The sequence below is a fragment of the Phocoena phocoena genome, chromosome 1, assembly GCF_963924675.1.
Source record: "Phocoena phocoena chromosome 1, mPhoPho1.1, whole genome shotgun sequence".
NCBI classification, from domain to species: Eukaryota; Metazoa; Chordata; class Mammalia; order Artiodactyla; family Phocoenidae; genus Phocoena; species Phocoena phocoena.
In genome coordinates, this window is record NC_089219.1 from 165567587 (window position 1) to 165676350 (window position 108764).

General features: G+C 48.4%; 1 protein-coding gene and 1 pseudogene across 1 annotated transcript; one reads left to right on the forward strand and one right to left on the reverse strand.

Moving 5' to 3' along the window:
* Positions 1–4276: 4276 nt before the first annotated feature.
* CAPN2 (calpain 2) lies at positions 4277–72209 on the reverse strand. Its single transcript, XM_065874131.1, has 21 exons — positions 71800–72209; positions 67141–67210; positions 36553–36671; positions 35900–36033; positions 34616–34784; positions 33361–33444; positions 24053–24138; positions 23038–23112; positions 22176–22336; positions 19540–19709; positions 17635–17646; positions 16370–16581; positions 15125–15161; positions 14135–14200; positions 12825–12882; positions 10514–10578; positions 9243–9311; positions 8604–8682; positions 7543–7659; positions 6987–7045; positions 4277–5223 (listed from the first exon to the last, which is right to left on the reverse strand). Exons 1-21 carry the CDS (start codon positions 72034–72036, stop codon positions 5200–5202), a joined length of 2103 nt encoding a protein of 700 aa, XP_065730203.1. The 5' UTR covers positions 72037–72209; the 3' UTR covers positions 4277–5199.
* LOC136120632 (poly(A) polymerase alpha pseudogene) lies at positions 62549–63404 on the forward strand (annotated as a pseudogene).
* Positions 72210–108764: the final 36555 nt, after the last annotated feature.

Below are 108764 nucleotides of genomic sequence, written 5' to 3' on the forward strand. Positions count from 1 at the left end.
GCCATCTCAGATTGTCCCCCAGCACCAGCAGGCCCGTGGGGGACTCACATGGAGGCTCGAAGGTGCCGCACACTTGCGTGTCGTCTGTGAAGAACTGTTTGTTGGTTGTCAGTGAGCAATAACTTTATGTTATGAGTTCTTGTAGCATCATGTATTCAAAATATTGAAACCATACTACACTACAGGTAATTAGATTTAGACTTTTGTTTTTAGGCTGAAGTTTGAATCTATATTTATTGTCTTTTGTATCTCAGAAATTAGAGACTTGCTATATAGACTTACCCGTGATATTTGTCAAGATCATAGCTGACTTTAAAAACAATTGTAATAAAGTTAAACTTTTTGACTCTAAGCTTTTTACCGGCTTTAGTTTTTTTTTTCTTTTTTTTTTTTTTTTTTTTGCGGTATGCGGGCCTCTCACTGTTGGGGCCTCTCCCGTTGCGGGGCACAGGCTCCGGACGCGCAGGCTCAGCGGCCATAGCTCGTGGGCCTAGCCGCTCCGCGGCATGTGGGATCTCCCTGGACCGGGGCATGAACCCATGTCCCCTGCATCGGCAGGCGGGCTCTCAACCACTGCGCCACCAGGGAAGCCCCCGGCTTTAGTTTTTTATGTCACGTTAACAGCCTTGTTTAACGTTCCTAAGCCATTGGAATATCGTACCCTGCTGAAAAATAATGAGAATTTTTTTTTTACCAGCCATGTGATTAAACGTAAGTATTTCTTTGCTCGGTTTTGCGATTTGTGAGTTTGATGGCGGTCTTTGTTATAGAATTAAGATGCTTTTTAAAGATCCTAGAGGCCATGGTGCTAGAAACTTGTACCTTTACCTAGAGCTTCTGGTAGGCTGTTTCAGTGTCCTCATTTTACTTCAGATTCTCCATAGAGTTATATACATTTACGGGATGAAAACTTAGGTAGACACAGTCTGCACGTCGTTTTATTAATATGTTACCAAGTTTGTGAATTTTGGGGGAACTCATTTTGCTCAGTGAAACTGTTTCATTTAATAGAAGATACAGGTGAGAAAAACCAGTGGTCACTTCTCCTTATATATTTTTATGAGTAGCTAACTTCCAGCAAAAAAGGAAGATAGATGAATGACAGAACATATGATGCCTTTCAGAGTCATGCAGAAGTAGTGACAACATGGATGAAACATCAGAAGACCTGTGTGGTAGACAGAATTCTAAAGATGCCCCTCCAGCCCCTCATATCCCTGTCCTGTGGTGCTGTGGACTGACTGACTGTGTCCCCCTAAAATTCATGTTGAAGCCCTAACCCCCAGTGCGATAGTATTTGGAGGTGGGGCCCTTGGGAGGTGATGAGGTTTAGGTGAGGTCCTGAGGGTGGGGCTGCGTGATGAAGTTAGTGTTCTCAGAAGAGGAAGAGTCTGGTGCACTGTGTGAGGATACCCCAGGAAGGCCGCCGCTCTCACCAGACACTGAACCTGCTGGCACCTTGATCCTGGACTTCCCAGCTTCCAGAATCACAAGAATGTTACTTAAGCCATACAGCCTGTGGTATTTTATTACAGCAGCTTGAGCGGACTGAGACACCTGGTTATTTAATCAAGCACTAATCCGGGTACTGCCGTGAAGGATTTTTCAGATTTAAATTAAATTTACTAATCAACTGACCTGACCATTGGGGGATTATCCTGGGCCCATCCCAGGTGGGCCCAACTTGAGCCCTTCAAAGCAGGAGAGATGAGGCCGAAGGGGAGGTCAGCGAGATTTGAAGTGAAGGGATTCGACCTGCCATTGCTGGCTTTGAAGGTGAAGGGGTCATGAGCCAGGGAATGTGGAAACTGAGGAAACCCCTGGATGACAGCCAGCAAGGAAACGGGGACCGCGGTTTTACAACGACATGGACCTGAATTCTGCCAACCTGAGTGGGCCTGGAAACAGATCCTCCTCCAGTCTCCAGCAAGAATGCGTCACCCAATAAGAGAGGTGTTGGACTTTAACCTACAGAACTGGGAGATGGTGGGCGTTCTTCAAGCCACCATGTTTGGGCAAACATGTTACAGCAGCACAGGAGCCAAAAAAAACAATGGATTCTCGTCCTGGGCTGGTGCACTTACTCATCCATCCTGTGACCTTGCCCGGGACACTCAGCCTTGTGTGTATAATCTGAGATGGGGTCGAAGGAAACCATACTAAGTACTATACAACAAATTGCGCCAATGTATGAAAAGGGAAGATGGGAAAATTTGGGAAAACGTGATCATCTCACTTTTATTTCCTTAGTCCGAAACTTAGAGCATCATTTGTTTTTATTCTCCCTTTGGGGTATTTTTACTTGCTTGTTTTATTATCAGAATATCCGTATATTAAAGCTCCCTATAGGGGATTCCCTGGCAGTCCAATGATTAGGACCTCACGCGGCATAGCCGGAAAAAAAAAAAAAAGCTCCTTAAAAGTCTAGAAAAAGGTTATGAAGCCAGGGGGGGAAAGACCACTATGGAGGCAACCATAACTAACATTCGGGCCTATTTCTTTCTATTCTTGCTTATGATTTTCTCTTCACATAGTTGAGAGCATACTGTTGAAGCAGTTCTTTATTGTCCTGTTTTATGCTTCACGTTGCATCACATGCATGATTTTTAATGGCGGTGTAGTATTCCACCACGTCATTCATCCGGTCGTTTGTGTTGAACGCGTGGCTGCCTTTCGCTTGTGTTATCGATGCTGCGCTCACATCTTTATGGGAGCAGAATTTTTAGATTGTTGAAAAAATAAGTGGGGATAAAGCAACTGGAGAATGGGCCCTGCTAAGGAGGGTAGGGTGTAAACTCTGGCTGTGCTTGGAGTCTAAAGGCAGTGGAGCCACCGAGGGGTTTTAACCAGGGGAGTACGGGAGTCAGCCAGGGAGGCAGGCGAGCAGGGGTGTCCGAGAGGGAGAGGGGACGGCAGGGACGGCAGCACGAAGTCGGGGCGGGTGATGGCAAATACGCGTTCATAGCTTTTGGCTTTGGGAGGTAAGTGGTGATCATCAAAAGCAGTTTTAGGAGAGTCAGGCCATTAGCCAGATCGCAGAAGGTGAAGGAGTCACAGAAAGATGCAGGGGCGCAGCTGCTGGGGAGGCCTGGCTCTGGGGGAAGGAGGCGGGTGGTCTGTGTATTACCAGGCGGCGGGCCTGAGGCACCTGAAAGAGAGTGTGAAGAAAGGGGCCAGCTGATAGGCTGCGATTGCAGTTCAGAGCAGAGACGGGGAGGGCTTTTCTTTTGGACTGGAGGGAAGGGAGCAATGGGGGATTAGATTGGGGTGACTTCCTCGGGGCAGAAGTCTGGGGGGGATTTACTTTATCATCTGGCTCTTTCCCCCCGTGAAGTCTCTGCCCTTCTCTTTTAAATCTTTTCTAAATTTGCTACGATGAGCATATACCGTATCTTTTTTTTTTTTTAAGCATTATTTCTTATCCTGTGACTAAAAGTGAAGTTGCGAACTCCAGCTTCAGGCAGCACCGCAGGTCAAAGTGCACCGGGAGGGGCAGAGCACCCGGAACAGTGGGAAAGGTTTGGAGCAGCCTGGGTGGATTGGGGGGAGCCTGCCTGCCCTTCCCCTCCCAATTTCTACCACTCCTGTATTTCAACCGCCTTAGCACCCTCCTCTCCCCTTCCGGTGGTCAGCCTACCCTCGCCCCACCCCACCCCTCCCATAGCAATCCCGTGTCACTGGGAGCATCCAGCCCTCCCAAACCCAGTTCTACTGAATGGAAAAAATCACCACCCCCACCCCCACCAGGGGAAGTGCTGCCTGTTCTTGGTTCCCGCTTCCTCTGGGCCCTGAGATGCTCCGCAAGCAGGAAAACTTAAACTCCTGCGAGTTGATTTGGGAAATCCATCTTCCTATCTTTTCATGAGATAGTAGGCTGCCATTTGCCTCTCTCTAGTCATCTGACATCTTTCCCTTCTGCGATTCCTCAAGGATCCCCAGCAGCCGACCTGTGGTTTAGCTGCATGTCTTCCTGGCTCTCCCTTGTTCCCTCCACCAAAGTGACAGGCAGGTGGCAGGCGGAGCACAAACTTGCCGGTACCTCCTTCAGAGACCAAGAAGCAGTAGAAATTGGAGCTGACTTTATGGTCAATTATCAAAGCTTCTGAATTGGATTTTTAAAAAGCTCTATAGTTCCACACTGAAATGGAGGCCAGCTGCCCTTTCCTCTCGAAACCGGCATTTAGGGAGGGAGGGAGCGCGCCTGGCTAGAGTGGGATGGGATGTAACTGGGTGTGCTCACCGCTGGGCCCTCAGGAAGAGCGGCACCCACGTGGGATTGCCTGGGCGACTCTTTATTGAACAGTACATTTGGAAGAAGGTAAGGCAACAAGGCAGTATCCGTACAGTGTCGCTAGCATTTACCCAAGGTGAAGCCAGGAAACACGTTCATGTGGTTTCCACGGGCGTCCCCCCTAATCCATGCGCGAACGCTAGCGGTGAAGTCTGGGAAGGTTCGAGGCACGCGGCGAACAGCTGTGCTGTCTTCCGTCACCGTGGGCTTGCAGACGGGACCCCCGGTTTGGGTCATCACTTCAGCCGAGCACCAGGAGCGTCCCTTCAGTGTCGTAACGCTCAGTTTATAAGACCAGACATGCGCGAGGACTTGAGACAGACGCACTGTTAACCAGTCAGTTTTATATAAAATCTGTCTCTTATTTAACCCAAATGAGAGAGATGTGCTTCTCACCTGGCCTCTTCAGATGCCTTCGTGATACATCGTATTTTTCCATTTTACTCAAGGGGAATGGTAATCCCTGGACAGCTGTTTGGTACATGTCACAACTATATTTTTAAACTCAAAGTTGCTTTAAATATTGCCGGCAAGGACCTTATGTCCTTTAAGGTTGACTGAATGTTAAATTAAGCTCAGCTGTTAAATACCTCCCTGCATTTTTTCCTGATTTAATATTGTTATAAACAGGAAAGTGTGTAAAAGTAAAGTGTATACTATGTACAGATTGAAGGTTTTCTCTAAGTTTTTCAAGGGTTAAGTGACTCACTTGCATTTAGTACGATTATATGCAAATCTTTTACTTTGATATCTGAAAGTTCTGCTTTCTCAAGTAAATAGTATCATCATTTCCAGCTCTAATCAATGTTCCCATAATTTCAAGATCCAGATAAGAAGTTTCTCTGTGGAGGCTTAGTCCGTGGCTGATTTTCTTTCATGAGAAGTCTTCAGGCAGATCAGTTATAACCTCAAAGTACTGAAAAACACAGCCACTGTGGGGAAGGAAAAAAACCAAATCAGTTCAGTGAGCATTCTCAGAATTAAGAGGCTATCTGAGTACCTATAGATTATTCTGAAAGATTGACTGTTGTACGAGAAAAGCTGATCAAGGGTTACGATATCAGAGTATTAACTCACATTTTTTTCTACCTGATTTCTAGAGTCTAGCTTTTTACAGGGTTGTAAAAAGCCGTTATCTGAATTAGGTGGTCATGAATCGTATTACAGGGTTGACTGAAACACGTGAAACGTGAAACGTGGAAAGCACGAATCAGCATTTCTGTATCCCTGCCTCAGTGTCACATCAGAGGTTAGTTTGGATAGCCCTTAAACTAGTGGTTTTCAACCTCGGTTCTCTACTGGAGTAATCTGTGAACTTTAAATCAGACTCTAATGAAATCAGCCTGGGATGGGCCTGGACATCAGGACTTTTGCGAAGCTCCCCAGGACTGCAACCTGCAGGCAAAGCTAACAGTCGCTGCAAACTGAAGGAGAGGTCTTCTTCTGTCGCAGCCTCAGGGAAAAGAGAGTTGAGTGTGGGGAACTCCAGCGACCTGTGCAAGGTGAGGCTTAGGAAAGGAGGGAAAGCCAGTGGGTGAGATGTTTCTCAGAGGAAATGGGAGGATGGTCTGAGTAGGCTGGCCGCATAAAACAGTGGGAGCCGGGGAGGAATGAGATTTCCAGCCAGAAGGATAAAGGGGGCTGCAGTTTCCCAAACTTCACACGTGGCATGTTTAGGTCCCAATTGTATTGCCTCTACCTTAGACTGCAGTCTCAGGGGAGGGTTATTTCCTGGGCTACACAGAGTTTTAAGCAAGTTAGTGTTCTTTGGAACCAGCTAAAATGTATTTTGCAGTTGGCTCGCGTTACTTTAAAATGCATTAATACCAGAGTGAAAGAGCTATTTAGTTGCTGGCTTCCTCCAGAGTTCGAAATTCAGTGGAAGGAGGCGCCAGTCCCTCACCCTCGTCCTTCTTACCACTCTGCTCCTCTCTGGTCCCTGGGACTTGGTCATTCCTACCCAGCACTGGCCACCCAACCCCAGTCTCTGTAGCCTGTGTTGCTCCAAGCTCAGTTCCCCCTTGGACAGAGGAAATGCAAGCTGGAGCCGGGCAAGGATGAAAAGTAAGCCCAGCTGGCTTCCTTCTTTGAAGTGAGAGAACTTTCTGTCTTCGGATGACAAGAGAACATTTTTGCGCTTTGCTTTCTGTGGAATTGGCATACCAACTGAATTTCGAGTGATCGTTTCAGAGGTGCCTGTTGCTGGGGTTCCAGACACATGAGCACAATCATTATATAGGCTAATCTTATCTACTATTATTATTTTAAAGGTGGAGGAAGTAGAGAAAAGTAATTTGTGCAGAAAGTATTTTAAGTAGATCTAAGAATGACAGATCTTCCCAAGACCCACTGAAATTTCATCCAAAGGGTTTCTTTGTATAAAAAGCATCTGCTCCCATGCATGCTAATAGCAGGTCATTTTTCTAAGAGGGGTTCTGCAGCCACCCTCTTCTTCTTTTAATCTTGTGCTATTCTCAAGGCAAAGCTTCTGGGAGGAGGGACCAGGTGTGTTTTCTTGGACTCGAGAACCAATGGGTAGTTGGGAAATGACTGCCAATAGAGGTGCACTGTGGGATCTTACAACAATTTACAGCCTGATCCTGACAGACCAAAAGCCACAGATCTCTGTCGCCCAAGTAGCAGCCCTTCTCCCCTCCGTCCCCTAGGAGTAGGGGCTGGGAAGCTGCTTACTTACAGACATAAGGTCAAGCTGGATCATACCAGTATCCTCGGGGTCCAGCTGCTTAAATATCCCTGTGGAGGCAGAAACAGGATGTCATATAAGTGAGCTGCAACAGAGGTCACATTATCCTTTTCCCCAGCCTGGCAGCTGATTTCACTGAATGGCACAAGTTACGATTTCTTCCCTCTGTCCCCAGGTTAAAGAAGGATTTTCATTTTCTTTTTGTTTTTTTTTTTGTTTGTTTTTTGTTTTGTGCGGTACGCGGGCCTCTCACTGCTGTGGCCTCTCCCGTTGCGGAGCACAGGCTCCGGACACGCAGGCTCAGCGGCCATGGCTCACGGGCCCAGCCGCTCCGCGGCATGTGGGATCTTCCCGGACCGGGGCACGAACCCGTGTCCCCTGCATCGGCAGGCGGACTCTTAACCACTGCGCCACCAGGGAAGCCCAGGATTTTCATTTTCAACTGGACAGACATGTCTCTGGCTCAGGTGGTTTCACCCGTGGGGAAAGGCAGGCTGCTTTCGTACCGAGAGAACTGAAATGGGCCTTTACCCAAACGGGCACTTACTGAATAGTGTTTCCAGTCGAATCAAACACCTAACAAAATTGTCAAAATCGATGATGAGCTGGTCATCTGCGAACCGAGCAACGATGACTTGGTGGAGCTGACAGGGCATCTTGAAACCTGCAGTTAAATGAACATGCAGACCGATTGCCAAGTGTTCGGTTGCACCCTGGGGCTCTGTTCATGGGCTCTGGACCCGGAAGATGAGAGTTACGATTGCTTTGGTCCCCTGGCTGCTCTGCTGTGAGACTGTTTTTATTTTGCAAAGCCAGTGCCTTCCGCCATTGCTTCTGTTTCCACACTGTTCACCTCCACCCTGCCTCTTTTTTTTTGCATTTTAGTATTTATATATTATTTATTTAGGCTGCGCCGGGTCTTAGTTGCGGCATGCGTGTGAGATCTGGTTCCCCGACCAGGGATCGAACCCAGACCCCCTGCACCGGGAGCGCGGAGTCTTACCTACTGGACCATCAGGAAGTCCCGTCTCCTTACTAACATGTAAGACTTTCCTTGCCTGTTCCTACTTTCATGGGCAGGCTGTTTCATGCTATCGATCCTATCTCCTTTTCTGTCTGTCTCACTCTGAATCGCCTTGGAGACTAGATTCTTCCTGGATGTATGTGGCAGAAACTGTTCATGCTAAACTAATATTAATTCTCCCTTTTTCCATAGTTGTAGAATTTTTAACAGGCCATGGCTGCCTAGAATCAAGGCTGCATTTCCCAGCTTCCCTGGCAGCCCTCTGAAGCCTTGTGACTAAGTCCTGACCAGCCCTGCACCTGAGCAGACGAGGGCAGGGTGTGTGGGTCTGCTGAAAACTGGCTTTGCCTGCGACCCGCTGGGGCCCTTGGAGGGAAACTGAGATTCCAGACGGCTTAGAGGGCAGAGCGTCCTGGCCTCCATTTCATTTTACCAATTAGTCTTTAAAAGGCGAATGAAAAGGATGTGTTTGTACTGAACCAGCACCTACTCTATTTCATAGCTTACCAAACTTTGTATCGTATAGAATAAGTTTTCACATATTCTACAGATAAAAGAAAGAAAATACAGTTAGGAAGTGTTACCCGCTTCTTCTAATGCTTTCCGCATCTCATAGGAGTTCATGGTTCCGGACCTGTCCACGTCGATTTCCCGGTAAATTTTCTGGAACATACAAAATAGTTAGAAAACCATGACCCAAAAGGTGGCAAGTTACCTCTCTGTGCTGTGTGCTAAGTGGGGCTGAAGTTCTTCCAGCTCCGTGCCTCTAGTTTGGCCTTGGAAGCATCACCCATGTTTCTGCCTTAAAGAGTATTTTGTCTCTCTCCATGAGCTAGTTTATAAATATGCCCATCAAATCACCTAGCCAACTACATGAGCCCCTGTTATTATCTTCTGTAATTTTTGTACTTTAGCTGTCAAAAACCCAAACTACAAGGGGCTACATGGCCTTTTCAGGACACTTGATGGTGGCTTTTAGATGACCCAGTTTCCGGTCAGTAAGGCAGGGAGTAAACCACGTAACTTGCAAAGTCTTTGTTTTTCCTGTTTGCATTTGCCCAGCCCTGTCTTCACCCATTCTGAGCTCCGTTATGAGTACAATCCCCTCTGCTTGGAGATGCTCCTCCACCGTCCTAAAGAGCTGCTGCATCCAAAAGTACGTGCATGGCGCGTTGCCCACACAGATCCACTGCCCCTGCCGCCCGGCCCTCCTGGGCTCTCACTTGGTATTTCTGAATCTTGGTCCAAAGAATGTAGAACTCCTTCAGACCCAGCTTGCCACTCCCATCCGACTGCCTGCAGTTAAGGAAAGCTCCCAGAGTCTGGGTTCACGTGGGCCGTGGCACCTGGTTTGTCCTCTCCCCTGGAGAGTCTGGTAACCATGGCTCAGTCACGAGGAGCTCTCGCAGAAGGACCCTTCTGCTCTTCACACTGGCTAGACCTCCATCTGAGGGCTGGTGGAAGGGCCCAATAGAGACCTACTGGTCCCCCGACTCTCTGTATGCTGAGGGGTCTGGGGGTGCTATGCAGCTGGCCCCAGTTCCTGCTAAGAAGGAGCTGTTGGAGGATATGCAGATGGCTTCTAATGGCTGCGCCCTTGCCCATTTAGGGAGTATCATTATTTCTAAGAGGCCTTCTGTGAGGGGAGCTACACAGCAGGTGCCATGAGCCCACCAGATGAAACTTCATAGAAGCTTAAGCCATCCAGGCCATCCTTGCCCAGCACCTCTCAGTAAGCAGCAGGGACAGCAGACGGATGATAAGCCGGCCTCAGGGCCGGGTGGTGGCCTGGGAACAAGCAAGAGGAAGGAGAGTGCTCTTGGAGGGTGGGCCCCTATCTTATGAATCAGGAAGAAAATCATGACTGGGGAAAGCATTCACATCAGAAGTATCATGGTGGCACAGTGGTTAAGAATCCATCTGCCGATGCAGGGGACACAGGTTCGAACCCCGGTCCGGGAAGATCCCACATGCCGCGGGAACAACTAAGCCCTTGCACCTAGAGCTCGCGAGCCACAACTACTGAGCCCACGTGCCACAACTGCTGAAGCCCGTGCACCTGTAGCCCAGAAGAACCACTGCAATGAGAAGCCCGTGCACCGCAACAAAGAGTAGCCCCTGCTCGCCGCAACTAGAGAAAGCCCGTGCGCAGCAACGAAGACCCAACACAGCCAAAAAAAAAAAAAAAAAAAGTATCATGGTTTAGGGACTATTTCCCTAGAGGTAACACATCCAAGCTGCCCTGGGCAGAGAACAGCGGGCATGCTGTCGGGAATTTCCTGCAGGAACCCCTCAGCCTGTGGCATCTCACATTCCCTTGGCTGAAGCCCCTCAAATTCCCTACTGAGGGAGGTCAGTGCTGACAACAGTCCTACGCCTCAGCCGGCAGGGACAGCTGGCCGCTGTGAAGGCGAGGAGGCCTGTGTTTGTATCTTCCTGGAGTGAAGTTTCAAACTCTCCCAGCCTCTGTCCTGCGGGGCCCATTAAAGGATACATCGAGCATGTCAACCATGATTTTGCAGGTCTCTATGCTGAAGCCGTCTGACTTGATATCTTGGCCTAGGAGACAAAAATAAGTGTGACAGGAACATCTTCTAGAGCGGTACTGTCCAATACAACCTTCTACGATTGCAGAATATTCTGTATCTGCACCCTCCGACGTGGGAGCCACTGAAATTGTTTTAAATAGCCACACGAGGCAGGTGGCCACCACACCGGGACAGTGCAGAGGCTGTGTTACATCTGCCTGACTTCTCTGTATATTGGCCATGGGCATACGGAGTTACAATAAGTGCTTTTTAAATAAGTAAGAGAATGGTAAGAGTCTGGGCCTTGAAGTGTTCATAAGATGCAAAGTCACCTGTGGAGATAGCGGGGGCCCCGCGTGTTTATTCTAGGCAGGGCCCTGAGAGAGGAAGAGGTTTACTTAACTGCCTGTCTGCAGGCATTTAGGGGGCCTCTGTGTCCCCAGCTGGGTTAGCCAGAGGGCCAGAGCCTGTCCGCAGCCTGTGCTCTCCTAGGTGAGTCACACACTGGTTGGGTCCCGTCTAGTTGGTGGTCGACAGGTGGCGTGAGAGCCTTGTCACAGATGTGAGTCTGTTCCCACAGCCTTCAGGGGAGCCCACCCTTTTCATCATGTCCTTGTGGAAGGTTAGGACGTACCCTGTCTCAAAGCTGCTGTTCTGGTTTCTGACCCCTTCTCGGGTGTGGGTGTGGGCTGTGCCTGGGGCCCTTGGGCAGGAGTCGTCACTGGGTGTGGAGCGGGGAAGGGTACCCCGGGGCTCGGGTGAGGCTACTGCCGCGCCCCCAACAAGCAGCAGCTGAATCCCAGCGTGGCCCGACCCCTCCCCTCCCCCTCCCCGCATCTGTGCAGAAACAATGGGGCTCAGTGTCCCTGGGTTCATGACAACCACACAGCTCAACAGGCTGTGACCTCACTCGTGCCTGGTGGCCTCGAGGGTAAACACCATCTTCTCATCACCCCCAGATTGGAGGAGGGGCGCCGAGGACCAGGGTCCGGCTTGGGGAAGCCCTACCCTGGCCGCTGGACCCCCTGGCTGCAGCTCTGCCAAGAAGCTCAAACGCAGCCTTTTGTTTGGAGGCCACCGAGCACGGATCGGTCGCACGTGGTTCCTGTGAGGGACCACATGCGTGTCGTCCACGTTCACTGTGATGAAGACCCCACTGGCCTGGATCCTTCTTTGGCTTCAAGAGGAGGATTTTTATCTCTTGGGGTTGGGCCAGAGTGAAGTCCATGGGACTTCTGGAGACGATCCCTAGGCTGACGCTCAGCCCTGACGACATACGCTCTGGTTTCGGATCCGGGCTGAGAACTCCTGATACCGTACAGACCCCTGCTCGTCTCATCAAAGCAGCACAGTTCTGGTGATAACTCGAGGGGGAGAAGAGCAGTGTGTGTGGGTGCTTTCTCCCCACCCCCTGCAGTGGTGATCAACACTGGGGAGGCGGACGGTCCATCCTTTGATATTTTTTGCTGAAGAAACAGTTTAACCTGAAAAGGTGCATGAGGGCCATGGCTCTCCAGCTCCTTCTCCAGTCTCCACCCAGTTCTGTCCGTTCTTTATAGATGCCCATCAGCCTGGGCTGAGAGCAGTCACTTCTGGAGCCTTGAAGCCACTCGCCTGGCCCACTGGCTCAACTGAAGTGACATTGCTCCCATCAAGAACTGGCTCGACCAGGCTCCCTTAAACACCCATTTGGGAGATGAGCCTTTTTAATGCCATCCCCTTAGCTGGAGTGGAAGATGGACCACTTATTTTTCCATTCTAGCCCATCAGTGAGCTGTCGTCACTCTGTCAGTGGTTCCCCGCTAAATACAGCCGGGAATCCAGGGATGGGGATGCTTTCTGGCTCCCACCACGCTTTTTCTTAGCAATTAATCATCGTAAGAGTCACCGTATATACAGAGCCCAGGCTTTGTTCCTACACATCATCTCACTTAAGACATTCAACCACTCTGAAGAGGTTAAGTAATAATACGCCTATTTTGCAGATAAGGAAACAAGAGTCAGCGAGATTATCTAACTCGGTTTAGATCACAGAGCTAGTAAGTTGTGGAAACCCGGATGTGATCATTGACCTCTAGACTCCAGAAACCTTCGCCCTTTTTTTATCACATCGGGGAGAACCTCCTTCATCCGGTTCCTTGGTGGTGACGGTGGCGTTTAAGCAGGAGTGGGGGTGACGGTTCAGCCACAGCCGCTGAGCCGCGGAAGGGGAAGGGTCACCGTGTCCCCTCACGTTGCAGGAGCAGGATGAGGGATGTGCGAGGGGTGGGTACTTACGCTTTGCCAGAACTCTTCTCAGGATTGTCTGCAACTCAAAGGCAGAGATCTCTGCATCCTGTGGAGATGCAACCAGAGCGTCATTATTGGCTCCCTTGGGGCTGCGTGAAGCACGGAGCAGCGGGTGTGTAACGGGTGTCTGCTCTGGCTGAGCCCGCGGGGTGCATTAGAGCTGGGGCGGGGGGGGGGGTGTTCTGTGGGTGTGCACTTCTAACAAGCCCCCGGGGTACGCCGCACAGGGAGCACAGCCACAGCCCAAGTTTCTGACAGTGTTTTAATGCAGTGTGCCCCAGGCAGAGTTCGTTCGCCATCGCTCTGCTGTAGAGAATATAAAGAATAAATCCATTCTACCCATGTTTGCGGTCTCTTGACTCAGTTCTCTATACCCTTCCTCGCACCCAGCATGCCTTCCTCTCCCTTTAAAACCCAGATCTGGCTTCCTGCAAAGCTGGCTGGGACCGGCTGTCTCCAAGAACTGGCCCAGCACTTTTTCTGTGGCCCTTGATGTCAGAGCTCCTCAGAAGTGGTGCGGGTACCTCTGTTCACTTACACATATTGTGTAACTGGGGGACAAGCCCCATTATTTAAGACCAAGACTGACATTGTGCGTACTTGGGGGATGTGTGTGTGTGTGTGTGTGTGTGTGTTTCAATCAGTGTGGAAGTATGTCTCTACGATGCCCCTTCCCTTAGAAACCAGGAGGGAGGGAGGCAGACAGGCGGGCGGAGGCATGGGGCGGGTGGCGCCTGCTTTAACTCTGATGAGGAGGCCCGGGTAAGCCGATGGTGGACACTCGAGAGAGCTAGTGTGCTCCATATATGGAGGAGAATGACTTTGTTTGGAGTCGTTGGAGGAAGAGGCCTGCTAACTTTGTAGCGGACGGAAGCCTAGATGCCTGAGGGATTTCTTTTTTAAGGACAGGGAAGGCTGACACTCTGTCGCTTGCATCCTTGAGACTGAAAACCCTCCAAGTCCCCACATATTTTCGTGGCAATCAAAGAGAAGGGGCTGAGTTCCATGTCTCAGCTGCAGTGGCACAGAGCAAACAAAACAGCCACAAGGAGAGGCCCAGAGTCCTCAGGCAGGAGGATCACAGTCAGAGCCGACCCCCGACAGCAGAAGCCCCTGGCGACTGGACGTGCAGAGGCCCTGGGGAGGCCTTGGGTAAGGAATCTGAGCGGAAATCCCTTTGCTTTTTGTTCATTTTGTTTCCTCTCCCCGCCTTAGACTGAAGTCTCCTTGAGGGCAAAGATGGTCTCTTCCTTTGCGTCAAGCAGGGCGCACAGCACAGAGGCTTGGGGAGCACTTACCTCTCCTGCCAACTGAGCAAACAGCCTCCTGAATCCATCATCGATGTCGTCCTCGCTGACATCAATCTGGAAGGCGAGGCACAGAAGTGAGACACAGTGACCAGCGGGCACCTGCTCTCCCTTCCGAGGCGGCCTCCCCCGCCACCTCAGTTACCCTCTCTCAGGCCTGAATTCTAAGGTTACCGGGATTGAGACGAAGGACAGTGTGCGGAATTAAGGAGTTTTTTTTCCAGTTAAAACACTTAAGAGGGACTATAAGCTATGTGGGAAGGAGTTACACTCTAATTTCTCACATAGGCATCTTCTCCAACATTCCACCAAAATGGCCTTTTATGATCTAAGTAATGGGGACTCAGAAGTGTAAAGACGAGCTGGCGTGGTCTGGAACGACTCTGAACGTGGCGAGAGCACAGCCGTGAGGCCCTTGGAAATTGCTCCATGTCTCACTGAGTACACGGAGCTTCAGCAGCTGAGGAATAACAGTCATCAAGCCGCTGCGGGCACCAGGACAGAGGGAAGAGCGCTCCTTCCCATTTGTGTGCTATCCTTCCTCAACTCTGGACGCTTAGGTTGGGTCTGTAATTCCTGAGTTGCAGTCCTCAAAGCCCTCAGGATTTACCACTGCATCACAACTCCCAGAAAACTCCAGGGAACCTGAAAAATCTTGTCATGCAACGTTTCCATTTTGTTGATGAGAAAACTGAGGGCCAGAAAGGGGAGTGACAAGACCGCCCACTGCTCAGAGCAGCCTGGTGTCCCATCCTCCAGGCACCCCGTGCGTGCGGGCTACATCCAGGGGACCGTCCAGCCCCACGCAGCGGCCACAGCCGGTGCAGGAGGCGCTCTCGGACTCCCAGGCCAAGGCTGCACCCTAGTTTCAAGCTGTGCTCGTGAAATCCTAGGGGCCTCCTGAACCCTTGGGGTTATTTTCTGCTCCGCTGCTCCTGGGTTGTTCAGGACAGAGCGGGTGAAGCTCAAGCAGTACGGTACCTCTTCAAGGGTGGCCTCGATTTCGTCGTCGACAACTCTGGAAACAGAAGGAAACTACGCGTCACTGAAAAGGGAGCATTGCAGAAATCCCGGCTAAAATGAAACTGTGCCGTTAAACCCAGCATGGGGTGGGCACGGGGGTTTTTCTGCATCCCAAGTTTCTGTGACAACACATCCCCTACAGCAGAAATTACAGTTAGAAATGATCCAAGAAAAACAACTTGGAGAGTCAGAACTGTTTTGTTTGCTAGTTTTCAATCTTCATCGAAGAGCACAGGCTTCCCAGGTACTACGGTGCTGGCGCTCTGGCCTGGAGGAACAGCTTTTAGGTTCCCTCTGAAACGCCCTTTGCCGTCATAAATCTTCACACGGAGAACCATGCAGGGTACCCTGCTGCCTACTTGCTCTGCCGAGGGTGGGAGAAGGCAGGGAGGCCTGGGTGAGATTTCAGCTGAAGCTCAGTCCCTGGCTAGTTTATCTCACACACGGTCCTGTGTGCAGGGCTGGGTCCTTCTGCTCCACAGAGAGGGAAATTCCTTCTCTGCTGTGCATTGTCTTAGAGCCCAGCGATCCCTGCCACTCCCGCCCACTGCCCCCCGCCTCCATCCCACATGGATCTGAGCATATGGCCCAAGGTCAGAGGGGGACATGGCAGCTGCCACGCCCCCTCTTCCCACACCCTGGTCCTCTGGCGCCCAGCCTCCTGTCAGTTCTAGAGGGGCTCCAGGGCCTTCCAGTAAATCTTGTGCTTAAGTTGCCCAAGGCTGATTACATCTCACGCAGTCAAGGGCCCAGCTGAACAGACACAGTTAAGCCAGCAGCCATTGTGAATTGAGGACAGCGGTGTCAGCCAAAAATGGTCCCTGAACAGCGGGGCTCCAGTGAGGACGGGGGAGCGCCTGGAGACCTCGTGACTGTAGCGGGGAGAGGCTCTGGAGACATCTGAGGGACCGCTGGGATTGGCACTTAGACCCTCGGCTCTGCCAGGCTGGTGGGCTGGGGACGCAGGGATTCTACCAGCACTGCCCCAAATGACAGGCATTTGCAATTTGCTCTACAACCATCCCTTTCTCATCAGAAAGATCCCGAGTGTCTATTTTCTTTGCTGACCCGAGGACAGCACTAACGTTCTTCGATACCTCAAGTCCTCACGAAGCGGGCGGGTACTACAGAAAAAGAAGCTGACGCGTGGGTCCAGGCGGGGCAGGAACAAGGCGTGGGGACGAGGAGGGCTGAACGACCTACTGGTAGTCAGCTTTCTTCTCGGAAAAGACCCGGATGCAGAAGTCCCCGTCCTTGTTGGGCTCGAAGGTGGATGGCACCAGGATGTACTCCCCCGGGGGCAGCTTGAAGCGGTTGAGCACCTCCCGCAGGTTGATGTAGGTGTCCGACCGCTCCCTCGCTCGGTGCGTCAGGAAGAAGCTCTTGCTGAGGTGGACATTGGTCTGTCCTGTCAACTGGTGAAGAAACAGGAGCAAGAGGGAGTGGAGGGTGGAAAGGGCTCCAAGCACCGTCCTCTCCACTCATCGAGACAAGAGGCTCACGGCGACAACTCTGCATCATCTTAGATGAAAAGCTAACTTTCTACCCCAAACAGGGGCTCAGAGGCACACACAGCAGGGGACCCACATTCACCCCCTGTCTTCAGATGCCCCATCTCTCCACTCGGACAGAGGTCCTCAGCCTTCCCCTTACGACTCAGGGGCATTAAAGTGCTCTCGGCCGGGATCCACTCAGTTCTGTGTGGTATAGACACACTGACGCAAGCAGCCAGGACCGTGGCGAGGAGGGGGCGCAGCTCTCAAATGTGGGGTGTCAGTCTGACCACAGCATCCACAAAGGCCCAGCACGCCACCAACTGCCCTGTCCTGTGTGTCGACTTGAATAACTGTGGCCTTTAAAAACACACACTGCGACTGTGTGTCTCACCAGCTCGGTTAAGCCTAACTGTGGGCCTACTAAGCGCTCTCACGTATCACAGCGCATCCCAATAGTCTGGCAAGGTGGATGGTTGACCAGTTTTACTGACAAAGAAACTGAAGTCCAGAGAGGACAGGTTAATTGCTCAAGGTCACACAGCTTGCAAATGGCAGAGCTGGGAATGGGGTCCAGGCCTCTTTCTGTGCTCCCCCATCTTATAATACCACCGCAGGGCTCATCATTTCCCTTTAGGCCTGTTTTAAGAGCACTACGGGACTCCAAGAAGAGTCTCCTGCAGCCCCTGGACCACGGACCCTCCACCCGGAACTAAATGTGTGCAGCGGCTTTGCCAGGTCTGGGGAGACAGCACGCCCCGTGGCAACTGCCCCAGCTGCCTTACCCTGTGCTTAGACCCTGGGATCTAGGACCTGAGCAACCTCACTGCAGCCCAGAGGGGCTGGGGACTCATCCTTCATCGCCACCAGCCCCTGCCCAGGCTTCACAAGACCCCCGAGCCAGCAGGCTAAGCCTTCTTCCTTGTTGGTGAACCTGAGCCCCCAGGGACAGCGGCTGACGTGAGCCAGACGTACCTCCTCTGGAATCTGCAGATAAAGGAGAACACGCTGAATTCAGACTCTGGAAAAGCTCCGGAAAGAAATGTCACCACTGAGATGGTCTCCTTTGCTACCCCCCTTTCTCTGTAGCTTTACCAATAGGAACTAAGTCAACCCAGTAACTATTTCCCAAGGAACGCAACATATTCCCACATTTAAAAAAAAATCTTATGAGCCGGCGATAATGTACATGAGCCCTTAGCACCGTTCTTAACTTACAGAGCAAGAAACCGAGGCCTGGAGCTGTGAAGTGACCTGGCTGACCTGGCTGAGGTCACCCAGCTGCCTGTAGCAAAGCCCACACCCCACCCTCGCCGCCAGGGAAAGCAGCGCTGGAGGAAGCAGCACAGGGACACAGCTGCCCCCCCCGGGGCTGGGAGCCAGCAGGTACTGGTTCTAAGCTGCTGCCGGCCACATCCCTCTGTATTTCCTCAAGCAAGTCACTTCCCTTCTCTGGCCTCAGTTTCCTTATCTCTAAAACGGGATAGGTGCTTCTTGGCTCTGAAAGCCCATGGGTGGATTTCCAAGTCTGGGCTGTGTGTCACAATCCAGTCTGCATTTTTCTTGCAGCTATTCTGTCCTAGATCTGAAGTCCTCAGCTCCGACTTCAGAGACTGAGAAGCTTGGAATTATGTGCATTTTTATTTATTTATTTATTTTTTGCGGTACGCGGGCCTCTCAGTTTTGGCCTCTCCCGTGGCGGAGCACAGGCTCCGGACGCGCAGGCTCAGCGGCCATGGCTCACGGGCCCAGACGCTCCGCGGCACGTGGGATCTTCCCGGACCGGGGCACGAACCCGTGTCCCCTGCATCGGCAGGCGGACTCTCAACCACTGCGCCACCAGGGAAGCCCTTATGTGCATTTTTAGAAATGATGGCGCTTGCCCAGCTCCACCTGTTGGCGGGTGAGCAGGCAGATCGTCGCCCCACGGGCGGCAGCCGTGTTTCCCTGCTGGGTGAAGTGAGCAGACAGCCTTCTCCCCAACACTGTGTCTGACTCCTACGCGCCGTGCTGGGAGCCCGGCTCTCAGGGTTCGGTGGGAGACCTGATGTGTAGTATTTGCTAATTTCCATGCTGTACATACTGCCCCCTCCCTGCCGTGGCTGTCTTCAGGCTGCCCACGTGACCTCACTGAATGTCGGGCTGGGAAGAGTGGGCTGGTTCCAGCACATCACTGCGGCCCGCCCATCACATCAAAGTGCACCCCACTTGAGCGGCTCTGAAGTCTTCCTTGCACCCCGCTTCTCCCACTGCTCACCCCAGGCCAGGAGCAGCTATTCTCTGTGCGGGAGAAGGGAGAGGGGAGGGGACCGGGCCCAGCGTGTTGGGTCAGTTGGTTCGGAATGAAAGGACACGGGGGCAGTGAGAGCGCCTGTGTTGGGCGCAGGGCTCTAGCCGGCTGAGCCCTGGTGGGAGCAGAGGACCAACTGCTCCCCTGCCCCGAGCATGGGCTCTGCCCAGCAGGACGGGACCTGCTGGCTCAGTTCCTGCCCTCACAGTGGCTCCGGACATGGTCCAGCATACTCTGTCCTCGCCTTACATCTGTTGTGTCCTTCGGAGATTGGTAGCCAGCCAGAGTGCCAGGCCTGGGGGAAGTGAGAAGGGACACGGAGCCCACTTGAAAGAGCGGGACTCCCCGGAAGCTGGCTGCAGGGGAAGGGGGGCGGGGGCTCCTGGTGACCCAGACCAATTGCAGGGACCTCCCTGCATGAGTCTCTTAGGACTGGCCCGGCCCATGGCTTTGCTTTTCCTTGGCCAAGCTCCCGGCCTGGGGTCCCATCTCCAGGTCTGTCTCTGGGGTTGGCCTTCGTCGCAGGGGCTAACACGAGCCAAGGTGGAAGGGAAGGAGGAGCCCCAGCCCTGTGGACGCCCCTCCCATACCTCATAGATGCCGAAGCCAATGGTGTGCATGTCCTCGCCCATCTTCCTCTGCCGCCGCCGGTGCTTCTGGATGAGACCCACCAGGAAGGTGCAGCCGTTCTCCCCGTCCTCCTGGTCTTCGTCCTCCTCCTCCAACTTGATCAGGTACTGAGGGTTCATCCAGAAGGTATCTGTAGCCAGAAGGGGTGGGGTCAGTCACTCAGACCGCAGGAGCCCAGCGTGAACAGGTGCGCATGGAGGGACGAGGGGACGAGGCCGCGCTGGTCGCAGGGGTTGGAGGCTGCTGGGAGAGGGGTGAGGATGGGCAGGTGGGGGTATGGCAGGGCAGAGGAACCAGAAACCAGGGCTGGCTGGCAGCCCGTCCGGGTGGCAACAGGCCATGAGCAGTGGAGGGCTGGGGGTTTGTCTGAACCTCACGGGAACCTAAATTAGAAACTCCCCTTTGCAGTTCTCTCTCGCTCGCCCTCAGGCTGGCCGGGCTTGGGAGGCATCCTGGAACAGGGTGGTCAGAGCTGAGGCCCAGATCTCCTTTGGCTCAGCTGTGATATCTCCCCGTGGTATCTTCTCACCAGGCTCTAACTCGGGGGTCAGAGATGGCTCAGCTGGCCTGGCTGGGGGGACTTGGGGACTAGGTCTGCACCCCCCTCAATGAACCCAGGGGCCAGATCTCAGCCTCTTGTTCTGTGTCCCCGTCCTCCTGGGCCTGTCCCCTTGCCCACTCCCATGGTGTCTCTGCCCTCCCAACTTTCAAAACCAACTTGCAGGAAGGAGCTGAGATTCATTCATTTTAAGGATAATTAATGTGATCTCCTTCCTTTACCTACTAACATTCTACTTGTGGAAATAAAGGTATCTAGTGTAGGGTTTGGCAAACTATGGCTCTATGGGCTGCTGGCTGCCTGTTTTTACAAGTAAAGTTTTATTAGAACACAGTCATCATATCTGTTCATTTAAGTATGGCTGCCTTCGGGCTACAGCAACAGTTGAATAGTTGCCATAGAGACTAGATGGCCCACAGAGCCAAAAGGGTCAACTATCTGGCCCTTAAGAGAGAGTCTGCCAACCCCTGATCTAGTGGGTAGGAGACATAGTCTTATCTGAGGCAGAGGACCATCCCAGCACCTCTGGAACTTGCTTGGTGGCTGCATACATGGGGTGAAGGATTAAAAGCACCAGAGCTGGGCTTCCCTGGTGGCGCAATGGATAAGAATCTGCCTGCCAATGCAGGGGGCCCAGGTTTGATCCCTGGTCCGGGAAGATCCCACATGCCACAGAGCAACTAAGCCCGTGCGCCACAACTACTGAGCCTGTGCTCTAGAGCCACAATTACTGAAGCCCGCGTGCCACAACTACTGAAGCCCGCGTGCCCAGAGCCCATGCTCCGCAACAAGAGAAGCCACCGCAATGAGAAGCCTGCACACCGCAATGAAGAGTAGCCCCCGCTCGCCACAACTAGAGAAAGCCTGCACACAGCAACAAAGACCCAATGCAGCCAAAAAAAAAAAAAAGCACCAGAGCTAGAGGCACCAATCTGCTAGTCCCAGTCTGACTACTTGCTCTGTGGCCCAGGTATGCCACTGAGAGCCTTGGTTTCCTCATCTGTAACAAGAGAATCAATATATGACCATGAATTGCCACTGCAGTACTTGAAGACTGACTCCACAGTCAGACTGCCCGGGTTCAAATTCCAGGCACAGTGAAGGCTGTGAGGCCTTGGGCAAGTCACTTAACCTCTCCAAGCCTCAGTCCCCTCATCTTAAAGATGGAGATGATTAATAAAGTGCCTGCCTCAGAAGGCTGTTGTGAGGATTAAATGGAGTAATACATTAATAAATCACTTAGCACAGTTCCTAGCACCCAATGTATGTTTCATAATTGGCAAATGTCATCATGATGGGGCAATTTCTGAGTGGGAGAGGGCAGGGGAGGACTGGGCCATTGAGGCAGAAGGGTCAGGGGAATAAACAAAGGATAAACCAGAGGAGGAGTCCTTGCCCCCATCTGAGCAGGACCCCATCAACATCTGCTGAGTGAATTGGGCACAAGAGGATTGCCAGGCAACAACCAGGGTCTGGATGTGCAGAGGTCCAGTGGGTGAGGTCCCCCTGCTGGGCTAGGCCGCGTGGGCTTCGTGTGGATAAAGTAGCCCACGGGGGCTTCCCTGGTGGCACACTGGTTGAGAGTCCGCCTGCCGATGCAGGGGACACGGGTTCGTGCCGTGGTCTGGGAAGATCCCACGTGTCGCGGAGCGGCTGGGCCCGTGAGCCATGGCCGCTGAGCCTGCGTGTCCGGAGCCTGTGCTCCGCAATGGAAGAGGCCACAACAGTGAGAGGCCCGCGTACCGCAAAAAAACAAACAAAAAAAAGTAGCCCATGGGTATGAAGTGGGATTAACGCTGCCTCAGTGGGCGAGGCTGTGGCATCAGGGAATCTAGGGCCCGGAGAGGAATCACAGAAACAGCACGTCTTGGGTTCTGCGTGGGCGGGGAGACAAGTGAGTGCAGAAGGCAAGGGGCTGAGGGGACAAGAAGGGTGTTGAGGTGGAGACTCAGGGAGAAGAGGCAGAGGGTCCTGGAGGGCAGGAGCGGCCAGGATGGGGTACAGCACACCAGGGTGGGGCGGTGGCAGGGTGCTCACTCGGGTAGTTCCTGCAGCCGCCCGCGGTGGAGCCCCGCCTCCAGTTCCCATCCATCTTGGTGAGCTTCCACTTCTTGTAGGTGTCACTGGTCAGCGTGTCAGGGGTCAGGTTGCAGATCTCCAGGCGGGAATAGTGCCTCAGGAAGTCGTTGAAAGACATCCTGCAAAAGCAGGGACGCAGCACCCAGGTTGCCGGAGGACACACTGATAAGCCTGGACCTTCCGCCCAAGGCCAGACTAGGACCCAGTCAGGGCCAGGCAGAGCTGCTAGGAGACAGCACCTCGGGGCCACATGGCCACCAGGTCCGCCACTGGAAGGCGCCAGTTCTAGTCCTGGTGCTACCACCTTCTAGCCAGGTGACCTTCAGCAAGTTACTTAAGCCTCTGTGAAACTCAGAACTCTCATCTGTAAAAATGGGGGCCATGTGTATCAAATGAGACAAAATACGGCTGCTCATTTGGTCAAACACCAGTACTGTGCAGCGGTAGGTGGCCCCAGAGCAGCACAGACACAGCCGCGTGGGCCCCACTGCTACTCTCCAAGAGACCCATTTCTTGAGGCCTCGGGATGAATCTCTAGGAACTGGCTGGGAGAAAGGCCCATCTTCCCCCTCTTTTCTCTTGGGACCTGAACATGCCTGCAGAATTCTTAGCCTTCTCTGCTGAGCTGCTCAGCTTTGAAACCCTACTGCTGAGATGGACCAACTGGAGAGGTTCAAGAATTGTTTTGTTCAACGTCTTATAGTGAATTTAAAACAACAACAAAACCAGGATCCCACGCCCCTGCTCCCTCAACACGATAATCTCACTCATTTGCTAGTAAAGATCAGACACCTCGTTCCCTAAAGCCTAAGAATCTTACCAGAATTCCCCATCTTCCTGCCGTCTGGTCAGCCTTTCCCTCTCCTCTGGGTCAATAGTGGTCCAGTTTGGGCAGCTGGAAAACCAAGCAATGGGAGAGGCATTAGAAACTAGTGTGGGTTAAAAAAAAAAAAAAACTAGTGTGGGACGATGACTTCTCCCCAAGATGCCCCAAAGATGAGGACCGGGGACATGCTCTCCCACCTGAGGGCTCAGACCCCAGTAAGGGAGGGAAGTAACACACAGGTGGCTGAGAGGTACAGGGCAGCAAGGTGAGAGGATATATTATCCTGGAAGATGGTGGCAAGGAAGATTCCAGAAGATGAACACAGCCCATCAGAGAGACATGAAGTAGCATCAGTGGCCCAAACTGAGATGGGCCTGTCAGCTCTTTTAAGGGGCGATTGGAAATTCGATGTAGGGTAGGGGCGCTCATCTTGGCCTCTGTGGCTGACCTGCAGCCCCTGGCAGGCGTCTCTATGCCATGGCAGAGGCTGCCAGGGAAAAGGTGAAGAACTGTGGGTGCTGGGCTGTGGAGGGGCACGGGGAGACGGGAGCAGAGGAAGACCATGAGAGGGGCTCACAGAGTTCACCCCAGAGAGTCGAAGGTCTAACAGGCCTACCAGGAACCCTGGACATCAACAGAAGGACTCCTCTCTGGTCACAGGCACAAAGTTTACATCCTTGGGATAGAACGAGTGCTTAGGGGAGGAAGGGTGTATTTTTTCCCTGAAGATCCAATAGCAAGGTGACGCCGAGCTAGGGAAGGGAGGAACCATGAGGTGATGAAAGGATGAGCATCCCAGGAGCCCTGGGCCTTGTAAAGGCACCCAGACGGCTAGAGTGCACTGGTTAAGAGCCTAGAGGGCCACCAGCCCCAGGGGTCCCACTCAGGGTGGCCTGTGCTCTCGGGGATTTATTCTCAGCATGGCTACCGTGCCCCGCCCCTCCTCAGCTCCCCCAGAGACCCCTGGAAAGAGTGCCCCCACGCCGGCTCCCAAACCTGCCCTACTCACTTGTCGTTCCACTGCCCGGTCCACTCCACCTCTCCCCAGGGATTCCGGATGCGGATCAGCTTCTGCAGGCTTCCTCTGCTTTCCACCTGCAGGAGGGGTGGGTGAAGGAGAGGAGAGAGATGTTGAGTTCAAGCCAGGCCTGGAGGTTCTCCGGCCCAAAGCCCCTTTTTCTCCATGAGCCAGGGGCAGGAGGCATCAAGTCCATGTAATAAGGGGGATCGCAAAAGGGAGAGGGCCTTGACTCCCAGACCCTCGCTGCTGCTCGGCTTGGGCAGCTCCCAGGGTCTGGCCCTTGGAGGACCAGGGCTCTTTTTTTTTTTTTTTTTTTTTTTTTGGCGGCACGCGGGCCTCTCGCTGCTGTGGCCTCTCCCGTTGCGGAGCACAGGCTCCGGACATGCAGGCTCAACAGCCATGGCTCACGGGCCCAGCCGCTCCGCGGCATGTGGGATCTTCCCAGACCGGGGCACGAACCCGTGTCCCCTGCATCGGCAGGCGGACTCCCAACCACTGCACCACCAGGGAAGCCGCAAGGACCAGGGCTCTTTAACCTCTATCCTGAGTCTGAGGCACAAATGTGCTTGTTCTAGACTCTGCATTGGCACGTCACTTCTGAACCTTAGTTTAACTAACTATAATAGCGTGTACTTTTGTCACAGGAGCTCCATCAAATGAACACTGGTGATGACAAGAAAATGCAGTGCATGAATCTTGATTAAACCCTGGACTGGGGGCATTGAGGGTACTATAAAGGACATTTTGGAGCAACTGGGAAAATGTTTACATGGACTATATATTAGATCATGTTATTGAATTAATGTTTATTTCTTCAGCATGAAAATAGTACTGGGATTCTGTAAGAGAGTGCCCTTATGGGTAGGAGATAAATGCTGAAGTATTCAGGAGTGAAGCGTCTGTTGTGACATCTGCAGTTTACTTCCAGATGGCTCAGAAAGGAAGTACACATACATAGAGACAAAACAGATGTGGAAAATTTCAACCACTGTGGAATCTGGAAAAGCAGCATTTGGATGTTTATTATACTATTCTGTCAACTTTTCTGTAGACTTGAAATTTTTCAAAATAAAAAGATATATGCGGGGGTGTTAAAAAAAAAAAGAGAGAGAGAGGGCACTGCACATGTCAGAAGACCTGGGATCTAGTCCGGGTTTTGTAATTAACAGTGGATGGTGGCTACCTAACAGTATTTATAGTATAAACAAAACAGCAAAATCCAGGACAGCGACCTGCTTGGACAAAATGTGTCAGGTGCAGTCTGAGTGCTTTACATATATTAACTTGTTTGAATCACCTCAACAACCTGCAATGGATGTTATATTTTTTAATTAATTAATTAATCAATTTTTGGCTGCGTTGGGTCTTCGTTGCTGTGCGTGGGCTTTCTCTAGTTGCGGCGAGCGGGGATTACTCTTCATTGCAGTGCGTGGGCTTCTCATTGCAGTGGCTTCTCTTGTGGAGCACGGGCTCTAGGCATGCAGGCTTCAGTAGTTGTGGCACGTGGGCTCAGTAGTTGTGGCTCACGGGCTCTAGAGCGCAGGCTCAGTAGTTGTGACGCACGGGCTTAGTTGCTCCGCAGCATGTGAGATCTTCCCGGACCAGGGCTTGAACCGGTGTTCCCTGCACTGGCAGGCGGATTCTTAACCACTGCACCACCAGGGAAGTCCCTACAATGGATATTATTATTACTGTTTCTAATTTAAATTTGAGGAAACTAGGGGGCAAAGAGAGCTTAAATAACTGCCCAAGGCCACACAGCTGGCAAGAGGCAGAGTCAGATTTGACCACTACAGTAATTGGGGCACCAATGCTTCTGTGAGATCAAATGTGAAAGCACTTTTTGTTTTTATGTTAGTATCAGCTTCACAACAAAATGAATCAGTTATACATATACATATGTTCCCATATCTCTTCCCACTAGCGTCTCCCTCCCTCCCACCCTCCCTATCCCACCCCTCCAGGCGGTCACAAAGCACCGAGCTGATTTCCCTGTGCTATGCAGCTGCTTCCCACTAGCTATCTACCTTACGTTTGGTAGTGTATATATGTCCATGCCTCTCTCTCGCTTTGTCACAGTTTACCCTTCCCCCTCCCCATATCCTCAAGTCCATTCTCTAGTAAGTCTGTGTCTTTATTCCTGTTTCACCCCTAGGTTCTTCATGACATTTTTTTTTCTTAAATTCCATATATATGTGTTAGCATGCGGTATTTGTCTTTCTCTTTCTGACTTACTTCACTCTGTATGACAGACTCTAGGTCTATCCACCTCATTACAAATAGCTCAATTTCGTTTCTTTTTATGGTTGAGTAATTTTCCATTGTATATATGTGCCACATCTTCTTTATCCATTCATCCGATGATGGACACTTAGGTTGTTTCCATCTCCGGGCTATTGTAAATAGAGCTGCAATGAACATTTTGGTACATGACTCTTTTTGAATTTTGGTTTTCTCAGGGTATATGCCCAGTAGTGGGATTGCTGGGTCATATGGTAGTTCTATTTGTAGTTTTTTAAGGAACCTCCGTACTGTTCTGCACAGTGGCTGTATCTATTTACATTCCCCCAACAGTGTAAGAGGGTTCCCTTTTCTCCACACCCTCTCCAGCATTTATTGTTTCTAGATTTTTTGGTGATGGCCATTCTGACTGGTGTGAGGTGATATCTCATTGTAGTTTTGATTTGCATTTCTCTAATGTTTAGTGATGTTGAGCATTCTTTCATGTGTTTGTTGGCACTCTGTATATCTTCTTTGGAGAAATGTCTATTTAGGTCTTCTGCCCATTTATGGATTGGGTTGTTTGTTTTTTTGTGATTAAGCTGCATGAGCTGCTTATAAATTTTGGAGATTAATCCTTCGTCAGTTGCTTCATTTGCAAATATTTTCTCCCATTCTGAGGGTTGTCTTTTGGTCTTGTTTATGGTTTCCTTTGCTGCGCAAAAGCTTTTAAGTTTCATTAGGTCCCATTTGTTTATTTTTGTTTCTATTTCCATTTCTCTAGGAGGTGGGTCAAAAAGGATCTTGCTGTGATTTATGTCATAGAGTGTCCTGCCTATGTTTTCCTCTAAGAGTTTGATAGTTTCTGGCCTTACATTTAGGTCTTTAATCCACCTCGATCTTATCTTTGTGCATGGTGTTAGGGAGTGATACAATCTCATACTTTTACATGTAGCTGTCCAGTTTTCCCAGCACCACTTATTGAAGAGGTTGTCCTTTCTCCACTGTACATTCCTGCCTCCTTTATCAAAGATAAGGTGACCATATGTGCGTGGGTTTACCTCTGAGCTTTCTGTCCTGTTCCATTGATCTATATTTCTGTTTTTGTGCCAGTACCATACTGTCTTGATTACTGTAGCTTTGTAGTATAGTCTGAAGTCAGGAAGCCTGATTCTTCCAGCTCCGTTTTTCATTCTCAAGATTGCTTTGGCTATTCGGTGTCTTTTGTGTTTCCATACAAATTGTGAAATTTTTTGTTCTAGTTCTGTGAAAAATGCCAGTGGTAGTTTGATAGGGATTGCATTGAATCTGTAGATTGCTTTGGGTAGTAGAGTCATTTTCACAATGTTGATTCTTCCAATCGAAGAACATGGTATATCTCTCCATCTATTTGTATCATCTTTAATTTCTTTCATCAGTGTCTTATAATTTTCTGCATACAGGTCTTTTGTCTCCTTAGGTAGGTTTATTCCTAGATATTTTATTCTTTTTGCTGCAATGGTAAATGGGAGTGTTTTCCTGATTTCACTTTCAGATTTTTCATCATTAGTGTATAAGAATGCCAGAGATTTCTGTGCATTAATTTTGTATCCTGCTACTTTACCAAATTCATTGATTAGCTCTACTACTTTTCTGGTAGCATCTTTAAGATTCTCTATGTATAGTATCATGTTATCTGCAAACAGTGACAGCTTTACTTCTTCTTTTCCGATTTGGATTCCTTTTATTTCCTTTTCTTCTCTGATTGCTCTGGCTAAAACTTCCAAAACTATGTTGAATAAGAGTGTTGAGAGTGGGCAACCTTGTCTTGTTCCTGATCTTAGTGGAAATGCTTTCAGTTTTTCACCATTGAGGACGATGTTGGCTGTGGGTTTGTCATATATGGCCTTTATTATGTTGAGGAAAGTTCCCTCAATGCCTACTTTCTGCAGGGTTTTTATCATAAATGGGTGTTGAATTTTGTCAAAAGCTTTCTCTGCATCTATTGAGATGATCATATGGCTTTTCTCCTTCAATTTGTTAATATGGTGTATCACGTTGATTGATTTGCGTATATTGAAGAATCCTTGCATTCCTGGAATAAACCCCACTTGATCATGGTGTATGATCCTTTTAATGTGCTGTTGGATTCTGTTTGCTAGTATTTTGTTGAGAATTTCTGCATCTATGTTCATCAGTGATATTGGCCTGTAGTTTTCTTTCTTTGTGACATCTTGTCTGGTTTTGGTATCAGAGTGATGGTGGCCTCTTAGAATGAGTTTGGGAGTGTTCCTCCCTCTGCTATATTTTGGAAGCGTTTGAGAAGGATAGGTGATAGTTCTTCTCTAAATGTTTGATACAATTTGCCTGTGAAGCCATCTGGTCCTGGGCTTTTGTTTGTTGGAAGATTTTTAATCACAGTTTCAATTTCAGTGCTTGTGATTGGTCTGTTCATATTTTCTATTTCTTCCTGATTCAGTCTTGGCAGGTTGTGCCTTTCTAAGAATTTGTCCATTTCTTCCAGGTTGTCCATTTTATTGGCATAGAGTTGCTTGTAGTACTCTCTCATGATCCTTTGTATTTCTGCAATGTCAGTTGTTACTTCTCCTTTTTCATTTCTAATTCTATTGATTTGTCTTCTCCCTTTTTTTCTTGATGAGTCTGGCTAATGGTTTATCAATTTTGTTTATCTTCTCAAAGAACCACCTTTTAGTTTTATTGATCTTTGCTATCATTTCCTTCATTTCTTTTTCATTTATTTCTGATCTGATTTTTATGATTTCTTTCCTTCTGCTAACTTTGGGGGGTTTTTGTTCTTCCTTCTCTAATTGCTTGAGGTGCAAGGTTAGGTTGTTTATTCGAGATGTTTCCTGTTTCTTAAGGTAGGATTGTATTGCTATAAACTTCCCTCTTAGAACTGCTTTTGCTGCATCCCATAGATTTTGAGTCGTCGTGTCTCCATTGTCATTTGTTTCTAGGTATTTTTTGATTTCCTCTTTGATTTCTTCAGTGATCACTTCATTATTAAGTAGTGTATTGTTTAGCCTCCATGTGTTTGTATTTTTTACAGATCATTTGCTGTAATTGATATCTAGTCTCATAGCGTTGTGGTTGGAAAAGATACTTGATACGATTTCAATTTTCTTAAATTTACCAAGGCTTGATTTGTGACCCAAGATATGATCTATCCTGGAGAATGTTCCATGAGCACTTGAGAAAAATGTGTATTCTGTTGTTTTTGGATGGAATGTCCTATAAATATCAATTAAGCCCATCTTGTTTAATGTATCATTTAAAGCTTGTGTTTCCTTATTTATTTTCATTTTGGATGATCTGTCCATTGGTGAAAGTGGGGTGTTAACGTCCCGTACTATGAATGTGTTACTGTCGATTTCCCCTTTTATGGCTGTTAGTATTTGCCTTATGTATTGAGGTGCTCCTATACATAAGGCTGCATAAATATTTACAATTGTTATACCTTCTTCTTGGATCGATCCCTTGATCATTATGTAGTGTTCTTCTTTGTCTCTTCTAATAGTCTTTATTTTAAAGTCTATTTTGTCTGATACGAGAATTGCTACTCCAGCTTTCTTTTGGTTTCCTTTTGCATGAAACACCTTTTTCCATCCCCTTACTTTCAGTGTGTATGTGTCTCTAGGTCTGAAGTGGGTCTCTTGTAGACAGCAAATATATGCGTCTTGTTTTTGTATCCATTCAGCCAATCTGTGTCTTTTGGTGGGAGCATTCAGTCCATTTACATTTAAGGTAATTATCGATATGTATGTTCCCATTCCCATTTCCTTAATTGTTTTGGGTTCGTTATTGTAGGTTTTTTCCTTCTCTTGTGTTTCTTGCCTAGGGAAGTTCCTTTAGCAGTTGTTGTAAAACTGGTTTGGTGGTGCTGAACTCTCTCAGCTTTTGCTTGTCTGTAAAGGTTTTAATTTCTCCATCAAATCTGAATGAGATCCTTGCTGGGTAGAGTAATCTTGGTTGCAGGTTTTCCTCCTTCATCACTTTAAATATGTCCTGCCACTCCCTTCTGGCTTGCAGAGTTTCTGCTGGAAGATCAGCTGTTAACTTTATGGGGATTCCCTTGTGTGTTATTTGTTGTTTTTCGCTTGCTGCTTTTAATACATTTTCTTTGTATTTAATTTTTGACAGTTTGATTAATATGTGTCTTGGCATATTTCTCCTTGGATTTATTCTATATGGGACTCTCTGTGCTTCCTGGACTTGATTAACTATTTCCTTTCCCATATTAGGGAAGTTTTCAACTATAATCTCTTCAAATATTTTCTCAGTCCCTTTCTTTTTCTTTTCTTCTTCTGGAACCCCTATAATTCGAATGTTGGTGCGTTTAATGTTGTCCCAGAGGTCTCTGAGACTGTCCTCAGTTCTTTTCATTCTTTTTTCTTTATTCTGCTCTGCAGTAGTTATTTCCACTATTTTATCTTCCAGGTCACTTATCCGTTCTTCTGCCTCAGTTATTCTGCTATTGATCCCATCTAGAGTATTTTTCATTTCATTTATCGTGTTGTTCAACACTGTTTGTTTCATCTTTAGTTCTTATAGGTCCTTGTTAAATGTTTCTTGCATTTTGTCTATTCTATTTCCAAGATTTTGGATCATCTTCACTATCATTATTCTGAATTCTTTTTCAGATAGACTGCGTATTTCCTCTTCATTTGTTAGGTCTGGTGGGTTTTTATCTTGCTCCTTCATCTGCTGTGTGTTTTTCTGTCTTTTCATTTTGCTTATCTTACAGTGTTTGGGGTCTCCTTTTTGCAGGCTGAAGGTTCGTAGTTCCTGTTGTTTTTGGTGTCTGTCCCCAGTGGCTAAGGTTGGTTCAGTGGGTTGTGTAGGCTTCCTGGTGGAGGGGACTAGTGCCTGTGTTCTGGTGGATGAGGCTGGATCTTGTCTTTCTGGTGGGCAGGTCCATGTCTGGTGGTGTGTTTTGGGGTGTCTGTGGACTTATGATTTTGGGCAGCCTCTCTGCTAATGGGTGGAGTTGTGTTCCTGTCTTGCTAGTTGTTTGGCATAGGCTGTCCAGCACTGTAGGTTGCTGGTCGTTGAGTGAAGCTGGGTGCTGCCGTCGAGATGGAGATCTCTGGGAGATTTTTGCTGTTTGATATTATGTGCAGCTGGGAGGCCTCTTGTGGACCAGTGTCCTGAAGTTGGCTCTCCCACCTCAGAGGTACAGCACTAACTCCTGGCTGCAGCACCAAGAGCCTTTCATCCACGGCTCAGAATAAAAGGGAGAAAAAGTAGAAAGAAAGAATTAGTAGAAGTAGAAAGAAAGAAAGAAAGAAAGAATGGAGGGAGGGAGGGAGCAAGGAAGGAAGGAGGGAAGGAAGGAAAAAAAGAAAGAAGACAAAGTAAAATAAAATAAAGTAAGATAAAATATAATGAGGTTATTAAAATAAAAAAATTATTATTAAGAGGAAAAAAAAAGAAAACAAAAAAACGGATGGATAGAACCCGGAACAAATGGTGGAAGCAAAGCTATACAGACAAAATCTCACACAGAAGCATACACATACACACAAAAAAAGGAAAAGGGGAAAGAATAATAAATCTTGCTCTCAAAGCCCACCTCCTTAATTTGGGATGATTCATCGTCTATTCATGTATTCCACAGATGCAGGGTACATCAAGTTGATTGTGGAGCTTTAGTCCGCTGCTTCTGTGGCTGCTGGGAGAGATTTCCCTTTCTCTTCTTTGTTCTCACAGCTCCCAGGGGCTCAGCTTTGGATTTGGACCCGCCTCTGCGTGTAGGTTGCCAGAGGGCGTCTGTTCTTTGCTCAGACAGGACGGGGTTAAAGGAGCTGCTGATTCAGAGGCTCTGGCTCACTCAGGCCGGTGGGGAGGGAGGGGCACGGAGTGCGGGGCGGGCCTGCATCAGCAGAGGCCACCGTGACGTTGCACCAGCCTGAGGCGCGCTGTGCGTTCTCCCGGGGAAGTTGTTCCTGGATCCCGGGACCGTGACAGTGGCGGGCTGCACAGGCTCCCCGGAAGGGGGTGTGGATAGTGACCTGTGTTCGCACACTGGCTTCTTGGTGGCGGTAGCAGCGGCCTTAGCGTCTCATGTCTGTCTCTGGGGTCCGCACTTTTAGCCGCGGCTCGCACCGGTCTCTGGAGCTCCTTCAAGCAGCATTCTTAATCCCCTCTCCTCCCGCACCAGGAAACAAAGAGGGAAGAAAAAGTCTCTTGCCTCTTCGGCAGGTCCAGACTTTTCCCCGGACTCCTTCCTGGCTAGCCGCGGTGCACTAACACCCTGCAAGCTGTGTTCACGCCGCCAACCCCAGTCCTCTCCCGGTGCTCCGACTGAAGCCCGAGCCTCAGCTCCCAGCCCCGCCCGCCCCGGCGGGTGAGCAGACAAGCCTCGCGGCTGGTGAGTGCTGGTTGGCACCGATCCTCTGTGTGGGAATCTCCCCGCTTTGCCCTCCGCACCCCTGCTGCTGTGCTCTCCTCCACGGCTCCGAAGCTCCCCTGCTCCGCCACCCGCAGTCTCCGCCCGCGAAAGGGCTTCCTAGTGTGTGGACACTTTTCCTCCTTCACAGCTCCCTCCCACTGGTGCAGGACCCATCCCTATCCTTTTGTCTCTGTTTATTCTTTTTTCTTTTGCCCTACCCAGGTACGTGGGGGGTTTCTTGCCTTTTGGGGGGTCTGAGGTCTTCTGCCAGCATTCAGTATGTGTTCTGTAGGAGCTGTTCCACGTGTAGATGTATTTCTGGTGTATCTGTTGGGAGGAAGGTGATCTCTGCGTCTTACTCTTCTGCCACCTTCCCGGAAGTCTCGTGAAAGCACTTTGAAGAGGACGGAACACTACACAGATGCAGTGTTGTTGTATTATCTTACCTGGTCCAGAAGAGCGAGACAATTCTGGAACTCAGTGGCACAGAGGGCCTGGACCGATCTGTGGCCAGCAGAGGGCAGCACGCGGCCGGCAGGGGCTGGGGAGGGCCGGCCCATCCCCTTGGCCCTGAACTGCAGTGACGACTGGGGAACACGGGCCCCACCCTCAGCAAGCAGCAAAAATGGCTTCTGCCATCGTGCGAACAAGAGAAAGACCCCCGAGAATGCCTGCCAGGCGTTACCTCCTCGGCGCCAGTGACCGAGTATGCGTGCCCCTTCACCAGCTTCTGGAAGGTGATGGCCTCCGAGTCTGCAGCACTGGTGATCTGGAAATGTGGGAGAATCAGTCCCAGGCCGGCTGCCGCATCCCGCCTCCTCCCTCCCTCCCTCCGTCCCTCAGGGCTCAGCAGGGCCTTGGCCCAGGTGGAGGGCTCCCGCTCCTGCCTGGAGGCCCTCCTACTACTTCTTTGAGGCGCTGCCCGGCTATTCACAACCAGAGAAGAGGCCGAGGGCAGCCCTCTGGGAGAGCGGCGCTTGCACTCATGTGTGTGCCCGGTGCAGTCACAAATTCCCGCAGGAAAGGGCACACCGTGGAGGGGACTCAGGACACACACCTGGACGGCATCGGCGGCCCAGGTGCACTGAGTCCCCTGAAACTGCGAGGGCTGCCCCGCCCGCTACAGGGTTTACACTAGGACAGCCGTTCGTTTCTGCCTGACTTCAGAATTGGCTTCTGTTCTACTAGAACTTCCCCAGTCATTCCTTCCCCATCTGTTCTGATGGAGGTTATTTTTGTCTAGGTCAATGAGAAGGGCTGCGTCGGAGTAGAAAGGGTCTCTGCCATGCAAACCAGAGAAAGTCTGAGAATCCCTCCCTAGAGTCAGAGACTTGGGCCCCCAGAGCCACACTTCTTACCCCTGTCCCCACAGGGACCAGAGCTAGGACAGGGCTCCGGTGCCGGGCACAGGCAAAGCCTGGAGGCTCCTTGGGGACAGGGGTTGTGCCCACCTCCCTTCCTCTGGTGACGTTCACCAGCAAGGGTGGCACGTGGGAATGGTTCCTTCCTGTGCCTTCTGAAGTCTTGCCACGGGCCCCTTAACCCTGCAGCAGTGGAGGGAAGGCTGCTGGGCTCCCTGCGGTCATAGGCCCCGCAGGTGGGGCAGAAGGTGTCTAGAATGGTCCTGCCTTGGGCCCAGCAGAGGGCAGGGGACTCTCAGGGAAGCTGTGGTCCGGGGTGGTGAGTCAAAGGAGGCCGAGGGCTGTAAGCAGGTGGGAGACGGAAAGGCTGGAGTCACCATCGCCCCAGCAGCTGTACCCCAGCCAGCCTGGTGGTCGCCTAGCCACCCCTGGGCTCCAGGTGATGTGCAATATGGTGGACAAAGGATGCGCCAACCGTGTGGGGAATGAGGGCAGTGGGTCTCTTTGGTCACTGTTGGTGGAGGCTCACTTCCGCTAGAGCAGATGGGGGTGCGGCCAGGGAGGGAGGCCTGGACTTACATCGATAGAGCAGCCAAGGAGAGAGCCTTTCTGCAGAGCTTTCTGGATGATCCTGAACAGGTTGGGAGGGGCCTTCCTTAACTCATACCACTCGGCGATGCCTCCGGTGAAGTCCTCGAAGCCCTCGGTGGTGGCACCCCCGGAGAGTGCTTCGTAACACCCATTGATCCTGCAGGAAGGGGACAGATGCCGCTGCCACCTGGTACTGACACTTCTGCTTCTCAAAGTGCCCCTCCCCCCACGCCTCTTTTGTTGGATGCTGCAGGGACCCCCTGCTCAGTCTTTCCTTGGTCTGTCTCCACCTCGGGGTGCCCACGAGGGCCAGTGACTGTCGCCAAAGCTACCACTGCCTGGTACTTTGTGAAGTTTTTGGAAAAATCTCACAGAACCTTAAGAGTTAGGAAGTACCTCGGTGTTTATCTGGCCCAACCTCCTGTATTGATTCTTTCTACATCCTGGCAGGAAAGGGGAGGTCTGCTCAATTGGCTGTTTGGCATTTATAGCTTAAAAGAAAACAGTTGAGTCATGAAAGCAGCTTCCGTGTGCTGTGTTAGGAGGGGCTGGTCTCTCCCCATGGCGATGTTGGCGCCCTGTGGCTTCCCTAACTCTACTGTTAAAGCATAAGACTTAGTAGCATCTCAGGCCCCAGATTCTCACAGCTGGGTGTGTGACTCCTGGCCCTCCTCCCTGGCAGGGGCTGGAAGGAACAGAAATCCTCCTGATGCCTGAGAGCCGGTCATTTTCCTGGAGGGAGCCCAGACAGCAGGGCCAGGACCCGGCCACTCTGGAGCGGGGCCGACGTGGGTGTCCCGCTGAGAACGGGCAGTGCTGAGCACTGGACAATCTCGACTCCGGGCAGCCTGGGGGGGGTGGGGCGGGGGCCCGGCTGGGAGGGCTAGGGGAAACCAGTTTTACTCAGCGTATTATGTATTGTGGGCAAGTCTGCATCATTTTCATACCTCTGCAATGGATAGTTTTGCCCACGGGCAGCAACTCTTTGCTGTATTTAGCTGACAAAAATGTAACATGACCTGCCAAGGAAGCAGAGGTCCTTCTCAAGGCCAGCACGATCAGTACCATGACTCGTTCCTGCGTATTTGGTTAAAAACGGCAAGAGCTGGGTGCGTTATCTCCTAGAATTGAGAGCCCGATCTTGTCCGAAGTAGTCCTTCTGTACAAGAGGACTTCTCTTCGGGACAGCCCTCACCTAAGTCCCGTGTTGCTTCCCAGAATGCAGGGCAGCTGGGGGCAGGCTGCGGGGGGACGGGCACGGCAGGCACTTACTTGGCGTAGGCCTTCTCCAGCAGCGCGCTCCAGAACTCACTGCCCTCTACCGAGTGCACGAAGAGCAGCTCCCCGTCCTTGGTGGGCAGCCTGTCGTCCACCACCACTTCCACCCATTCGCCGTACTGCCAGAACTGCGGGAGGGGGAGGTGGCGGCAGTGTGCGGGGGGTCGTGAGCCTCAGCCGCAGCTGGCTCCTCTCTGCCCGGCCCCTGGGCGCCGGTTCCCCAAGCCCATCGCATCCCCGAGAAGACGCTCCCCTCTAGCCCTCCTCCTGCAGGTACAGCCTCGCTGAGAAACGAGCGCAGAGGCACCTGCCCTTCCCTCCCAGGCCACACCTGCCCCTCCAGCACTCTGCCCTGTGCCTTATGCTTTTCAAAATGCTATTTCTCCTTTACCGGCATAAAAGGAGAACAGCGAGCGGTGCCTTAACATTTTGTCTCAGACCCCAAATAGTCAACTTTCTTAAAGAAATGTGGGAATTACTTCCTGAGTGCCCTGCCCTACCGCCCTCCTCCGCACTGCTGTCCTTACAGGGTCCCAGGGCGACGACAGGCCAGGCAGCTTCCTGCTGTCTCTCAGTGTCCTTGCCTGGCCCCTGCTCCTAGCCCTCAGGACCTGCTCAGGAGAAGCTCGAGCCAACTCTTAAGTTACCTGGAAGTGGAAGATCCCCGCGTAGTTCTCCTGGAAGCTCTGGTCCAAGGGGACGACTCGGGCCAGGATTTCTTCATTCAAGGTGAGGGAGGCAATGGCTGCCAGTAGCCAGCAGTCCCCTGTGAACACGGTGTAAGGAGCTCTCATCAGAGAGGGCTCAGTGCCGGGAGGATGTGAAACCTCCTGTGCCCACCTCTGGCACTTGAGGCCTAAGGCAAGCCCGGCACAGATGTTCCCCCCTGGTCCTCATGTGAGGGCTATGGAGGAGGGCTGGGGTGATGCTTTGAGGGAATGCTGAGGGAGAAATGTTTTTGCTGTGATCGTTGAGGTGGGAGAATTCATTCCCTGAAGAACCCAGAACGCTGTGATGGTTGGACTGTGTCCTCACAGCCGGCTCTGGGCCTGGTCCACCGAAGGTGCATGGCAGCGATCATGTGTGGAGTGAGGACCCCAACTCAGCAGCTGAGGCTTCTGACAACACAGGGTTTAAAAGTGGGTGAGTTTGAGGGAGAGGAAGAAGACACCGGCACGCAGCCCCATGGACGCAAATGCAAGAGCCAGAATCTGAGAAGGCACCCTGGGCTACCTCCCTGAGGACGGGCGAGGAACACCTCTGGGCGGGTGTGTGGGTACCACACGTGGGAGTCAAAGATGGGGACAGTCAGATGGTCAGCTGTCTGGCAGCCTGGCCTCCCCTTAGCCTCGGTGCCCTCCTCTGTGACACGTTGAGTAACTGGGAGGTGTGACGAGAGCGTGTGTGTAAAGCACACACCCATTTCAGGTGGTCAGAAGCAAGCTGGTGGCGGGGAGGGGTCATGTTTGCCACAAGATAAAAGGCCCGACTGATGGGGGCGTTCTGGGACGAGGATGAGGAAGTTTACTCCATTCTTTTTTTTTGCGGTACGCAGGCCTCTCACTGCTGTGGCCTCTCCCGTTGCGGACCATAGGCTCCGGACACGCAGGCTCAGCGGCCATGGCTCACGGGCCCAGCCACTCCGCGGCACGTGGGATCTTCCTGGACTGGGGCACGAACCCGTGTCCCCTGCATTGGCAGGCGGACTCTCAACCACTGCGCCACCAGGGAAGCCCAGTTTACTCCATTCTTAAGGAATGTGCACTTTCCTACAATTTCCCATGACAAGAATAGGAAATAGCCTCAGATGAGTTTGATTTCCACGTCTGGGTTTATTTTTATTAATTGGCAGGTCTATTAAAAGTGTTACTGAAGGACTTCCCTGGTGGCGCAGTGGTTAAGAATCCGCCTGCCAATGCAGGGGACACAGGTTCGAGCCCCGGTCTAGGAAGATCCACATGCCGCGGAGCAACTAAGCCCATGCGCCACAACTACTGAGCCTGTGCTCTGAAGCCTGCGAGCCACAACTACTGAGTCTGTGAGCCACAACTACTGGAGCCCATGCTCCACAAGAAGAGAATCCACTGCAATGAGAAGCCAGCGCACCGAAACGAAGAGTAGCCCCCACTCGCCGCAACTAGAGAAAGCCCAACGCAGCCAAAAATAAATAAATGAAAATAAGTTGAAAAATATTTTTTTTAATGTCAACTCTTTTTAAAGAGCGTTACTGAAATTCACTGCAATCTTTGAATTCTGTGGACTAGTTGGTGTCCTGAGAGTTGCTGAACCGACTGACCTGCTAACACTTAGCAATGACAGGGGAACAGCTCTGAGGCCTCTAGGTGCTCAAGCCAGCCCTGTGGGCAGTGGAAGCACACCTCTCCCTAACCAGCCAGTCAGTAGCCAAAGGAAGTTAAATCCCTTTGCTCCTTAGGTTGGGCGGCCGCTGTGGGTTCACCGCAGTTTTCCACTCAGCGACCATCTCTTCCCTCCTGGTGCCACCAGTGACCCTCCGCGAAGCAAGTCTCCCTGCCTGAGAGGTTTGGGTAGCGCTGGCCCTGCCCCCAGTTCCAGAGGTGGATCTTCAGCAAGCTGGGCTGCATGTTCTCTGGCTTCAGTGGTTCACTTGGGGAAGGTTCTGCAATCCAGCCAGAGCCAGGGAGGTGTGAGGAGACCACTCCTGAGGCTTCAGAGAGAGTGGACAGGTGCCCTCTTCTACTGCATTGGCTCTACAATGAGGGGCGGCCTACTGCTGAAGCCGTCTTGCAGCCAACTCAGAGGGAGAGGGGCTGAGAGCTGGAGAGAGAAACCATGTCCTGGTGTCATCACTTGAGTCCCTGTATCAAGCTGTACCTGAAGCCACACCTGCCTTGGACTTCTCAGTCCCTATTTCCTGACCCATTAGCCAGGGCTACCAGTTCCTGCCTCCTGACTGCTAGGGGAGCTTGGGCAGTAGCCATTACTGACGAGGCCTTCCTATGTGCCAGCCACTGTTCTGGGAGGTGCAGGTTCATCATTTCATTTCTCTCTCACAACAGCTCTATGAGGATGGTGCTATGACCATCTCCATGTTAAAAACTGAAAATGACAAGGCTTAGGAGGTTAAGTGCACTGCCAACCGTAAAACACTGCAAGGAAGAGTTTAAAAGGTGTGGTGTTTGTCAGATCTCAGAGACAACCTTTTGGGTCAACTAGATCTTTATATAAACCAAACTAGAGACACACTCTTTGACACAGTGAGAATAGGAGCTTGCAGAGAAACTTGGCAGTGAGGGTTTTAAGCACTGGCCCTGGGGAAGGAGCCCCCGGTTGGTGAGGATGGAAATCTATGTAGAGGAGCTTTTCCCGGCTTGATTCCATATGCTGCCTTGTAGGAACCAGACCGTCATTGAAAACAGACGACATTCAGGCCTTTTCTGAGCACCCACCCCTCTCTCACTTAGACCTTATCATACTGTCTGCCCTGGAGGATGACTACACCAAGTGACAGCTGCTCTTTGAGTCATGAGATCCTCCTTTTCAATCTATTCCCTTTCCTCCAACTTCAGATCTTCTCCTGACTTTAGTCCTTCTTTGAGAACCTGGAGATGACTGTGATTCTTATTTTCCTTGAGGTTATTTGAGATTTTCTAGGAACCTTGGAAAATGACTTGGGTCTGTCAATACATGGAGGCAGACAGGCGTGTGGATAAAGTGGGCCCAAGTGTAGGAACTTCAGCGACATTTGTCCTGGAACCAGTTATTCCCATGGTTCCTGTAGCTCTTCTGTCAAATCCTCGGAAGAGCTTCCCAGTCTGTCTGACTCTGGGAGGGCCATTCTAATGCCCTCCTGGTTCTCTTTCCCTTGGTACCAAGAGTCGATGCCTTTACCTTGTGCATGTGTGTAGGCGTCACACGAGTGTGTGTCTGTAGGACCCGTCGGTTGCTTTTTAGTGTTGGAGGTCACGGCTGACTGTGCTGCTATTTGTGGGACAGTGACTGAATTCAGATAGTGATGGCTTTTCCTTTTTTTTTTCTTTTTCTTTTTGTGGGTCATACATCTAGGTCAGTGCTGACCGTACACATGTCTCAGATTACCGCTCACCACCAGACCTGGACGTTCTTGTGACATCCCAGAAATCAGTGGCCACGTTTCACGGCTCCCTATTTTTTTCCTTTGTGTCCCAGAAGTTTTTCCTGGTCATCCTGGGAGGAGCAAGGCCTCATCTCCCCCTGCCCTTCAGAGAGGATTGCTTTCTTCATCCCTTCCTATTCCAGTCTAACATGTTTCCTCTGAAAGGATTCATAATCCTAGAATGTCTCCTAGACCACAAAACTGTACCTTTTAGAGATTAAGTTACAAAAAAAAAAAGGGAATTCCCTGGTGGTCCAGTGGTTAGGACTCTGCGCTTTCACTGCTGGGGCCCAGGTTCAATCCCTGGTCAGAGAATTAAGATCCCTCGAGCTGTACAGTGTGGCCAAACAAAAAAAAAAAGAGAGAGAGATTAAGTTACTTTCTTGAGGTCACAGGTCCTGGAAAGGGGGACCTGTGCATGGACAGGAATCTAGACTTAACTTCCGGGCTGTGCGCCTTCCACCAGAAGGAATGAAAGAAATAACAAGTAGCTAACATTGTATATAATACTCTTATATTTACAATTTACAAAGAACAACGGTCCACATTTTATTTGATCCTTACAGAAATCTTATGATTATCCTAATTATTATCACCTTTTTTGGACGAAGCTCAGGAGTCTGTGTTCTACACAGTTAGCAGGTCTTTTTTTTTTTTTTTTTTTTTTTTTTTTTTTTTTTTTTAAACATCTTTATTGGGGTATAATTGCTTTACAATGGTGTGTTAGTTTCTGATTTATAACAAAGTGAATCAGCTATACATATACATGTGCTCCCATGTGTCTTCCCTCCTGCATCTCCCTCCCTCCCACTCTCCCCCTCCCACCCCTCCAGGCTGTCCCAAAGCCCCGAGCTAATATCCCTGTGCCTTGCGGCTGCTTCCCCCCAGCTATCCACCCCACCACGTTTGTTAGTGTGTATATGTCCATGACTCTCTCTCGCCCTGTCAAAACTCACCCTTCCCCCTCCCCATATCCCCAAGTCCGCTCTCCAGTAGGTCTGCGCCTCCATTCCTGTCTTATCCCTAGGTTCTTCATGACATTTTTTCCCCTCAAATTCCATATATATGTGTTAGCATACGGTATCTGTCTTTGTCTTTCTGACTTACTTCACTCTGTATGACAGACTCTAGGTCTATCCATCTCATTACAAATATCTCAATTTCATTTCTTTTTAAGGCTGAGTAATATTCCATTGTGTATATGTGCCACATCTTCTTTATCCATTCGTCCGATGATGGGCGCTTAGGTTCTTTCCATCTCCGGGCTATTGTAAATAGAGCTGCAATGAACATTTTGGTACATGACTCCTTTTGAATTTTGGTTTTCTCAGGGTATATGCCCAGTAGTGGGATTGCTGGGTCATATGGTAATTCTATTTGTAGTTTTTTAAGGAACCTCCATACTGTTCTCCATAGTGGCTGAACCAATTCACATTCCCACCAGCAGTGCAAGAGTGTCCCCTTTTCTCCACACCCTCTCCAGCATTTATTGTTTCTAGATTTTTTGATGATGGCCATTCTGACTGGTGTGAGATGATATCTCATTGTAGTTTTGATTTGCATTTCTCTAATGATTAATGAGGTTGAGCATTCTTTCATGTGTTTGTTGGCATTCTGTATATCTTCTTTGGAGAAATGTCTGTTTAGGTCTTCTGCCCATTTTTGGATGGGGTTGTTTGTTTTTTTGTTATTGAGCTGCATGAGCTGCTTGTAAATTTTGGAGATTAATCCTTTGTCAGTTGCTTCATTTGCAAATGTTTTCTCCCATTCTGAGGGTTGTCTTTTGGTCTTGATTATGGTTTCCTTTGCTGTGCAAAAGCTTTGAAGTTTCATTAGGTCCCATTTGTTTATTTTTGTTTTTATTTCCATTACTCTAGGAGGTGGGTCAGAAAGGATCTTGCTGTGATTTATGTCATAGAGTGTTCTTCCTATGTTTTCCTCTAAGAGTTTGATAGTTTCTGGCCTTACATTTAGGTCTTTAATCCATTTTGAGCTTATTTTTGTGTATGGTGTTAGGGAGTGATCTAATCTCATACTTTTACATGTACCTGTCCAGTTTTCCCAGCACCATTTATTGAAGAGGCTGTCCTTTCTCCACTGTACATTCCTGCCTCCTTTATCAAAGATAAGGTGTCCATATGTGCATGGGTTTATCTCTGGGCTTTCTATCCTGTTCCACTGATCTATCTTTCTGTTTTTGTGCCAGTACCATACTGTCTTGATTACTGTTGCTTTGTAGTATAGTCTGAAGTCAGGGAGCCTGATTCCTCCAGCTCCTTTTTTCGTTCTCAAAATTGCTTTGGCTATTCGGGGTCTTTTGTGTTTCCATACAAATTGCGAAATTTTTTGTTCTAGTTCTGTGAAAAATGCCAGTGGTAGTTTAATAGGGATTGCATTGAATCTGTAGATTGCTTTGGGTAGTAGAGTCATTTTCACAATGTTGATTCTTCCCATCCAAGAACATGGTATATCTCTCCATCTATTTGTATCATCTTTAATTTCTTTCATCAGTGTCTTATAATTTTCTGCATACAGGTCTTTCGTATCCTTAGGTAGGTTTATTCCTAGATATTTTATTCGTTTTGTTGCAATGGTAAATGGGAGTGTTTTCTTGATTTCACTTTCAGATTTTTCATCATTAGTATATAGGAATGCCAGAGATTTCTGTGCATTAATTTTGTATCCTGCTACTTTACCAAATTCATTGATTAGCTCTAGTAGTTTTCTGGTAGCATCTTTAGGATTCTCTATGTATAGTATCATGTCATCTGCAAACAGTGACAGCTTTACTTCTTCTTTTCCGATGTGGATTCCTTTTATTTCCTTTTCTTCTCTGATTGCTGTGGCTAAAACTTCCAAAACTATGTTGAATAAGAGTGGTGAGAGTGGGCAACCTTGTCTTGTTCCTGATCTTAGTGGAAATGCTTTCAGTTTTTCACCATTGAGGATGATGTTTGCTGTGGGCTTGTCATATATGGCCTTTATTATGTTGAGGAAAGTTCCCTCTATGCCCACTTTCTGGAGGGTTTTTATCATAAATGGGTGTTGAATTTTGTCGAAAGCTTTCTCTGCATCTATTGAGATGATCATATGGTTTTTCTCCTTCAATTTGTTAATATGGTTTATCACATTGATAGATTTGCGTATATTGAAGAATCCTTGCATTCCTGGAATAAACCCCACTTGATCATGGTGTATGATCCTTTTAATGTGCTGTTGGATTCTGTTTGCTAGTATTTTGTTGAGGATTTTTGCATCTATGTTCATCAGTGATATTGGCCTGTAGTTTTCTTTCTTTGTGACATCCTTGTCTGGTTTTGGTATCAAGGTGATGGTGGCCTCGTAGAAGGAATTTGGGAGTGTTCCTCCCTCTGCTATATTTTGGAAGAGTTCGAGAAGGATAGGTGTTAGCTCTTCTCTAAACGTTTGATAGAATTCACCTGTGAAGCCATCTGGTCCTGGGCTTTTGTTTGTTGGAAGATTTTTAATCACACTTTCAATTTCAGTGCTTGTGATTGGTCTGTTCATATTTTCTATTTCTTCCTGATTCAGTCTTGGCAGGTTGTGCATTTCTAAGAATTTGTCCATTTCTTCCAGATTTTCCATTTTATTGGCATAGAGTTGCTTGTAGTAATCTCTCATGATTTTTTTTATTTCTGCAGTGTCAGTTGTTATTTCTCCTTTCTCATTTCTAATTCTATTGATTTGAGTCTTCTCCCTTTTTTTCTTGATGAGTCTAGCTAGTGGTTTATCTATTTTGTTTATCTTCTCAAAGAACCAGCTTTTAGTTTTATTGATCTTTGCTATCGTTTCCTTCATTTCTTTTTCATTTATTTCTGATCTGATTTTTATGATTTCTTTCCTTCTGCTAGCTTTGGGGCTTTTTTGTTCTTCTTTCTCTAATTGCTTGAGGTGCAAGGTTAGGTTGTTTATTCGAGATGTTTCCTGCTTCTTAAGGTGGGCTTGTATTGCTATAAACTTCCCCCTTAGAACTGCTTTTGCTGCATCCCATAGGTTTTGGGTCGTTGTGTCTCCATTGTCATTTGTTTCTAGGTATTTTTTTATTTCCTCTTTAATTTCTTCAGTGATCACTTCATTATTAAGTAGTGTATTGTTTAGCCTCCATGTGCTTGTATATTTTACAGATCTTTTCCTGTAATTGATATCTAGTCTCATGGCGTTGTGGTCAGAAAAGATACTTGATACAATTTCAATTTTCTTAAATTTACCAAGGCTTGATTTGTGACCCAAGATATGATCTATCCTGGAGAATGTTCCATGAGCACTTGAGAAAAATGTGTATTCTGTTGTTTTTGGATGGAGTGTCCTATAAATATCAATTAAGTCCATCTTGTTTAATGTATCATTTAAAGCTTGTGTTTCCTTATTTATTTTCATTTTGGATGATCTGTCCATGGGTGAAAGTGGGGTGTTAAAGTCCCCTACTATGAATGTGTTACTGTCTATTTCCCCTTTTATGGCTGTTAGTATTTGCCTTACGTATTGAGGTGCTCCTATGTTGGGTGCATAAATATTTACAATTGTTATATCTTCTTCTTGGATCGATCCCTTGATCATTATGTAGTGTCCTTCTTTATCCCTTTTAATAGTCCTTATTTTAAAGTCTATTTTGTCTGATATGAGAATTGCTACTCCAGCTTTCTTTTGGTTTCCATTAGCATGGAATATCTTTTTCCATCCCCTTACTTTCAGTCTGTATGTGTCTCTAGGTCTGAGGTGGGTCTCTTGTAGACAGCATATATAAGGGTCTTGTTTTTGTATCCATTCAGCCAATCTGTGTCTTTTGGTGGGAGCATTTAGTCCATTTACATTTAAGGTAATTATCGATATGTATGTTCCTATTCCCATTTTCTATATTGTTTTGGGTTCGTTATTATAGGTCGTTTCCTTCTTTTGCATTTCTTATCTAGAGGAGTTCCTTTAGCATTTGTTGTAAAGCTGGTTTGGTGGTGCTGAACTCTCTCAGCTTTTGCTTGTCTGTAAAAGTTTTAATTTCTCCATCAAATCTGAATGAGATCCTTGCTGGGTAGAGTAGTCTTGGTTGCAGGTTTTTCTCCTTCATCACTTTCAGTATGTCCTGCCACTCCCTTCTGGCTTGTAGGGTTTCTGCTGAGAGATCAGCTGTTAACCTTATGGGGATTCCCTTGTGTGTTATTTGTTGTTTTTCCCTTGCTGCTTTTAATATGCTTTCTTTGTATTTAATTTTTGATAGTTTGATTAATATGTGTCTTGGCGTATTTCTCCTTGTATTTATCCTGTATGGGACTCTCTGTGCTTCCTGGACTTGATTAACTATTTCCTTTCCCATATTAGGGAAGTTTTCAACTATAATCTCTTCAAATATTTTCTCAGTCCCTTTCTTTTTTTCTTCTTCTTCTGGAACCCCTATAATTCGAATGTTGGTGCGTTTCATGTTGTCCCAGAGCTCTCTGAGACTGTCCTCAGTTCTTTTCATTCTTTTTTCTTTATTCTGCTCTGCAGTAGTTATTTCCACTACTTTATCTTCCAGGTCACTTATCCGTTCTTCTGCCTCAGTTATTCTGCTATTGATCCTATCTAGAGTACTTTTAATTTCATTTATTGCGTTGTTCATCGTTGCTTGTTTCATCTTTATGTCTTCTAGGTCCTTGTTAACTGTTTCTTGCATTTTGTCTATTCTACTTCCAAGATTTCGGATCATCCTTACTATCATTATTCTGAATTCTTTTTCAGGTAGATTGCCTATTTCCTCTTCATTTGTTAGGTCTGGTGGGTTTTTATCTTGCTCCTTCATCTGCTGTGTGTTTTTCTGTCTTCTCATTTTGCTTATCTTACTGTGTTTGGGGTCTCCTTTTTGCAGGCTGCACGCTCGTAGTTCCCGTTGTTTTTGATGTCTGTCTCCAGTGGCTAAGGTTGTTTCAGCGGGTTGTGTAGGCTTCCTGGTGGAGGGGACTAGTGCCTGTGTTGTGCTGGATGAGGCTCGGTCTTGTCTCTCTAGTGGGCAGATTCACGTCTGGTGGTGTGTTTTGGGGTGTCTGTGGCCTTGTTATGATTTTAGGCAGCCTCTCTGCTAATGGGTGGGGTTGTGTTCCTGTTTTGCTAGTTGTTTGGCATAGGTTGTCCAGCACTGTGGCTTGCTGGTCGTTGAGTGAAGCTGGGTGCTGGTGTTAAGATGGAGGTCTCTGGGAGATGTCCACCGTTTAATATTATGTGGAGCTGGGAGGTCTCTTGTTGATCAGTTTCCTGAAGTTGGCTCTCCTACCTCAGAGGCAGAGCCCTGCCTCCTGGGCTGGAGCACCAAGAGCCTTGAGGAGGGCTCTGGAAAGCTGTGCTGAGCAGGATGGCCCCTGAGCTGAGACCTGAAGGGTGAGGCGTTAGCCCTGCTGTCGCCCGGCTCTCCCCGGCGCGGCGGGGCCACTGCCTGCGCTGTGCCGGCGGCCTCCCGTCGCATATCCCGAGCAGCGGCTCCCGGCGGCGCCACACCGATGGCTCGGGCGGGCTCGGCAGCGGCGGTCCTCTTCAGACGCGTTCCGGGAGCGAGCTGGGTGCTAGCAGGAACTGAAATTACTACGCAAAGAGCAGAGGCGGCGCGCAGGAGCCGGGCGGAGACGGCGGGGGGCACCGCGGGGCTGCCGCCGCCGCCGGGCACTGAGCCAAACTGGAGGTGGGAGTTCACGTGCCCGACTGCTCGTCCGTCAGGCCCGGGCTGCGGCCATCTGTCCTCGGCCGCAGTGCTGCTCCGCCGGAGCCTCCGAGGAAGGGGCCAGTTAGCAGGTCTTAACATGTAAATCCTCTGAATCCAAATCCTGGGTTTTGTTTAAAAACCATACCTTGCTGAAGATTTCCTTTGGTTAAGAGTATCTGATTCTTCTAACTAGGGAAAGACCCCACTTCTAACTAGGAAAATCCAACTGCAATTCAAATTTAAAACTAAGGGGTAACAAGTTGGCAGCTTCCTGAAATCCTATATTGTATCTTAATACCCCAATATCCTTGGCTCAGAAATATTAAAACATATCACCCAGGCTTCCCTGGTGGCGCAGTGGTTGGGAGTCCGCCTACCGATACAGGGGACGTGGCTTCGTGCCCCAGTCCGGGAGGATCCCACATGCCGCGGAGCGGCTGGGCCCGTGAGCCATGGCCGCTGGGCCTGTGCTCCGCAGCGGGAGGGGCCGCGGCAGTGAGAGGCCTGCGTACTGCAAAAAAGGAAAAACAAAACAAAAACAAAACAAAAAACAAACAAAAAAAGTATCACCCATTCAATGCAGTGCAATTCCTTACAGCAACAGGAGGATGGCCTGTCACTGCACGGCCAAGACCCTGGCACTAAGATCACAGCACAAGCAAGAAGAAACAAGAGTTAGATGCATTTTACAGTCAAAGGTTCAAAGTTTTTTTATCAGGTCTCCAAATTCTGGAGTTGAGGGAGACTTAGAGCCACTTAGAAGAACATCTTGATTTCTAATAAGGTGGAAGCATTTGAAATCCTATTGTATTATTCTGATTTCTTAACTTCCTCCCTCACCCCATGCAGCAAAATATTTTTAACTAAGTTGGGAAGCTCCCTTACGTAGAGCCCATTTTTAAAGTTTATTTAATATCTGCTCATATAAGCTTTCTCAGTTACAAGATCTGAAGACAACAGTTATCGCAGTTTACACTCACGGAGACTTACTGTGTGCCAGGCCCTGTGCTAAAATGCTTTACGTGCATTGCAAACAACAACAAAATGTTGCCTCTCATTCCAGGAAACAACAATGTCGCCACCATCAAGCCATCAGCCACGGTAGCCACCCAAACAGTGCACCCTGAGGGGATTCAGGACGGAGAAAAACTGGTCCTAGACAGTTAAGATGCATATGATATCTAGGGAATAATTTCAATGAGTCCAGACTCCTGGATCCTCCCATACATAGAAAAACACTAAAGTCATTAACTTGAGATGTCTGTTTTTTTGTGATTAGCAGTAATCTTTTGATGTCCACTACGTGATTTTTTTCAGTAAAAACTCCTATATACCTTGCTCCTCCCTTACCTCTTTGGAACAGTCCATCAGAGCCACCAGGGAGGCTGTCTCCCAGGCTACAGTCCCCAGATAGGTCCCCGAATAAAACGTAACTCGCAACTTTTAGGTTGTGCGTTATTTTCAGTCGAAAGTATCATGAAGTTATCTCATTTCCTCGCCACAAAACAATTTGGGGTAGATGGGTACTATCACCACCCTCTGTAAGGAGACTGGGTGGCTCACCCCAAGATCCCAGCTAATGCGTGGCTGTCAGGTGTGCCTGAGCAAAGCACATGCTTTTAATGTATAATCTGAACAGTCTCCTTTGCAAGTAGGTGTCAGTTTCTAATTCACCCAGTTCACAAAACATGGTCTTGGGGGCTTTTGTCCTTGAGGGGTGACTCCATCATGTTTCAGTGTTTGGGCTGTACCGTGTTTTCTCTCTAGCTTCCTGCTCGCTCCGCCTGGATGGCCACGTCCGCCTGAGGGTTTCCTCCCCACGTGGAAACCTGTTCTACACCCTCATTAGCTGTAGCCTCACACAGTGCCACTCCTCCGGGCTGAGGGTTCTCCCTACCAAGGTCAGCATCTACTCTCCCTAAAATGATTTATGAAAACCCGTCTCCTCTGGGTAATCCCATGGTGATCTGCTTCTGTAGAGGTGACCTGGTTGGAGAAGTCACTGGAGTCTCCTCCTGGCACAGCCTGTTTGGGTCAGTCACATCCTGGTCTGGATAAAAACCAGGCCAGCTGGTACGGGCCAGGCAAGGCAACCCGTTGACCTCTGAGGCTCCAGACCACTTGTGGCGCAAACTGATTTGAGAGGGTGCCTGCCAGTGACCAAGGCCTCTCCTGGAATGTTGCCACGTGGATGGGGCTTGAAAAAGAAAGATCCGGTATGTAGTTTTCTACGGATGTTTAAATTATATATCTATAAGAGACTCTAGACTTTAGCAAGTATTTCTTCCTCGTGCTCACTTGTTTGTCTGTTTGGCTCTGCTCTCCAGTCACACAAGAAGATATTTTGGCAGGGGTGAGGGTGGCCGCCCAGACTGCTCAGGGGATGTGTCACTGAACAGTGCACCATGAAACTCCTGCCTTCCCTTCCTGGTGGGTTTTCCAGTTGTTACATGATTTTAGCCTTCCTGCCCAGGTACAAAGTCCTTTTAGGAGGAACAGAAGGAGGTGATAACCTTCTGATCTTTTTCTTTTTTTTGCGGTACACAGGCCTCTCCCTGTTGCGGCCCCTCCCGTTGCGGAGCACAGGCTCCGGGCGCACAGGCTCAGCGGCCATGGCTCACGGGCCCAGCCGCTCCGTGGCATGTGGGATCTTCCCGGACCAGGGCACGAACCCCTGTCCCCTGCATCGGCAGGCGGACTCTCAACCACTGCGCCACCAGGGAAGCCCCTTCTGATCTTTATTTACTCCATTTATCTCAGAGCAGAAACAACTGTCTTGGGGGCCTGAGTGCTGGACTGTGTGAGCTGGAGGTGAGGATGGGTACCTTCCGGTTGCCTCCCCACATCCAGCCTACACCCTTTTCCATCCTGCCCTCTACCCCAGAGCTGACCTCAGTGGATGAAACTGTGGGCTCCCGGGGCCTCTGGCTGCTGGGAGGGTTTGGCCAGCAGGAAGCCCTAAAGACCAGAGGGAGGGAGGAAAGTGAGATTAGTGTATTTCTTCCCTGGCTCCTTCTTTGTGAGCCTGGCTCAAGCTATGTCCCTTGGCTGCAGGCACTGTTCCTTCAAGGTGGCATCTGTACACGACCCAGTTCTAGAATCCTGACAACTGCCTCCGACTCACATCAGGCTCTCTTCTGGGAGGGATGGTTATGCTTCCTCATTTGATTACAGAGGCTTCCAGCCACGCCGTTTATATCCAACAGTGTCCAAGACTCCTCTGGCTAGTGTGGTCTGTCCACCGGCTGTTCACCCTTATAGCTAACTCCATCCTGGAGTGAGTTAGTCATCCATCCAGGACGCCATCCTGCCTGGAGAGGCGTAGACGATCATTTACTCCATTTAAAAGGCGGCCCGCATTCTTGGCTAGAAAGATTCATCATAAAATTGGCACTTCCTCTTAAGTCAGTCTAGAAATTTAATGCAATCCCAATAAAAATAGCAAGAGGACTTTTTAAAAATTGGAACTTAGCTGATCCTAAAATTTACAAGGAAAAAGTAAACATAAAGGCTAGCCAGAAAAAAATCTAAAGGGAGCAGAGTCTAGCTCTATTAGCTATTAAAACACATGTAGAGCTAACATATTTAAAATAGTACAGAACTTGTGCAGGAGTATACAGAGATACATAAATGGCACAAAATAGAAAGTCCAGAAATAGTTCCAAACATAGGAATTTAGTAAAGATAAATTATTCACAACTGGAACTGGAACAACTGAGTAGCCATCTAGAAAAAAATCAAGTTATAGCTCATCTTGTCATGGGGATAAATTCTAAATGGAATAATATTTACATAAACATAACATTATATATCTTAACAATGTACTTTATATTATTTATGTTATATATAAATCTAGCCATTTGTATTATTTACATATGTATTGTTTATGTATTTATATATATTTTAATATGTTCACATTATAAATATATTTATAAATCTATATATCCTAGAAGAGACAATGGGAGAATTCTATTATAATCTTAGAGTGGTGACAGGCTATCAAATTGTAACCTAGAAGCCATAAAAATTTTAAATGATAAACTTTACATTAAAGTAAAGAAAATTGCATGGTAAAAAAAAATCACAATAAGCAAGGTCAAACTAAAAATTAATAGGGAAAAATATCTGTTATTCCGCTCCCAGACCACAAGTGATATATAAATCTTCCTAGTATTTAAAAGGAAAAAAATGAAAGTTCAATAGAAAAATGGGCAAAGATATAAACAGAGTTAATGGAAAAAGGAAAAATTAATGTCTCTTACACATAGTAAAAGGCATTTATCCTCACTCATCATAAAAGAAACATAAAGTAAAACTATACTAAGATACCATTTTTCACCTTTCGGATTGCAAAGGTCAAAGCATGATCATTTGGAGAGGCTGTGGGGGAATGTACACGCTCAATCCCGACAAAGGCAATTTGAGGATATCGTCAATATGCTCCAGCAATTCCACATGTAGTAATCTTCCTACAGACATACTCATGTGTGAAAATAATGTATGTGTAAGGTTATTTATTGCGGCATTGGTTGCAACAGAAAAGACTAAAGGTAAATGTTCATCCATAGAGAACAGGTGAAACAAACTATGCTCCCTCTACGACAATATTCTGTGCAGCCCTAAAAAGAAACGAAGATGGTTTCTGTTGATACGGAATAATCTCCAAGATGTGTTAAGTGAAACAAAGCAAGGTACAGAACAGCAACAACAAAAAGGGGGAAACAGAAAAAAGAAAAACTGGGCGAACATAGTATTGGCTCCCCTTCTGTAATTCATATCTTCACAAACTGAAGTTATTTTTGGATGATTTATTATATAGAACATGTGTCCTATGTGCTTAAATCGTAGTTTTATTACCAGAAACTCTAGTTTATTGCATTCAATAGATAATTGGTTATGTCAGTATTTGCAGCAAAAAAAAAAAGTAGCTTAATATCAGGTCTTCTAAATGAAAATGATTATTTTTTGGTAAAGTCTTCCATAATAATTGGTCTCTAGTCAGTAAGAACAAACAACCAATCAAGTCACTTATTCCTGTGTCCCCTAAAGTGTGTTGTGTAGAAACTAGTTCCTTGGGGTTAGCAGATGCTCCTTGAGAAATGGGTTCTGTGGTCAAGTAAGTTTGGGAAATGCAAAACTAACCAGGTCAAGTGTGGAGACATCTCAGAGCCTTTCAATAATTACACACTGTGACCTTCCCAGGGGTAAGGGGAGTGGGGTATAATATGAATGTTACCCAAATTTATTTGACCCTGGAACCCTTGCTGTTGACATCTCACACAGGCAGGGACCATGGAGCTCACTGGAGATGCTGGCTTACCTTGTGAGGGCACAGGAGCCACTGGCTCACCCTGGGAGGTGCTCCAGGAGCTGGGCTGCTCAGAACCAGATCTTCCCTGGGGGCCCAGTGAGCGGCTGTCAGGCATCAACACTAGCTGCAGGGCCCACCTCTAGTGGCTGAGGTCCTTCTGACAGCACCCATGTGATTTTTCCTCTCTCCAGGTTTTGACATCCTCTTCTTTCTGGATTGTCTATACTTTATTTATTAATTTAAATTAATTTAATTTATTTTTGGCTAAAGGCTTTGGGTCTTTGTTGCTGCGCGTGGGCTTTCTCTAGTTGCGGTGAGCGGGGGCTACTCTTCGTTGCAGTGCGCGGGCTTCTCATTGCAGTGGCTTCTCTTGTTGCGGAGCATGGGCTCTAGGCGCGCGGGCTTCAGTAGTTGTGGCTCGCGGGCTCTAGAGCGCAGGCTCAGTAGTTATGGCATGCAGGCTCAGTAGTTGTGGCTCGCGGGCTCTAGAGCGCAGGCTCAGTAGTTGTGGCACGCAGGCTTCAGTAGTTGTGGCTCGTGGGCTCTAGAGTACAAGGCTCAGTATTTGTGGCGCATGGGCTCTAGAGCTCAGGCTCAGTAGTTGTGGCACACAGGCTTAGCTGCTCCACGGCATGTGGGATCTTCCTGGACCAGGGCTTGAACCCACGTCCCCTGCATTGGCAGGCGGATTCTTAACCACTGTGCCACCAGGGAAGTCCTGTCTATAGAACTGATTATTTTTCTTTGTAATATATGGTTTCATTGTATGCCTTTTCTTGGGGGGGCATTTAGGCCAAAACAATTTCTGAGGAATGAGGCGAGGCGTATCTAAACACTTAACACCTTCTGACTCACCACATGTCATCTGCCTTTCTCATTCTGGGAGCCTGATACCTGCCTCGGTCTGTCCAGAGCCCTGCACACAAGCAGGGACAAGTATCAGAGCTGGGTCACTAGAGGTCCTTGACCACCCTGGCTCCCTGCAACATTTCCCTTCAGCAGGTGGCTGCTGGCCCCGTCCATCACTGAGGCAGCACACAGGGCCCTGCCCAGAGGTTCCTGAACCACCCTGAAGGCCTGCCAGCAGGCTCGATAGGCTGACCGCTCCCACATCTGGGCTCCCCCGACACCCAGCTAAGCTTCCGCCCCTCCTTTCTGTCCTGGGAGACACTTGGCCAGTACAGGCCTGTGAGGCTGGGGACCTTCTGCCCTGCTGCCTATCCTAGAAGCCCACCTGGGTGCCCCTCCCTACAGGAGCCCGCAGCCCCCTTCCCCTGCACATCTGCACCACGTGCTGACGAAACTCCCCGGACAGAACAGTCCCCACCCTGCACTGAGGTGGGACCTCAAACGCAAGTACGGAGGGAAAGGGACCCGTGCATTTACATGCCCTAACATGAAAATGACCGAGAGCAGGTTAGTGGGGAAAAGGGAGAGGTAGGGTTCTGGGAGTCTGGAGCCGGGGTAGGGGTGGAGCAAATAAAAAGCACGAGAGAAAGGAAACCAGCCGAGGCCGGGGCGGGGGCTGTCCAGGACCTCATGCCAGACCTGCCCCTTGAACTTGGACTTAGGTGGGCGCAGAGGTTCCCTGCCCTCCCCAGTGGGGACCTCTGGATCCCTATAAAAGGCGTATCTCGCTGGAGGCTGTGTTCCTGCCCGTTCCCTTAAAGAACTGCCCTTCTCATCTTGCTTCGCACCCATTCTCTCACCTTTCCATGCACCTTGCTGCCTCCTGGCACCAGGAGGCCCCTGCACCAACTCCACTCTCTCTGGGTTCCTCAGATGCTGGCTCTTGGCCGCCCTGTCAGTCCCCTTTGGCTGGGTTTGTCCTTCCAGCCCAGGCCTAGGGATCACCCTTCCTGCACAACCCCCTCTACGAGTCCAGTCCACGTTGTCCTGGGGCTCTTGCTGCCAGCACTCAGCTAGAGGGAGGTCCACAAGCCCGCTGCAGGGTGCCTGCCCACCGGGAGCGCTGGCCCACTGGATGAGAACCTGGGTGCCCGTCAGCCTGGGTGCCGACGGGTCCCAAGGAAGGCTGCGGCTGGGCTGATGTGCTGACCCACCACGGAGGTGAGAGGGGGAGGTACGCCTTGGCTGGCCTTCCCGGATCCCAGGCACAGGACAGGGGCTGCACGGGCACCCACAGCCCCGCGGGGCCTCCAGGTGATCCCCCAACCAGAAAGGAAAGATCCCCTGGATAGAGCTAGGAGGACTGACCTGGATTTGAATCCTGACCCCGCCACTTAAGATTGTGTAATCTTGGACACATTTCTTAATTTCTCTGAGCCCATGTTCTCTCAGCTGTGGAAGGGGGATAATAACACACATATCCTCAAAGGGTTGTTAGGATCAGATGAAAAAGTGAAACTGGGGGTCCTGGATGGGCTTCAGAGATCTGGAACCCGAAAACACTGTGTGCACATTTTGTATGTATGCAAATATATGCATTTTCTAGGGAGGAGTCAGGTTTCCTTCCCCCTCACACCCCCAAAATTAAGAAACAACAGAGCCAGAACATGGAGTTCAAATTCCAGCTCTGACTCAGGGCAAACTACTCTCTTTGTGCTCATTTCCTCATACATACAAGGGGTTTCATGATAGGAAATGGCCTCACAGAGTTGAGAATTAAATGGGAGAAAAAAAGTCAAGCATTTAGAACACCGTCTCTGAGGGTTTGCTCTTTTTATCTTCTAAGTTTATAAGGGAGAAAACTGAGGCCCGGAAGAGGTGAAGTCGCGACTGGGGATGAGTTATGCCCTGTTTCGGAAAGGATGACAGCTCAGGATGGGGGTGAGGGTAGGTGGGAAGGAGGAGGGAGTGAGACCGGGGAGGACTGTGACCTGTTGAGCGCTTTTGGGGCCTGTCTCATCATCTTGAGCCCCTGCCGAATCTTCAGAAGCAAGCAGGGGGTAGGGGGGACGGTAAATAAAGGTAAAGGATGCGCACTGATGAGGATGTAGACACGAACGCATTTACTCAAAACCCAAGAATGGCCCCTGCAGTGATGGAGCCCCTCACCTTCACCCCTGCCCGTGCCTCACCCGGGACTGTGGCCTTTGCCCCCTATGCCCACCCACACCCCAGCGCAGGACCAGGGGCCCCGATACCCACCCCCTGGGCTGAGGATGGCTTCGCGGACTCTGCTCTGTCCCCTCACAGAAGACAAGGCAAGAGGTTCCTTTAACAAGCAAACTGCCTCCCCCGTCTCTGCAGTTTGATACTTTCTCTCCCCGCTTGCCTTTCCTGTGGGTTTTCACACAAAATTTTCCTGTATTTTGTGCCTGCGGCAGAAGAGTGCTCACGCATTAATTCTGAATTTATTCACTTGTTCGATGCCTATTTAGCGTCGTTCTCCCTGGCCCGCCCGTGGGCACCTGCTGAGATCACTTAAGCCACTTTTCTCAAGGGACCTCAGAGAACCCCCCCCCGCCCCCCCCCCCCGTAGTTCAGACCTCCCCCTCCCCTTTTAATTTGCTTGGGAAAAGGAGGCTTGAGTAGGATCTTGGTTTGTTCCTTAAGCACAGCTGCCTCACCCTCCTGGACTCGGGCACCCAGGCTACCTGGGTAAGAGTTTAACTGTCCCCAGCTGGGCTGCCCTTGTCCGGCTCCTCTGCAGCCTCGCTGTGGCCGTGACCATGTACACGCAGGCTTCCCTCCACTGCGCACACTCGGCACGCCCAGATCCCCACCCTCTGAGCACACAGCACCCATGGGCAGACCTCATGAATAGCTCCTTTAAGCTCCGGAGCCCTCTTCTAAAAAGATAAACTCATGCAATCACGTCGATAAATTTCCAGAGCTGTGCTCCCCGGGCCTCTGTGTCCAGTCCCGAGGGTCAGCACTGAGCACAGGCCGAGGACGCCTGGGGCCCACTGTAGTGGGGAGGGGTGGAATGGGGCTGGAATGGTGATGAGGATTACACTGGTGGCTGCTGGAAGTTTTCCCAAGAGGGGAGCGTGGTATTTGTTGTGTGTGTTCTGCTCCTTTCCCTCCCACCATCACTGTCTTTCCTCCACCCACCGGGAAGCGGAGCAGAGGACCCAGGAGATGCTGGCTGCCGGCCCACCTGTCCCACTGCAGCTCCATCACTCTAGGGCGTGGTGCCTGCTGACAGTCCCAGGAGGATGCAAGCTCTGTGAGGGCAGGGACCCTGCCAACGTGGAGCACGTGCTCCATGAAGCAACACAGGCTGAGGAAGCTCTTCATCTCGGAGGAGAAAGAGTAGACAGAACATGAAGCCCAGGGCCAGCCTTGCGGGGCTCTGCACCCCCAGCCCGGCCTCAGCACCCCTCGCTGCTGCTTCCCGTGGCTCCTGGGGCACACCAGCCGCCCCGAGAGCCTCTGAGCACCTGACTGGCCTACATGCTTCTTCTGCCTCCCACCTGGTCTCAGACGTCCCTCCTGAGCCAGGTCTAGAGAAGGATGCTTCTCACGCTTGGGCTCACCAGCTGGCGTGGGGAACAATGTGGAAACACCATCAGAGAAGACGGAGGTGAGCCCCAGGACTCAAGTCCAAACAGGTCACACGGGCTGTAGGGCCACGGGGCTCGAAGAGGGGAGCTTGGACTGGTCCTGAGAGCAAGGTGGAGGTGGGGTGGGAAGCACTTGCAGGGAGAGAGAAGGTCAAGTGCAGGCACCCGAAGGTATGGGGTGTGGCGTGGCACCGTCCAGGAGGGTGGGGAGCAGGGCAGAGGGGATGCGAGGACGCCGGGGGTCTAGGGAGGGCAGAGTCTGGAGATGGGTTACACTTCTGTGGAGTCTGAACTGACCCGGAGGGAATTTAAACGAAGGTTCCCTTTCACCCTTTCTTCTTCTGCACAGACCTTCCAGGCACAAGAAAATACCACTTGCATTTTCCAGAATGGGCTTCTTCCTGCTGGGGAAGCACACACTTTGCTCTGCTTCCTCTGTCCCACACCTTCCCTCCGCCTCTCTCCTTAGTCGTCCTTGGGGACTGTCCCATCCCTTGCCATTCCCCTCCTGTGTCCTCACACTGCATCCCAGCTGACCCCTACTATAGCATGATCAGAACTTATATTTAATTTGTCCATTTAACCGTTTCCACCACTGGCCGTCACTTCCCTGATGACAGGGCCTCTGGCAGTAACGTCAGAATGGACCGGTGACAGGCAGGTACCCAGAGCAGGAATCCAGGTGAGAACTAGGGCCCACCTGGAGTAATGGGGGCTTGGTAGGTGGAGAGGCTGGGAGAGGCGTGACGAGGGATTAAGGACCCAGAACAGGGAGGACCAGATGGATGTGGGAGAAGGAGCTGGAGACAAGAAGAGTCTGGTGCAGAGAAAGGGCCGTGGTGTTTTTTGTCTTCTGCCTGAAGCTGCAGCCCACTGCTCTTTTGGTCACAGGCACCCAATGGCCGAGTGGAAGCAGAAAGGGCCTTGGGGCCCGGCAGGGTGTCTCAGGAAAGCTTGGCCGGTGAAGGGAGTCCTGAAGCTGGCACCACCAGCCCAGCCCGCTGAGTGCCCCTCCGCCCTGCGTACTGGGAAGTCCCAGAGAACAGAGGACACACCTGCCCCAACCACGATGGGCTAGTGTCCGAGCAGCCTTGGGTCACCACTGGTGACCATTATTCAAAGGGGAGGAACTGTGGCATCTTCCCAAAACGGCAGCCATGGTATTTCCGGTTTCACCTGTTCTTCTAGGACCTTGCCTTTCCCCACCAGGGGGTGGAATCTGCATCCCTCCCCTTGAACCTGGTGGGGCCTCTGTCTGTCTCAGTGAATAGATATGGCAGAAGTGATGCTCTGTGATTTCTGAGGCTCTCTCTCTGTAACTTCTGTGTAAGAAGTGGAGCTCCCTTAAAGAGACCACACAGGATATAGGAAGACCCCAGAGATTCAGCTGACGAGCCTCCAGCCCAGGCACCAAACACATGAGTGGGGGGCCTTCGGGTGACCTGAGCCTGTCCCCATCTGACTGCAACCCCACGAGGGACCCTGAGAGAGTCCCCCCTGCTAAGCCCAGCTATCTATCCTTCAGAACCACAGGAGAGAATGAGAAAATGATTGCTGTTGTTTTAAGCCTTTGATGGTGGGGCAGATTGCCATGCAGTAGATACAGGTGCAAGGAGACCAGGACTTTCCTGAAATCTGTGCCTGGCCAGGGGCAGTGTGAGCCAGCTGACAGAGTCTGCCCCTGGGCGGGGGGGGGACGTGTCAGCAAGAGAGGAGTCAACACGGAGAGATGCCAGCGCCAGGATGCTGTGCCCAGACACCCACTCACTCTGCGGTCCCCGGGGCACCCCAGGACCTGAGATGCACCGCACATGCCTGCTCCGGGAAGCTGATGAGACAGACGGCCCGCCAAGGGGAGCGTCCTGAGACGCAGAGAGGGCCGATCTCCTCCTTTGCTGCAGCAGCTCCTCTCCATGGGGACAAACATCCCAGCCATGCCGCCCTGACTGCAGCTCCATGTTTCCTCCTTCCCCAGGACGACGCTTACTCCCAACTGTGGCTGGCTTAGGGGAGGTGATTCTGGACGTGTGTGGGGCTGGTCTTCACCAGCTGCTAGAACAGGCATCACACCCTGGATGCCCAATGACTGCCCTCCGCCTGCCCCGTGGTGCTTACTGTGTCCATAGCCTCCTTCTCTCCCCGGATCTACCACTGGTTCGCCCCCAGGACCGTTTTTGCTCCCCTTACCCGCAAGGCATTTTTGGCTCTGTGTGGAGACGTCTTGGGTTGTCATGCTTGGGGAGGGCTGCCAGGGCATCTAATGGGCAGAGGCTGGGAACGCTGCCACGCGTGCCACAGCACTCGGGACACCCCCATGATGGAGAATGAGCCGGCCGCAACCGCCAGCAGGGCCGAGGTCGGGGAAACCCTTCTCCCTCTCACGTCCTGCAGGGCTCTGTGCCTTTGCTTTTCCATGGTGACAGCTAGATAAATGATAAAGGGACCGAGATACTGAGGCTACTTCTGGCTAAATTTGACCCTTCCCGAGACACTGGTATTTAGCAGTCTCCAGCAGACCTGAGACCCTGCTGACAGAATAACTGTCTCCTGGCCTAGGCAGCCTGGGGCGTCTCAGCTTTGGAGGGAAGTCCTTGGGAGCCAACAGGCGCTCCCCCAACCCCGGGGCTGGTGGTGCTCCCCAGAGGAAGTGCACACCCTGCCAGTGCCCGGCCCTGCGCGATGGCGGCCGATGAGTCCCACGGGACCATCCCTTCCGTGACTGCTTCACTGTCTGGAGCAGCCCAGAGAAGGGCACCCCCAAAGCGGAATGACCCCCTACACACAATCACGTCTCATTGTATCGGCACTGTCGGGGGGAGGTGGAGGTGCTCCGTTCTGCTCACATCCCAACCCTGGTAAACACGGGGCTTCAGCCTCCTTCCGTGAGCTGCAAGCACGACTGCAGCCAGAACAAATGATCCGAACCACGTGTGTGCCCTCTCCCTCCCTTCCCGCTGCCGCTCCTGAGGAGCGGGGCCCTGAAAGGGAGAAGGAGAAGGGAGGATGCAGGCGGACGAGGATGCCGAGGCCTCAGGGTCACACTGTCGCACACCGAACTTGCATGGACGAACCAGACTCTCGGAAGGGAGGCCCTGCCCCGTGCCGCCCTCGGCTGCCCTGGACCGGGAGGACACAGCCTCCCGGTTGTAGGAGTCGACTCTGCCCCCCAGCTCCCCGCGACCGTGGACGCTGAGGTCACTACCAGATGGCAGAGTTACCAGCCAGCTCACCGTAGCCCTGTGTCTTCCTGCCATCCACATCCACAACCTCGCCTTCCTCCCCAACCCCTCCGTGCCCAGAGGCCCCAGCAGGCAAGGAGGTGGAGCCAACCCCATCTTAGATTCCTACTCCTCAGAATTCCTTCCTCACCTCCCGGAGGAACCAGAGGGTGAGGATCTACTTTCCTGGTTTCCTGGGGGCCTTCACAGTGTTGAACGAAAGGTAAAGTCTCAATGCAGCTGGGGCGGCAAAACACAGGGGAGAGATCACGTCGGGGATTGCGATAAGAGTGAACGTTAGAGGTTTTCTCACTCTGGTCCTGATCCCCAGAGAGAGAGAAACCCATCAGTCATACAGCCTTAAGGTTCTCCGCCTCATGGGAAAAGGAAAGGACAGACCTGTCACCTTGTTCCCATTTCACAGGTGGGTAAGTAGAGGCTTGAGACTGAAAATAGCAGGCGCGCTACAGGCAAAGCGAGTGCTGGGAGAGGAGAGAGCCCAAGTGTGGTGGCAGTGAGGAGCCTCCTGGCCTTTTGGGAAACGTCAGGGAGCAACAGCCATTGCATGAGCCCTGAAAGTTGGAGCAGGAGACTTCATCGAGTCTCTTGAACTTTTCTCCAAACATCAGCACCTTGGTTACCTCCTAATGCCAAGTGCTAGAGACGGAGCCCATTGGTTGTTCAAGACACAGCAGGGCATGCTCCATCTCCCCTCCCCAGCCTCATTTCCATACTCCCCTCAAGCCACACTCTCCCCAAAGGTAACTTGCAATTTGCAGTTATTAAACCCTTACTAAGTGTCAGCCTCTGGCACTCTGAGCTTTCCATGCATTATTTAATTTCATCCTCACAGCCCTCTGAGGTAGATACTACTATCATCCCCACGTTACGGATGAGGAAATTGAGGCTTAACGAGGACGGTGATTTACCCCATGTGACAGAGCCAGGAAGTGGCAGAACCAAGAGGCCAACCTCTAACTGATGGACACCCAAGTCCTCACTCTGGACCTTGCCATTTACAGATGCTTACTGATGTACGTGGCTTGCTTGTCTCTGTGTGGAGACCATCCCACCCCAGAAAGTCAAGGATGGGAGGCCGGATCCCAACGCTGCAGCGGCCATAACGCACATGTGGCTTTTCATGTTCAAACTGAAGAAAATTAAAAATTCAGTCCCTTGGCTGCCTTAGTCACACTTCAAATGCTCCACATGTGGCTTGCAGCTACCACATGGATAGCGTAGAACATCCGCATCACGGCTCAAAGTGCTGGTGGACAGTGCTGGTCTCGAGTCTGCCCCACTGCACACAGGCCACCCAACGTTGGCCCAGCCAGAGCAGACTACCCTCCTCCTGGGGCTTCCTCGCCCCACAGTTGCTGCCCAGGACCCCACTAGACCTCACAGAACACACGGCCCTTCATTTCTGAAATCCCCTGGCTGGGGGCCTCTCTGTGGCTGATCCTGTGGGGGATGATCTGTGCAAGGGTCTCAGACCCCGGGGTGGAGAGGTCACTGCTCGCCATCTGCAGCCTGGTGCCGGCGGGTATGGTGGAGCGCGCAGGCTGCCGGTGGCAGTCACAGCACGCCAGAAGTAGTGAGACCTTACGGAACTGGGATCCAATCCCCTCAACTCAGAAGCAGAGCAGAGTCCACACGGGGATGTGGCCTGGCTCCTGGCTCAGCACCCGAACAAGCGCAAAGTCACACTCCGATCCACAGGCCCACGGGGAGCCAAGGAACCGTGCAAACTCTTCGCAAGTTTCCTCTGGCTTCAGAGGAACATGTACGTGACAATGGTGGGGGGATTCTTTGGAGAGGATTCCCACTGCCTCTCCTCCCTGGGGAGAGGAGGTCAGCGACAGCCAAGGAGAGATGTGCCCAACTCTAGGCCTCGGATGAGGCAGGAACCCCGCTGTGTGACTGCCAAGGCTGGGGCAGCCAGGGCTGGACGGGGCCGCCGGGAGATTCATCCCTGGCGCGTTTATGGGCCTGTTTCAGGTGCAGCAGGAAAGGAAGCTGGGAGCCCAGGCAGTAGCCACAGGGGAGAAAAGCTGTGAAAAAGCATTTATAACCAGAAGAGCTGCCGGGGAGAGGACAGGAGGGCTCACGGACCGCACACATCTGCCCCAGGAGCTGGGAGAAGCCACTGGGGTCGGGGACGGTGAGGGCAGTGCTGGGGCTGGCGGTGAAGCCATTGTTTTAAAAAACAGGAAAAAATATATTTATTTTCCCCACCAAACCAGCCAACACTTATTTTCTAGTTCTTTTTTTAACTACAAGCACTCTTTTTTGAAAAAGGCACCTACAAATTCCAATAGAGCGGCATCCTACAAAATCCCGGACCAGTACTCCTGAAAAGTGACAAGGTCAACCAAAACAGGCTGAGAAACTGTCACAGCCAAGAAGAGCCTTAGGAGACATGACAACTAAATGTAATGTGGTGTCCTGGATGGGATCCTGGGACAGAAAAAGGACCTTAAGTAAAAACTAAAGAAAGCTAAAGTATGGACTTTAGTTAATGATAATGTATCAATACTGGTTCATTAACTGTAGCAAATGTCCCACACTTAATAATGTAAGAAGTTACCAGTAGGGGAAACTGGGCTGGTGTGTTTGGAATTCTCTGTACTATCATCTCAATTTTTCTGTAAACCTAAAACTGTTCTAACAAAGTCTATTAAAATGTTTAAAAGGCACCTATTAAAATGGCTTTTAAAAATTATAATTTAAGGGGGTTGGATCCAGGGCTGAGGCAGGCACCCCCCCACCCCCGTCTCAGTGGGTCATGCCCAGGGCGCCAGCGGGGGGAGGCGGATGACTGGGCAGTGTCCGCGCAGGAGACCATGCGGTTTCCTGTTACAACGCAGGGATCACAGCAAACACAGCTGCCGTACAAGCACTATGGCATTCCCTCTCCCATCAGCTTAGCAGCCCCCAAGGAGACTGACTGCCTACTTACACAGAAACTAATTGAGACTCTGAAGCCCTTTGGCGTTTTTGAAGAGGAAGGGGAACAGCAGTGCAGGATTTTAATTTGGGGAAAATTAAATAACCCGGTGAGAGTGGATGCGAGAAATCAGTGAAAGCAAGAATCTTCCACAATCGGTAATTGAAAATGGTGGTGGAAAAAGCTTTACATTTGGATCTCAGAGATTAGGAGTACATACAAAAGGTGCCGATATTAACGCGTTGTGTGTTGCACCAAGACACGTCGATCGAAGTGATTTTTTCACCTCATTCTATGATAAGTTGAAATTACAGGAAGAAGTAGAAGATTGAAGAGCTGTTGAAGAAGCATTTGTACCAGTTATCAAACTGTGTTCTGACGGGATAGAGATTGATATTTTGTTTGCAGGATTAGCACTGCAGACTATTCCAGGAGACTTGGGCTTAAGAGATGACAGTCTGCTTAAAAATTTAAATATAAGATGCGTAAGAAGTCTTCATGGTTGCAGGGTAACCGATGGAATTGTACATCTAGTACCAAACATTGACAACTTCAGGTTAACCCTGAGAGCTATCAAACTGTGGGCCAAACACCACAACATCTATTCCAATATATTAGGTTTCCTCGGTGGTGTCTCCTGGGCTATGCTGGTAGCAAGAACGTGCCAGCTTTATCCGAATGCAACAGCATCAACTCTTGTACATAAATTTTTCTTGGTATTTTCTAAATGGTATGTGTTTAGATTATATTAAAATAAAATGGATTGTAGACACTGAAAAACATATAGTTTAAGAATCATTTAAAAAGTTATTTACCGTATTTAAAAATGGGAAAATAGGGAGAGGTTGAATTTGTTCAGGATTCTACAATTTGCCAATGTGTTTGCCTATATTAATTGCATTTTTCATCACAGCCCTGGGAAAGGAGTATTATCATTATTCCCATTTTATAGAAGAGGAAACTGAGGCTCAGAGAGCTTGGGTAACCTGCCCAAAGTCACCCAGGCTAGTAAGCAGGGGAGGAAGCAGGAACTGGAAACCTCCTTCCTGCATGCTTTTCCCACTGGCCCTGCCCTTCCCCACTCTCTGCTGAGCCGGGCTCTGGGGAGGGGCACCCTGTAGCCAAACATCTCCTAGTGTTTGGGGGCCCACGTGACTTTTAGGGGTAGAGGCAGGGTGATCCACCTCTGAGGGGCCAGGTTACAAAGACACGGGGCTGTGTGTTTTCAACAGCTCTGACAGCGCTGGCAGCCTCGAGCCTTCCCCCAGGAAGCCGAGGGCCTATGGGGGCACCTGGCCAGGGCAGCTACCTTCCTCTGAGAGCTTTGAAGGCTGTGGGGCCCATGGGGGGCTATGAGGGGGCAGTGGTTAAAGCCCAGCAGTGGCCCAGCGAAAACCAAAGGTAGGAGGAGCTCAGCTCTGGGACCTCCTGGGCTCCTGGGGCCACTCCATGGCCATCATCTGTAAGAAGAGGCTGAAAACAGCAACTCCAGAGCCATATTTAGCTGTAGGGCCAGCCTGGCCGAGGTTCAGCCTGGGTCTCCAGCTCTTCCAGATGGGCAGATTTTTCTTCACTGGCTCAGTGCTGAGCCCAACCAAGGTCTGCAAGGCAGATGGCTCACGTCAGAGCAGTTCTGCAAACATGGCTGGAATTACTTTGGTGAGGCTTCCAGCTTACCCTCTGGGAAAGTGGGTGAGAGCTGGCGGATTAACCATTGCTGGGCAGCCCTGCGAAGTGAGGCAGGAGGCTGAGAAATGTACAAGTCCCAGGATGGGCCCCGCCCAGATTCACTGGTGAACTGAGTGAGTCTCAGGGTAGAAAGTACAGGTAGGAAAATAAATTTTGCTTTGAGAATTTTACCTCCAAAATCCCTCAACATAGCCTCATGGCCACTTGTGACGGGAGTGAGAAGAGTGTGGAAAGCTTTAAAATCAGATCAGGGTTCTTTGCTTTGGCAATTTTTAGCTTTGTGGCCTTGCGTGGGCTCCCCACCCCCTGCCTCCAGATAAGATAAGTTTTCTTATCTGCAGAGTGGGGATGAAAATATTTACTTGGATGATTACATGAGACAATGCAATGAAAATGCTCCATGAGTTGCATACTGTTATATAGTGATAGGGGCTGTTATCATTCCTGCTCCGAGATAAGAGATCTGCCCTCGGTGCTTCGATTCTCCAGCACAAGATTTACACTCAGTGTCAGGCATGAGGACTCTAGATTAGCTGACTGCCCCATCGTAGGGGATCTCTGAGGTCACCCCGTTGACTCTCCCCCTCCCTCCCATTTTCAGAAGAGACTGAGATTCCAAGTGATGACGTGCCCACGGTCTGCCAACTAAGAGCTGAGCCTTGACTCGCATCTCTGGTTGTGTGGCCAGGTGTCACTGCCGCGGCCCCCCTGTTCCTGATGCTTCTGAACCTGCTGGGACCTGGTGACAGTCACCACCCCATGCCCACCCTGTGTCCGGATGCCAGAATCAGAGTGAGAGTTCAGTCCACCACACTTCACAGATAGTAATCAAACCCAGATCCTCCAAAAATAAAAGGCCAAGAGGACAAAACGGCCAATGTGGTGTAAAAAAAACCTTAGAAATTACAGACCTGATTACTGAGAAATGTTTTAAAGGACTTACACTTAATCTTGTTTCTATTTGATTTGGTGCATATCATGGGGATTTTTACCCCAGGGAGCGTAAGCTTTGCGGGACTCTCCTCTCCAAATGGCCTGACAGTATTTAACCAGGACTTAAATCTTGCAATTTGGCCCTTAAGATGTCATTAAACTTTAAAGTAGATGTTTAGTCTAGGTGTGGAATTTAGCCCAGGTATAACAGTTGTCATTTTTTTTCCAGATTTCCTGAAGCCCCCATGGTTGGTCAAAGTCTCCATCAACTTCTAGCCCTGTTAACTTCCATTTTCTCTAACCGATGGATTTTCCTGGAGCACCCACCTAGGTGCCCTAGGCCCCCTGGGCATCTCTCTTTTGTTGGGGAGAGAAGGTGGGAAATGGGAGGTGTGTTTTCTGTGGGTAAGAATGTGCTCTGGCATCTCAGGAATTTGTACACAGAGGCTGAGCTCAGAGAGCGGTGCTTGCACGCCCAGCCCTGGGTCATGCTCTCGGAGACCCATTTTACAAGGGGCTCCCAGTTGCCTGTCCTAACGATTCACACAAATGCCCTGACATCCCTCAGAGACTGAAAACTTTCCATGCCCCTTCTGGGGAGCCTAGCTCAGGGGTTAAACACACAGACGCTCTGCATTTGCATTCCAGGCCCTCACTTCAGCTGTTGGATGACCTCAAACAAGTCACTCCCAGGACAGAACCTCTGCTGGGTGGGCCAGGAAAGAAGGTACAATTCAAGATGATTAATTTTGTTACTGATAGACTGGTCTGGAAAGCAAGTTGGAGCTGATGGCTCGAAACAAGGTTTTGGTTATTTGCAGCAAATAATCTCCTCCAGTGATCATAGGCCCATATCTATTATGAGTAAAAAAAAATGAGCGTGGATTCTATGAGAATCTTAAATAGTGGTCCCAGGCCCCATCGTTAAGACTTCTTTGCAGAACCCTCGGGTCCTGTATAGCAATAAACAACAAGGTCCTACTGTATAGCACAGGGAACTATATTCAATATCTTATGATAAACCATGATGGAAAAGAATATGAAAAGGAATATATGTATAACTGAATCACTCTGCTGTACAGCAGAAATTAACACAACACTGTCAATCAACTTTACTTCAATAAAATAAATTAAAGAAAAAAAAAAGAAAACTTGGGGGCTTTCATGCCAAAGCTGGAGCAGGTTCCAATCTCAGCAGGCACTATGTCCAGGAAATCAGAGCTCAGCTACAGAGAGCAAAGTTTCAGACCCTCACGATTCAGCTACTCCAGTTGAACTTACTTAAATGAACATTTCAATTGCCTCTGTGACAATAAGCACCCACATTCACTGTTGTGATACCATGGTGAGCTCGTCCTGCAAACACTGAGAACGCCCTGATACGTTAACTTCCTCCCAGCAGTGAGTGTTAGGGTTTCCTCTTCCTCCACACACTGAGTCACCATCCCACCCCTGAACCCCAGAGAACTGATGTCTCAGTGCTGCAACCGGGCCTGGGCTAGGCCTCCCACCTGGCCCTCAGCCCAGAGCCTGACTGTTCCGTGGGCCACTAGCAACATGGGCCCCGGGACATACAGACACCAAGGGTGGCTGAGATTCAGAAGCTCCTCCGTCTTCTAGTGGGAGTGTCTTTGTAACTTCAACAACTAGCCCAGGGCAGGGGACCCAGGAGGCCTCACTGCACATCTGTGCATTTGTCTGCCGCAGCACGGGGTCCTCAGGGGACAAGACATTCCAGGAAGCTTCTAGAACTGGAAATTGCCAAACTCTCTGGCAAGGGAGCGGAGCCATAGATCATCCCTCACGCCTTCTATCCACAGCCTTTCAGACAAGCCCCCGTAGCCTGTTTGAGATGCCATCACTTACCCAGGGCTCCTTGGCAGATGTCTGTGCGAGTGGCTCCTCCAGTAATAAACTGTGGATCATCGCAGATCTCCTGGAAACGAGACCCACAAAGTGCTGTCAACCCACCTGCCATGTGATTCTGTAGTCAGGACACCTCGGTTCCCAGAAGGTGCATCGGACCCCCTCCGCCCCTTCCCCTCCCCTCTAGGGAAAGCTATGCAGTTACAGTTAGACTGCCACGGGACCCCAACGCTCCACACTGCCTACAGCCCACTTCATCACGCTACCTTCCTAGGGGCAGGGCAGTGCCAAGTCCAGCCTCCTCTGGGGGCCTTGAGACGGTCCACGCTCTGGAGCTGCCCTGCCCGCTCTGCCGGTCCCTCTCCTCTGTTCCTGCATGGAATTCCTCCCTCTCCCAGGCTCTTCTCTCCTTTTCCACATCTTACCGTATCTCAAGACCCACTGCCACCAAATCCACGAAGCTCTCCTTCACAGTCCAGCCCTCACCCGTCCTTTTGATCCTGAATCCCAGAGTATGTGTACCCCGTAATTTAGCAGCTGTGTGCTATGTGGTGGTGCTGGGCACCAGTCTGTCTTCCTAACACTCACATGCTCCTTGAGGGCAGGGGAAGGTATCTAGCCGTCTGGATTCGTCCACAGGCCATGATACTTGGGGGTCCACATACCGTGAGCCTGCTGTGTGTCAATACTGTGTGTGGTACTTTATCTCAGGCAGCCCTTCTGGGAACACAGATGGACACCGACACCATTTCACAGGTGGGGAGACAGGCTAAGAGATAAAGCCACATATCCCAAGATACACTGCTCGTAAGCTGTAGATGGCACGGGGATTTGAACTCTCCGGTGTAAACCATATATTCTTTCCCTCCTGCCCTGCCCCTAATGGATTACTAACAAGTCTCCAAGGGCTGTCCCACAAGTCACCTGCTGGAACCCAACCTTGAACAGTGCTGGCCCTTCTGCAGCCCCCTCTGAGTATGCTTCCTGATTCTGAAGAGCCTCACCCCAAAACCACAGAGGAAGTCAGGGCATGAATCTGGGCTTCCCTCGGCCGGGACCCCTTGGTTCGTAAGAGCTCCACCCCATAGCGCCCAGCCCCCTGTACCCATCCCCCCACCCCCCTCCCTGTCAAGCAGAAGCTTTTCTTGGGTGAGGCCCGGATCTAGACCCTGGCCATCCCGGCTTAGGCTGTAGAGGCTCTTTTGGAATCCGCAGTAGAACACACTCCTTTCATGCCTCTGCATTGTGCCTTCCCTGTTAAGGTTGGGCTGTTTGGGGGAATGACAGGGACAGTGAGAATGCTTTTCTGCGGAGGCAAATGAAGCCAGCTTGGCCCAAGGCCTGCCAGCCAAACGCTTATCCTGCTGATGGAAGAGACTGGGTTTGGTGCTGGGAGCCCAAAAATCATACAGACAATCTTCAGTGTGCCAGGCACTTACCCTAGAAGGATTTTTCCACTATATTTGAGAAACTTCCTCATACCTTTGGCACCCTCTCCAAAGAAGGAAAAGTTTAGAGATGCTTCAGGAAATTGAAACTTGTACACAACATGAAGGGCACGGAATTAAGTACGGAACTTAACAGTCCCAGGAAAGGGGTTGAGGGCTTGGGCCTTGGAGTCAGACAACCTGGGTTTGACTGCTGGCTCTGTCACTTCTTATATGGGTTCTATGACCCTGGCAAGTTACTTCACCTCTTTAAGCCTCAGTTTCCTCATCTGTGTAATGGGGATGGCGCTGACAAGTGTACCTACCACACCAGGTTGTTCTGAGGGTTAAATGAGATGACTATGTACACATGCCTTGGTAAGAGCTCTATAAAAGTCACCTACTGTTAATTATTACTGGAGGAGTTGATCATAATCACTGAACTTGAGGCAGGAGATGCAGGTTTGAGGCTAAGTTCAGCCAGCTGAGTGTAAACAAATCATAAACCACTCAGAGGCCTTAGATGTTTCAGGGTAAGGTGGGGACTCACACACCTGCCCTTGCTCCCACCTGACTGGTGGCACCCTCTGGAGGGTGCCGGCTTTTTCCTCGCTGTGCCTCTGCGTCAGCCACAGGGACTGCAGCCATGTGCTCTTCAGCCTCCTTCCCAGCCCCCAGCCCTCTGTGGCCAGAGGAGCAGCCCCCGCTCCAGGGCTGGCCTGCTCCCCTGACTCCCTCCTGCAACCCTACTCTCACTTCCTGGTGGCTCCGTTTCACCATCTCCCCGCTGCTTTTCTCTCTGGGACCTGACATATAACACATTCCAATTGCTCTCATCTGAAAACCAGCCTCTCGAGCCCCAGGTCCCACTCTCCCTGACACTTTTTCTCCTCTCCTTTCACAGGCCCCCTTCTGGAATTATCTGGGCACGCTCTTCATTTCTAGTTCCTTACTTTGGGGTCTACAGCCATCCGGCTTCTACCCCATTGCAATTCTATGCCACTGCAATTGCTCTGTTACAGTTACCAATGACTTGCTTCCATCTAGATCCAGTGGACACGTGTCTGTTCGCCTTGCCTGACCCGAACCACAGTGGTGTTGGAGAAGGCAGAGAGGGCGGCTGTGAGCTGTGGCTCTCGACACCCATAGGCTGGACACAGTCCTGGCTCCACCCCAGACACCTGTATGAGCGAATAGCTAACCTCCCCTGGCCTCAATTTCTTCAACTGCTGAATGGGACAATAACAGCTACCCTCCCCCTTGGATGTGCAGTGTACACCCTGTCCCGCCCTAATCTGGGGCCCTAAAATGGTCTCGGATCTCTATTTCCCCATCTGGAAGTCCTACAGGCATTTCCAACTGTTGGGTGACCTGTCTGTGTCCCCTCACTAGCCCCTAAAGCCTTGAGGGGCAGAAACCATATGCACTGTGCCTGGCATTCAGTAGGTGTTCAAGATACGCTTATTGAGTGAATGAAAGAATAAGCAAAGAAGTATGTAAATTCACTTTGTAAACTGTAAAGTTCTATACAAATGTAAGGCGAATACATTCTCATTTATCACTTTCACAGCTGTAATTCTGTTTGAGGCTAATTAGTCTTGCATTCACTCATTCCCCAAATAGTCACAGTCTTTGTTCACAGATGTATCCCAAGCATTTAAGACACTGCCTGACATATAACAGGCACTCGATAAGTATTGTTAAATGAATGAATGAACGAATGAATGCATACTCTGAATGCACTGGGGATAGATTGGTGCATAATACACACATGGTCCCTGCAGTTCACTAGGAAGGACAAATATATGTAATTACATTTATAAGTTGTGAAAATGCTATGAAGGAAATTAGCAGGGTTCAGTGATAAAGAAGAACAAGATGCGAAGGGGGCTGCTAAGAATGGTCAGGAAAGATCTCTTTGGGGAGGTGACATCTAACTAAGTCCCAAAGAGTAAGTGAGCCAGACCCCAGAAAACCAGGAAAGAGCACCCCTGGCAGGTGAGGCAGGAAAGAGATGGGTGCCCTTGAGAAACTAAAAGGTGCTGTGCCTGGTGCGCCAGTGGGGAGAGGAAACTATGTAGGCATCACCTCTTCTTTTAGACGAAGAAACGGAGGCAGGGAGGTTAAACGGCTCACGCAGGTTAGCAAGAAATGAACTCAAGTGCTCCAGGCCAAGGACACTTCCTACTGAAGTTGCTGCCTACAAGGACACTTCCTACTGAAGTTGCTGCCTACGGGCTGGGTTTGGAGTAACAGAAGGTGACTAGCGGGTGGGGGTGAGGGGCTCAGAGAAGGGGGAGCAGGGCGGGAATGTTTATTTCCCTAACAGGAGTCTGGAGGCTGTATTTCCCAGGAAGCCTCCTTGAGGTTTGGTGGGGGAAGATCGGTGAGGTGTCCCATAGGACATGGGGCCAGGAGGGGTTCCAGGGGAAGTAGGATGGACAAACTAATCAGGAAGGAAACTGTTCCAAGGCCTGCCAGGGCAAGGAGGACAGAGACCCAGCGGGGCGGGATAAGGGAACACCGAGGGGCCCTTGAGATGCAGGGGTGAGGATTCTGGGAGGGTGAGTAAGGTGCAGGAACTGGCTCCTGGCTGCATCTCCCCTGTCCTTTTGATAATCCCCAGGGTAAATGTTACAGGGAGGTCGGCCCCCATTTGGAAAAATAAACAGGAAACTCCGACTGGATAAATCTAACCGTGGTTGCATGAGACAATCCTTAGTCACAAAGCACCAGGCCAAGCGTGGAGTTTCTCCCTTCCTGAAGCAGCCTAACCGAGGTAGAGACCGACTTTTCCCGGTTGGATAGTGTCCCACTCACCCCACACCCACCCCACCCCCGGCACCCTCCTCGCTTCTCCGCAGACTCTCTCCCCACCGGAGTCCAACAAGTTTTCTCCAGGTTCCCCCTATATGAACCCAGTTTCTGTGAGTTTTTGCTGGCGGGACTGCTACTGGGATTTACGGGCAGCGTGCACTGCGGCCCGTCCTGCGGGCGCCGTGGGTGGCAGAGGGGACACGGGCGACCGCGGAGCTTCCCCCGACCCCGCGCCTGCAGAGTCCCCGGCTAGGCAGCGCGGGGACGGGGCTCCCGGCTGCGGGGCTCGGCTCTGCGCGCTCCCCGGGCTCCCCGCGCGCGGGGCCTGGTTCTCGGCTGCCGCGAGGCCCGGTCGCTGCGCCTCCGGTCTCCGCGCCCCGCCCGCCCCGCATCCCGCCGCGGGCCCGCTGCCTACCGTGGGCCGCTTCCACTCGATGCCCCGGGTCTTGCTGGAGTAGGGTCCCAACTCCTTGAAGCCCAGGGAAGACGGGAGGGCCGGGAAGGACGGGTCCTGGAAGAGCGCCCCGGCCTCCAGGCACTCGTCCCGCAGCGCCGCGTAGTCCTGGTTGAGGTACTTGACGGCCCTCTCGTGCGAGCCCAGCCCCTCGGCCGCCTCCCGGTCCTTCGCCAGCTTGACCGCGATGCCCGCCATGGTCGGCCCGGTGTCCGCGCTGCGCGAGCGAGGGTCTCAGCGGCTGCTCTGTGCGGCACTCCGCAGGGGCGCGGCCAGGGTTCGGCGCGCGGCAGCGGGACTGGGAGCGGCCGCCGCGGGTGATGATGATTCACCCGGCAGGGCAGCGCACTCCGCGCGTCGGGGCGTGGCCTGGCCGCTCCCCGCCAGCTCGGCGCGCGGCGCTAGACCCTGCCGGCCGGCGGCCTGCACAGCGCCGGCGGGAGGACGGCGGCCGGCGCCTGGGATGGCCGAGCCGGCTCGTGCCGTGCACCTGGGCGTCCTGGTGGAAAACTGGGGACTCAAACCCAACCCTGGGCGAAACTCCGAGGCTGGGGCTGTCCTGACTCTCCAGGACACACCCTGTGAGTCAGAAGATCGGGGAGAGAGCTCCACGGGACTAAATTAGCTCTGTGAGAAGGTTGTCCCTCCGCTATAGTCCCAATTGGCAGATGGGAAAACTGAGCATCGGAGAGGTTCAATGACATCATCTAATGTTGCACAACTAATTAGAGGCAGAACAGGGATTCTAAGTCACCAGAGGCGTGTTACAATCATGACCAGTAGCTCGGGTGGCCAGATTCGGCAAATAAAAATACATCCACCTGTAATAGGAAAGAACAAATCTGACTCCATATTAGATCTGCTTTGTTGCCTGTGTTTAGTCATGCTGGCTCTGAACCTTTTGTAAAAGAATGTTATCTACAGCCTGAAATATACAGGATAGCCTATTCTCAGGGCTCTGACCTTGAAGAGTACATTCATATAGAGATAAAAAGTTGCAAAACAGAGAATAACTTTTGTTTCATTGGAGGTTTACAGGAACATCTTCACCTGACCAACATGGACAGCTACAAGAAGGAAGGATTCCAACACCAAGAAGTTTGCAACAACTTAACCACGCCCCTCCCTCATCTTGCCTTTAAAAGTGCTTTGCTGAACTTCTTGGAGAAGTTCTGGGCATTTTAAGCATGAGACAGCCTTCTTGCACAGCCCTGCAATAAACCTTTCTCTGCTCCAAACTCTGTTTCGGTTTGTTTGGGCTCGCTGTGTGTCAGGCACATGAACTTGCGTTTGGTAACACACCCAGTTAAATTTGATTTTCAGGTAAACACTAATGATTTTTAGTATAAGTATATCCCAAATATTGCACGGGGGCATACTTAAACTAAAAAATTATTTCCTATGTAGGGGAGCAAAATTTGCCACCCCAAAATATCTCTCTGGCATGTGGATTATTTTGAGCTGAAAACAGTCAAGGCCCTAAAGACTCAAGAAGAAGCTTTGACCTTCCCGGTAACTGCCTAAAGAATCTAGATAAAGGGCCTCTTTCCAGAAGAGAGCCATCACCAGAGATGTGTGCAAAGAATATGGGCTCACTGTGGTGGGGAAGACTGGCCTAGAGACCAGATTCCTCCCTGTGTCCCATTGTCTCTACCTGGCCCAGCAAACATCTATTTACCAAATATTTGCTTTTCCGTCTCCAAGTCGATTGTCTTCTGCCCCTTTTTGAAGTCCCAAACCCCTACCACCAACATCCTCATTTGTCTTTAGCTGAAGATGGTGTTTAAGGAGAGGGCTTCAGCCAGTTTGGCGAGTTACTCAGCTTTTCTGGACCTCTCCCATGTATACGTGGTATTAAACTTTTATTTGATTTTCTTTTGTTAACCTGCCTCATGTCGATTTAATTTTTAGACCAGCCGGAAGAACATAGAAGAACATTTCTTCTTCTCTAATTGCTATTTATCTGAAACTCACTTTTAACTGGGAGGACGGAGTCCACATTGGTAAAGCCTTTAGAACACTGCCTGTGCTAGGGGCCACTGTGACGGTTCTGCTCGTTGAAGAGGTAGCGTGAGATTCTTGGCTCATACACAGGAATGGGTGTGTGCCAAGGAGTGCGGTTGTCCCTTCCTCTCCATCTCTGTGCTAATATGGAAGAATTCGTGTTTCAGTGGAAAGCTATGCATTGTTTAGAGCAGTATTTTTTTTTTTTTTAATTTATTTATTTATATTTGGCTGCGTTGTGTCCTCGTTGCTGCGCGTGGCATTTCTCTAGTTGTGGCGAGCGGGGGCTACTCTTCATTGCAGTGTGTGGGCTTCTCTTGTTGTGGAGCACGGGCTCTAGGCGTGCGGGTTTCAGTAGTTGTGGTGCGTGGGCTTAGTAGTTGTGGCTCGCAGGCTCTAGAGTGCAGGCTCAGTAGTTGTGGCACATGGGCTTAGTTGGTCCGTGGCATGTGGGATCTTCCCGGACCAGGGCTCAAACCCACGTCCCCTGCATTGGCGGGTGGACTCTTAACCACTGTGCCACTAGGGAAGCCCTAGAGCAGTATTTCTTAACTGAGGGTGAATTTGCCCCCTCCTCCCGGCCTTGGGTGACACTTGGCAATGTCTGGAGATAATTTTTGTTATGATGGGGTGCTACTGGCCTCTATTGGGTAGAAGCCAGGGATGCTGCTAAACATCTTGGATGTCTAGGACAGCTCCCCACAAAACAAAGAATTACGTGGTCCATGTTGACTGAAAAAAAGAAAAAAACACAACGTGAGAGCTGTGAGTTAAGTTTTTTGGGGGCAAAATGAGAATTATAGCCTGGGGAGACAGCCTCTCAGCTCTGAGGAACTGCTCCGAAGAGGTGGGAGGAGGACAGTACACATGTGATTTTGGTGACGGGGGATACATACAGTCAAGCTCACATCTTGGCAGAAGGTTGCAGCTCGTCACAAGGAGACGTCTCCATGAATGGTTTTAGTGCTTTCCTAGATGTGAGAAGGTGCAAGAAATTGGGCTCATAAAATCTTCTCCTGAAAATATCTAACTATCTGAAGGCCTGTTCTGCCAGTTTTCCCCAGAGCACAGAGCGCCTCATTCCTGATCTCCACCCTGAACTCCTTTCAGCAGGTGTTGAAGGTCAGCAACTTTGAGAACCAGACGGGAAGTGACAATTGTTAGTGGGCATCCAAGATGTCAGTAATGCCGAGGCCGAGAAAGTCTGGTTTAGAGCACCTCCTCCCAAGTTATCTGATTCCAGCCTTTCACTGTTTTTGAGTCATTTTACAACCCAAAGTTGTAGATAACAGTAGCAGTGCAAAATAATTTTTCTCTACATGCAAATTAATTCTGTTCAGTGCGGGGCGGGGGATCTCCCTCCCCACCGTGGAGAAGCCAGTTGAGTCCATTTGCACATTCATTTCAATATTCTTTACTTCATATAAATCTGTGCCTCTTTGACTTTTCCTTTGAATCAGTCACAACGTATGCTTAGTTGCCTCATTTAATTAATAAGTTAAATAAAATCTTTAAAACTTGTTCATTTTATATCCGTATGTGAGTCATGATTTTACCTTTTTTTTTAAATTATCCTTTAGTCTGAGGAAGACCAGATAAAGTGGCATTTTAGTCAATCTTGAAGGACAGTTTGAGATTTGAGTATTCGGGATTTTTTAGTGAAACAATGATCTGTCAGGAAAAACTGAAAAGTCTTCGGAATTACAAAGTATTCCTGGTGTTCTATGGAATTAGGTGAAGCCTAATCAGCCTGCCAGAGGCCAGGTCTGCAGCGGTCTGTGCCTTTCACAGTCTTCAGGGTATTTTACTACTCTGTGCATTGTAGAAATCGATAGTAATGCAAATAATTATTGTCCGTGTATATGCAAATGAACTTCTTTGGGTAGAAGCGCAATCAAACGGATTCCCTCCGTCAGTTTTGCATCTATTAACAAATTCCATTCAGCATTCCTAATTTTTCTTTTGGATTCTCCTTTAAACTATTTTTTTTTAAATATCTACTGGTTCCCTCATTTATTCATGAGTGAAATCAAATCTTTGACATGTAGTTATTGTATATTTGTATGAGAGTCATTATTTACTCTTTTTGTGTGTGTGTGTGGTACGTGGGCCTCTCACTGTTGTGGCCTTTCCCGTTGCGGAGCACAGGCTCCGGACGCGCAGGCTCAGCGGCCATGGCTCACGGGCCCAGCCGCTCCGCGGCACGTAGGATCTTCCCGGACCGGGGCGCGAACCCGCGTCCCCTGCATCGGCAGGCGGACTCCCAACCACTGCGCCACCAGGGAAGCCCTCATTATTTACTCTTTTAACAGACACTTTGTGGACAGGCTCTGTTATGTCATGTGCACATTATCGCCTCTTAATAAATGATGGAGAAATAAATAAAATGGGTGAGAAATATTCAAGTGAAATAGAGGCATTTTTCTTGGATAAGAGATGGATATTGGGCACTCGATGCGCTAACTTCAAGTGTTTACAGGATTGTCCTGGAGAAGAGGAAGTGTATTCATTCTGTGTTGCTCCAGAGGGAGAAGTGGAACTAGTGATCGACTTAAAGGGGCACAGATTTTAATTCAACATAAAAACTAATTAAATAGTGGCTTGTGACGCAGAGATTCCAGCAGCACTGGCTGTGTTCAAGGGGTCAGGGGTTCCCCAACTTGGCTGAGTATCAGAATCACTTGGGGTCACAAAGTGTTTGGTCTTTAATGATTGAGGGCCAGCCAGATGGGGGTCCTTCTGCTGGAGGGGCCTGCAGAGATAGGGGCTGGTGACCTATGGGATTCTTTCATAGCCAGAGATTCCATGGCCTCAAGGTTTGCAGGCAGATGGTATGAGCCAGCCCTGCAGGTACTTTTCCATCATTGTAAGGTCGGATCTTAACAAACGGCACCACAAAACAGAGGAAAGCTTCAAGTGAGCTTTATTAGGGAGCGCTCCCGGGTGAGGTTCACTGCTCCGAGAGAAAGGGGGCCAGAGAAGTCGCACCTGGGCGAGGGTTGGGCAAGACTTTATAGGGGAAGAAGGGAAAGGGGTGTGGTGAATCTGGGAGGGCGCAGGGTATTCCTTATTTGGTGGTCTTTTCGGGTATCCTGGGGGACCGTTGGTCCCACCCCTCGAAAGGCGGGAAGGCTGGGCTGGGTTCAAAGTCCCCAGGTCAGTTTCTGGAACTGGGTGGTCCGGAATGTCTCCAGGGCAGTTTCTGGAACTGGGTGGTCCGGAGAATTCGGTCTGATGCAACCTGTGAATCTGACTGTGTTCCCCTGCCTCGGGCCAGTTGGCCTTACAATCATCATCAGGGTGCCAGCTTCCTCCTAGCTTTAAAGTCAGCACTGGCCTTGTTCATGAGGTCCACACACCCATTCTATAAGTGGGGGGGGGGGGGGGGGAGTGGTTTGCATATGAAGGAACTACTCTGTCCCTCAGAATCTTTGGGGGATTGCCTATTACTCCCCACTTTCTAAATTTCCCGGATTTCATAGGATTTTCGAATTGCATTGGCTGCCATGAGTATTTATTCACATTTAAGAACTGAGCCCTTTGCACCAAGAGCTCCAGGAGTGGAATTCCCAGGCACCCCATTTCCATGGAATCAGCCTCCATTTGTGTTTGGTTTTGTATTCACCAATTTTATTCCTCCTCCCTCAATCTATCTTGTCCTTGGCCAGGTGTTCACGTGTCCATTTCTTACACTCTGCTTGACCAAACTTTAGTCAGGTTTCTCTCTTGCCTCCATGTCTGAGCAAACACAGAAAAAGCGGACCAGGTCCCGCTTATCAGCTTCTGGAAAATCTCCTGACCCCCAGGATGACCTTTTCCCATCAGACCCCACTCATTTCCCCTTGTTTGTCCAGCTTCCCCTCCAAAGAGTCTGCTTCTTTTGTGTCGCCCCTCCTTTACCCTATTAAAAAACAAATTGTTGTTTTGTGGTTTTGTTTTTTTTTGATTTTGAGATCCTTGTAGCTTTCTGAGACCTGAGAGTTCCCCCTGTTGCAACAGTCTTTCTTTCTGATAGAAGTCTTCCCCATCTAAGTCTGGATGTGTTTTTACCTGACATCCTCCATCTCCAGTTGGCACTGCCCGATGGACGGGTACCACTGCCACCACCAGGCTCTGCTTTCTGTACCCTTGGATGAAATGGGGGACACAGGCACTCATTCCTAAGTCACAGGTTTCTGGTGCAAGTGTTTTACGAAACCATCCCAGTTGAGAGCAGAGGAAAGAGACAACCCTTCCTGGAAGCTGTTAATTTCCTTCACTGCTGAGCCACTGAGCCCCTTGGGGCTCTTGGGAGAAAGCTTGTCCACCCGTCCAGCAGCAGAGTGGGCAGATTTCTCCTCCAGCCGGTCTGCTGGAGGACAGCCCATCCTGGGAAAGCACCTCCTCCCAGGCAGGTGGCTGAGGTTCCCCTTCCCAGGCCTTTCGGCGACAAAGGCAAACCAGCTGTAACAGAAGCTTCCTGCAGCCCTTCACAGAGGAACCCCCTCGTCACCCGGGAGTACCATCCTCTGGCCCCGGCCACACCCTCTTCTCTGCAGTCCTGGCAGATGATTTATCAGCCTTCAGGGCCTCTGCACACAGGGCTCTGCTCACAAAGGAACTTGGTGGTCCTGAGCTACTCATATTTACTTGTAGTTACCCATGATGATGACTACACCCGCCACTGGACAAGATCCAGTTTTTAAAACCTGAATAAACACTGCTCTGTACTTTTCAAAGCCTCTTACATGATGCTATCTCTCTGGATCCAGCAAAATCTCTTTCTGATGGCATAATCCCTTCCACAGGAACTTACCAGTGCAGACAGACAGACATACATCCCATCAGCCTCACTGATGCAGTGAGTCACCCAGCCCTGAGAGCAGGGGTGAGTCAGAGCAGCTGGGATTACCCACAGCTGCTTGGGGGCGGGCCACAGGCCTGTGTGCCACGAGGGATGTGTGTGTATGTGTGTATATGTGTGTGTGTGTGTGTGTGTGTGTGTGAGTGAGAGAGAGAGAGAGAGAGAGGGAGGGAGAGAAGAAGAGAGGGAGAGAGGGAGAAAGTGTGTGTCTCAGAGGTCCAGAGCAAAGCAATCTCTTTTTGTAGAATTTTTCTTTTTGTTTCTTTTTCTTTTTTCTTGGTCAGTATTGTGTTTTTATTGGAGTATAGTTGATTTACAATGTTGTGTTAATTTCTGCTGTACAGCAAAGTGATTCAGTTATACTTATATATACATTCTTTTTTAAAATATTCTTTTCCATTATGGTTTATCATAGGATACTGAATATAGTTCTCTGTGCTATATAGTAGAACCTTCTTTTTGTAGAATGTTTCTTTAGATTATTTTCTCCAAGTGAAAAGAAGAGAAAATAAAACATCTAGGTCATACCAAATCCATAGCCCGGATGCTTAACCTCAGGGAAAATAAAAAGTTCTGCAAGAGGGCTTCTCTGGTGGCGCAGTGGTTGAGAGTCTGCCTGCCGATGCAGGGTACACGGGTTCGTGCCCCGGTCCGGGAAGATCCCACGTGCCGCGGAGCGGCTAGGCCCGTGAGCCATGGCCGCTGAGCCTGCGCGTCCGGAGCCTGTGCTCCTCAACGGGAGAGGCCGCAACAGTGAGAGGCCCGCATACTGCAAAAAAAAAAAAAAAAAAAAAAAATATATATATATATATAATGTTCACAAGGAGTCAATATGTAGTTTAAGAGACAATCAGTATGTGTCTTATATAAATGGTACATCTGTGGTTTTTAATCTGTGCTAGACTTCAAAACAGTGATCTCCTGTTATTGTATGCAACCTCGAACTCCACCTCTGCAGGGGTTCTTCTAGGATTAAAGAGGTTATAATTATAAGTAAATTCAGAGCAACTGAGTACTTATCTAGAAAGATTACCTTTGGCTGGAGGTGAGCTGCACTGAAACTTTACAACAAAATGTCTCTGGACAAGGTGAGAGAAGAGAAACAAAAGGACACTAATTCATCTGTAATTGGCTGTTGGTAAGCCTAGCAGTAAAGAGACGTTGGTCAATCGCTCTGACCCTGATGAATTTATAAACTGAGATCCTCGTTATTTATGTTTGCAGATGTTAAATGGAAAAGTTATATATGCATAAACCTTTCTTCCTGGATTTGGAGGATATGTATAATTATATTAAAATGGTTCTAGCACACACAAAAAAGAAAAGCAAACAAAACAAAACAAAACAAAAAAAACTTTACTTAGCAGATCATAAATTCCATGAGATGTTAATGGATGTTCTATGGTATTGTGGCTGTGAGTGTGTGGATGTTAGCTTTTAGTGATCAAATAAATTTGGGAAACACTTCAAATTATGTTCCCCTCTTGAGAACCATAATGTATATTCTTACATTAAAGGCTCAGGCAAGTCCTGTAGCAAAGAATTCTGTTTTACCTAGTTTGTCGATTTGGGTCCTCCAGGAGGCAAAATGCCAACACAAAGTTAGACGTGCAAGAGATTGATTGGGGGTGATACCTGTGAAAGAGAAAGCGGGGAGGGAGCAGAGGAGGTATGGGAGCCTTCGGACCACAGTGCAAGCCTGACACCTGTGGAAAGAGAGAGAGAAGGAAAAACAGTGGGGTTGGGGGCCAGCAGTGCCGCCTGAGAACGCCCTAGCCAGCCCACTGGGGACTCCTGAGCAAAGCAGGCCTCTCAGAAGTCAGCAGTGGGCAGAAATGACCAGCCCAGTGCCTCTGCTGTATTGTCAGTGGCTGGAGCAGCCTGGGGAGAGCTTGTCTTCGTCTAGAATGCTCTACACATATTTTTTCATTTCATGGATGGATCTTGTCATTTTTTCCACATTTACAGATGAGGAAACCGAGGCACCATGAGTTTCAGTGACTTCCCTGGGGTCATCCAGCTAGTGAGTATAGCGGAGTCGGAAGTTGAACGCAAAGCTGCATTTGGGAAGCCCTGCCCTAGACACGAGGCAGTGTGGTTTGCAGAGCGAATGGGGAGAAAAATGAACATTCTGACCCTTATTTATCAGCACGCCGCAAACTGCAATGGCCACAGTCACTGATGGCTTCCAGATCTTCAGTCAAGGATCTAGTTCCTCCTCAAGGGCTAGAGATAATATTTTGAGCCACACCCTTTGAGCTGTTTTGCTGTTTTCACCTGAGGTATTGTGCGCTGCCTCTGGCACTGCAGTCCTTCCTTCCTCCTTCTCGAAACCCTTTCTCCCTCTGCTTCCGAGGATGACTCCCTCTCCTGGCTTTTCTCCCAGCTCTCTGCCTGTTCTTCCTCAACCTCCTTCTCCAGCTCCTCTTTCTCTGCCTGTGCCTTTTGTGTACATTGTTCTGGCTTTTCCTGCCCCAGAACCTGCCTGGTCCATCATCTCCTCTGCTTTCAACTTCCAATCACAGGGGCCACTTGTAAATGCAGCCAGCGCTGGGGGTAGAATAACCAGGATATTTCCACTGCCTGAGGCTTCTTCCTCCTCTAAGAGGTTGTTTGTTTGTTTTCTTTTACACACACACACACACACACACACACACACACACACGACTTTTCTACAGACTTAGAGATACTTACTTTTTTTGTTGTTTTTGTTGTGGCCTCTCCTGTTGCGGAGCACAGGCTCCGGATGTGCAGGCTCGGCGGCCATGGCTCACGGGCCCAGCCGCTCTGCGGCACGTGGGATCTTCCTGGACCGGGGCACGAACCTGTGTCCCCTGCATCGGCAGGCGGACTCTCAACCACTGCGCCACCAGGGAAGCCCAAGATACTTACTTTTTAGAACATTAATTTGGGCTTCCAGGCACAATGAAGCATAATGGTGCCCAAGGCATTCTCCATACAATTTATAACTTAAATTTCCACATGATTTAAAGCTTGGAAAGACATTCCTTTTTTTTTTTTTTTCTTTTTTTCGACCAGGGATCGAACCAGCGCTCCCTTCAGTGGAAGCGTGGAGTCTTAACCACTGGACCGCCAGGGAAGTCCCCGGAAAGACATTCCTTAGCATAAGTCTCTTCTGAGGATGAGGTGGTCAGCTACAGAGCCCATGCCAGGCTGTCACTGCCTGGGTGTTGGGTGCCCAGGTTCTTCCTTGGCCCAGAGAGAGGCTCTGCCCAGCACCTCCAAAGAGAGACCCTGCCTGGGGCCAAACAAGGGAATTACAAAAGGAGCTTCAGAGCCCTGTCTGGGTCTGAGTCACCCCTTAGTGATGTGACCACACAGCATCTGGCTCAGAGCATGGAGATTCTTCAGCTCCTAATGGCAAGGATGAGAATCACAAAGGCGGCAGGCTTAGAGGTGGGGAAGAGGGCAGGACCATTTCTTCTCGTCTAGTCGCTGCAGATGTGAAGCCGAGGCCAGAGAAGGGCTGTGACAGCTGAAGGGCCAGCAGTCATAGGGGAGGGCTGGAGCCAGCAGTGGGGCCTCTGCCTCATGTGGGGGGTGGGTTTCCCATCTTGCTGCCCGCTCCCCAGGCTGTGTCCAGCCTTTGGTTGGAACATGTAGTGGAGCCCAGTTACCCTGCCTCTGACCGGGTTATGCCTGGGAGGCCTAGGCTTCCTGACTCATACTCAGAAGGGAGTGTCTTGGAGGAATTTCTTTCCACCCAAGCAGTCTAGGTGTTAGGGGAAACACTGACTGAAACCGCCCGCCCGCCCGCCCGCCCGCCCGCCCGCCCGGGCCAGGCAAAGACAGCAGCAATTTGCATGAGTTATTTTACAACACGAGGTCCTGGTTAGGAACACGGAACTAACACGCCACCGCCAACCAGAAGAATCGGGAAAGGTCAAAAGGAGAGAGGAGACACCTGTCCACATGTCTTACCAGCCTCCCAGAATCCTCCTCGCTGGAATCCCTCTTGGCTGAGCCGTTGTGCGCACCACCAGAAAGGACCCTGAGTCAGACCAAATATGGACCAAGCAAGATGATTGGCCAGAGACAACCCGAAACTAATCCCATCACCATGAAACCCAAGGCTGCGAGCCACGTGGCAGAGCACTTCTCCTGCGGTCCCTTACCCTGCAGTTCTCTGCCCGGGCACCCCTTCCCAACAAAGTCTCTTGCTTTGTCAGCACGAGTGTCTCCTCGGACAATTCATTTCCAAGCATTAGACAAAAGCCCACTGTCGGGCCCTGGAAGGGGTCCCCCTTCCTGCAACATAGGCACTGATCAAAAATGCAAGTCACGTGAAGACGTAAGTGCTCTCTAACGTGTATTCTGTGATGTGGCTTTGAATGCAAATCAAAAAACACAATAATGAATAATCAGAGCTATTACCTTAGCACTTTTTGTGCCACTTCTTTTATAGTGCTTATAACCGGGTGCGACAAATACTAATGGGTCTGATTCCCTGCTAGCCTGTAAGTTCCTGAACTGGAGAACTGTCTTTCTTATTCACCCTGTGATACTGGCACAGTGCCTGGCATCTGGTGGGTCCCTGGTGAAGGTCTGTTGACTGAAGGAACATAGACACAAAGCTTACCCTAGGCAAAGCTTGCTGGTATCTCCCATGGCTGTGTCACCTATGTAGGGTGGGGGAAATGCTGCTTAGGGCCCTGTGTCCTGCTAAAGGGGTCCCTGAATTGAGTTTTTAGGAGCCCAGGCTGAACAGCCATGAGGGTTGTGTCTTTGTTTATCGTGGGGTGGGGTGTAACATTCCTCTCTACAAGAGAGCCAGAAGATCTCTGCCCCAGGGTGGGGCGGCTGTGATGTCTACTCTAGGAGAAACATGAAAAGGTTCTTGGTCAAGGTCTGTTTCCTGCTGACTCCCTCCTCCCCTCACTCTCCTTGGCTGGACTGGTCTATCCTTCAGATGTGGGTGCTGATGCTGGCCTATGGGGTTGGGGAGCCCTGAGAGTCTTCAGGGAGTCTGCCTGGGACCAGACTGGCCATTACACAGCCCACTCTCTCCACCCCATTTCCACCCACTGGGGTGTGCAAATACCCTGGAGCATTCAGGGCTGATTACAAAGTACTGCAAACCAGGAGTCTGCCTCTGCAGGGCCTTGTAAGGGCCTTGAGGGAGTCATCAAAGGGTTAAGGAGGTGAGGGTGAGTAAGGCTGGGAGGGGGAGGGGGAGGGATCTGGGTGGAGGGGGCCCCTGAGCCCCAACACAGGAAATGCCAGGAGCACTGAAGGCTCCTTCCAGAAGCAGGACTCTGGCCAGGATTGCAGAGCCCCACCTCTCAGTCCCCAGGGCCGGCTCAGCCCTCAGACGCAGGCTCTGAGGGAAGAGTACTCGTCTTTTCTGAAGACAGCAATTCCCCAAGGTTTCTCCTCGTTCACAGTGGAGCAGTCTTCTCACTTATTAGCACAATAGGCTGACACACTTTTGTGGGAGAGGAAATAACCCTCTCCACCCTTTTGTGGGGCTGGGATGATTTCTCTGAGTCTCAGAGAGTTGTAAATATTGCCAAGATTTCCCGAACAATGAATACAAGCCCCTAGTAAAGTCTTTACACCACAATAATGCTGTCCACTGTCAACAAGGGTGGGTGGTATCACCCCCAGTCTGATGATGGGGGCGAAATGGCGCCTCTGAAGGCCTCTTTGGTGTTGTGCTGGCGCCACCACGTGGCAAAACATAGTACTGTTACTTCAAAGCCGTAAAACTCCCGACCTAGCTGTGGAAAAGGAAATCTCTACCTCAAAGGCCTTTGATAACTTTTCGGCCATAATGAGTAAAACTGACAAAGTGTATTGCTATGGATCTCAGGAAGTCATGAGTCCAGATTCCAAAACCCTCTGGAATTTATATTGAGTTGTTTGTTCGTTTACCTATTCTCTATCATCTGTCTATCTATCTATCTATCTATCTACCTATCATCTTATCTTTCTATCTATCATCTTTCTATCATCTATCACCTATTATCAATCAATCATTTACCTATTGATCCATCTATCCATCTCTATCATTATATGTGGCCAGGTATAATGTGCCAGGTATAACGACGAGCACTGGGGCTTCAACCGTGGACAAGACAGTACGGTCCTCACGAGGATAAAGACAAATAAACAGGAAATTACAGTTCACCATGGCAAATACTATGGTGGGAAGTGCATTATAGGAGATCCTCAACCAGACTTGGTGAGTCTTGTAGTAAACAAGCGACGCGTGACAGCTGAATGCAATTTATGTAAGGGTGAGTGAGTGGGTGGGAGAAGCAAGTGGAGTGAGGAAGGGTAGGAACGGGAGAGTTTCCAAATTGATGGGGGGATATTGGGTTGGAGGAAGTGAGGGAAGTTTGAGGGGCTGGCATGTAGGGTGCAAGAGGGGAGAGGCAGTAGGAGATGAGGCCAGAGAAGAGAGCAGGGGCAGAACACAAAGGGCTTCGTGAGTTATCTGGAGGAGTTCAGACTCAGGATAAAGTGCTCACCCACGGCGTTTAACCTCAGTGTGACACGTGGCCTAGAGGGGGAGAGGACAGCTAGGAGGCTGTTGCAATGATCCAAGGAGAGCTGGGGTCAACGGATTGTTGGGGGGTGACTGTAGTGATAGAAGCGGACGGGTTTGAGGGAGAATTAGGAGGCAGAAAAGACAGGACTCAGTGACTGACTGAAGGTGCTCAGTGCAGAATGATGCTCAGGGTTCCATCTTGGGAACAGGATATTTTCTGAGGTAGAGAAGACTGGAGCGACAGTGTGGCAGAGTGAACAGGAAGACAGTGAGCTCTGTTTGGGACATGTTGAGTTTGAGATGCCGCTGGGTGCAGGTACCCAAAGGACAGGTGGAAATGTAGATACGACTTAGAAGAGCAGGGCCTGAGCGGGAGATGAGGGTGGGAGATTCTTCAGCATGAGGTGGTCATGGAAGCTGTGAGCATAGATGAACCTGAGGTGGGAGATTGTGAAGGGTGGCGAGACCAGAACCCTGAATGTCACATGCGTGAAAGAAATAGGCAGAGAAAGAAAAGCTGGGAAGAGATGGAAAGGCAGAAGGAGAAACCAGGAGAGCCATGCCAGTGGAAGTGGAGAGAAGAGATGTTTTGAAGGAGACAAAGTCAACAGCAGATCAGAGATCAACAAGGAAGATGACCGGTGAGTGGTCGCTGGACTTGGTCACTGCTGCTTCATTGAAGTGGTGGAATTGGAGGCCAGAAGGTTCAGGTCCTCCCTATTCTCTCAGCAAATCACATTCCCTGTGTCTTTAGCAGCCATTTCCAAACCTTATCAACTTGCAAGCACCAAACTCCTTCATTTCTTTTATATGCATATAAAATGCATATAAAAGAATATATGCATATACCATTATGTGTGCATACATATATACATATATATATATAAAATACATGAATGTATTTTTTCTGAACCACTTGGGAATCAGTTGCAGACATTGTGTCTATTTGCCCCTAAGTACTTTAAGGGGTAACAAAGTCAGAATATTTAACGTTGATACATTGCTCTTATCTAATTATCCAATGAATGTCCTTCAGTTTGGGTTTGTCTGATGTTTCTTCGTGATCAGATTCAGGTTATGCATTTTGGCAATAATATTACAGAAATGATGTTGTGTCCTTCTTAGGACATTATATCAGGAGGCCCATGATACTGATTTGTCCCATTACTGGTGATGTTCATTTTGATTACTTAGTGAAGGTGTGTCTGTCAGTGTCTCCATTGTAAAGTTACTCTTTTTTCAATCATTTGATAGGAAATATTTTGAAACTGTATAAATATCCTGTTCCTTATCAAACTTTCATCCACTCGTTGTAGCATTCATTGATATATTTTGCCTGAATCAACCATTACTCTGAGTATTACAAAATAGTGTTTTTTCTCGTTTTATTATTTCTTCTACCTTTATTGGCTGCATTCCACGGTTAGGAAGCACTTTCCCTTCTCCAGTTATTTATATAAAGACACACAAATTCTTATTTTACTCAATGGATTCTAATCCTTTACTATCATTATTTATTTCTATGCTTAAATTGCCCCTGATTTGGCCAGTTGGAGTCCCTTCAGGCAGGCTCCTGTGTCCTTTTAACATGCCCCCACCATTCTTTGAGCACTCCCTTACTTTCTGGCACATAACTACATTCCAGATCTCTCTTATACGTTTTCTGCCCTAGCTCTGTAATTAACCATTATTTCATGGATTAATGGAGAATGGTGTTTAGAAACCAAGATCCTGGTGCTTGCTTATTGCTACTGAAGTAGCAATGTTTCCTGACCCTCATGGCAGACATATCTTGTCTGCTCTATAAAGGACACTGCCCATTCTGCAGCTAAAGGCCCACTCAAAGGTTTTTTTATTTTTTAGGGAAATGTACTTTTGTTTGAATGGTTATTCAGCATTGAATAGAGCCCAGACTGTATAAGGTTACATGTTAACATGCAGATTTTTGTCTGGTACTGATATAAATCATTTCTTTCAGGTAAAAAATAAAACAACAAAACCCAAAGAAATCAGAAACAAAATCCCCAGGACTTCCCTTGTGGCACAGTGGTTGAGAGTCTGTCTGCCAATGCAGGGGACACGGGTTTGATCCCTGGTCCAGAAAGATCCCACATGGCGTGGAGCAACTAAGCCCGTGCGCCACAACTACTGAGCCTGAGCTCTAGAGCCTGTGCTCCGCAACAAGAGAAGCCACTGCAATGAGAAGCCCGCGCACCACAATGAAGAGTTGTCCCCACTCGACGCAACCAGAGAAAGCCCGTGCACAGCAGTGAAGACCCAATGCAGCCAAAAATAAATTAATTAATAAAAAAAAAAAAGACGGCTTCCCTGGTGGCACAGTGGTTGAGAGTCCGCCTGCCGATGCAGGGGACACGGGTTTGTGCCCCGGTCCGGAAAGATCCCACATGCCACGGAGTGACTGGGCCCGTGAGCCATGGCCGCTGAGCCTGTGCGTCCAGAGCCTGTGCTCCACAACGGGAGAGGTCACAACAGTGAGAGGCCCACGTATCGCAAAAAAAAAAAAGAAAAAAAAAAGAAACAAAATCCCCAGATCCCAAATGTTACAGCTTCCTTGCCCTGTATGACATTAACCAGTTTTGTATCTAACCCAGAAATCCTATTCTTTATTCAGTGCCTATGATATTAAAAAATAATTTTTATTGAAGTACAGTTGATTTACAATATTGTGCCAATCTCTGCTGTACAGCAAAGTGACTCATACATGTATATGCATTCTTTTTTTTGTTGTTTTCTTTTGTTTTTTAAATTAATTAATTTTTGGCTGTGTTGGGTCTTCGTTTCTGTGCGAGGGCTTTCTCTAGTTGTGGCAAGTGGGGACCACTCTTCATCACAGTGCGCGGGCCTCTCACTATCACGGCCTCTCTTGTTGCGGACACAGGCTCCAGAAGCGCAGGCTCAGTAGTTGTGGCTCACGGGCCTGGTTGCTCCACGGCATGTGGGATCCTCCCAGACCAGGGCTCGAACCCGTGTCCCCTGCATTAGCAGGCAGATTCTCAACCACTGCACCACCAGGGAAGCCCTGTATTCTTTTTTTAATATTCTTTTCCATTATGGTTTATCCCAGGATATTGAATATAGTTCCCTGTGCTATACATAGGGCCTTGTTGTTTATCTATTCTAAATGTAGGAGTTTGCATCTACCAACCCCAAACTCCCAGTCCATCCCTCTTCCTCTCCCTCCTCCTTGGCAGCCACAAGTCTGTTCTCTGTGTCTATGAGTCTGTTTCCATTTTGTAGATGGGTTCATCTGTGCCATATTTTAGATTCCACATATAAGTGATATCATATGGTATTTGTCTTTCTCTTTCTGACTCACTGCACTTAGAATGATAATCTCTATTTGCATCCATTTTGCTGCAAATGGCATTATTTCATTCTTTTTTTATGGTTGGCTGGTATTCCATTGTATATATGCACCACATCTTCTTTATCTGTTCATCTGTTGATGGACATTTAGGTTGTTTCTGTGTTTTGTCTATTGTGAACAGTGCTGCTATGAACATAGGGGTGCACGTGTCTTTTTGGGTTTTTTAAAATAAGTTTTAGGATTAAAAAAAAAAGATTTATTATTTATTTATTTAATTTATTTTTGGCTGCCTCAGGTCTTAGTTGCAGCACGTGGGATCTTTGTTGAGGCATACGGGGGTTTTTGTTGTGGGGCGCAGGCTTCTTTCTAGTTGTGGCATGCGGGTTTTCTCTTCTCTAGTTGTGGTGTCTGGGCTCCAGATCTCGTGGGCTCTGTAGTTTGTGGCATGCAGGCTTTAGTTGAGGAGCGTGCAAGCTCAGTGGTTGTGGCATGTGGGCTTAGTTGCCCCGTGGCATGTGGGATCTTAGTGCCCTGACCAGGGATTGAACCCGTGTCCCCTGCATTGCAAGGAGGATTCTTTATCACTGGACCACCAGGGGAGTCCCTGTCTTTTTGAATTATAGTTTTGTCCGCGTATATTCCCAGGAGTAGGATTGCTGGATCATATGGTAATTCTATTTTTAGTTTTCTGAGGAACCTCCATACTGTTTTTCATAGTGGCTGTACCAACTTACATTCCCAAGTGCCTAAAATATTTAATCTTTCAAATTCTCTTTGAACCACCTTTGTTACCCTGCTGGTTTTCTTTTAATTAGGAAAATAAATTATTTTTAAACATTGGGTAAATAAATTCATCTTCACTTTATATTTATGAAAGTGAATAAATAAAATAACATTTTAACTTATTAAATGTTATACCTTGCACATGAGTTCCCATTGACCTTCAATTTCCAAACAAACACCACAGGAATTTGTTTTAAAGTTCCCTCTCTCCATACTTGTAATTCCCTTCGCCAACAATGAAAAAGATGGCTTCCATCATTCTTGATATATTTTTTCATTTACTTAATCCAAGAATATACAGAAAGTAGTTTTAAATTGCTAACCCATTCTACTGTGAAAATCAAAACTACCAACCAGTATTCAATATTTGTTTACAGTTGTCTTTGCTCAGGATATATGGTCAAAATGCTGTGGATAAAGTCTCTTGGATCAGTTTTTCTTCTGTCTGACAGATCCTTTCTGAGTCTGAAATCTGTTTATAAAAGGACTGGAACAGTTTATTCCACACCTGTAGCCAGAGTGTTGTTAACTGTACAAGTTCCTTTCACATGAAAACAGATTCTTACTTTTTGTACAAAGTAGCCATGTAAATAGAAATATCAAATGTACATGGAACAGAATGTAAAAAAAAAAAAAAAGTTGTGATCACTTCCCAGGAGTTGTACATTCAATTTACCAGTGACATATTTTTACTAGCCTTTTGCTGATATCCTAACTACACATTAGTTCTTTCTGCCCCACATGGAAAATGACAGTATCGGCACATTTTAATTAACTCCAGATATTTTTCTCTATTTAGAACTCTGATAAGTTGATATCCCTTCAGAGAACCCCAGGTAATAAAAAGCATCTTCAATTCTCCAGAGTTGGGCCATACAAAGCCAGTTTTAAACAAGAGGTTGAATGACGTTTCTGATTGTTCACTCTTATATGTGGTGTTAGTATACTCCTGGGGGTTAGGGAATTATTTTATGACTCATATAAACAATGTCTTAATTTTTAGTTTTTAATAACTGGGCTGTACGTTTTATTCACATTAGCATCAGGAATAAGAGTCTAACAAAGCCTAACTGGGTACAAAATATGGAGTTTACCTTTAACCCCCAACCCCCATTTCATCACCTTTTCCCACCTTAATGGTATTCTTTCTATTTTCCAGGTATGTAGTGCCCCTAAGCTCGCTTTTTACATGTTTTAAGATCTTTCATAAAAGGATCTGAAATTCATTTACATTAAGGGGTAAATGACAGATAATAGCTTAAAGTATTACTCCTCTTTTCCAAACTCCCGTGGGACAACCAAATTAGTGGCACAGAATCTCACCCTCGGGGCCTGCTACATAATTTACAGAGCTCAGCACAAAAAGAAAATGTGACCACATTCTCAAAACCCAGGAAAAAAATGCTGTTAAAATATAAAGCTTTTGGGTTTCCCTGGTGGTCCAGTGGTTAAGACTTCGTGCTTCCACTGTAGGGGGCATGGGTTCAATCTCTAGTTGGGGGAGTTCTGCATGCCATGCAGTGGAGCCAAAAAAAAAAAAGTAATATATATATATAATATATATAACATATATATAAAGCTTGGTAGGTAGTCTTGGTCAGAGGGTGAAGTCAAAATGTGATAGAGCTGAGACAAAATTTTGGCCAATCCCATGGAATGTTCTGGACCATCCATGGCCCATAAGAAATGCTAGGTTGGGCCAAAATGTCTTTAGACCTTTGTCTCTGTCCATCACTGGATGTGGGCTGCTCCAACGGCAGGGAGTGTGATTAGCAGAAAGTTTCCAACTCTCAGTTCCTTTAGGGTGTGTTTTAGTTGCAGGAGGCCACCTCACCCAAGGACACACCCTTCCCACCTGGACCCACATCCTGCTTTGTCTTCTGAAGAGAATGTTAACAAACGAAATCCAGCCATATACATATGGTAATAATCACAACCAACAGCTTGGGTCTGTTCCAAGAATAGAAGGTTGGTTTAATATTGGGGAATCAGTGAATCAATCACTGATTGACTGATCTGCATTAACAGAATGATATATAAGCTTACAGATAAGAAAGGGTGAAAATAAAATGATGGGAAAAGATCTATCATGTGTCAATGATAAATTAATCAGTTGGTCTAAGAAAGGAATGGAAAATTTTATTGAAGCCAAAAGAAGACTGTAACCTGGGAACAGCAACTCAAAAAGCTCCAAGAACTGTTTCATCCATTAGAAGTCAATGCACAGTTATATAAGTTTTTTGAGACAGAAGGCTGTGTATTAAATGATGTATTATTGACAGTTTACACAATCCAGATCTAAGTGTCATTATGGCCCCTTTCAAGATGAAGAAGGAATGTTATCTTTTTTTTTTTTTTTTTTTGGTGGTACACGGGCCTCTCACTGTCGTGGCCTCTCCCGTTGCGGAGCACAGGCTCCGGACGCGCAGGCTCAGCGGCCATGGCTCACGGGCCCAGCCGCTCTGCGGCATGTGGGATCTTCCCGGACCGGGGCATGAACCTGTGTCCCCTGCATCGGCAGGTGGACTCTCAACCAGTGCCCCACCAGGGAAGCCCAGGAATGTTATCTTTTAAGGAGTTGTCTTGTTGATGCTAGGAGAATGTTGTTCTTTATGGCTGAGCAGGTATTTCTGCCGGTGGGGCAGGTTTGGTGGATGCAAAATCCAGATACAAGTTATCAAGGTACAAAAAGACATGGAGGAAATTTAAACATGTTTTGCTAAAGAACTCAATCTGAAAAAACTGCATACTGTATGGTTCCAGCTTCATGACATTCTGGGAAGGGCAAAAATATGGAGACAGTAAAAATATGGTTGCCAGGTGACAACAATAGACCAGACAGATCTAACTGATGTTTATAGAACATTCCACCCCAAAGTGACAGAATACACTTTCTTCTCAAGGGCACAAGGGACAGTCTTCAGGATAGATCACATCTTGGGTCACAAATCAAGACTCAGAAAATTTAAGAAAATTCAAATTGTATCAAGCATCTTTTCTGACCACAATGCTATGAGATTAGAAATCAGTTACAGGGAAGAAACTGTAAAAAACACAAATACATGGAGGCTAAACAGTGTGCTACTAAATAAACAAGAGATCACTGAAGAAATCAAAGAAGAAATAAAGAAATGCATAGAAACAAATGACCATGAAAACACGACGACCCAAAACCTGTGGGATGCAGCAAAAGCAGTTCTAAGAGGGAAGTTTATAGCAATTCAATCTCACCTCAAGAAACAAGAAAAATATCAAATAAACAATCTAACCTACACTTGAAACAACCAGAGAAAGAAGAACAAATAAAATCCAAAGTCAGTAGAAGGAAAGAAATCATAAAAATCAGAGCAGAAATAAATGAAATAGAAATGAAAAAAACAATAGCAAAGATCAATAAAACTAAAAGCTGGGTCTTTGAGAAGATAAACAAAATTGATAAACCCTTAGCCAGACTCATCAAGAAAAAAAAGGGAGAGGACACAAATCAATAAAATTAGAAATGAAAAAGGAGAAATCACAAGAGATACTGCAGAAATACAAAGGACTATAAAAGACCACTACAAACAACTATCTGCCAATAAAAGGGATAACCATGAAGAAACGGACAAATTCGTGGAAAGGTACAATTTTCCAAGACTGAACCAGGAAGAATTAGGAAATATAAACAGACCTATCACAAGTAATGAAATTGAAACTGTAATTAAAAATCTTCCAACAAACAAAAGTCCGGGACCAGATGGCTTCACAGGTGAATTCTATCAAGCATTTAGAGAAGAGCTAACACCAATCCTTCTCAAACTCTTCCAAAAAATTGCAGAGGGAGAAACACTCCCAAATTCATTCTACAAAGCTACCATCACCTTGATACCAAAACCAGAAAAAGATATCCCCAAAAAAGAAAATTATAGACTAATATCACTGATGAACACAGAGGCAAAAATCCTCAACAAAATAGCAGCAAACAGAATCCAACAGCACACCATGATCAAGTGGGATTTATCCCAGGGATGCGAGACATTCTTCAATGTACGCAAATCAATCAATGTGATACACCACATTAACAAATTAAGGAATAAAATCCATGTGATCATCTCAATAGATGCAGACAAAGCTTTTGACAAAATTCAACACCCATTTATGATAAAAACTCTCCAGAAAGTGGACATAGAGGGAACCTACATCAACATAATAAAGGCCATATATGACAAACCCACAGCAAGCATCATACTCAGTGGTGAAAAACTGAAAGCATTTCCACTAAGATCAGGAACGAGACAAGGATGTCCACTGTGGTCACTCTTATTCAACATAGTTTTGGAAGTCCTAGTTACGGCAATCAGAGAAGAAAAAGAAATAAAAAGAATCCAAATTGGAAAAGAAAAAGTAAAACTGTCACTGTTTGCTGATGACATGATACTATACATAGAAAATCCTAAAGATGCCACCAGAAAACTACTAGAACTAATCAATGAATTTGGTAAGGTTGCAGGATACAAAATTAATGCACAGAAATCTCTGGCTTTCCTATATACCAACAACAAAAAATCTGAAAGAGAAATTAAGGAAACACTCCCATTTACCATTGCAACAAAAAGAATAAAATACCTAAGAATAAACCTGCCGGGCTTCCCTGGTGGCGCAACGGTTGAGAGTCCGCCTGCCGATGCAGGGGACACGGGTTCGCGCCCCGGTCCGGGAAGATCCCACATGCCGTGGAGCGGCTGTGCCCGTGAGCCATGGCCGCTGATCCTGTGCGTCCGGAGCCTGTCCACAACGGGAGAGGCCACAGCAGTGAGAGGCCTGCGTACAGAAAAAAAAAAAAAAAAAAAAAAACCTGCCTAAGGAGGCAAAAGACGTGTACTCAGAAAACTATAAAACACTGATGAAAGAAATCAAAGATGATATAAATAGATGGAGTAATATACCATGTTCTTGGATGGGAAGAATCAATACTGTGAAAATGACAATACTACCCAAAGCAATCTACACATTCAACGCAACCCTTATCAAGCTACCAATGGCATTCTTCACAGAATTAGAACAAAAAATTTTACAATTCGTATGGAAACACAAAAGACCCCAAATAGCCAAAGTGATCTTGGGAAAGAAAAATGGAGTTGGAGGAATCAGGCTCCCCAACTTCAAACTATACCACAAAGCTACAGTAATCAAGACAGTATGGTACTGGCACAAAAACAGAAATATAGATCAATGGCACAGGATAGAATGCCCAGAGATAAACCCACGCACGTATGGGCACCTAATTTATGACAAAGGAGGCAAGAACATACAATGGAGAAAAGACAGCCTCTTCAATAAGTGGTGCTGGGAAAACTGGACAGCTACATGTAAAAGAATGAAATTAGAACACTCCGTAGCTCCATACACAAAAATAAACTCCAAATGGATTAAAGACTTAATGTAAGACCAGACACCATAAAACTCTTAGAGGAAAACTGAGGAAAAACACTCTTTGACATAAACCACAGCAAGGTCTTTTTTGACCCACCTCCTAGAGTAACGGAAATAAAAAAAAAATTTAAAAAGTGGGACTTAATTAAACTTAAAAGCTTTTGCACAGCAAAGGAAACCATAAACAAGACAAAAAGACCCTCAGAATGGGAGAAAATATTTGCAAATGAAACAACAGACAAAGGATTAATCTCCAAAATTTACAAACAGCTCGTGGAGCTCAATATCAAAAAAACAAGCTATGAGGTTAAAAAATGGGCAGAAGACCTCCATAGACATTTCACCAAGGAAGACATACAGATGGCCAAGAGGCACATGAAAAGACGCTCAACATCGTTAATTACTAGAGAAATGCAAATCAAAATTACAATGAGATATCACCTCACTCCAGTCAGAACGGCCATTACCAAAAAATCCAGAAACAATAAATGCTGGAGAAGGTGTGGTGAAAAGGGAACACTCTTGCACTGTTGGTGGGAATGTAAACTGATACAACCACTATGGAAAACAGTATGGAGGTTTCTTTAAAAACTAAAAATAGAACTACCATATGACCCAGCAATCCCACTACTGGGCATATACCCTGAGAAAACCATAATTCGAAAAGAGTCATGTACCACAATATTCATTGCAGCACTATTTACAATAGCCAGGACATGGAAGCAACCTAAGTGTCCATCATCGGATGAATGGATACAGAAGATGTGGCACATATATACAATGGAATATTACTCTGTCATAAAAAGCAACAACACTGAGTTATTTGTAGTGAAGTGGATGGACCCAGAGTCTGTCATACAGAGTGAAGTAAGTCAGAAAGAGAAAAACAAATACCTTATGGTAACGCATATATAGGGAGTCTAAAAAAAAATGGTATTGATGAACCTAGTTGCAGGGCAGGAATAAAGAGGTAGACATAGGGAATGGATTTGAGGACATGGGGTGGGAGGGCGAAGCTGGGGCAAAGTGAGAGTAGCATCGACATATATACACTACGGAATGTAAAATAGTTGGCTGGTGGGAAGCAGCAGCATAGGACAGGGAGATCGGCTCGGTGCTTTGTGATGACCTAGAAGGGTGGGATTGGGAGGATGGGAGGGAGGCTCAATAGGGAGAGGATATGGGGACATGTGTATGCATATGGCTGATTTGCTTTGTTGTGCGACCGAAACTAACACGGTATTGTGAGGCAATTACACTCCAATAAAGAGCTATTAAAAATAAATAAATAAAAGGCATTTAAAACAAAACAAAACAAAAATAACAGAGGAAACTCTGTGTGTTGTGGGGCCGGGGGCCGGAAGTGAAGGGTATATGGGAACTCTTTCTACTCTCTGCTCAATTTTTCTGTTAACCTAAAACTTGTCTAAAAAATAAAGTCTCCTATGAAAAATAATATTACTAGGAGAATGTAATATTGCTAGGAGAGATTCTTTTAGTGCAAGTAACAGAAACCAACTCAAACTAAGCCATAAACAAAAGTACATGCATGAGGGTGTGGGGGCCGGTTGAGTTAAGAGTTAAATCCAAGGTCATAACAAAGCATCTGAAGTTCTTAGCAGGGCTGTGATGGTACAGAAAGGAAACGTGGAAGGCGTGGATAGGACCCCGAACTGAATCCTCACCATGGTGAGGCTCACAGAGGACATGGACGCGATGGCAGTACTCTGAGAAGACGCCGCTGGTGACAGCAGGGAAGCTGTGAGATCTGATGGCAGCCCGACAATGTGGAAATGGCCTGCAAAATCAACTTCTTGAAGACAAAGAATGGGGCAGACTCGTGGCAGGGCTGCTGAGGCCAGGAGCTATGATGCCCAGTACGAAATCCTCATGTAGTTCATCTCTCCACCCATTTTCTTTCTCCAACCCCATCTTCTCTTAGCTTTCTGTACAGTGAACTGAATCCCAAATATGTATGCAGGCCTGCATATACAGAAGCAATCTCACTAGTCAGCAATGGAATCATTGCTGGTTTTATGGAATCATTTATCTGGTTTTCTGGGTTTTCCATTATGTGTCTTGATATTGATTTCTTTTCATTTATTCTGCCTGGGCTTTATTGAGCTTCTTGAATCTGTGGTTTGATGATTTTTACTCAGTTCTGGAAAATTCTCAGCCATTGTATCTTCAAATATTCTCTACCCCTTTCTTTCTCTCCTCTCCTTTGGTAATTCAATTTTATGTTATTATACCTTATTGTACTCTTTATGTCTCTAACCCTATCTTTTTCTACTTTACATATTTTTATCTCTCTGTGCTTCAGTCTTCTGATCTAACTTCCAGTTTACTAATTTTCCCTTCTGTTGTATCCAATCCACTGTCAAATATATCCAGTGAGTTCTTAATTTGGGTTACTGAATTTTTCAGTTCTAGAAGTTCCTTTTGACTTTTTCAAATCCATGATGTAGCTTTTTATAGTTTCCTGGTCATGCAAATGTTTTAAAGTTTGAATTTTATCAGTTTAATCATAGTAATCATAGGTATTTCATGAATGAAAATTCTTAAAGCTTAAGTCTTTGTGAGTCTTTCTGTTTTCTGTTATTACTTATGGCTCTCAATAAATATTGTTTTTGAAAAATTATTTATAGGAATATTAATAGACATAGGATAGCATCACCTTCCTCCAGAGAGGATTTTCATTTGTTTCAGCCAGGCTCCTGGGTCTAGTCAGGACCACTTTTGTCCCCTTTTAAGGACTGAGGTTCCCTGGAAGGGTCACTCAGATTCAGCCTGCAATTCTAGGTGAGAGTTTACTTCTGGTTTGCCTTTATCTTTAAGAAGAGAAACTTCAGTGTCTCATTTAAAGTGTGGGAGGGTATTGGATTTCTCACCTTGGTTGGGTTCTGTGCCAGACTCTTGTTCCCTTCTTCCCACAGGGCTGCTGAAAGTTCAGCTTAATTTTTAAAGCTATTATTCAGCTGTTCCTACAGGAGCAGCAAAAACAAACAAACACCCTCAGTGCAAAAGCAGGTTTGTATAAATGACTTATCTTTCTAGCTCCTTCGTAGAATTTATCTGGTTCATCCTCATTAGCTTTTTTTTTGGTGCACTGCAGCATGAGGGATCTTAGTTCCCTGACCAGGGATTGAACCCATGCCCCTGAAGTGGAAGCATGGAGTCTTAACCACTGGACTGCCAGGGGAGTCCCTCATTAGCTTTTTTGTTTTGAATTTTATTTTATTTATTTTTTTATACAGCAGGCTCTTATTAGTTAACCATTTTATACACATCAGTGTATATATGTCAATCCCAATCTCCCAATTCATCCCACCACCACCACCCCCACCACTTTCCCCCCTTGGTATCCATACATTTGGTCTCTACAGCTGTGTCTCTATTTCTGCCCTGCAAACCAGTTCATCTATAACATTTCTCTAGGTTCTACGTATATGCTTTAATATACGATATTTGTTTTTCTCTTTCTGACTTACTTCACTCTGTATGACAGTCTCTAGAACCATCCACATCTCTACAAATGACCTAATTTCATTCGTTTTTATGGCTGACTAATATTCCATTGTATATATGTAACACATCTTCTTTATCCATTCATCTGTTGATGGGCATTTAGGTTGCTTCCATGACCTGGCTATTGTAAATAGTACTGCAATGAATATTGGGGTGCATGTGTCTTTTTGAATTATGTTTTTTCTCTGGGTATATGTCCCATAATGGGATTGCTGGGTCATATGGTAATTCTTTTTTTAGTTTTTTAAGGAACCTCCGTACTGTTCTCCATAGTGGCTGTATCAATTTACATTCCCACCAATAGTACAAGAGGGTTAGGGAAGTCCCTCATTAGCTATTTTTTAAATTAATTATTTAAATTTTTGGCTGTGTTGGGTCTTCATTGCTATGAACAGGCTTTCTCTAGTTGCAGTGAGCAGGGGCTACTCTTCGTTGCGGTGTGCGAGTTTCTCATTGTGGTGACTTCTCTTGTTGTGGAGCATGGGCTCTAGGTGCACAGGCTTCAGTAGTTGTGGCATATGAGCTCAGTAGTTGTGGCTTGTGGGCTCTAGAGCTCAGGCTCAGTAGTTGTGGCGCACGGGCTTAGTTGCTCCACGGCATGTGGGATCTTCCCAGACCAGGGCTCGAACCCGTGTCCCCTGCATTGGCAGGCAGACTCTCAACCACTGCGCCAACAGGGAAGCCCCCTCAGCCTTTTTAAAAAAATTTATTTATTTAATTAATTTATTTTTGGCTGCGTTGGGTTTTTGTTGCTGCACATGGGCTTTCTCTAGTTTCGGGGAGCAGGGGCTACTCTTCATTGCGGTGCTCAGGCTTCTCATTGAGGTGGCTTCTCTTGTTGTGGAGCACAGGCTCTAGGTGCGTGGGCTTCAGTAGTTGTGGCACATGGGCTTAGTTGCTCTGCGGCATGTGGGATCTTCCCGGACCAGGGCTCGAACCCGTGTCCCCCGCATTGGCAGGCGGATTCTTAATCGCTGCGCCACCAGGGAATTCCCCCCTCATTAGCTATTAATGCTCTTAAATTTAAACGCCTTCATCCAGATTTTATTTTTTTGTCCTTAGTGGGAGGATCGTTTGAATAACCTGACCTACTATTACTAGAAGCAAAAGACCTTTTGCTTTTATTTTATTCTATTTTTACCATCTTGTTATGGAACATGTAAAACCTACACAAAAGTAAGGAGAGAAGCAGATGAACTCTCTTGTACTCATCAATCAGCTTCAACAATGATCAATTTTCTTAATTTCTTGTTTTATTTACTCATCTCTGCTGGCTCCTTCTTTCTTTGTTGAATCTTTTAAGTCAAAAGACAGAAAAATATAATTTTAATTGAAAATACTTTGGTGTGAGTGTTTATCTGTTAAGGAGTTAAATACATATATTTTAAAATATATATGTACAATAAAAATACATCTACAATATCTTATCATACCCAACGAAATTAACGATAATTTCTTACCATCATATAGTACCAACCTTATGTTCAGTTTTCCTCAGTTGTCTCCAAAATGTTTTTTTACAGATTGTTCGAACTGGGGTCTAAAGAAGGCTCAAACATTGCATTTGATTGATGAATTTAACTACATTTAGATCTATAACATGCCTTCACTCCTTTTTTTTTTCCCCCATGGCATTTATTTTAGGAAGAAAGTCGATCATTTGTCCTGTAGACTTTCTCACATTTGGGAGCAGGCTGATTGTATCCTCATGCTGTCATTTAACATGTATCTCTAACTCAGTGGTGCTTACCTGGGGGTGATTTTGCCACCTAGGGAATATTTGGCAATGTCTGGACATTTTTGGTTGTCATGACTGCAGGGATGCTACTGATGTCTAGGAAGTTGAGGCCAGGGATGTTACTAAATATCTTATAATGCACAGAATAGCTCTACCCAACAAAGGGTTATGTGGTCCAAAGTGTCAATAGTACGGACATTGAGGAGGTGCCTAATCTTTGATTTTTCTCTAAAATGGCAGTTAGATCTAGAGGTTTTATCAGATTTAAGTTCAGTTTTAGGGAGAGGATAGAATTCTTTGCGGGTGGACTTGTGTTGTATATCCTAGGATATCATGTAAGAAATCGATAATCTCACATTTTCAGTGATGTGCACATCACTGTGATAACACACATTTAGGTATTGTGATAACACACATTTAGGTATTGTGATAACACACATTTAGGTATTGTCAGCCTGATCCATCCATTATAAAGTTTCTAATTAACTTTTCATCTAATAGTTTTATCATACATTGGTGGCTGCTTAAGCCCATTATTTCTTCAAAGGTTGCAAAATGGTGACTCTTCTAATTCTGTTACTTGTTCTATTATTAGCTGCAATTCTTCTATACAGAAAAGCATTGCCTTATCGACTACTTACCCTGAAATACAGTCCATACTGGAAAGGCAGGATGAATGCATGATTCTTTCCCTTTCTCAATTCTCAGAATGCCATAGTTGCTTATAAATATGTTTAAAATAGTCTTTATAAGTGTTTTTGGAAAACCCTCTGAGGAGCGAAACAGGACAAGAGTGTTACTACACAGACACTGTTACACCAGGCACTTCGTTTTAAATGAATCCACAAGGTGGGTTGGGATGAGACAGGGATCTAGGGGGCAGCAGAGACCACCAGCTGCTGGAGTCAGAACACCTTTGCTTTGATAACCTTTAAAAATTCCTTGCCACTGACGGTTGCTGCTTGCAGCTCTAATTTCAGCTAGATAGACTCTCAGCTGATCTGAGAAACCACATCCCCGCCATGGCTGCAGGGAGGAGCTGGGCTCTCTCTGGACCTCCTGGCCCTTGCTACCTGCTGCGTAAAGAGTCTCACCTCCCACTAGCAACAGGAACCTGTCAGTCCCTGTGGGTGGGGCCTGTCTGTGACAAGAAAGCAGCCTCCACCGAGTTCAACTCCAGCGTTCATTCTGCGTGTTTCCAAGCGATCATTTATTTGTCTCTTTAAACGGTGTCAGTATGCTATCCTGGAGAAAAGCGTGGGCTTTTAGGTAAGACAAACCTGTTGCCAAGTCCTGGTTCTGCTATTTATGAACTGTGTGATGAAACTCAGCTTCCACATCTGTAAAACGTGGTGGATGAGAGTTGCTACTGCCCAGGGTTGTTGCTGCTGAAACAGAGGATGCTGGAAGTAAAGGGCTCAGTCAGGGCCCCGACGTGCAGGGCAGTGCTGTGCAGTGTGTGCGCGTGAGTGCGCGGTAACCGCAGAGGAGCGCCCCTCACCTTCCCCTGGCACAGCTTGTCCCAGCTCCAGGGCTGATGGCTGCGTTCGGCTTGCCCAGGAGCCGGTCACCTCTGGACAAGTGTAGCTTGGTTGAGCGCATAGTGAGCTGTGCTCTGGGCCCCCCATGTCTTCTGTGTCTGGTGAGCAAAGGAAGACCTGGGAGAAAAGTGACTTCTCCAGGTCACCATGAGGATGGGACAGGGCGGAGGATGGAATCCACTACAGACTCTTGGTCTAGGGCTCTTATTGGCTGCATTTATATTACTATTTTGTCTAGATCCCCCTAGCCCTTCCCTAACCCCTTCTTATGTTGTCTTGGTTTAAGTCATACTTGCAAACCTTTTCAGAGAATTACGCATAAAATAAGAGCCCTCAGGATACATGTGTACTGAAATTCCTATAATTTTACCCATCCTGGGCTTAACTATACTCTGTCTTTTGCTAATCCAAGGATGCAAGATACAAAGCCTGAATATAACTTGTATGTTTAGCTAGTTATTCATTCATCAAACATGTATTGAATATCTGATATGTGCTAGGTACTGGGCCACAGGAAAGGGGTTTGAGATAATGGGGTGGGGGAAGGGTGAATGGAGACATAGGGATGAAAAATGCAGTCCCTGCCTGCAAAGAATTTTAACTTTAATGGGAGGAGTGGAGGAAATTCAGAACCAAGAAGCAAACCAATGATTACAATCCAGTGTAATGCACAGGATGGCCTTTACCTTGGGAGCCTTTCTGGAAAATTGATACTTGAATGTAATCTAGAAAGATGGGTCATGGCAAAGCAGGGAGAGAACAGAGTGACTGTCATTTCAGTTAGAGGGAGCATGGGGGGTTGTAAAAAGGCATGGTAGTTTTGGGGGAGTTTCCCTTAACTCTGTATGGAGGAAGCACGGGCAGGTAGGGTTGCTGTGGTAATGGGGCTGGGGTAGAAGCCAGGTGGTGAGAGCCACGATGCCATGGCAAGGAGTTGGGACGTCATCTTTAAGGCAAGATGAGGGGCATTGAAATACTTAAAGTAACAATCAGACTGGAGATTGGAGAGATTTGAGAAATTTGGAAGACTATCGTCATGATCCAGGCTAGAAGGGAAAAAGGATTGTACTTTAGGGGCTTTCCTGGTGGTCCAGTGGTTAAGACTCTGTGCTCCTAATGCAGGGAGCACCCCTGGGTTCGATCCCTGGTCGGGGAACTAAGATCACACATACTGCAACTAAGCCCACGGACCGCAACCACTGAGCCCGTAGACCCTAGAGCCCGCATGCTGCAACTAAGGACCCACGAGCTGCAGCGAAGACCCAGCGCAGCAAAAATAAACAAACAAACAAATTAATTAATTAATTAAAAAAAAGAATTGTACTTAAGCTGTGGCTGTGGGCATGGAGAAGAAGGAAGTAACTCAAGGGACATTTAGGAGAAAGACTGGTTAGGACATATGTTCAAACAGTAACCATGGGAAGGATCTACCTCGACGTTTTGGAATCAACCTTGAGAAATTGCTATGATGTGCCCAAGTTCCCACCTGGTTTTTCACAGGTTCAGCTTGGGGCACTCTTCTAAAGTTTGCTGGAAGTTGGAAGTCTGATAAACACCTATGAAGATTTTTTTTTTCTTCCTTTGCCTCCCCTTTGAAAAACCCAGTGGAAAATTCAGTGTTTTCTTTGTCCTAGTGATGGGGGTGGGGGGAGATGAGAAACGTGGCTATTTCCAGTGCAGCCTATGGCCTGCAAGGGAAAAATGATTGATGGGCTATGAGTACCTTCCTTCCATCCAATTTCATGCCAAGCTCTGCTGTAGCACCAGGGTTATAAGATTTGAGGCTCCTTGCACAAAATTCCCAGCCCATAAATATCTCCCCTTCTGCCTGCTATGGGAACATTTTTTCTGTTAATGTCCAAAATTAGATTAATTATAATCCTTGACTTAGGACACAAGCTCATCATTAGTCCATGCATGGCTTTCCTTCATTTCTTGTTCATAGTATAATGAACTCCTATGTATCCACCACCCACCTGAGAATGAAAACATTACCTGAAATGTATACCTCTCTTCTGCTCCTCTCCCACCCCATCTCCCTCCTCTTCAAGATGGAAGGAAAAACCCTTCTGATCTTTGTGTTTATCTTTCCTTTTTTGGCGTGTTTTATTTTGTATATTTTTATGTATGGGTTTTTCTCCCCCACATTCAAAAACTGACCCACTAAAATGAGGACATTTGAACTTGGAGAAGAGCAAATACAAAATCCTTCGGAAGAGTCTGACATCTTCGTAAATATATTTCTTTTTTAAAAATAGATTTAGTTATTTTTTTATTTTTATTTTTGGCTGCGTTGGGTCTTTGTTGCTGCCCGCGGTCTTTCTCTAGTTGTGGCGAGAGGGGGCTACTCTTCGTTGCGGTGCGTGGGCTTCTCATTGCGGTGGCTTCTCTTGTTGTGGAACACATTCTCTAGGTGCGTGGGCTTCAGTAGTTGTGGCACACGGGCTTAGTTGCTCCGCAGCATATAGGATCTTTCCAGACCAGGGCTCAAACCTGCATCCCCTGCATTGGCAGATGGATTCTTTTTTTTTTTTTTTTTAAAGAAGGATATATATGTTTTATTTATCTATTTTTTTTTTTTGCGGCACGCGGGCCTGTCACTGTTGTGCCCCTCTCGCTGCGGAACACAGGCTCCAGACGCGAAGGCTCAGCGGCTATGGCTCACGGGTCCAGCCGCTTCGCAGCACGTGGGATCTTCCCAGACCAGGGCACGAACCCGTGTGCCCTGCATCGGCAGGCGGACGCTCAACCACTACGCCACCAGGAAAGCCCTGGCAGATGGATTCTTAACCACTGCGCCACCAGGGAAGCCCTTAAATATGTTTCTTATTAAAAACCTAATTTGCGGGCTTCCCTGGTGGCGCAGTGGATGAGAGTCCACCTGCCGATGCAGGGGACATGGGTTCGTGCCCCGGTCCGGGAAGATCCCACATGCTGTGGAGTGGCTGGGCCCATGAGCCATGGCCGCTGAGCCTGCGCGTCCGGAGCCTGTGCTCCGCAACGGGAGAGGCCACAACAATGAGAGGTCTGAGTACCTCAAAAAAAAACCCCTACAACCCCCCACAAAAAACCCCCCAAAAAACCCCCCTAATTTGCCTTACAAAAAGAAATCTTTGAGTGAAATTGAGAGTCCAAAAAAAGATATGTTTGTGCTCTAGTATGTCACCAAGCACCCTGGAGGGCAGACGGCCCCGGTTAGAGAGGCACTTCAGACTTCTGTGACTGCTGGCAAAGTGGGCTCTGACAGCCTGAGAGCAGTGCCTCCTTCCAACAGAGGGACACGGCGGGGGCGGGGGCTGCCAGCAGGTGACGCTCATCAGAGCCCAGGTGCACAGAATGGTGACGGGCTCCAAGCAGTATGGACAGAGCGTGGACTTCATGGGTGCAGCAGCTTATCCCTTAAACTGGTCAGTGACATAGGACCCATGTGGCCTGGCTCCAAAAGGGGAGCTGGTCCAGTTAGATTCTCTCTTGGGAAACTGGACTGAGAAGCGCAGAAGGAATGATTTGCTAGTTAGTGGTAGGAGTTTCACTTACTTGACAAGTCAAGAGAGAGAGCTGGAGCTGGAGAGGACACGATGGGCCATGGGAAACTCAGAGTTGTACTGGAGCAAAAATGATGAGCAGTCCAAGGAGGCCAGCTGATAGCCAGACAGAATTAGATGGTTGACCAGAACAGAGGCTTGCTAACAGGAGGGCAGTGGTGGAAGGAGCCACAAGTCCTGATACTGAGGCTGGGGGAGCTATGAGTATCCAACATTCAGCAGAATTCAACTTCTGATCTCAGAAAGCCTGGTACCATCAAGACTCTGGTTCTTAGATTTCCTGTTCTCAGGTGTCCATAACCCTGTTTAATCCAACTTTCCACCTATTCTGTGCCTGCACCTGCACCTGTACCTGCACAGCCCAACATTACTGGAATAAAGAATACAATCAAACTGTCGTGGTTTAAAAATATGCTCACAAATTCTTTGATACTCCTCCCTTGGACAGGTGGAGGCTAATTCCCTCCTTTTACGAGTGGGCTGGACTGGGCTTCCCTGGTGGCGCAGTGGTTAAGAATCCACCTGCCAATGCAGGGGACACGGGTTTGAGCCCTGGTCCGGGAAGATACCACATGCTGCAGAGCAACCAAGCCTGTGTGCCACAACTACTGAAGCCTGCGTGCCTAGAGCCTGTGCTCCACAAGAGAAGCCACTGCAATGAGAAGCCCACGCACCGCAACGAAGAGTAGCCCTTGCTTGCCGCAACTAGAGAAAGCCCATTCACAGCAACGAAGACCCAAGGCAGCCAAAAATAAAAATAAATAAAAGAATTAATTAAAAAAATACTGTAAAACAAAAACAACAACAAAATAAATAAATAAAATCAGAAGACTTAGGGTCAAGTTTGCCATGTGAGTAACTTTGGGTTAGCCTGACAGTACAATCTACCCATAGACTTGCTGTGACTCTCTAATGGGTCATGGACTTGAAAGTGCTACCTCTATTCAAACGTAAGTTTTTACATTAGTCAGGGTTGACTACTGGGAGGCAGTCTCAGCTAGCCTCCTAGCTGGGCTTGAGCGGATCCACCCTTTCCTGCCAGGGATGAGAGACTGGGGTGATGTGCGATCCCACAGACCTGGAGAGGGATGAACCCACACATCTGGCCTTCCCAGCCTTCTGTTTTCTCAGGGCTGGTTAGATAGGGTTCAGTCTTACAGCTCTGGCACTCTTTGGAGTGATGGGATACTTCCTGTCCTGGGCAGACGGGGAACCCATCTTTTACTTAGAGACGACGAATGAACGCGTGGATCACAGCAGGCCATCTTCTCTCTAATACTATTTTCTTTTATTTAAAATTTTTAATTGAGATATAATTCACATAATCAAAACTCACCATTTTAAAATATACAATTCTGTGATTTTTTTCATTATATTCACTATGTTGTGCAACCATCACTGCTTATCTAATTCCAGAAAATTTCCATCACCCCCGATAAGAAACCTCATACCTATTTGTAGTCAGTCCCCGTTCCCCCCTCTGCTCGGTTCCCGGCAACCAATAATCTACTCTGTTTCTGTGGACTTGCCGATTCTGAATATTTCATACAACTAGAAGCACACAACTTGTGGCCTTTTGTGACTGGCTTCTTTCACTTAGCATAATATTTTCAAGGGTCACCCATGTTGTAGCATATGTCAGTATTTCATTCCTTTTTATGGCTGAATGATATTCAGTCGCATGGCTGTACTACATTTTGTTGGTCTATTGGTGCGTTGACAGACATTGGGCTGTTTCCACTCTTTGGCTGCTGTGAATAATGTCTTATGAGCATCGGAGTAGAAGTTTTTGTGTGGACTTAAGTTTTCAAGTCTGTTTCAATTCCCTGGAGTGGAATGTTACTAGAAGTTACTCTGTCACTCTGTGTTTAGCATTTTGAGGAACTGCCAAACTCTTTTCCAAAGTGTCTGTATATTTTCCATTCCCACCAGCAATGTACGAGAACTCTGTAATCCTCTTGACACTGGATTCACCCCATGCTTGCCTTAGAATTCTGAAATGGGAAGGCCCAGGGGAGAGACTGCAGTTAAGGTTCTGCATGACAAAGAGCTTCGCAGACTTTGTCTGAAAAGCACACTTGGGCTTTGGGGTGATTTGTCTTCCTTGCTGAGGGCACAATGCAGCCTTGTCCTTCTGGACGAGAGGAGCCACTGTGGATAAGCTGAGTGCTCTATCTGAGCTGCATTCACCAACGCTGTTTGCCAAGAAGAGTTCTTACTAGTCGGTGCCGGCAGGTGTGTTTCTGCCCGGCCTCATCGGCCTCTGTTGTGGATCCTGGGCTTCCTGGGTGGAGCTGGCAGTGGCTCTTGTGGGGTGTCTGAGGTGTGAGGCTGGGGAGATGTCTGTTCAGGTTGACAGGGCCAGCGGGAGCCCGGCTGGGTAACGGGGAGACGTTGGCTGTCAACTCAGGTGGGGCTGGTGAGCAGAGACGGCTCCTGGCTTGGAAAACGAGGGTTCTCTTCCCAGCAGCTCAGGCCTGTCTGCCTAGATGAGGATGAATTTGTTCAGGTAGCATCTGAACGTGACAAGGGAGGTGATTCAGGCAGGTGGGGTGGGAAAGAGATTGCTAACCCCAAAGGAGACCCTTATGGAGCAGGGAAATTACCAGCTGTGCTTACTCTGTGATTAGATGGAGACGGGCTTGTTCATTTCAGTCCGTCTAAAGGAAGTGTTCCCAGGAGGCTCGGGGAGAAACCAAAGCAGGGAAAACAATCCCATGAGATCCCTGCCTGAAGATGCTGGGTCCACTCTACCCGGTATGTATCTATCCAACCACTGGGCATCTTATACCTGTGGGTGTTTATTCATTCACTGCTTTCTCCTTTTTTGTCTGTTGTCAAGTCTCCCTCTGCCTCTGTCTCATGAGGACCCTTGTGATTGCATTTAGGGCTACAATAATCTCCCCATTTCAGGATCCTTAATCACCACTGCCAAGATTGTTTTTCCAAATACGGTATGTACTATTCACAGGTTCCAGAGTTTGGGACTCAGTATCTTTGGAGGACCATTTCTCAGCCACTCCCCCTCCCAGTTTCAAAAATCACTGATGTCCTAGATCCTTAGGGTAAACCAGGCCTCGGAAATTGGAACCCTGAGAAAAGCGATTAATGCAAGGTCCCAGAGCCCATTTCCCTTCTGAGATTAGAACCCACAACTCTTATTCCCCAGGCCTCTCTTTCTGGTCCTGGTTCCTAGGAATAACCATGACTGGCTCTTCCTGAGTGTTTCTTATGTACTAGTCAAAGCAAATTCCATGTATTATCTCATCACCCTTCCAAACAACCCTATAAGGTAGAGCCTACTATTACCTTTCGTTTTACAGGTGAGAAAATTAAGGGGATGAGAGGTTAACTAACTTGCCCAAGGTGACAGAGCTAATTACTGGTGCTATTGGGCTAGATACCCAGGCAAAGGCCAAACCCTTCACTTGTAGGAGGGACACCTTTACTTGGGGTTACTCTGATCCACTCCATGAATCACCCTTCTCTGATATTTTTGTCCTTCTAGCGAATATGGAACTAAACTTTTCTGGAAAGAAAGGAGACCCCTCTAACCCCTTGCCCTCCTGCTGAGAACGAATTCCTTGGAAAATACTGGCCTCAAGCTGCCCAATAAGCCTTCTCATCTCAGCTGATGGGACCAATGGGAAGTAAGCAGGGTCTTGCAATGAGCTGGGGATGGATGGCTGT

Excerpts from the sequence above, each read along its gene's own strand:
- CAPN2 (XM_065874131.1), bottom strand. The coding sequence starts at position 72,036 with ATGGCGGGCATCGCGGTCAAGCTGGCGAAGGACCGGGAGGCGGCCGAG. Across the intron at positions 24,139-33,360 it reads CGGTCACTGGCGCCGAGGAG|GTGGAAAGCAGAGGAAGCCT; the intron begins GTAACGCCTGGC and ends CCCCTCCTGCAG. Across the intron at positions 14,201-15,124 it reads TCGAGGCCACCCTTGAAGAG|ATTGATGTCAGCGAGGACGA; the intron begins GTACCGTACTGC and ends CTCGCCTTCCAG.